The 101,022-nt window shown below is 41.3% G+C and overlaps 2 protein-coding genes and 1 long non-coding RNA gene across 4 annotated transcripts; 1 reads left to right on the top strand and 2 right to left on the bottom strand.

The window, feature by feature from the left end:
* The first annotated feature begins 23,158 nt into the window (after positions 1-23,158).
* Positions 23,159-80,953, top strand: LOC136678262 (NACHT, LRR and PYD domains-containing protein 12-like). Its single transcript, XM_066656250.1, has 12 exons — positions 23,159-23,178; positions 24,079-24,192; positions 24,877-24,990; positions 27,220-27,333; positions 30,179-32,305; positions 36,721-36,894; positions 46,283-46,456; positions 63,132-63,302; positions 76,266-76,436; positions 77,452-77,625; positions 79,604-79,650; positions 80,412-80,953. Exons 1-12 carry the CDS (start codon positions 23,159-23,161, stop codon positions 80,951-80,953), a joined length of 3,942 nt encoding a protein of 1,313 aa, XP_066512347.1.
* A 2,067-nt stretch (positions 80,954-83,020) lies between these two features.
* On the bottom strand, positions 83,021-84,032 carry LOC136687377 (uncharacterized). 2 transcript variants are annotated; one of them, XR_010800453.1, is made up of 4 exons: positions 83,904-84,032; positions 83,705-83,807; positions 83,297-83,572; positions 83,021-83,138 (listed from the first exon to the last, which is right to left on the bottom strand). It is a non-coding gene; the product is annotated as an uncharacterized lncRNA (long non-coding RNA). The 2 variants fall into 2 exon arrangements; XR_010800454.1 differs by lacking the exon at positions 83,021-83,138 and adding an exon at positions 83,155-83,217.
* An 805-nt stretch (positions 84,033-84,837) lies between these two features.
* LOC136678254 (uncharacterized) lies at positions 84,838-86,683 on the bottom strand. Its single transcript, XM_066656237.1, has 9 exons — positions 86,571-86,683; positions 86,364-86,462; positions 86,205-86,249; positions 86,006-86,090; positions 85,592-85,818; positions 85,456-85,502; positions 85,282-85,351; positions 85,086-85,172; positions 84,838-85,020 (listed from the first exon to the last, which is right to left on the bottom strand). The coding sequence occupies exons 1-9, from the start codon at positions 86,631-86,633 to the stop codon at positions 84,898-84,900; spliced, it is 846 nt and encodes a 281-aa protein (XP_066512334.1). The 5' UTR covers positions 86,634-86,683; the 3' UTR covers positions 84,838-84,897.
* Between the last annotated feature and the right edge of the window lie 14,339 nt (positions 86,684-101,022).

Below are 101,022 nucleotides of genomic sequence, written 5' to 3'. Positions count from 1 at the left end.
TACTGTCTCAGATAGGAGCAAACTCAATTTCAACTCTTCAAGTTATGAAACAGACGTTATACTGACACCTAGTGGTCTGGATGTTTGAGGTTCTGTACCAAAATCTCATTTAAAAATGGGCCTCTATGGGAAACTTTCTCTATGGAAAATAATCTGGTCCATTTGGAGTTTACAAAGCTATTTGTTTCTTCACGTTATGTGAGTTTCACTCTATAAGAAATGTTAAACCAATCATAAATATCTTATAGCTTATTTAAATTATTAACTGATGATAACTCACTTTGTGTGACAGGTTCCACCGCTGACGTCTGTTGTGTTTTGAGGCTCCATCATGAAGTTATCACAGACACAACTGGAGGCTGGACATGCTGCTGTCTGCTCCGTTGGAAGAGGTTTTGATTCGAAGTAAGACTAGGATTCTGAAATATCTGAAATTCTGAAAAAGAAATAAAGAAAAAAATACATTTAACCCGCAACAAGTTAAAACTCATTACTTCAACAAACTCTTCCCCTTAGATTTCATTAGGATTTGTTAGATTTCATCACTAATCGACACATGCTCACACCGTTAGAACGTCTCGTGTGTGAGGAAAGTCAGACTATGATTATTCCAGCTTTTCACAGAAACACAGTTAAACAGCTGCAGGGCTATCAACATCTTTACACTGGTCAGTCAAACTCAAACGTCATCACATCATGACCCCCCACCCCCCAATAACTCGTCCATAAATGGTTATGAGTTCAGAGTTCATCACATGGTTCACACATGAAGTAAAAGCACCAAGTTTCTGTTTCTCTTAAATATAAACAGTTCAAAAGAGACCATCCATCCATTATCTGTAATCGCTTATCCAATTTAGGGTCGCGGGGGGTCCAGAGCCCACCTGGAATCATCGGGCGCAAGGCGGGAATACACCCTGGAAGGGACGCCAGTCCTTCACAGGGCAACACAGACACACACACACTCACACACTCACGAGTCGCCAATCCACCTGCAACGTGTGTTTTTGGACTGTGGGAGGAAACCCACGCGGACAACACACCAACTCCTCACAGACAGTCACCCGGAGCGGGAATCGAACCCACAACCTCCAGGCCCCTGGAGCTGTGTGACTGCGACACTACCTGCTGCGCCACCGTGCCGCCCTTCAAAAGAGACCAGTGAACCTTAATATACTCTGAACATAACACTAAATGTTCAGGAGAACTCAGTGATATCACTCTCAACCACAAAATGTCAAAATGACCTGCCAAAGCTGCAGCATAATTTATCATCAGACAGAAAATGCACATTTCATTAGAAGTCTCCAGCAGTCATTGAAAATTAAATTACCACGTCTTAACTTAGTTCTGTCCAATTATTTCTGGAAATACCTTGGAAGTAACTTTGGATAAAAGAGTTAGAAAAAGCCATAAAAGTAAGTATAACATAATGCATGTTGTGTATACTGAAGAAAAAAAAGCAAAAAAGCTTCTATATTTGTGCCCAAGTGTGAATGTGTTTTATATCATTTTATTAAAAAAAAAATATATCTATATATATATTTTTTTTTTTGTGTGTGTGTGTGTGTGTGTGCGCAATAGTTATTGCAACATGTTCTGATTTCGAAAGTCAGTGAGGTGGATTTGTATGTTTATGATATTTAATGACTACATGAATCTTCTAATAAAATAATATACATTTTTTATAACCCCGTTCCTATCTTATTTACATGGAGTTAGGTTTAAGCCAAAGGTTACTGTTTTCTGGTTACTGTTAGCTGTGATTGTGATTTCGTGTAAATTCCATGAGTAATTTTGGGGTCTCAGATCATTCAAACTGCATTTTGCCTCATTTATTCAGATCAACGTGTTTAAGTTGAAATTGTTTTGATGCACTGCTCCCAGAAACACTGTCACTGTCTGTAACCGCTTATCCAGTTCAGGGTCGCGGTGGGTCCAGAGCCTACCTGGAATCATTGGGCGCAGTCCCAGAAACACAATTTAAAAAAGAGTTATAACAGTTTCACTGCCGTACGTAGCGTCCATCTCTGTCGTTTATACGGCCTCAACTGTAACTGGTCTGAAAGTCCGAAACATCCAAAAAATGAGTTTTCACATATAAAACGCATTTCACATATAAAACGATCCGTGGTTCAGACTGATCCGGACACAGCTTACCTCTTTAGAAGAGACCAAGTTTTTCCCCCGGTCCAGGCCGTGGTGTGGATAATAACGGTGGCTGCAGTGGGAAATGAGACGCAGCTCTTCTTGGCGATTGGCTTAAAAACAACAAAAGTCTACGACCTGATTGGCTACAGTAGAAAATGGCTGCCAGCGAACCCACCCACTTACACTCCCTACACCGAAGAGAGAAGGGTGTAGTCTTGAAACCGAAAGTAACGACATAAAACTGTAAATCATATTAAATAAATAACAGTTATAAAGTACATTAAACTATTATACAGTAAACACACACTGGGGTGTGGTTTTTGTTTGTCTTCATCAACACAATTAAAACAGAACAGGCGTCGCACCAACAGCTGCGTGTGCTGTCATTCTGTGACTGGTCAAAAGTGAACACTCACTCTGACCTCGTCTCCTTTCAGTTTTCAGGATGTGGGAGTGTTGTTCCGAAGACTGACCTCCCAACATCACGCAGCGGTATGAACACTCACAGATAACGCTCACAATTTATTCATGTTTGTAAGCAAATGTTAAACTTAATTTCCTTCACATCGCAATACTTGTAATGGATTTAAATATATTTGGACTCATATATATTCTTCTTATTAAAGCGTTTTAAAAATAAGACACACAACTCAACCATGACTAGGGCACAAACGCTAAGTGTTTATATGTATTCCAAGAATTAACAGATCTTTCTCTTAGGACACTTGAAAACTGCAGATTTGAGCATCATCTTTCTTTTAATCTTTTTAGTTTTAATAGTAACTCTCCAATGCAAGTGCTTTCTGAAACGCTAGCTTTCAGCAACGCTCTTATGTTTTTAGATAATATTTAATCATGTATATGTGTCCCTTTATTTAATCAGATGTTGATGTTTTCATTTATTTTCTCCCACATCCTTTATTTTTGTAATTGTAAACCACTTTGAATGAACAGAATGTATGAAAGGTGCTCTTTAAAAAATTGACTTGCTGGGGGGGGGGGATATTATTTAGAGATTTAATCGGTTCCCTCAATATAATAATCCGTTCCCTCAATTTAGTAATCCGTTCCCTCAGTTTAACAATCATTTTCAGACAGACATGACTCAGGCTGTGCATTAGGACACTAGTCTGATCTCTCCATTCCTTATTTACACACTACACCCACTGTTTACCACTGAAACATTATCAGTTGGTGTCGAGGAGGGAGTGAATCTGGTGGGACTCCATTTCGTTGTGAACTGAGCGAGTTTGTCGCGGCACATTCAGCTGGAGGTGGGACAGTGGGCTCCTGTTGTGCGGCACAGAGCCGCGGCCAAAATCACACCTCATTCTCAAAGTGTTCAGTAAAATCCAACTGACCTGCTGTTGTCTTTATTTATCAATTACCACATTAAACAATAAATAAAACCTAACGGGGCTTTTGTGGACAGAATGAAGCCTGAACCGATGAAAATGAGATCAGACAATACCTCATATCGTCCACAAGAGGGCGCCCTAAGATTTAATTTGACTCCTCATTCAATGTAATGGGGCACTGCGTGATGATACGACACTGAGGGGATTTGTGACCCCGAGTTTTGTAAAAAGGACACAGTTACACACCTAGTGAGTCCATTAAAGCTGGTCAGAACCTAATGTTGCCCAATTTGTCATCGTCCACAACACAGTCCCTGCTCCTCCAGTGGAAAAAGGACAGTTCCAGCTTCATGTGTCTCCTTCATCTTGTGTCTGTTTATTAAAGTATTGTACCGTTATTTCGTAGACTACGCTTTTGCTGAAGACAACACAGAATGAAGAAAATAGTTATCAGCAAACACCTCTGCAACAGTCTAAATTAATCAGATCATTACAAATAAGCAGCTTTACAGTGGCACTGACGGTGTAATCCTCTACACAGCGCGCTCATTTTTTTTTAACATTCATTCTTGAAAAATATGACAGTAGCAGGTCAACTGTTGAGAATTGTTAAATGATTATTATTAAATGATTTTTCAATAGACGTAATATAACTTTATCATAAATTATTTTATTCTTGAAATAAGAAAACATATTTTTTGTAAATATTTACTGTATTCTCAAAATATTACAAGTTTATTGAGTATTTACTGTATTCTAGAAATAAGAAAAATTAATTCACAAACTGTTGACTTTAATTTTGAAAAATCATAACTTTATTATAATTCTATTCTCTAAATGTTTTAAATTAATTACGGAAATGTTGATATTATTCTCATAAAATGGCAGATTCAAGAAAAGTCAAAATATTGAAAAGATCTTGAAACATTATTGAAATATTACTTTATTCTCAGAATCTTACACCGTTTTCTCTCATAATTGTAGACATTTACGCCGCGGTGACGCCGTCTACACTAGGATTTCCTGTGCGCGTCTACATCGCGGTTTACGGTAGAACGTGTGAGAGCGAGAGGGGGGACTCGCAGAAAAGAGCAGATACTGAACATTCATAAGAAATGGAATTTAAAACATAATTCCACACAATTCACTACAGTTAATATTAAAAACAGACCTGAGTGGCTAAAAGAACGGTTTAAAACCCTTAAAAAGTCCAGAAAGGTCCATAAAATGGAGGGAATTCAGTTTACTCTGAGATTGAAATTAAAAATCAAACTGTTACCAGAAAATCCCACTGTTGTATTGAGAAACATGTCCTCAGGTTCACAGGGTGTAATATTTATGTGTGTTTACTGTAAGAATTAGGAGTAATAGGCTTGAAAAAACTCAGATATTAAATTCCATAAAAGGGTTAAATCAAACTGTTACCAGACCACTCCACTGCGGTCTTGAAGAACATGTTCCAGAGCACCCAGAGTATAATGTTCATACATTTTTACTGTAGGAATGTGGAGTAATAGCATTACAAACGTCATAAGAATAACAACACAATTCCATAAATTGAAGAATGCTGAAGGCCATGAAATGGTTAAATCAAACTGAATAGTAATATTTCAAATTTCCCAAAAAAGTATGGTTAAATACAACTGTAATGTAAGTAGTGTAATAATAAAAATTCAAACGAGCACAACACATACAAACAACATAAATTATGTTAATTCAAAGAGAAGACATAATTACAATAGAAAAAAATACATTTTTATTTTTAATAGCACTCACAATTTTACCATATATTGTGTTAGACGAGCTGTAGATGTGCGTTTATACTTCGTGTCTGTAGATGCACCATCTCTGTTCAGATTCAACACTTTACAAATACATTTTAAATTCGAGACAGTGATTTTACAAATATATTCAATGTAAATGTAAACACGTATTTATTTTCGTATAAAATGATGATATATCTATGAAAACCAAACACGTGTTTATGAATGTAACTGTATTTGTACAAACTGCAGACCGTGAGACACAGAGTGTGATGTGTTCATTTGTGAACAGTGAAACATATCTGTGACTTGTGTTTAATTTGTGGATTAACATTTACGCATTTGTAAAGTATTTTGAGACTAATCTCTCTCCATAAAACTACCAGCAAAATCATTAAAGGAGGGAGAGGAGGTAAAGCGCTGCGGGCTCACACTGCCCCCCTGTGGCCCTCGTTGGAAATACCGCTCTTATTTTAAAACACTCATTCTTACACAGATGCAGTTTTCGGCTCATTTTAGAGCGGTTCCACTTTAAAAGTAGACTTTAACACTGAATGTAGACAGTATGTACCTCAAACATAAAGGTTTTATTTGGTTGTTCTGCGATAAAACAAGTCAATTTAAGTTTGTTCTAAAATATGTTCCAGGCGCTCCCTCTCTCTCCCAGACCCAGAGAGAGTGAGTGATCTCGGCACATCGACTCTCTTTGTCTTCGTCTGAGTCCCTGCTATTGGTTTACAGAGGTGTCAATCACTTCTGACCCGCCCCCTCAGAGCTGTGAGCGAATCCCTGTGGAGAGCGGCGTCCAGCAGCGCACCCCTCCCCCGGGGAATAGGACCCCGCTCACAGCCGGCAGCCGCTCATTGGTCCACAGCTGCACTGAATCTAAGAAGGAACGCCCTCCACTTTGAATTCACGAAGACTTTACGTCAAAACTTACCATTGCCTGGGCGCTAGGAGCTCCAGAACAGTGCGTTACCGTTACTCAGGAAATAAAGACACGTTTACTGTGGCGTGGTGAGTAAGGGATTGTCTTTTGGAGCTTTTCACCGGTGCGGCGCCTCTCTCCTGAGACTGTGTTTTTTTAAAGACAGAATCTGAAGAGATTTTACAGTCTGTTATGGTTTAAATGTCCGAGTTTAAATGTCGTCCTGCTCCAGGTGTGAACAGTCAGTACCGAGCAGGGGGCTGAAAGTCAGTGTGTGTGTAGTGGTGTTACTACTGAGACATATGAGGTGGTGTTGAGGGCTTTTTGATCAAATAATTTGACGCTATGAACTAATTAATGTTGATTAACAATAGAGGGCGTTTCTGTACAAAGGGTTTAATGGAAACTTTTACATCTGAACATAAAATTGTGCACTTGTAATGGAAAAATGCAGATTAACACTAATGAGTAATGTTTTGTAATATCTAATCTAATCTAATGACAAAAGATATGGGGTTTTGATTAATCTTGGTTAATTCTTGATCATATAGTAGGCCTTAGTGCTTGAAGTTGTGGTTGTGGTGACCTGTGGAAAATTACAGGTCTGAGCTGTTATGTGTTGTCTGAATGTCTGAAGGACATCCTCACCATTTTTTCACCAATAAGGGAATGTTGGGTTAAAACGTTGCTGGTGTACGTGACTGGGGCTCTATATGTATGACTTGATTTCTTCAATAAACTCGTGAGATTAGAGAGAATCTTTGACTGTGTGTCTTATTCCTCTGGTCTCCCCAAAGAATTCTTTGAGAATAGACCTTTCGATTTTCCTTCCTGGTTTCACATAGATTAATTAAAATTTTCCATAACATGTCCTTTTTACAAAACTCCGGGTCACAAATCCCCTCAGTGTCGTATCATCACGCAGTGAAATATACTTCAAGTGTTTCTCATTTTAAAAGTATGGTCTGTATTTTACTAGTCGTGCTGCTGGAAATAATCTGATATATTACAGTGAAACGCCATTGATCTTCAGAACTTCACCAAAGACGACAGAACCCAAGGGAATCATGGAGAAGAGCCAGTGGCAGCTCAAAAAAACACGATTCAATAGACGACGAATAACAAGACGTGATGACTCTGTGAGAAGTGATCAGGACGCCCATGTTGCCCTTTTAAGGGAATGTGGTGATGGAGAACGAACCACGAGGGAAAAAGAGAAAAGGTTTGAAAAAAAAAAACACACAAACACATGATATAATATAAAAGATAAATATATATTAATTGAATGTATATATTAAATGATTAAATAGGATTTATCAGACTCTGCTCAGACAGTCATTTAAGAGTTATTTAAAGATCTGTTTTTCATCTTTCCGGACGTCTACAATAAGACAATATTCATATGTAACAGTGATTGTATATTTTTATCTTTAAACCGTTATGAATGATTGTATAAGTATTAATTATTAACACCACACTTAGTGCAAAAAGATAAACACGTGCAGCACAGAGAAACCAAACATCTGTGTTTTAATTACTATTAATGTCATTATCTAGGAGCAGAAAATACAGAAAGAGGTGTGGAAACAAAGAGAAGGGAATCAGAGGGGAGTCTGTGTCACGCCGATGAAGTAGACATTTTTGTACAAAGTGAAAAATATAAGAACCAACAGTGAGTTCATGAATTAACACCTGATAGTGTTTTATTTATTTGTTTGTTTTTAAATGTACAATGTTTTAGATAAAAATGATACAAGATAATGATTAAAAATTATTAGGTAATTGTTAAAAATGTAGTGAGTTCCAAAAAAAACAGTTATTTTGAATGTTTTAAAGACGTCTTCAAGAACAAACAGCACACATTTGAAAGCAGAAGAACCAGTGGACGATGAAAGGGATGAGGACCTCATTTATAAGCGGCCGAGTACAGCACAGGGGCCTTTTTATAGCTCATAGTTTCATGGTCATATTATTTGGACAAAATGTAATAAATACTCTACTATTTGTGTTAAAACTCTATTGACTTGTGCACTGACGTGTAGTTATTTATTTACTGACATGACTTTTCCAGTTTAAAACAGAGCACTAAATCCCCATTGACTTGTGCCTCGCCTACAGCTGACATTCAGGAAACAGCACCAGTGACAGTGAGATAACCACATATCACCACATTAATAATATATTATTCTACAACTGACACTTCTTTAGGTTTTTAAACAGTGTCTGTCTTCAGAATTATAATAAGTTTTCACAAAGGAAATATCTGGATGTGAACTAATGCATATTTCTATATGATTAATATCCACAGAGTCATCCCATGAAATCAATGACATCTACGCCATCCACATCTTATGAGCCTCTAACTTCAGAGCGTGAGTCGAGACAGAAACAAGTTCATGAAACAAAAGAAACTGTTCCTTTAAAGGTGTTTATTTTATTCAGTCTGTAGCTCAGTACCTTCCAGTGATTCTAGAAGAGTAATAAAGGCTTAGCCACGAAACATTAAAACACTGTACCACTTTAGAATAGGACTACACTTATACACTTTTATTAACGTTTAACAATCTGTTTATTTATGATATTTATTGTGTTGTTAATATATTAAAAATAATTAATGATGTTATAAAACATAAATAGAAATGGCCTCTTTGCCAAATAGTGAACCCACATCCATCTGCACTGTTAGACCTCAGATCTTGCTGGATACTGACCTTACTTTGTCTTCTCCATCAATCGCCATTAAACCTATCAGCGTCAGCACAGATTTCTTAAAAATGGCAAACGTTTAATGAATAAACCACCAACAAACTCGCTGTTTATACATTAACTATAATGCGGTGTGTACCCCGACATAACAACACAATCAGCCAAATTCACATCATCAGGTCTTAGCTTATTCTTTATGTCGACATTTTCAATAAGTTCTCAGACATTTTCAGCATTAGGCAATAAACACAGGTCACTGCTGCTTTTTCTATCTGTGGGTCACAAATGATTATGAATTATATAATTATTATATTATTATTATAAGGTGTTTTACACAGGTTTTTAAAACATTTGTAAACCTTTATAACTGTGGTCTTATTTTAAAGTGATACCCAAAGCGTATTTATGTAGTGCTCTATATTTAAATAAAACTGCAGCTTCAGACTTAATTCAACTTCATTTAAATTACTGATATTGCACTTAGCTTTCAGTTCTCAGCGTTAACATTTATATGTTTTATATTATTTGTAACAGAGAGGTAAAGGAATGAAAACAAGAGCACGGAGAGAAAACCTTGGGCCAGTTTGGGGAAATCATTCACCGCAAGAAGTCATTCCAGCAGCAGCCAGATTGTCGAGACCAGTAATTATTCACCGTGATCAGTGGATTAGCATCTGGACCCGCAGACATGGCTAAGCAGTGATGAGATGGAGTTAGCTTGCTTTTACATGGCACAGAAGTGTAATGATGTTGATGGCTTTCAGTCATGCCTGTTGTTCTCAGCCCTTCATCGTGGCAGTATTGTTGGGACCCCAGTGAAGCCATTTGTGCAAGTACTGAATATTAATGACAACCACTGGATTACTGCAAGTGTTGCCGGCCCCAGGTCTAGGGGTGGCTGGGCCAGCAGCAAGGGACACACAGACCGAGCGGCACTGTGTATCCTTAGAGTCTATGGATCTGTGAATCTGTGAATCAGTGAAGAAACACGACAGCAGTGAAAAGCTTAGTCGAAGACAGCGCGAGTTTATTTCTGAACTGCGCATGCTCAGAGTCTAAATTTTAGTGTTCTCCATGCAACTCAATGGGATGAAGCGCCATCTAGGGGTTGAGTGGTGTAACACCATATCAAACAAACAAGAATGGCTTCAAAAGCTTTTAGAATGGTTCTGATGATTAAAATAATAAAATAAGTGTGAGGAGGGGGTGGTCTATGTTAAATTAACTGTAGATGGAGGCAATTTTCTAACCCTCTACACAAGCAACATTCTCTGTCAGCCAAATGAGGTGTGCATATATGACAGCTTAAATTCAGGAGTAAACAACAACACTAAACAAATGCTGTCACGGATGATTCGACCGTCAGCACCTTGTTTCATTATCAGAAAGACTACTGTGCAGATTCAGCAGTCAGGGAGCAGTTGTGGCCTTTTTGCCCTGGCCTTTGTAAAGGTGTTGTGTGACAGAGTTAGACCAGAGGAGTGCCTTATTGAGGAAAAACAAACACTAAGGCAAAGACTCTACAGAGGGATATTGGAGAAAAGGGTCCCAGACTGTGCTTACAAAAAAACACAAGGACAGCCAGAGAGGGATGCAGTAAAAGTATATGTTCACTGTGTCTGCAGGACTTCTCATAATAATGAAGTGATGGTGGAGTGCAGCAAATGCAGGTCCTGGTATCATCCCCCACTTGTGTGAGTGTCCCTAAGTGTGCACTGGACCCCACAGCAGAGGAGTGGCACTGACAAACCTGCATAGGTTAGTGTTTGAAAGATAAAAGACAAACAAACGGTCCTTAATTTAGTTTGTTCTTCTACATTTCAGAGTCTTCTTTACATTTCAGAGTGTGGTGTTGGTGGTGGGTGGTGGGGGTGGTGTTTAACTTGAAACGCTTGGCTTGGATTTAATGAGTACTTTCAATTAAAACGTTTCTCTTGAACATCTGATTTAACGTCTTCATTTAAGGTCCATGTTTAAGGAATTAATCAGTACCAGTTTCCACATTTAAACAGTGTAATAACTAAGCGTCACTGCCACAGTTTCCTGGTGTGTGTTTTTAAGAATAGGGTTGATTTTATTTGGTAAACTTAGATATTAGTGTTTTATGGAGTTAATAAATGTGATTATTTACTGATCAGAAACGACAGTTTGACATCCTACTGCTACAAACTCCTACAGAACTGACATGACAATTATACCCTGGGTACATAAGGATACATCCCAGAATACTTCAGTGGGGTTTTCAAATCACAGTTTGATTTAACCCTTTTATGACGCACAAAACATGGATTTTTAAAAGAATTCTGAATACAAGAGTTCAAAACTGCTGTGGTAAAGACACCAGCCAAAATCACCCCCTGTATCTCAGGATATGGTCTAAAAACTACAGTATTTTTCCTGGTAATAAACAGATTTAACCATTTTACTGAATTTAAAACATAAAAATACAAAACTGATTAATGTTTATTTATTCTTTTTTATATCTTTAAATTGATTAGTTTTTTTCAAAAAGAATTATTCATAAATGTGTCGCTCTATGACTCAAATATCATAGCGTGAAAACCAAAGACAATCATTTTCAAACTTTAAACACTGTTTTCCAGACTACAGTCATGATCTCTAGTGTCTTTTGAATTGAACGTTTTTTACAGTGTTTAACGTTCTAATATAACTGTCATTTTCAGGAAATGTGAATCACTAACAGGAGTTAATTATTAACTGCTGTTACCCACAAACACCACAACTACACCATAATGAAACCTTATGAACATTGTACCTGAGAAAAAAGCTCCCTCGTAACACTACAGTTGTATTTAACCATTATTATTTTGGGAAATTTGAAATATTACTATTCAGTTTAATTTAACCATTTCATGGCCTTCAGCATTCTTCAATTTATGGAATTGTGTTGTTATTCTTATGACGTTTGTAATGCTATTACTCCACATTCTTACAGTAAAAATGTATGAACATTATAATCTGGGTGCTCTAGAACGTGTTCTTCAAGACTGCAGTAGAGTGGTCTGGTAACAGTTTGATTTAACCCTTTAAGAGCACTCATAATTGGCCATATATGTAAATTAAACATCATTTTAATATTTTATTTCTAGAATAGAGTAAACACTCAATAATAAACTTTAGGTTTAGGTTCATATTTCAAGAATAAAGTGATTTATAATAAAGTTATATTAGGAGAATAAAGTCTATTTAAAATTATTGAATAACGTTAATGTTCAAGAATAAAGTGAACATTTTTAGAATAAATAAATTGAGGCGTTCTCAACAATTCTCAACAGTTGACCTGCTACTGTCATATTTCTCAAGAATGAACGTTAAAAAATGAATAAAACCATAAAGAATGAGCGCTGTGTAGAGGATTACACCGTCAGTGCCACTGTAAAGCTGCTTATTTGTAATTATCTGATTAATTTAGACTGTTGCAGAGGTGTTTGCTGATAACTATTTTCTTCATTCTGTGTTGTCTTCAGCAAAAGTGTAGTCTACGAAATAAAGGAACAACACTTTAATAAACAGACACAAGATGAAGGAGACACATGGAGCTGGAACTGTCCTTTTTCCACTGGAGGAGCAGGGACTGTGTTGTGGACGATGACAAATTGGGCAACATTAGGTTCTGACCAGCTTTAATGGACTCACTAGGTGTGTAACTGTGTCCTTTTTACAAAACTCGGGGTCACAAATCCCCTCAGTGTCGCATCATCACGCAGTGCCCCATTACATTGAATGAGGAGTCAAATTAAACCTTAGGGCGCCCTCTTGTGGACGATATGAGGTATTGTCTGATCTCATTTTCATCGGTTCAGGCTTCATTCTGTCCACAAAAGCCCCGTTAGGTTTTATTTATTGTTTAATGTGGTAATTGATAAATAAAGACGACAGCGGGTCAGTTGGATTTTACTGAACACTTTGAGAATGAGGTGTGATTTTGGCCGCGGCTCTGTGCCGCACAACAGGAGCCCACTGTCCCACCTCCAGCTGAATGTGCCGCGACAAACTCGCTCAGTTCACAACGAAATGGAGTCCCACCAGATTCACTCCCTCCTCGACACCAACTGTTAATGTTTCAGTGGTAAACAGTGGGTGTAGTGTGTAAATAAGGAATGGAGAGATCAGACTAGTGTCCTAATGCACAGCCTGAGTCATGTCTGTCTGAAAATGATTGTTAAACTGAGGGAACGGATTAAGTCTCTAAATGATATTTTTCCACCATAAGACTTTCGGGAGCGACTGGGAACATATTTCAGAATAAACTTAAACTGACGTGTTTGTTTCCTATTGTACTACACCTGTTTTCATTAGGAATCGTTACAAAATGTCATTTATTTTATTTATGTTTCTTTCGAAGACAACATTTGTCACATTAGTGCCCTTTTTTATGTTCCAAAAGACAATCCCTTACTCACCACGCCACAGTAAACGTGCCTTTATTTCCTGAGTAACGGTAACGCACTGTTCTGGAGCTCCTAGCGCCCAGGCAATGGTAAGTTTTGACGTAAAGTCTTCGTGAATTCAAAGTTGAGGGCGTTCCTTCTTAGATTCAGTGCAGCTGTGGACCAATGAGCGGCTGCCGGCTGTGAGCGGGGTCCTATTCCCCGGGGGAGGGGTGCGCTGCTGGACGCCGCTCTCCACAGGGATTCGCTCACAGCTCTGAGGGGGCGGGTCAGAAGTGATTGACACCTCTGTAAACCAATAGCAGGGACTCAGGTGAAGACAAAGAGAGTCGATGTGCCGAGATCACTCACTCTCTCTGAGTCTGGGAGAGAGAGGGAGCGCCTGGGAACTTATTTTAGAATAAACTTAAATTGACTTGTTTTATCACAGAACAACGAAATAAAACCTTTATGTTGGTGACAGACTATTTTAAACGTTTGGCCACTTTGAGGTACATATTGTCTATTTTCAGAAAATAGCGAAAACTGCATCTGTGTAAGAATGAGTGTTTTAAAATAAGAGCGGTATTTCCAACGAGGGCCACAGGGGGGCAGTGTGAGCCCGCAGCGCTTTACCTCCTCTCCCTCCTTTAATGATTTTGCTGGTAGTTTTATGGAGAGAGATTAGTCTCAAAATACTTTACAAATGCGTAAATGTTAATCCACAAATTAAACACAAGTCACAGATATGTTTCACTGTTCACAAATGAACACATCACACTCTGTGTCTCACGGTCTGCAGTTTGTACAAATACAGTTACATTCATAAACACGTATTTGGTTTTCATAGAAATATCATCATTTTATTCGAAAATAAATACATTTGTTTAAATTTACATTGAATATATTTGTAAAATCACTGTCTCGAATTTAAAATGTATTTGTAAAGTGTTGAATCTGCGTTTGTGGAAGTCACTGCGTTTATTTGTTTATTTCCTCTCGAGGGTTTTTATTTGGAGCAAACTGGAGGATTTCCTTTAATAAAATTTAGAATAAAAATGACAGGAACACGATAATTTAAAGACCCTTTACTGAAGTGACATGTCCTGATATCTTCATTACATTCACTAAATAGGACACATCTATAATTAAATTATATTTACAAACTAATTTAGGGGGCAGTGTGTTCATCTGAACACAGAGTAAAACATAATAAACACTCTTCACAACAAGGACACACTTCCTTAAAGAGTCATTTAAAACCACGCAGAGAAACTAGATGAAGTACAGTGCACTTCTCTGAGCGTCTGTTTATATTCTTAGTTTAAGTTGAGCCACATTCACCTGAAAAGGGTGCACCACTGTCTCAGAATTCATTAAACCGTCACTACATTACAGTGAGTTTCCACTTCACTAAGTTCACCTCACTTGTAGCTACATGCACTGACTACACTGTCATATACACCCACTGTGACTGAGTGCTCATGGGAGGTTTGCTGAATATTACGACTGTTTGTAAGTTATTAGCACCATTTCTCCCATTGTCCATTAATGGAGAGGAGCTGCTATAAATATTCATTTCAATAGTGGGCCATTTTCGAGGGTGTTACTTAAGGGTTTACACATTTAAACTGATTATAATCCAATACTGTGCTGAGTACAAAACTAATACAGTCCCATAATGTTCTGTAATCACATTAAATACACACTGAAAATAAATCCTACTGTTGATTATACACATTGATGTACAGTCGTCTACAACAAAAAGTGGACAGGGAGTGTTCTCCAAACACATTCAGTATTTTGGATTCAAATTTCAGTCCAGAATCCCTCTGTCTATTTTACTACATTACTTCATGTCCCTGATCAACGTCATCATGCCATATATCTCACAGCACTGTATTATTTAAACTATTACCATTTCCCATCATTGGTCTTTACATTTTAGAGCTTTTTCCTGGCTGTGAAACATGTTCTGTTACGTCACTGTGGACATTTACATCACACAGTTCATCTCATCTTCTTATCTGTTTAGTCCCTTTAAGTGTGGCAACAGGACAAGCAAAGAAGTCCAGACTCTACTCTGAGCTGCTCCTGGGGCGCTGAGCTCCTCACACGATCACAGGGAGATGCCCAGTAACCCACCTCAGTTCAGCCTCTCGTATCCACAGACTTGTTCTTTTAACCATCATTGTCTTGTTCTTTTGACCATGATCTTTGGGTGGACACACAGACTGAGTGTAAAACTGAGAGCTTTGCTTTATGGCCCAGCTTCTTCTTCACCACCACGGTCCAGCACAATGACCACAGGACTGCAGCCCCTACACCCAGCCTACGATCAATCTCACACTCCCTCTTCTCATCGCTCCTGAACAACTGACCCCAAGATACAGAGACTCCTCCAATTTGAGTGGGTTCTTGACCCCTACGTGGAGGAGCACACTGTCTTTTTCTGGGAAATAACCATGGCCTCTTTGAGGTGTTGATTTGCAGACAGACTGCAACAAAAGCTCAAGTGCACGCTGGAGTCCTCCATACACCATCATCTGCAGAGATGACACCTCCCAAACCCCCTGAGAGAACACTCCTGTCCCATTAATATTTATTGGTGAATATAATTTCATCTTGGAACCTGTTCTTTATCAAGTACATTATACTCATTAGTGGTGTCAGTGTAAACACACGACTAATCTGAAATGTTTTTAAACATTAATTTAAAATAAATTAATAACTGTAACAAATTTGACCATGACTTCCTCCAATTATACAACTGTTTTACAGAACAAGTCACGCAGGCAACGTAAACACAGCGTTACTACTGTTGTTCTCATAAATCTCCTGACTAACATTCACTCTCGCCGTCTCTCTCTCGGGCACGAGCTCACAAACAGCTGCTGCTAGAGGTTTGGCACATTGTTGTCCCCCATCTTCCTCGCTTAATCCACACATTCATCTCTCAGAGTTGTTGAAGTTAGATAATGGAGGTGTTTTATCGTCTGAGCTGTGAGCTGCAGTTTTCTCAGTTAAATGAAGACTATGTAGTATTTCTACCTTAAAATGACAACGATGTTCCACTGAGCTGTAACAGGGAGAATAGAGCCTCTTTGGCTGCTACACTGGTTCCTCTGCTGGTTTACTGCACTAAGAAACTTCCGAATCACAGGGTGGAGGACTCTCCTGAGAAATGTGTAACGCTTTACTGCACAAATCTCCTACGAGAAGAGTCGAGCTCGGTATTCCTGGTACAGACATTTTATGGCAGAGAGAGTGACGTATATTTAAACATAAGGCCTTAAGTGTGGTATTAAGAGATGTTCACTGTTCTGTGTGTTTAGACGTATGCTCTGAGTCTGTGCTCCACAGAGAGAAATGTTCAGGATAAGCTGTCAGTGAGGATAGAGACTACACATTTTACTTAGTCCCTTAGTCCCGTGAAAGTGCAAATGTAGAGCAGATTCCTATTTGGAAAGGTTAAGAATCATATAGATCAGGGTCCTAGCCAAGAGCTGACAGAGAGAAACTAGAGAGAAAATGGGAAGAGACAAGAGCGCGCTGAACACCGCTGACACCTCTCTCACGGGAACCTTAAGAACCAGTAAGACACTGTTTCTGTAAATAAAGATGTATTTACACCTTTAACCGTGTCTGTGAAGATTTTTTTCCATCACCAGTCTTCATAATACAGCAAATAAACAACAAGAGCAAGGAGGGGAGAGAGAGAGAATGAACGGTCATACAAGAGTTAATACTGGACTGAATTTACACAGTAGAATACATCCCAATCTGTGTCTAACTGCCTGCAATTTGTACAAATAGAGTTAAATTAATAAATACACAGATATATCATAATTTTATGTGAAAATAAATACACTGTTTACATTTACATTGTATATATTTATAAAGCCAAAGTCTCAGGTTTAAAATGTATTTGTAAATTGTTGAATCTGCATTTGTGGATCAAGTCACTCAGCTACTTTCCTCACTGTGGAGCTGTATGGAGTCAAAAAAGGGTCAAAAAGATTGAGTTTGTAAAACAATACTCACAAATGTAACAGATTTTGTAACTGCGTTTGAGCAACTACAGACACGTAAAACTAAAATAAAATGTATTGGAATGATCAAATTTAAAACAACAACAGCAATAATAATTTAAATTCACAAATATGAAAAAAAGATTTGCATTTGTAAATCAAGTGTCGTGAATGTGTGAATTAGTACCTTCTCAAATGGTTTAAAATGTGCAAGAGCAAACCTTTAAGTTTCCATATGTGATAGTGGGAGTTTCTGAATGAGGTGGAAATAATCCACACATTCGCCTTCTCTGCTGCGTGCGAATCTCTTTTTGCAGTTGCGGATTTAAGACCCTGTTTTGACGGCCTATTGATGGACCAATAGGAAAGCTTTAGCTGGACCAGTCAGATCGCGAGGTTTGTTTAACCAATCGGAATCGGCGCTTTTCCACCAAATGAACTCCGGTTCCGTTCCTGATTCTTGCAACCTGATTCTTTCCAGTGAACTGCCGCGTTTCTTGTAACCAAGAGCAGCGACTCTCACCAACGCGCATGGCATCGCGCCTAACTGCACCAGAATCACACAAATCACATAAAAACGGTGCGTGTTCCTGTTTTTGTCCTATTATTTATTCATATGAAACGTTGTAAATGACCCTGTCAAGCCACTGGGCGATAACGCTGTATTTGAAGCTCTGAGCTCTTGGTTACGTTTCTCCGCTGTTCACAAGGTCAGCAGGACGCCTCTGAAGTCGTCCCCCGCTCATGACGTATTCCTGATTCCATTCTAAACGTGTAGAAACGCCGCGGTTCACTGGAAATAACCAAGGTTCCAAGAATCAGGAACGGAAGCGGTTAAAGGACCAGAGTTCTTTTGGTGGAAAAGCGCTATGGTTGACAGCAACAAATCAGTGTTCTGATGTGTTAAACAAACGTGTCTGCAGTTGCTCAAACACAGTTACAAAGTCCGTTACATTTGTGAGTATTTTTTTTTACAAATTTAAGATCTTTTGGACTCCATAGAGTTGTCCACACTGAGGCCACAGTGGAAGTGAAAGTTGCAGAAAGAGAAGAGGAAGGGGTCCGCACTTCACCGCTTCGACTTTAACGTAAGTTCGTTAATGATCTTTAATGCGTTTAAACAGTTGTGGAGTCTCTTCGTTGAATCTGTTAAATTATTAAAAACACTCAATCCTGCGTGTGAACAGGGACAAAGCTCATAGTGACGGCGGTGTGAAAATGATGAACATCTCTCTGAATTTAAACCGCTGTGGAATAAGCTGCTGTAGCTGTAGATAAACGCTTTAAACCGGAAATCACGGCAGATCTGCGGATACATGAATAAAACATTTAAAACACACGGGACTTGACGTTCGCTCCGTGGTGTGGACATCAAACAGGGACTTCTTCCACCGAGAGCTGCGAGTGTCTTCAACTAAAGCTGTTTTTAAGCGGTGCTCCAGCTCTGGTCTGGTCCGAGGAGAAGCGCGTTCATGTGATTAATGTGAAAGATAATTGGGCGGTTAAGGATGTGAAAACATCTGCGGGTGTCTCTTCTGTTCTAGGGTTTCCACGTGACGTGAGACCGTTTCTTTAAAGTTTTAAATGATCATTTAGACGTTACAATTTTAGAAATATAAGCGAAGTAGTTTTGTATCTGCTTGATGTTTGTAAAGAGGCGTCCTACTCACGCCTATAGTTTCATGGGTCGTTAATGTCACACATAAATATAATATGTTTTATTATATTATGACCACCTCCTTGTTCCTACACTGACTGCCCATTCTCTCAACTCAACTGACAACACAGGAGCACTTTGTTTCGCAGTTATTACAGGCTACAGTTTTTTTCTAAGTCTAACAATTACAAACTGTAGTCCATTTGTTGCTCTGCATACTTTTTGCCCCATTGTTATCCCGTTATTCAGTGGTCAGGACCATTCTCAGTGCTGCAGTGAGACTTACTGTCACGTGGTGGTATGTAGAGGAGGTCAAAGAGCAATGAACAGGGAGACTTAATTAACACAAAAACAGAACTAAACAGAGAGACAAGGGAACTAGACAAAGACTACTAAACTCACTTAGCAAGACTAATTTAACTCATAGAACAAAAACAAAGATCTAGAAACACATACAAAGATCTAGAAACAAAACATACACTAAACACAAAAGGGACTAATTCTAAACAAGACTAAAAACAGAAAGTAAACAAGAACAAAACAGAACAGGCTAAACACTTAACAGATGAACACAAAACAGAGGCTAAAGTATAAACACAACGGCTAAACACAAGAGCTAAACACTGAACACTGGGCTAAACACTAAACACTGGGCTAAACACTAAACAAGAACAGATCTAAAGGGGCAAGACACTAAACCATAAGATAAACATCAAACAAGGCTAAACAAGATGGCTAAACAGCAGAACACAAACTAAACAGAACACCAAAACTTAGCATCTTAGAATCTTGCACACAAACATACATACAATCACAATGTCCCACAACCCGGAAACACTGACATGGACTATAAAAAGACTACACAAACAAGAAACACCTGGGACAGATAACGAGGGGGCAGGACCACAAAGGAGGCACAAGAGGGAGGAGCAAAGGTGGAGACAAATGAGACAGACAGCAGGAACACACTAGACTGGGCTATACATGACACTTACGTTGTGGTGGTGTGTTAGTGTGTGACACAACAGTGCTACTGAAGTTTCTAAACACTGTCCACTCTATAAGACACAACCACCTCACTGCACTTACACTGGTGATGTAAAGTCAGGGAGTAGCTAATTTGTCGCGACACAGTTAGTGTTGGTCATCTGCTAGTCCTCTAGAGTTTCTTTACCCAGTGAAAATTAGACCGTCTCTCTACTCACATTATTTTAGGTGTGTAAACTGAACCAAGCTACATTTATTTTGATCATCTTTCATGATAGAAATAAGCAGAAAATCACAGATCGTACAAATTTCTGTAAACTCTGTGAATCCTGTCCTGTCAGATTTATTTTCCTTTTAGCAACGATTGGCTATTTATGTGGTATTTTTATCTGGAGCCTTGTAGCATCTGTTCATTATCATTTTTCTCCATTGAGTCCTGTACACAGCAGTTGTCTTCTTACATCATTTGCTCATGTACATTTTATGTGATAAATTAATATTCAAACTTCAACAACACAATGATTACTCAAATGTTTTGTTCAGCTGGACATCATGAGGTTTTAAAACTGAAAATGTGCTTTGTAATGCCCCGTTGGACAATTAGCCTCATGTGAACCTCAGCTGAGAGGTATCAGCCTCAGCATATTTAGGATTGATTTGACTGATTTAGGAGGGAAGACATAGATAATGGTGACATAGTGTCTGTACTTGATTGTATTTTTTAATATACACCTATGGGTTTGTATTTATATCAGTATTATTTTGGTGTGAATCGTGATTGCTGATGAACAAAGGACACAATGCACAGTGATTTAACATTTAAGTAAAACAAGACCAGAGAGGCACTGTACTGTCTTCTGGTTTTAATCCTGTGTTTTACAGGAGCTGTGTCTGTTCCACACGTCCCACACTGGGACCTTTACCACATTTATTTATTTATCAGGTACTCACTGAGTGGCACAGTCTGTTACTCACTCACACTGCTCATTGCTTCATATCGTATGACCCCATGTGTGTTCTTATGTGTCCTATGACCCTCATTGCTGTAAAATCTTTTGTGTGTTACTTCAGTTCTGTGCTGTTTTATTGTATTATTAAAATAATCACCTAATTCTAACACAGAGACCATCTGCCCTACCCTCTGTTTGCTGTTTTTGACATAGAACACTTTTGTTTTTGCCTCTGTCTCCAGTCCTCTCCCCTCTGACAGTGTCCTCATCATCCTTTAAATGTGAAAATCTCTTCACAGGAAACAGAGAAGCATGTCCTGTGTCTGTGAAAAATAAAAATGTCCTGATGGAGCCTCAGAACTTCAACAATGGAGAAGGAAGCTCAGATTTAATGTGAGCCTCTTGTATTGCTTGTTTTAGACGCACCATTCAGTTTTTCAGTTTTAATGAGTCCTGCTAATGGCTCATCAGATTTATTCATTCCCGGAAGTCACAGGTGTGTGATGCAGCTACAGGGGTTGGACAATGAAACTGAAACACCTGTCATTTTAGTGTGGGATGTTTCATGGCTAAACTGGACCAGCCTGGTGGCCAATATTCATTAATTGCACATTGCACCAATAAGAGCAGAGTGTGAAGGTTCAATTAGCAGAGGGTAAGAGGACAGTTTTGCTCAAAATAATGCAATGCACACAACATTATGGGTGACATACCAGAGTTCAAAAGAGGACACATTGTTGGTGCATGTCTTGCTGGCGCATCTGTGACCAAGACAGCAAGTCTTTGTGATGTATCAAGAGCCACAGTATCAGGGTAATGTCAGCATATTACCAAGAAGGACGAAACACATCCAACAGGATTAACTGTGGATGCAAGAGGAAGCTGTCTGAAAGGGATGTTTGTGTGCTAACCTGGATTGGATCCAAAAACATAAAACCACAGCTGCCCAAATCACGGCAGAATTAAATGTGCACCTCAACTCTCCTGTTTCCACCAGAACTGTCCGTCGGGAGCTCCACAGGGTCAATATACACGGCCGGGCTGCTGTAGCCAAACCTTTGATCACTCATGCCAATGCCAAACGTTGGTTTCAATGGTGCAAGGAGCGCAAATCTTGGGCTGTGGAAAATGTGAAACATGTATTGTTCTCTGATGAGTCCACCTTTACTGTTTTCCCCACATCCGGGAGAGTTACGGTGTGGAGAAGCCCCAGAGAAACGTACCACCCAGACTGTTGCATGCCCAGAGTGAAGCATGGGGGTGGATGTGTGATGGATCAGTGATGGGTTGGGCTGCCATATCATGGCATTCCCTTGGCCCAATACTTGGGCGTGTCACTGCCAAGGACTACCGAACCATTCTGGAGGACCATGTGCATCCAATGTTTCAAACATTGTGTCCTGAAGGCGGTGCCGTGTATCAGGATGATAATGCACCAATACACACAGCAAGACTGGTGAAAGATTGGTTTGATGAACATGAAAGTGAAGTTGAACATCTCCCATGGCCTGCACAGTCACCAGATCTAAATATTATTGAGCCACTTTTGGGTGTTTTGGAGGAGCGGGTCAGGAAACGTTTTCCTCACCAGCATCACGTAGAGACCTGGCCACTATCCTGCAAGAAGAATGGCTTAAAATCCCTCTGACCACTGTGCAGGACTTGTATATGTCATTCCCAAGATGAATTGATGCTGTATTGGCCGCAAAAGGAGGCCCTACATCATGTTAATAAATTATTGTGGTCTAAAACCAGGTGTTTCACTTTCATTGTCCAACCCCTGTATTAATTTGGGCATATTTGGGAAATAAAATTTTCAGAGCACACTTCGCAATAATCAGACAACAAAAATGTAAATGTGTATTTATCTGTCAGTTTATAGCATACTACATAACGTATATTTGACATTTATCCCATCTGTAGCAGAGAACACACACACACACACACACACACACACACACACACACACAAACCATTAGGCCATGGCTGCCCCTGTGTTATAACAGAATATGACACATTTGAATGTTGTAATTGCGTGGCTAGATTATTAACTCCAGACTGATATTTAAATGTCTGAATTCTCTTTTCTTTTATATTATCAGCTGTGAGATCTGTTCATGTGTCTCTTCTTCACTTTTCCAGATGGAAGGGATCCAAAGGCTGTTCTCCAGAGCCCTGATCTGTGTCTGTGAGGAGCTACAACTCTATGATTGATTCTTCTTTTCACAGCAGTGAAATGACTACTTCTGACCTGAGGTGAGACACTCGGGTGTATGCATCATCGGTGTAATATTACACATTACACTTGTATAGATTCTGTAATGGTTCAGTGTCATACATTTTACTGTATCCACCTTATTTTCACTGCTCTGAGGGACGTGGTGCATTCAAGAGAATTTTGTGAAAGATTTTCCTTTCCATATTTCCACTTTTTTTAAAACTGGTTTTGTTTATTACATCCAGTCACTTTGTGTTCTCCTCCCTCTTGATGAAAAAGCTGAGGATGTGGTTAAGACTCACTATTATGGTCTGTATGGTGTTTGGAGAACTATCCTACTGTTTTGTAACTCTGACCCACAACTAATGCAGAGAAGAGGAAATCTCACATTTAAAAATAATGAAGAGACCTTTCTTACTTTCTTTGTTTCAAAATAAAGTGGATATTCCTACCTTATTCCTCTTTGTTCTGAAGGTATAGGTCATTATCTCACGGTTTACACTGTTCCATTTTACACTTTATGACCATTTTGCCATTTTCAGATAAAATTTCTGACAAGTAGTTTAACTACACCGCTCCAGGGACCTGAAGGTTGTGGGTTCGATTCCTGCTCCGGGTGACTGTCTGTGAGGAGTGTGGTGTGTTCTCCCCATGTCCGCGTGGGTTTCCTCCGGGTGCTCTGGTTTCCTCCCACAGTCCAAAAACACACGTTGGTAGGTTGATTGGCGACTCAAAAGTGTCCGTAGGTGTGAGTGTGTAAGTGTATGTGTGTGTATTGCCCTGTGAAGGACTGGCGCCCCCTCCAGGGTGTATTCCCGCCTTGCGCCCAATGATTCCAGGTAGGCTCTGGACCCACCGTGACCCTGAATTGGATAAGCGGTTACAGATAATGGATGGATGGAAGTACTTCATTGTTTTGTCTCTACTTCACATTTCAGAGAGCAGACATTCAGGGCAGAACTTCCAGAGCCCAGCTGTGTGTCTCTGAAGAGCAACAACTCCATGCATTACCCTCCTACTTTCAGTAATGAAAGAATCGGTACAGACCAGAGGTGAGACACTGACACAGCATCATGCAACATGGAGGTGATTTACAACAGGAAGTTCCTCAGGAAGCGTCCTTTTGCTTTAACATCTTTACAGCTTTCCACATTATACAGTGATGTAATATATGGCCAGGAGGTTGTTAACTCCTTCCTCTGAAATAAATGGTATTGACAGGGAGTAGTTGACTTTGCTTTTGACTTTGGAACAACACTGCCATGTGACTTCGACTGCTTTCAAGAACAAATCCATTAGTAATGTGAGGTACTGATGATGAATGATCAGTTCTGGATCACAGACGCCACTCTGACTCACTCCTGAGGTGTCTCACTGTGCGAACGCTTTCACTCTTATTGACTAGTGCTTTTGGATTTTACATGTATTTTACACAAATAGTGTTTATTTGGAAGTATCTGTCAGTAAAGTGTGCACTTTGAAGTATCTGTATTTGTTCATTAGCTGATGATGTTTCTAAGGCTTACATTCAATTCTTTCGTGTGTCTCCAGATCACATTTTACTATGTATTACACAATGTAGTGGGGTCTAGTAGAATTACTTTTTTAAATCTTTAAAGTGCACTATTTAGGGGGTAGGACATGTTTCTTCAGTTCAACATAAACAATATCTGTCCAGTTACAGATAATGGATGGATGGAAGTACTTCATTGTTTTGTCTCTACTTCACATTTCAGAGAGCAGACATTCAGGGCAGAACTTCCAGAGCCCAGCTGTGTGTCTCTGAAGAGCAACAACTCCATGCATCACCCTCCTACTTTCAGTAATGAAAGAATCGGTACACACCAGAGGTGAGACACTGACACAGCATCATGCAACATGGAGGTGATTTACAGCAGGAAGTTCCTCAGGAAGCGTCCTTTTGCTTTAACATCTTTACAGCTTTCCACATTATACAGTGATGTAATATATGGCCAGGAGGTTGTTAACTCCTTCCTCTGAAATAAATGGTATTGACAGGGAGTAGTTCCCACTTTGCTACAGTATCTGCTTCTATTCTTTTGAGGAAGACTTTGCTTTTGACTTTGGAACCACACTGCCATGTGACTTCGACTGCACTCAAGAACAAATCCATTTTTGTATTCTTTTACCGGTCAGACCTCATTTACAGCACATTGTTGAGCGCTATTACATTAGCTAACCTGCACCATTTGTTTTCAGTGATAAAAGTGACAAAATGTACAAAAAGATCCAGGAAATATAGACCATCATCAAAAACAGACCATAAACAATGAAATCATTTAATTCATTACAATTATTATTTTCTGATTAAAAACATCAGAAGTTTCTGTGTTAAGATTCTGATGAGTCATTGGTTCAGGTGATGGACAAGAGAGCAATAAAACATTAATAAAGAGAGAGGAGGCATTTTTTAATTTTTCAGTCATTTTTACAGAATAAACATGTTGCTGTTTTTATTTATTTAGAAACTATAAATGTTTTTATTTTGTCAATAATCATGATGTGGGTTTATTTAGTAAAAAAATCCCTCTTAAGGGCAGCATGGTGGTGCAGCAGGTAGTGTCGTAGTCACACCGCTCCAGGGTCCTGCAGGTTGTGGGTTTGAGTCCCGCTCTGGGTGACTGTCTTTGAGGAGTGTGGAGTGTTCTTTTTGTGTCTGTGTGGGTTTCCTCCGGGTGACTGTGTGTGAGGAGTGTGGTGTGTTCTCCCCTGTGTCTGCGTGTGTTTCCTCCGGGTGACTGTCTGTGAGGAGTGTGGTGTGTTCTCCCCTGTGTCTGCGTGTGTTTCCTCCGGGTGACTGTCTGTGAGGAGTGTGGTGTGTTCTCCCCTCTGTCTGCGTGAGTATCCTCTGGGTGCTCCGGTTTCCTCCCACAGTCCAAAACACGTTGGTAGGGGGATTGGCGACTCAAAGTGTCCATTGGTGTAAGTGTGTGAGAGAATGTGTGAGTATGTGTCGCCCTGTGAAAGACTGGCGCCCCCTCCAGGGTGTGATCCTGCCTTATGCCCAGTGATTCCAGGTAGACCCCAGACCCACCACGACCCTGAGATGGATAATCAATGAATGATATTCATCTTATATTGTAAAATGTACATGAACTAATGCACTCATTTCCAAATGACAGGGTAATCCTGCATGTTCCCTACAGATATCCATTATAAAGCATGGCACTATCTGTTAAATATTCCTGAAAAACCAAACTTGGCACAAAATTGCACATAAACTTCTGAGCCAAGACTTTTGTTTTATTCATAAAAAGACTTTGAAATTGTAAGTGGGTGCTTCTATTATACATTCTTCTATTCACCTGCTTATAATGGAAAGATTCAAAGTAGCTAAACGTAAACAGTCTGTAAACTCTGGGCCCTCACATTCAGACTGTGAAACAGTTTCTTTCCCCAAGCTGTCAGACTCCTGAACAATCAGAGTGTGGTATGAAAAAATGCACACATCAGGGACTGGACTGAACACACACACACACACACACACACACACACTCACCTTTTCAAACTGTCTTACTTACTTCTAAACTTAAGAGGACAGTGTTTATATTTATGGACAAAAACTGCTGCTAAATACAATGTTTACACAGAGTGGACATAACTGCACCTTACTTGGGCTTATTGCACTGTCCCCTCCCTTTATTTATTGTTTATTTTTTATTGTATTGTAAATTGTCTTGCGTATTTATTGTATTGTCATGTATTTATTGTAAACCGTCTTGCTTTTTGTACATTGTTGCACATTCAAGTTGTTCAGTGAAAACATTTGAAATTTTTCTTTAAAATAAAAAGAAAAGGTTTATGAGAATTAGCAAGAAAAGGAGAGAGAAAAGTCTGTTTTTTTACTGCATTTTAAAAATATAGAATATCATAAAACCATAGTGATGTCATTAATCAGCCACATGGCCCAGCACTATCTCCAGTTATTAGCCTGAATAAATGGCAAGAAATATTGTTTAAAGAAGTTATTATTCTTTTTCTTGATTTCACATGAATTTTCACATGAAACACACTTCTAGAATACATTTATTTTCTTATATATTCTCTTTACATTTCAGAGAGCACACATTCAGGGCAGAACTTCCAGAGCCCAGCTGTGTGTCTCTGAAGAGCAACAACTCCATGCATCACCCTGCTACTTTCAGTAATGAAAGAATCGGTACAGACCAGAGGTGAGACACTGACACACCATCATGCAACATGGAGGTGATTTACAACAGGAAGTTCCTCAGGAAGCGTCCTTTTGCTTTAACAGCTTTACAGCATTCCACATTAAACAGTAATCTAATATATGACCAGGAGGTTGTAGACTCCTTCCTCTGAAATAAATGGTATTGACAGGGAGTAGTTGACTTTGCTTTTGACTTTGGAACAACACTGCCATGTGACTTAGACTGCTTTCAAGAACAAATCCATTAGTAATGTGAGGTACTGATGATGAATGATCAGTTCTGGATCACAGACGCCACTCTGACTCACTCCTGAGGTGTCTCACTGTGCGAACGCTTTCACTCTTATTGACTAGTGCTTTTGGATTTTACATGTATTTTACACAAATAGTGTTTATTTGGAAGTATCTGTCAGTAAAGTGTGCACTTTGAAGTATCTGTATTTGTTCATTAGCTGATGATGTTTCTAAGGCTTACATTCAATTCTTTCGTGTGTCTCCAGATCACATTTTACTATGTATTACACAATGTAGTGGGGTCTAGTAGAATTACTTTTTTAAATCTTTAAAGTGCACTATTTAGGGGGTAGGACATGTTTCTTCGGTTCAACATAAACAATCTGTCCAGTTATTGACCAATCACAGTCATTGCGGTCTGCATTGACATGACACATAATTACATTTCTGGAGAGGTGCACATCATGCTCTAGCATACGTTCGAGCACATCATGCTACGGCATAAAATCAACTGAAAGCTTCCAAGAACGTTCCTGAATAAATATGTTTTAAATGTGACAGAGTGAATGGTAAATGTTTTACAGTTTAGAGACTGCATCTTGTTCTGAAAGGCACTTTCTTTCATTAACTTAGACATTTAAGTAATTACAGACAGCATGATCCCAAGATAATTAGCTAAACTGATCTGGGTGGAGACATAACTGTAGTGGAAATAGTATGCACGCGTTGCGGTGACATTCGCACTACATAGCGGAGTCAATGATAATTAATTATTATTTTATTAATAATTAATTATTTAATTCATTTTGCTAAGCTCCATGTTTGGGAGCCATTAACTAATATGTAGTGTATTTACCTGTCTTAATTTCAGCTCAGACAAGAAAGCCATCTTCACATATTATACAGCAGAATTAGCTAGAATGAACTATTATTAATGAATTATGCTCATTGACCCGCCGTGGGTTCTTGACTCTGAAATTCCATACAAGAAAGGTGCACACACAAACAAATAACCAAGGATTGGTTTTATCATACAACTGGTTTATTAATAATAATATCAAATAATGAATATTAATTAGACATTCATATAATGAAATGGATTACAGCGATAGATGAGGGAACAGGGAGATTAATATATGAGGGAATTTCTCTATGATAATTATTACCCTAAGATCTAAGAAAGACTATTGTTTATCCCAGCAAACTTTCAGTACCAACCCATGAGCCATGAGAGACATGAGACCATGTGACCATACATATCCGGAGATCGACATCCTGGAGAATTGCAGACGCGGGCCTTGTAGGTTGCAACCGCGTGCGTTGATTTTCTCCCGAGGCTTTCAGACGCAGCAATCGGAGCTGGTGGTGTTCTGAAGGTCTCTGTGGGGATTCTTCATCGTCGCTGATCTGCCGCCTTGTGAGAGAGACACACGTCCATGCAGGTCTCTCCTGGGGCCTCATCTCAGAAGATCATTCTGAGGGTGTGTGCAGCCGTCCTCTTCGTGTCGTTGTCGTCGTTTGGAGGGTCAGAGGTCTAAGGTTGCCTTCATGATCTGGGTGTGGCATTTAAATTTTGCTAGGGTTAAACTATAGCTTTTCTTAATCTGTAGTTTCTATCTGGACCACGCTTTAAAGGTCCAAGACTGTTTAAGACGCCTGCAGAGTCATTTCCAAAACTCAGGTCATTTTACTCTTTTAGCCTGGAAAATGTCTAAAAGATATAACGCCCCAAGTATCTGGAGCCTTGAAGTGAAAAGTCGAACATCGGAGAAAAAGAGGAAGAAGCCATAAAAGCTTGTGTCATTTGGCGCCACAGGTTTTTAACCAGAGTTTAGAAAACCCGCCCCGAATACCTGATTCGTCCTCAATGAGGGAGAATTGGAGCTTTTCTTGCTCCTGATTCCTGTACCTTGGGAGTGGCATCACATAGAATTTATGACACTTGACAAGACAAAGACTTGACCATCCCTGAGTGAATACTTTGCATTATAAAAGATTATATGTTAACACAAAGTAATATAATTAAGAAAAAGACAAGCATGTTCTATATAATTATTAACCAACTAAACACATAGTATGTGGCTACCTTGGTTCTACATAAATTCATATAAACAAAAATGACTTTAAACACATGTAAATTAATTCCACCTATTTTGATTGTCAAAACGGGATTAATTTCAAACAGTTGTGCCCATATACAACTTGTTTTCCATGTAAGAACTTTGGGATGTTTGAGTCTTTTAGAGTTAACAGTCTTTAAAGGTGTAAGGGGGCATTGTGAGTTTCAATCAAGATTGAGTCTCTGTGTCTCTCTGCATTCTTTTCTTGACCTTAAGTCATAAAAAGGGTCTTTGGAAGGGGTTTTACGGGCCTGCTCTGGAGGTTTATCTCACCTTACATCTGCTAGTGAGGAGATGTCTCTGAAACAAGCTAAAGTTTGGGTATATCAAATCACATCTTCAGAAAGTCACAATTTCTTATTAGAAATTAATACACATTCATCATATCCACTACATAACCAATATTGACAAGAAAATAAATGACTGCGTGTATTGAATATAAATGAAGTACTGTTTATGTCTGTCATACTGATGCATTACTGTGTTCTCTAGGAGGGATGTGCTGCTCCAGGATGGTTCCAGGTGTGGAGTGTGTGAGCAGATTCAGACAGATCCAAGCTCTGTCACCTGTGGACACACTTTTTGTAGACAGTGCATCAGGAGCCTTAGGGACCAGTCTGTCCACTCAGGAGACTTGACCTGTCCCTGCTGCAGAAGGAGGTTTAAAACAGGCTCTGTTCAGTTTCCACACACGGCGGAGTCCATTGAGCTGGATGAATACAAACCAATGGATGACATCCTGCTCAGTGTCTCAGAGAGAAACAAAATCAGCCTGAAGAACAAGTACGAGAGCTTATTTGAGGGATTCAAAACACAAGAGAATAAAATCCTCCTGAACAGGGTTTACACTCAGCTCTACATCATCGAGGGAGAGAGGGAAGGAGTGAATGAAGAACATGAAGTTTTACAGATTGAAAACAAACCCTGGAAACAAAACCTGCCAGATACACCAATAAACTGTTTAGACATATTTAACCCTGTACAGTGTACGATGGGAGAAATGGAAGAAGACAACACCAGAGCTGTGATGGAGGAAGATGTGAGACGTGAAGAAGGAAAAGAAGATAAAGATCCACAAGTGGAAAAACTTAAAAGCGTTCTGACTAAAGGCATTGCTGGCATTGGAAAAACTGTCTCTGTGCAGAAGTTCATTCTGGACTGGGCTGAAGGAAAAGCCAATCAGGATATAGAGTTCATGTTTGTGCTTCCATTCCGAGAGCTGAACCTGATTAAAGACAAACAGTACAGTCTTCATGGACTTCTGTGTGACCTCCATCCTGAGCTCCGAGGTCTGGACACAAAGGAATATGACGTGTGTAAAACTGTGTTCATATTTGACGGCCTCGATGAAAGCAGAATTCCACTGAAGTTCTCAGAGTGTGAGAAAGTGTCAGACGTGACCAAGGTGTCTTCAGTGGACGTGTTGATGACAAACCTCATCAAAGGAGACCTGCTTCCGTCTGCTCACATCTGGATAACCTCCAGACCAGCAGCAGCCAATCAGATCCCCTCTCAGTACATCAGCCGTCTGACAGACATTCAGGGATTCAATAATCCACAGAAGGAGGAGTACTTCAGGAAGAGGATTAGTGACCAACACCAAGCCGACAATGTCATCTCCCACATTAAGACAACGAGGAGTCTCCACATCATGTGCCACATTCCAGTCTTCTGCTGGATCTCAGCAACTGTGCTTCAGCGAATCATGAAACAAGGGACCACAGAAATCCCTAAAACTCTGACTGCAATGTACTCACACTTCCTGTGCACTCAGACAATCATGAGGAAGGAGAAGTATGAGGAGGAAGATGAGAGAGGAACTCTACAGGAACTCCTGAGATCAAACAGGAAGATGTTTTTGAAACTGTCTAAACTGGCTTTCAAACAGCTGATGAAGGGCAATGTGATGTTCTATGAAGACGACCTGAGAGAGTGTGGGATTGATGTCACTGAGGCCTCAGTGTACTCTGGGATTTGCACTGAGATCTTTAGGGAGGAGTCTGTGCTTTACCAGAGGAAGGTTTACTGCTTTGTGCATTTGAGCTTTCAGGAGTTCCTGGCTGCTTTCTATGTGTTTCACTGCTGTGTGAGCAACAACAGAAAGGAACTGAAGTTTCTGAAGCTGAAAACCAGGAAGTGGACTTATAGGATTTCACTGGACGAGCTGCTGAAGGGAGCTGTGCGTACAGCTATAGAGAGTAAAAGTGGACACCTGGATCTGTTTCTCCGTTTTCTGTTGGGCATCTCACTGGAGTCCAATCAACAACTCCTGCAGGACCTACTGACACACAGAGTGAGCAGCTCTGAAAGCATTAAGAAAACAGTTCAGTACATCAAATGCATAATAACATCAGAGGATCTTCCTTCTGACAGATCTATCAACCTGTTCCTCTGTCTCACTGAAATGAACGACTCCTCTTTATCCAGTAAAATCCAGGAGTATCTCGAATCTAAAAATCAATCAGATAAGACACTGTCTGCTGGAGAATGTTTAGCGTTAGCCTACATGCTCGTGAATTCAGACGAGGTGCTGGATAAACTGGACTTGAGGAAGTACAACACCACTGAGCAGGGTTATTGGAGTCTGATCCCAGCTGTGAGCAACTGCAGAAAGGCCGTGTGAGTGTTATTTCTATATGTCTTTTATATTTATATTTTTTATTTCAGTGTTAGTGGAACCTATCTCCTTGAGAGGGGCTGGATGCTCTTTCACTCTGGAGTTGCCCAGAGTGAGAGGCGTAAGGCAGGAGTGGGCTTACTCATAGCCCCCCGGCTTAGCGCCTGTACGTTGGGGTTTACCCCAGTGGACGAGAGGGTAATTTCCCTGCGTCTTCGGGTTGGGGAAAGGTCTCTGACTGCCGTTTGTGCTTATGCACCGAACAGCAGTTCAGAGTACCATGCCTTCTTGGGGACCCTAGAGGGGGTGCTGGAGAACACTCATTCTGGGGACTCCATGGTTCTGCTGGGGGACTTCAATGCTCACGTGGGTAACGACAGTGAGACCTGGAGGGGCGTGATTGGGAGGAACGGCCCCGCTGATCTGAACCCGAGTGGTGTTCACTTATTGGATTTCTGTGCCCGTCACAGTTTGTCCATTATGAACACCTTGTTAGAACATAAGGGTGTCCACAAGTACACCTGGCATCAGGATACCCTAGGCCGCATTTCGATGATCGACTTTATCGTCGTATCATCTGACCTGCGGCCATATGTTGTGGACACTTGGGTGAAGAGAGGCGCTGAGCTGTCAACTGATCACCACCTTGTGGTGAGTTGGATCAGATGGCGGGGGAGGATGCCGGACAGACCTGGCAGGCCCAAACGTGTGCTGAGGGTTTGCTGGGAACGTTTGGCAGAGGAACCTGTCAGAAAGATCTTCAACTCCCACATCCGGCAGAGCTTCGACTGCGTCCCGGGGGAGCCTGGTGACATTGAGTCTGAGTAAGCCATGTTCCGGACCTCCATTGTTGAGGCGGCTGAACGGAGCTGTGGCTGCAAGGTTGTCGGTGCCTGTCGGGGTGGCAATCCCCACACTCGGACGCCCCGGGTGAGGGGGGCTGTCAAGCTGAAGAAAGAGTCCTATCAAGCCTGGTTGGCTCAGGGACTCCGGAGGCAGTCAACAGGTACTGAGGAGCCAAGCAGCTCGTGGCTTCGGCTTTCGCTGAGGCAAAAACTCAGGTGTGGGAGGAGTTCGGTGAGAACATGGAAAACGACTTTCGGTCGGCTCCGAGAAATTTCTGGCAAAACATCAGGCGACCATCAAGCAGTTTTCCACCAACACTGTATATTGTGGGGGTGGGGAACTGTTGACCGCGACTGGGGACGTCATTAGGCGGTGGAAGGAATACATTGAGGATCTTCTCAATCCCACCAACAGGTCTTCCGCAGAGGAAGCAGAGCTTGGGGACCCCGAGGGGGGCTCGTTTATCACTGGGGCTGAGTTGGCCGAGGTGGTAGGGAAACTCCTTGGCGGTAGGGCCCTGGGGGTGGATGAGGTTTGTCCCAGGTTCCTCAAGGCTCTGGATGTTGTGGGGCTGTACTGGCAGACACGTCTTTGCAACATCGCGTGGACATCAGGGGCAGTGCCTCTGGACTGGCAGACTGGGGTGGTGGTTCCCCTTTTTAAAAAGGGGGATCGGAGGGTGTGTTCCAGCTATAGGGGGATCACACTCCTCAACCTCCCCGGTAAGGTCTATGCGGGGGTACTGGAGAAGAGAGTCCGACTGATAGTTGAACCTCGGATCCAGGAGGAACAATGCGGATTTACCCTCGCTAGGATCCTGGAGGGTGCATGGGAGTTTGCTCAACCAGTCTACATGTGTTTTGTGGATCTGGAGAAGGCATTTGACCGCGTCCCTCGGGGTATTCTGTGGGGGGTGCTCAGGGAGTATGGGGTACTGGGCTCTTTGCTACAAGCCATCTAGTCCCTGTACAAACATAGCAGGAGTCTGGTTCGTATGGCTGGCAGTAAGTTGGACTCCGTTAGGGCTGCCCGTTGTCACCGGTTCTGTTCATAAATTTTATGGACAGAATTTCTCGGCATAGCCAAGTGGCGGAGGGTGTCTGGTTTGGTGGTCTCAGGATTCCATGTCTACTTTTTGCAGATGATGTGGTCTTGTTGGCTTCATCGAGCCGGGACCTCCAGCTCTTGCTGAACCAGTTTGCAGCCAAGTGTGAAGCAGTAGGGATGAGGATCAGCACCTCCAAGTCCGAGTCCATGGTACTCAGTAGGAAAAGGGTGGAGTGCTCTCTCCCGGTTGGAAGTGAGATCCTGCCTCAAGTGGAGGTCCTGCCTCAATCTACGTCCCAACCCTCACCTATGGTCACGAGCTTTGGGTAGTGACCGAAAGAACGAGATCACGGGTACAAGCGGCTGAAATGAGTTTTCTCCGCAGGGTGTCTGGACTCTCCCTTAGAGACAGGGTTAGGAGCTCGGACATCCGGGAGAGACTCAGAGTGGAGCCACTGCTCCTCCACGTCGAGAGGAGCCAGTTGAGGTGGTTCAGGCATCTGGTCCGGATGCCTCCTGGACGCCTCCCTGGTGAGGTGTTCCGGGCATGTCCAACGGGGAGGAGGCCCCGGGGCAGACCAAGAACACGCTGGAGAGACTACATGTCTCGACTGGCCTGGGAACACCTCTGTATATCCCCGGAGGAGCTGGAGGCAGTGGCTGGGGAGAGGGAGGTCTGGGTTTCTTTGCTCCGACTGCTCCCCCCACGACCCGGACCTGGGTAAGCGGTGGATAATGGATGGATGGATGGATGGATGGATTATTTCAGTGTTATTGTTGACTGAGAAAAGTTTCCAGATTGTTTTACGGTCAGTAGAAGTTCCTCACTGTGTGTATAATTAGGATGTGATAAATAAAATGAATGAGACATTACAGAACAGGTGGAGTTAGATGGACATGGATAAGACTGATGTCTTTCTCTTGTTTTCTCTCACTCACACTGTATCTCACAAAAATCCCCCAAGTTTATAAAAGCAGTTTTTTCCTCAAGTCTGATTATTTTTATTCCTGTGAGGCTGAATTTCAAGGAGTGTTCAGACTTGTAGTTCAGTTTCCTTGGGTTGGACGAAATATGTAAATTCATACATTGTTATATTTTAGTCCTGGTTTGCTCCTGAACCAAATATTTATTTTAAAAAAAGCGATGATGTATGACGTACACAAGCGACGCATGTATGACATTAGTTTTGTCATCTGAACAATGCCCCACACTGAGCTTAATGCACTTCTTGGGGCTGTGAACCTGGTGGTATTTTTTCCAACTGGAAACACAACAAGACATGGTCAAATGGATAAACGAGTCAAAGCAGCACCTGAAATTCCTCCACTGCACAGAATAAAAAAGGAGTTGCTGCTTGTTTGGTGAGCACCAGTGTCAAAAGGAAGCATTCACATTTGTTCTAACAAATCAAACTAACAGACAGTTCCTCACCTTCTTCACGTTTTTTACTGTATTATGCACTGTGTTTACATTGTGTTGCAGATTGTCTGGCTGTAAGCCGACCATGAATTCCTGTGAAACTCTCTGCTCTGTTCTGAAATCACCAAACTCACCCCTGAAAGAGCTGGAGTTCAGTGAGACTGAGCTGCAGGATTCAGGAGTGAAGCTGATCTCTGAGGCACTGAAGAGTTCAAACTGTAAACTGGAGACTCTCAGGTGAGATTTTGGGTGAATGTCCATGTGGATAATGAGTGTATTCTCCTGCTCCGATTGGCTGTAGTTTGCCCTCAATAAGTTTAGGCTATTGTTTTTACATCCGTAAGGTTGAGAGATTTTACTCTTTGTGTTGGTACTATATTCTATTTTTAAACTGACATTTATTCCCACAAGAAACCATTATTCTCACGCACAGAGACAGAGAAGCATTCTTGCAGAGCATAAATTAGAGTAACAGCATTTTACCAGTGATTATAATAATAATAATAATAATAATTTGTGTCACAGTGCAGCAGGTAGTGTCGCAGGGACCTGGAGGTTGAGGGTTCAAGTCCTGCTCCTAGTGACTGTCTGTGAGGAGTGTGGTGTGTTCTCCCTGTGTCCATGGTCCAGAAAAGTTAGTAGGTGGATTGGTGAGTCAAAAGTGTCCCTAGGTGTGCAGTATTTGCAGTTCTCTAAAAAGCTGTGATAGAGCACAACACCAAAGTTTACCTGTGAAAGGAAAATGGAACCCACAACCCACTGAAGACGCTAACAGAATTAATAAAGTAATGATATTAATGCTGTTGTGAACAGAGGGACTACTACGACTAAATAATGCACGACAGAAGACGATCAGTTCAAGGAAGGACTAGAGACTAGACCCTGGGCTAAAGTGAGACAAGGACCAGTCACTCACTCCCCTGCTCTTATGTGTGTATTCTCCTGCTCCAGCTGACTGTAGTTTACTCTCACTCTGTTTCTATTTGTGAAAGGGACAGTGAAGAGTGTTTAGTTTAGAGTGAATGTGGAAATAGAATGTAAGAGTCTGAATTTCACATTCTCTATTTTAACTTCACTTTCTCCTGTATTTACTTTACCTTGCAGACTCACAGACTGTAAATTCACCCTGAATTCCTATGAAAGTCTCTGCTCTGCTCTGAACTCACCAAACTCACCCCTGAAAGAGCCGGACCTCAGTCAGACTGACCTGCAGGATTCAGGAGTGAAGCTGGTCTCTGAGGGATGGAGGAGTTCACACTGTACACTGGAGATAATCAGGTGAGATTTCTGTGTTCCTGAATAGAAAAGGTTTGTAGAAACAGTAAGATTTGCTCTATTTTTACACTGAACATTTAATAAAGGTTGGTCTGTGATTTGGACAGAATTGATCTAAACGTTTTTGATATTCAACATTCAAAGCTCACATAGTTTTCCATTGAATGGTGCAGAGGATGGCTCTGAGATTGTTTATGTTACAAGGTTTTAAACCAGTCACCTCAGTGTGTTTATTAGGAACATTTGGTGGTTCATCTTTGAGGTAAAGTCTTAGTTTTAATATTTCAGGTGTTATAAATGGACAGCTGTGGTCTAGTGGTCAGAGAAGAGGGTTTGGGGCTGGAAGGTCTCTGAGTCAATCCCCATGACCCGCAGGAATAATTGGGGGTGGGGGGAGAGAAGGAAAAGGACTGTCCTCCTTCAGTCCACGGCTGAGGGGCCCTTGAGTAAGGCACCAACCCCCAACTGCTCCTCAGGCTCAAAGGATGATTGCCCCTAGTGCACTAGTGTGTGTGTGTGAGAGTGACTGTGTGTTGGCGTGTGTGTGTGTGTGTATGTGTGTGTGTGTGTGTGGGTGTGTGTAAGTGAATAAGAGAGAGAGAGTGTGATATTCCTGCCTTGCTCCGAGTCATATTTTTATTAAGACTCCAGTCCCACCGTGACCCTGATCAAATCAAATCAAATCAAATTTATTTATATAACGCTTTTCACAACTGATGTTGTCACAAAGCAGCTTCACAGAATTCCAGTGAGACAAAGATTTGACATGAAATGTAAAAACAAATGTGATCAGGATGAAGCTGTAACTGACATTTAACAAATTAATTTATTCCTTCATTCACTGGTTATTTTGGTGACATTTAGAGCAGACTGTAGCTATTTTCCATTGAGACTAGTCCTCAACACTGTCTTCATCTGACTGTAACTCTCTCTTCTCCCGTTTCTGCCTCCTAAAGTGAGAGGGAGTTTAAAGAGAGTTTAATTTTGGGGGTGAAAGTTCATGTGGAGAAGAGAATACAAACAGTGCTGAAAATATTCAGAACAATATTCAGAAAAAATGTTCAGACTGAGTCTGTTATTAATGCCCCTCTGAATAATGTAAATAATGGAAAGTATTATTTTACTCATTAATCTCATTAAACTGATTCTGAGTCTGAAATCCACATTCTGTTTGAACTGTGCTGTATTTACTTTGCTTTGCAGACGGAATGTGTATAAACTCACCATGAATTCCTGTGAAGTTCACTTCTCTGCTCTGAAATCACCAAACTCCTCCCTGAAAGAGCTGGACCTCAGTCACAATGAGCTTCAGGAATCAGGAGTGAAGCTGATGTCTGACCTACTGAAGAGTTCAAACAGTAAAGTAGAGATACTTAGGTAAGACAAGCTTTTTATCTTTTAATTTCTGACAGAAATGTGTGAAAGTGTTTGAAATATCAGATTGTGGAGGTCTGACGGCATGGCTCTGCTGCTTCAGCTTCATGACTCACTTTATATTTTACTCACAGCACATGTTCACTATGTTCTTATATTATTTATATCAAATGGGGCATTTTACTGAATGTTCTCATCAACACAATTTACTGAGGTCTTCTACGTGGATCTGGGAGTTAATTTAGTGCCTGAAAATAGTAAATAAATGAAGTGTTGTGTAAATGCTCTCCCATTGTTTACAGAAACATAATGAAAACTCAGAAACACAGTGTTTTTCAAATGCTGTACATTTCTGTCAAAAAAAATCAGAGCTGTTTTCTGAAACATTAAACGAAGATAAACAAGTTTTACAGAAGTAAATGTTAGGAAAGAAAAGTCTTTTCATAAGAATTTCTCCAGACTAAATCAGTTCAGTGGCGGAGTTTCGTTGCCCTTCACTGCAGCATGTACAAAAGACTGTTCATTTACCTGTTTTCATCCTTCACGTCTAGTATGCCTGTAGTTTAGTGTTTTGTATGTAGTTATAATTTCCTATAATTTCGATCGGCTACTCGAATGCACCGATGCATAATCCTGCTAACACACGTGGTTCAGAGAGGTATTGGCACGAAACGGTCTTCATTTAGTCGATCTCATTAACAGTGTGCGTCCACTGAACGTGGGTAACCTTATTTGTGCTTTATCTTTGGTTGTATAAGACCGAAATATATATATATTCACTGTGGTTTTTTTTGTCGAGTGGTTTTAAGTAAATTGGGGAAGTCAGCTGCTAGCTACTAGCTTTACCTAATGGAGGTGTGTAAGCCTGTGTGTGACGCAGTACATGTCCATAGTTTATGTTTTTCATGATTAAATGCATCCATAAAATGCTTGTGTGATGTGTACCTCGTGCTGAGTAGATTACTTTTAGCTGTGATAAGTAATGTAGGTGCGTTTATGTTGTACATTGTCTGTTCATTTATAGTCAGGTCTTAGCCTCGTGACAAGCCTTTAATGATGTTTATTTATTATGGACATTTTAAGTTGTATTTGTAATAAGTGGATTACTAATTGACCAGTATTTCTAAGTGTATTTGTTTATTATCTCTGTGTAGAACACCACACCCACTTCTACTTACATGTGGAGACCTGTACCAGATTAATTTTAATGGACAAGACAAATTAAAGACAATTTCAATTTAAATCCTGGACCTGAATATTATCTCCTTTTATCTCAACTCACCTGAACGTATATAATTGTTGTCCTGACCCGCCCCCTGAAGTGATTGTTAATACACATACAAACCAGTTACAGTCATTAATACAAGCAGGTGACTTTAAATTGATCTTCTAGACAATAAGTTGGAATAAAGTTTTTTTTTTTTGTTTCTTCGTTTCTTATAAGTTTAAAAAGTCTCATCATTAAAGGAACTCTATATAGTATTTTTACCTTAAAATTCATTCATTCATTCATTATCTGTAACCCTTATCCAGTTCAGGATCGCGGTGGGTCCAGAGCCTACCTGGAATCATTGGGTGCAAAACAGGGATACACCCTGGAGGGGGCACCAGTCCTTCAAAAAGCAACACACACACTCACTCATTCACTCACACATTCACACCTACGGACACTTTTGAGTCACCAATCCACCTGCCAATGTGTGTTTTTGGACTGTGGGAGGAAATTGGAGCACCCGGAGGTAACCCACGCGGACACAGGGCAAACACACCACATTCCTCACAGACAGACACCTGCAGGAAACCCACGCAGACACAGGGAGAACACAACAAACACCTCACAGACAGTCACCCGGAGGAAACCCACGCAGACACAGGGAGAACACACCAAACTCCTCACAGACAGTCACACGGAGGAAACCCACACAAACACAGGGAGAACACACCAAACTCCTCACAGACAGTCACCCGGAATAAACCCACGCAGACACAGGTAGACCACACCAAACTCCTCACATTCAGTCACTCGGAGTGGGACTCGAACCCACAACCTCCAGGTCCCGAGAGCTGTGTGACAGAGACACTACCTGCTGCACCACTGTGCCGCTACCTTGAAATTACAGTTTCAAAATGTTTGTGATGCTCCTCTGACATGTATGAGGGGGATTAGTTCCTCTCTCACTGCTGTGCCGGGCTGGTCCCCTAAAACCTGGCTATGCAACTTCAGAATCAAGGGGTGGAGAACTCTGGTGAGAGCTGAGTAACGCTTTACGGCTCATGAGTGTTTAGTTCACTACAAGTAGAATCTAGCTCGGTTTTCCTCATACAGACATGAGAGAGAGAGAGAGAGAGAGAGGGTCATGACACATGAATATTCTTCAGCTCAGAAGGTGTGTGTGTGTGTGTGAGAGAGAGAGAGAGAGGGAGAGAGGTGTGTAAAACTTCTTTTGATTGCAGTACTATAAAAATGAATTACACTCAGCAACAGGTAGGGGGAGCTCAGGAGACAAAGAAGCCAATTTTTACATAGTATTTCTTTAAGTGTGTCCATAAATGTCAGTGTGAATCCTAAATCATAAAAGACCTCATAAATGTCAAATGGGTGAGTGAGTGAAGACCTGTGATGCACTGGGGCTCTGTCCAGAGAGTGTTCCTCTTGCAGCCAGTGATTCTGGAGAGGATTCAGACCCACGTGACCCTGAACAGGACGGAGCACTTACAGAAAATGAATGAATGTTCAGATTGAGCTCATTGTTTGTGTCTCTTAATGACGTTTATAACACACATACTCCAAGTTTATAACAGTAGTGTTTTCCACACGTCATAATTCTTCATTCCTGTGAGGGTGAGTTTCACATTCTCTGTTTTAACTCTACACTGTGTTTACTTCTCCTTACAGATTGTCTCACTTTAATCAGTCCTTGAATTCCTATGAAAGTCTCTGCTCTGTTCTGAAATCACCAAACTCACCCCTGAAAGAGCTGGACCTCAGTCACACTGACCTGCAGGATTCAGGAGTGAAGCTGATCTCTGAGGCACTAACGAGTTCACTCTGTAAACTGGAGACACTCAGGTGAGAGTTGTGTGATTGTGAGTTGAATGTCCATGTGGATAATGTGTGTGTTCTCCTGCTCCAGTTGGCTGCAGTTACCCTCACAAAGTTTAGTTTGGAGTGAAATTCCATTTGGAAATAGAATGTAAATAGCACTAAAATATTCAGAATACCCTTCAGAACAAATGTTCAGATTGAGCTCATAATGTACACACCCCTGAATAATTAATATTGGAGAAATACTGATGTATGAAAACCTCATAATTCCTGATTCACATGAGTCTGAATTTCACATTCTCTATTTTAACTTCACTTTCTCCTGTATTTACTTTACCTTGCAGACTCACAGATTGTAAATTCACCCTGAATTCCTATGAAAGTCTCTGCTCTGCTCTGAACTCACCAAACTCACCCCTGAAAGAGCCGGACCTCAGTCAGACTGACCTGCAGGATTCAGCAGTGAAGCTGGTCTCTGAGGAATGGAGGAGTTCACACTGTACACTGGAGATAATCAGGTGAGATTTCTGTGTGTTCCTGAACTGAAAAGGTTTGTAGAAACAGTTAGATTTGCTCTAGTTTTACACAGAACATTTAATAAAGGTTGGTCTGTGATTTGGACAGAAGTGATCTAAATGTTTCTGATATTCAACATTCAAAGCTCACATAGTTTTCCATTGAATGGTGCAGAGGATGACTCTGAGATTGTTTACGTTACAAGGTTTTAAACCAGTCACCTCAGTGTGTTTATTAGGAACATTTGGTGGTTCATCTTTGAGGTAAAGTCTTAGTTTTAATATTTCAGGTGTTATAAATGGACAGCTGTGGTCTAGTGGTCAGAGAAGAGGGTTTGGGGCTGGAAGGTCTCTGAGTCAATCCCCACGACCCGCAGGAATAATTGGGGGTGAGGGGGAGAGAAAGAAAAGCACTGTCCTCCTTCAGTCCACGGCTGAGGGGCCCTTGAGTAAGGCACCAACCCCCAACTGCTCCTCAGGCTCAGAGGATGACTGCCCCTAGTGCACTAGTGTGTGTGTGAGAGTGACTGTGTGTTGGCATGTGTTTAAGAAGATGTGTGTGTGTGTGTGTGTGTGTGTGTGTGTGTGTGTGTATGTGTGTGTGTGTAAGTGAATGAGAGAGAGAGTGTGATGTTCCTGCCTTGCTCCGAGTGATTTTTTATTAAGACTCCGGTCCCATCGTGACCCTGATCAGGATGAAGCTGTAACTGACATTTAACAAATGAATTTATTCCTTCATTCACTGGTTATTTTGTGACATTTAGAGCAGACTGTAGCTGTTTTTTATTGAGACTAGTCCTCAACACTGTTTTCATCTGACTGTTACTCTCTCTTCCCCTGTTTCTGCCTCCTGAAGTGAGAGGGAGTTTAAAGAGAGTTTAATTTTGGGGGTGAAAGTTCATGTGGAGAAGAGAATACAAACAGTGCTGAAAATATTCAGAACAATATTCAGAAAAAATGTTCAGACTGAGTATGTTATTAATGCCCCTCTGAATAATGTAAATAATGGAAAGTATTATTTTACTTATTAATCTCATTAAACTGATTCTGAGTCTGAAATCCACATTCTGTTTGAACTGTGCTGTATTTACTTTGCTTTGCAGACGGAATGTGTATAAACTCACCATGAATTCCTGTAAAGTCCACTTCTCTGCTCTGAAATCACCAAACTCCTCCCTGAAAGAGCTGGACCTCAGTCACAATGAGCTGCAGGAATCAGAAGTGAAGCTGATCTCTGACGGACTGAAGAGTTCAAACAGTAAAGTGGAGATACTCAGGTAAGACAAGCTTTTTATCTTTTAATTTCTGACAGAAATGTTTGAAAGTGTTTGAAATATCAGACTGTGGAGGTCTGACGGCATGGCTCTGCTGCTTCAGCTTCATGACTCACTTTATATTTTACACACAGCACATGTTCACTATGTTCTTATATTATTTTTATCAAATGGGGCATTTTACTGAATGTTCTCATCAACACAATTTACTGAGGTCTTCCACATGGATCTGGGAGTTAATTTAGTGCCTGAAAATAGTAAATAAATGAAATGTTGTGTAAATGCTCTCCCATTGTTTACAGAAACATAATGAAAACTCAGAAACGCAGTGTTTTTCAAATGCTGTACATTTCTGTCAAAAAAATTCAGAGCTGTTTCTGAAACATTACACAAAGATAAACAAGTTTTACAGAAGTAAATGTTAGGAAAGAAAAGTCTTTTCATAAGAATTTCTCCAGACTAAATCAGTTCAGTGGCGGAGTTACATTGCCCTTCACTGCAGCATGTACAAAAGACTGTTCATTTACCTGTTTTCATCCTTCAAGTCTAGTATGCCTGTAGTTTAGTGTTTTGTATGTAGTTATAATTTCCGCCACTAGGCGGCTACCCGAATGCACCGATGCATAATCCTGCTAACACACGTGGTTTAGAGAGGTATTGGCATGAAACTGTCTTCATTTAATCGATCTCATTAACAGTGTGCGTCCATTGAACATGAGTAACCTTATTTGTGCTTTATCTTTGGTTGTATAAGACCGAAATATATATATTTTAACTGTGTTTTGTTTTGTCAAGTATTTTTAAGTAATTTGAGGAAGTCAGCTGCTAGCTACTAGCTTTACCTAATTGAGGTGTGTAAGCCTGTGTGTGACGCTGTACATGTCCGTAGTTTATGTTTTTCCTAATTAAATACATCCATAAAATGTTTGTGTGGTGTATACCTTGTGTTGAGTAGATTACTTTTAGCTGTGATAAGTAATGTATGTGCGTTTATGTTGTACATCTTCAGTTCATTTATAGTCAGGTCTTAGCCTCGTGACAAGCCTTTAATGATGTTTATTTATTATGGACATTTTAAGTTGTATTTGTAATAAGGGGATTACTCATAGACCAGTGTTTCTAATTGTATTTGTTTATTATCTCTGTGTAGAATACCACACCCACTTCTACTTACATGTGGAGACCTGTACCAGATTAATATTAATGGACAAGACAAATTAAAGACAATTTCAGTTTAAATCCTGGACCTGAATATTATCTCCTATTATCTCAACTCACCTGAACGTATATAACTGTTGTCCTGACCTGCCCCCTGAAGTGATTGTTAATACACATACAAACCAGTTACAGTCATTAATAGAAGCAGGTGACTTTAAATTGATCTTCTAGACAATAAGTTGGAATAAACCCATTTTTTTGCTTCTTCGTTTCTCATAAGTTTAAAAAGTCTCATCATTAAAGGAACTCAATGTAGTATTTTTACCTTAAAATTCATTCATTGATTCATTCATTATTTGTAAGCGCTTATCCAATTCAGGGTCGCGGTGGGTCCAGAGCCTACCTGGAATCATTGGGCGCAAGGCAGGGATACACCCTGGAGGGGGCGTCAGTCCTTCACAGATCAACACACACATTCACACATTCATTCACACATTCACACCTATGGACACTTTTGAGTCGCCAATCCACCTAGCAATGTGTGTTTTTGGACTGTGGGAGGAAACTGGAGCACCTGGAGGAAACCCACACAGACACAGGGAGAACACAACAACTCCTCACAGACAGTCACCCGGAGGAAACCCACGCAGACACAGGGAGAACACACCACACTCCTCACAGACAGTCACCCAGAGGAAACCCACGCAGACACAGGGAGAACACACCACACTCCTCACAGACAGTCACCCAGAGGAAACCCACGCAGACACAGGGAGAACACATCCTGCACCACACGCTGCACCACCGTGCCTCTACCTTAAAATTACAGTTTCAAAATGTTTGTGATGCTCCTCCGACATGTAAGAGGGGGAATAGTGCCTCTCTCACTGCTGTGCCGGGCTGGTCCCCTAAAACCTGGCTATGCAACTTCAGAATCAAGGGGTGGAGAACTCTGGTGAAAGCTGAGTAACGCTTTACGGCTCACGAGTGTTTAGTTCACTACAGGTAGAATCTAGCTCGGTTTTCCTCATACAGACATGAGAGAGAGAGAGAGAGAGAGAGAGAGAGGTGTGTATAAAAACTTCTTTTGATTACAGTACTATAAACATGAATTACACTCAGCAACAGGTAGGGGGAGCTCAGGAGACAAAGAAGCCCATTCTTACATAGTATTTCTTTAAGTGTGACCATAAATGTCAGTGTGAATCCTAAATCATAAAATACCTCATAAATGTCAAATGGGTGAGTGAGTGAAGACCTGTGATGCACTGGGGCTCTGTCCAGGGAGTGTTGTTCTTGGAGCCAGTGATTCTGGGGAGGATTCAGACCCACGTGACCCTGAACAGGACGAAGCACTTACAGAAAATGAATGAATGTTCAGATTGAGCTCATTGTTTGTGTCTCTTAATATTGTTTATAACACACAGACCCCAAGTTTATAACAGTAGTGTTTTCCACACGTCATAATTCTTCATTCCTGTGAGAGTGAGTTTCACATTCTCTGTTTTAACTCTACACTGTGTTTACTTCTCCTTACAGATTGTCTCACTTTAATCAGTCCATGAATTCCTATGAAAGTCTCTGCTCTGTTCTGAAATCACCAAACTCACCCCTGAAAGAGCTGGACCTCAGTCACACTGACCTGCAGGATTCAGGAGTGAAGCTGATCTCTGAGGCACTAAAGAGTTCACTGGAGACTCTCAGGTGAGAGCTGTGTGATTGTGAGTTGAATGTCCATGTGGATAATGTGTGTGTTCTCCTGCTCCAGTTGGCTGTAGTTACCCTCACAAAGTTTAGTTTGGAGTGAAATTCCATTTGGAAATAGAATGTAAATAGCACTAAAATATTCAGAATACCCTTCAGAACAAATGTTCAGATTGAGCTCATAATGTACACACCCCTGAATAATTAATATTGGAGAAATACTGATGTATGAAAACCTCATAATTCCTGATTCACATGAGTCTGAATTTCACATTCTCTATTTTAACTTCACTTTCTCCTGTATTTACGTTACCTTGCAGACTCACAGACTGTAAATTCACCCTGAATTCATATGAAAGTCTCTGCTCTGTTCTGAAATCACCAAACTCACCCCTGAAAGAGCTGGACCTCAGTCACAATGCCCTGCAGGATTCAGGAGTGAAGTTGATCTCTGAGGCACTAAAGAGCTCACACTGTACACTGGAGATAATCAGGTGAGGTTTCTGTGTGTTACTGAACTGAAAAGGTTTGTAGAAACAGTAAGATTTACTCTAGTTTTACACAGAACAACAGCCTCTCTCCATGGTGATATTATCAGTCATACAGGCTATGAACCAGAGCAGAGGTTTGCTATTATAGTGATATACAGACACTGACTCTTTGGTTTTTATCTTTTAATGTGTTCTACATGAAATGTAAAAGATCAGACTGAACTCTGTTTTTCCTAAAGTTATCTTGTTCTTTGAGGCATTTCTCTTTAGCTGCTCTAAGAGGTTTCTATGAAGCTTCAGTTCTGTTCTGTTTAATGGTGTGTTTTAATGTTTAAATGAAGCATTTTCTCCCCCCAATGGAGGAAAGATGAGTCATAGTGGGATTTTTTGTTTGTTTGTTTTTGTTGTTGTTTTTTCCTCCTCTAAATGAAATCAACATGCTCTTCTTAATCCTTTCAGAAATGTTCCTGTAACTATTCAGTGAGTAAAGTCCTCTCTCTTTACAGACTAACTGTGTGTAAACTTGGGGAAAAGTCTTGTGAAGATCTGGGCTCGGTTTTACTGGTGAACTCCTCCCTGAAAGAACTGGACCTCAGTAACAATGACCTGCAGGAATCAGGAGTGGAGAAGCTCTCTACTGCACTGAAGAGTTCACTCTGTAAACTGGAGACACTCAGGTCAGAGTTCTGGGATTTTATTCATTTTCTATACTTCACAAACATGACTTTAAACATAAAAAAAAACAATTTTTTTCTAAGCTCTAGTTATATAATATAAAGGAAAAGACTGTTATTAGATTATAATAAATACCCCACTGGGATTATTAACACAACTAGGGGTGTCACACCCTCGTCCTGTCATGTCTGTTTTCACCGATCATGTGCTCGTTCTCAGCACATGGCTCTTTGTTGTTTCCCTAGTCCCGCCTCCTTGTCCGTCCTCCTCGTTATCTGTTCAGGTGTATCTTGTCTGTGTCTTGTATTTAAGTTCCCTTGTGTCTCTCCTGTTTGTCGAACATTTCCCCTTTGTCCTATGTCTAGTCAGTCGTGTTATCTAGTCTGTCTGTCTGTCTCCACAGTTTCTCCGTGATTGTTTTCCTAGTCGTTGTTTCATGTCGTAGTTTCTTTTCCTCTGTCGTTATTCCGTTAACTCTTTAGTCTGTCAGTCCCGTTTGCCCTGTTTAGCTCCCCCTGTTTAGTTTAGCCTGCTTGGCTCCCTGTTTGTTTTTGTTCTGTTAAAGTCTCTTTGTTTTGTTAAATTCCTTTATTAAAAGTACTGTGTTTTAGCGAGTGTGTCCGCCTCAGTCAGTCCGCCCCGTGAGTCCCTGACAATGAGTGGGGGATATGGCCCTAATTTTGGCAATAACAATATTCTTGGTGATATGAATAAAACACTGAAAATACTTAAACAAATGTTATATTAATCTGAATTATATTCAATAATATATATATATATATATATATATATTTAATAGAGCTGCTAATAAATTAATTATAAACATTGCTCGAAAATAAACTATTGGCACATATTAAATAATAATGCTCCTTAAATAAAATACTGTTATTTTCCTGCGTAACAAAAGACTCATAGCTGTGCAGTTAAACTGTAAACAGAAAACATACAGAGCAACAATAGCAGAAAGTTCATTTGTTCTTTAAAAGTGAGTTTCCTGTGAAGCAGACTTCACCAAAGTGCTTCCTCCTGTGTGTGCTCCTGTACGTCTAGTACTTTGTGTAAATAACAAATCATGTAAACAGACTGAATGAAATAAAAATAAATCCATCTTTCAGTCATCAGTAGGGCTGGGCAAAATGGACAGAAAATCATATCTCAATATATTTTAGTTGAATAGTGATATGCGATATATGTTGTGAAAAATAATGTGAAAAAATGTTTTATGAACATTTCATAAACAGAACATTCAGTTTTGTGTGTTAGCTCCACCTCGTCTCTCAATATTCAAATGAAAATCAAATGTCTGTGTGTTTAAGACAAAGGTTTTCATTAACTCTTCCCCATAATTGTACATTGAAAGGCAGCGCTTCTCGTGCAACTGCAATTGGACAATTGTTATCGTGAGTCAGGAGTTTTAATCAGTCTTTTGGAGCCCTTTTTCTCTACTGTTGAGACGGGGAGCAGACCCTTTTGCTCTGTAGTAAACTACCGCTTTAAGTAACACCACGCCACTTCGTACTTTTCTTTTCGTAAGCCACAGCGTTAGCTAATGAAGCTTGCAGTGCTGTCTGAACTGGTTTAGGGGACTGTACTGGTACGTGAATAATTCAGAACAGTGGCAGCAGCACCTCTGAGATTAACAGCTTCATACAGAAGTTTGTGCTGCTGTTGTAAGTGGTAAAATATGCTGGGAGTACTCCCACATTTTGATACTACCTCCTTTCGGCATTCCCTGCAGATAGCCGTTTCTGCTCCTCATCTGACCGGTAAATCCGAACCATTTACATATAACTGAACCACTGTTCTTCTTTTTCATGCCCTGTGTTACTCTGCTCCATTATGTGTGTGTGTGTGTGTGTGTGTGTGAGAGAGAGAGAGAGAGAGAGAGAGAGAGAGAGAGAAAGAGAGAGAGAGAACAAACCCGGGTGGGAGCAGGGCTGTGAGCAGAGCACAGTATGGCCCTGTACAATATTTAGACTTTTAAAAACAAAATATCTATATAAGTGATATATCCTCACTCCATATCTCTGTTATATTTTAATATATCGATATATCGCCCAGCCCTGATATTTAATACATATTAACGATCTTAAACGCTTTTATTTATTAAAAATATTTATTTTACTACAAATTAACATTACAACATTCAGAAGAAACGAAACAAATCTGTAAACATTTGCTTTTTGGAAACAACAGTAACTTTCCAAGATTCTGATTCTGACCAGAGAGGACAAGGATAACCCAAGTTGTTATCAACGCTCCGTTCAGAAGCCTGCATCACTGATGGTATGGGGTTGCATGAGTGCTTGTGTCATGGGCAGCTTGCATGTCTGGAAAGGCACCATTAATGCAGAGATCAATGTTCAGGTTCTAGAACAACATATGCTCCCATCTAGACGTCATCTCTTTCAGGGAAAACTCTGCATTTTTCAACAAGATAATGCCAGACCACATTCTGCAGCAATCACAACATCATGGCTACGTAGGAGAAGGATCCGGGTACGGAAATGGTCAGCCTGCAGTCCAGATCTTTCACCTATAGAGAACATTTGGCGCATCATAAAGAGGAAGGTGCGACAAAGAAGGCCTAACATGATTGAACAGTTAGAGGCCTGTATTAGACATGAATGGGAGAGCATTCCTATTTCTAAACTTGAGAAACTGGTCTCCTCTGTTCCAAGACGTCTGTTGAGTGTTGTAAGAAGTACGGGGGATGCCACACAGTGGTAAAAAATGGCCTTGTCTCAACTTTTTTGGGATTTGTTGATGCCATGAAATTTAGAAACAACGTATTTTTCCCTTAAAATGATACATTCTCTCAATTTAAACTTTTGATCTGTGATTTGTGTTCTATTCAGAATAAAATATTAGATGTTGGCACCTCCACATCATTGCATTCTGTTTTTATTCACAATTTGTTTAGTGTCCCAACTTTTTTGGAATCCGGTTTGTACTTTAAAATCATTCTGCATTTGGACACTAAAAGCTGTGTTGCGTATTGGAATGATACGGGACGCGATGTGTTTCCTACTTTTACGATTGGACTGTTAAAACGGGTGATTTATTTCAAACAGATGCTCTCCCTCAGCTGCAGGGTGGGTACCCCACGGCTCCTAAACAGAATATGCGCTTCTCATTGGTTATAACTTTTATTTAGCCAATCAGCAGCCAGAGTTATCTGTCTATCATTTACTATGCAGCCAATGGAGTCATAGTCCCGCCTACAGGGGGTTGTTTTACTGAAGGACTGAGAGCAACAGGTCAGTCCTGAAACACTTGGGGAAACAACAGAATCCAAACAGCCTCAAAATCCAAAAACCCGCGAGAGGAAATGAACAAATGCACATCACGGAAAAGTCATTAGTGACTCGATCCACAAACGCACATTCAACAATTTACAAATAAATTTGAAATTTAAGACTTCGAGTTTAGTAATATATACAATGTCAATTTAAACAAATGTATTTATTTTTGTTTAAAAGAATGGTATATCTATGAAAACCAAACACACGTGTTTATGAATGTAACTGTTGTAGTGGATATGATGAATGTGTATTAATTTCTAATAAGAAATTGTGACTTTCTGAAGATGTGATTTGATATACTCAAACTTTAGCTCACTTCAGAGACACACCAAGCAAGATCGGAATTTAAGATTAGCATCCAGAGCAGGCTCATAAAACCTCACTCCAGGACGTTTACGACCCAAGGTCCCAGGGTCAAGAGGAGAATCTCTGCAAAATGCAGAGAGACACACAGTCTCAAACTTGATTAAAACTGTTCTCTTACACATTTTGAAAGATTGTTAAAACAATCACAAACCTTAATTCCCATTGGCTTAAAACAATTTGAAGTCACATATGTGCACAACTGTTTGAAATTAATCCCATTTTGACAATCAAAATAGGTGGAACTAATTTACATGTGTTTAAAGTCATTTTTGTTTTATATGAATTTATGTAGAACCAAGGTAGCCACATTCTATGTGTTTAGTTGGTTAATAATTATATAGAACATGCTTGTCTTTTTCTTAATGATATTACTTTGTGTTAACATATAATCTTTTATATTGCAAAGTATGATTCAGAATCCTGGGATATTCACTCACCAGGGATGGTCAAGTCTTTGTCTTGTGAAGTGTCATACATTCTATGTGATGCCACTCCCAAGGTACAGGAAACAGCCAATCAGGAGCAAGAAAAGCTCCAATTCTCCCTCATTGAGGACGAATCAGGTATTCGGGGCGGGTTTTCTAAACTCTGGTTAAAAACCTGTGGCACCAAATGACACGGGCTTTTAGGCTTCTTCCCCTTTTTCTCCACTGTTCTGACTCTTCACTTCAAGGCTCCAGATACTTGGGGGGTTATCTCTTTTAGACTTTTTCAAGGCTAAAGAGTAAAATGACCTGAGTTTTTGAAATGACTCTGCTGGCGTCACTCATGGCTTTTTTAAACAGTCTTGGGCCTTTAAAGCGTGGTCCACATAGAAACTACAGATTAAGAAAAGCTATAGTTTAACCCTAGCGAAATTTCAACGCCACACCCAGAGCGTGAAGGAAACCTTAGACCTCTGACCCTCAAAAGGACGACAACGCCACAAAGAGGACGGCCGCAAGCCCCCTCAGAATGACCTTCTGAGATGAGGCCCCAGGAGAGACCTGCAGGGACGTGTCTCTCTCTCTCTCACAAGTTGGCAGATCAACGACGACGAAGAATCCCCACAGAGACCTTCAGAACGCCACCAGCTCTGACGGCTGCGTCTGAAAGCCTCGGGAGAAAAGGAACACGGCTGCAACCTACAAGGCCCGTGTCTACAATTCTCCAGGAAGTCATGCCAGAAGGCACCATCAGCAACATGCTCCCTGTCCATCTCTGGATACGTAAGGTCACATGGTCTCATGTCTCTCATGGCTCATAGGTTGGTACTGAAAGTTTGCTAGGATAAGCAATAGCCTTTCTTAGAACTTAGGGTAATAATTATCATAGAGAATTACCTTCATATATTCATCTCCCTGTTCCCTCATATATCGCTATAATCCATTTCATTATATGAATGTCTAATCAATATTCATTATTTGATATTACAATTTATAAACCAGTTGTGTGATAAAACCAATCCTTGGTTATATGTTTGTGTGTGCACCTTTCTTGTATGGAATTATAACTTCTAGTTCAGATTCAATTTCAGAGTCAAGAACCCATGGCGGGTCAATGAGCATAATTCATTAATAATAGTTATTTCTAGCTAATTCTGCTGTATAATATGTGAAGATGGCCTTCTTGTCTAAGCTGAAATTATGACAGGTAAAGACACTACATATTAGTTAATGGCTCCCAAACATGGAGCTTAGCAAAATGAAATAAATAATTATTTATTAAAATAATAATAATTAATTATAATTAACTCTGCTATGTAGTGCTTATGCAACCGCAAAATGTGCATACTATTTCCACTACATATATATATATTTAATTTTGGCACCCAACGTGGGGCCTCTAATTAATAGTTGTGATCAGAAGTTATGATTCCTGTACAAGAAAAATATCACACACCAATAATTTAAGCGCAGTCTTGTGCTTCAGCGATAAGAGCGGCCTGTTTAAGATATGGGCCTCACAATTGGGTCCTTCCACCTCTAATTCATAACTAGGACCTGTTCCTAAATTAAGCCTTGAATGTGAGCGATGATTGTCATTTCACTGTTGTTTTGATTTAATGATTAGTGTGAACACGCTTTTCATTCGTGAAACTATTAGGCTGCTGCCGTGTGCCTAATTGTGAAGTAATACTGTGGGTTTATCAGCTGTGCTGCGTCACTGTAATCGCCTGCATGAAAAGCATATGACACACCTGTGAGATGTTAAATTGATCACTACGCGCGAATCTATGTGTATGTGTACCTTCTGAATCGCCCAAAAGCCTGCGAATTCCGGCAAATTTTGTACCTCTGATATACGGCTTGTTAAAATACATTCATAAATGCGGGAATTGTTTGTGAGAAGCATTGATTCAACCCATAAGTAGTGAGACCGCAGATTCCGCGCTCATAATTGCACGCAGAATCTCGACCCTTGAATTTGTAAAACAACGTGAATAGTGAACTCGCTCTAAAGTGGCCCAAACAAAGGTCCCTGTTTTGTTTTAAGACTGGCAATGGTGTGTTTTCCCTTCAGTGTCCGAACTGGAATGGTTTAGATTACACTTAACCAGTGAACCTACCCCAGGGGGAGATGTTAAGTAAATAAGTTGTCGCCACTGACCCAGCCCTGGAAACACCAGGAGCCCTGTGGCTGACTTGTGCTATTGCAACTGAAGTCAATTTATAGTGCCCCCTTTCGCACGACTTGCGTTACTGCATTTAAAGTTTCTCGGGTGCATTCGTGTATGGCGTGTGTAAGTGCAAGTTAATTAAAAGCAGTTGTCTTTCATATAATATACTAAATTTGCATGTAAATTGTAAGTTATATTTGTTGTACTGCTTTTATCCTTTACTCATTCTTCCATAAGTGAAAGTAACAAATTACTGATTATAAAATCTATATCGGTTGAGGTGAAATAAAATAAAACTGCAATAATTAAACATTAGTTAATATTAAATCTGACACACAACCCAGTCACCAAGCATCAGTGGTAAGACCCCTGACTGAGGTGTATTTGTAATTATCAAGCTCAACAGGAGCCACAGTGTCAGAATATACAGCCATGATCCATAGCGCTGAGCCCTCTCACATGGCAAATCTGATGTCACAATTAATGGCCCTCCATTTAATGAAGAAACCTAAAGGTGAGGCCTTAATAAAAGTAGCCAGCCAAATGGCTACACTAGCAATAGAAAAACTTAAACACACTGTCCAGGACAAAGAATTAGAAGCAGTGAAAACACAAATGATGAGCCCAGAAATGGAGAACATCCGAAATGCTCGTAAAGAGCCTGATCATTTAATGGCACTGCATGCAAAAACAGCAGAACTTGTTGCAGTGAAAGATGAACTCGAATTGTCTCAGCACCTGCAGTCACAGACAGAAAGCAAGCTAAACATTGTTAAAGCAGAGCTAGAGAAGGTACACTCACAGCTATTTAGCAACCAACAGAGAACCACTCACATTTATAGGGAGCTGCAGATTCCAAAGTCCAAAGGTATTTCTGAGTCACCTTTACCAGCACCAACAGCCCCTACACCAGCTCCACCACTGGAGGCTAACGGAGTCCTCCCAAACACAGCTAAACATAGGTTCTCTCAGTTTAGCTATGTGCCCCCAGCACAGTACCAGACTCCCTCCTACAGGGACCTGGACAGAATCGCGCACCACATAACGAGCTTCGAGCCAAAGCCGGATGGCTCAAATAAAATCTATTCGTACCTAAAAGACATAGATTTCTTTTTGCAAAGATTCTACCTGACAGAATCTACCTGATCAGAATGACATCCAGCAGGGAAGTCAGCAGTTTCATTGAAAGGTAACCTAACTATGTCAGTAGACAATATGATGTGCTCTGTGACGCTTTGGAGAAGGAGTTCTCCAATCAGCTCTCACAGGCAGGACTGACGACAGCACTGCAAGTTAAATAACAAAGGCAGGAGTCACCCCATCAGTACTATCACCGCCTTAGACAAGCTTATTTCGGGCCCCGAAATGAACCAGGAATGGAAGAAGAGTTGGATTTCAAAACAGTTTGTCCTAAATCTCCATCCCAACACTAGTTATTATCTAGGGGTTGCAGCATGTCCACGCACCCTGTCTAGCAAACAGCTGCGTGACTTAGCACTCAAAGGCTTTTTAAAAGACCAGCACACTTTAAATCAACATTCAGTTAATGTCAGGGCACCCTCAGAATAAATTCCCAGCCAGTAGGCATGAGAATCCAGCACCCAAGGAAAATATTTTGGACCATGGATGGCCCCAAAACTCTCACACATGGAGAACATGGATGAAAACTGGCACCAGTGTGAAGGCTCAGATGATGCGAATGAGTCTGAAGTATCTGGAATTAGCACAGAAATTCCAGTAACCGCTGAACACGTTTTTTCACACCTGTGTAAAGAGGAGCGTCAGACAGCTGACCTCTTCTCAGACACCTCAGGTGAAACTGAGCATGTCCCAAGGACCCATGCAATTCAGACATGCACGTCTGACCAATTTAATAAGGGGGGTGAAAATCAGACTCCTCTTAATGTCACGGTTGTTCAAGGTGACCCACCTGCACCACTGTTCCTGGGCCATTTAACAGAAAAGGGGGGTGCTCGTAGATTAAACCTGACCACAGTGCTAGAAAAGAAGCTTGTACAAGAAGCTCTCTTGGACACTACATCAGACATCACACTGATGTCATCCACACTCTTTGATGAAGTGTGGGCTGCAGCAGACCATGCCCCATGGAGATTACAGTTACAAAACTGTTCCCTCCAAATTGTGCCTTATTCATACACTGGTATCAAAATACAGTCTGTGGCAAGAGTGCTCATAACAATAGGACCCATAAGTCTGGTTCACCCTGTATATGTGTCTCCTATTGAAAACATCCATCCATCCATTATCTGTAACCGCTTATCCAATTTAGGGTCGCGGGGGGTCCAGAGCCTACCTGGAATCTTTGGGTGCAAGGCGGGAATACACCCTGGAGGGGACGCCAGTCCTTTATTGAAAACATTCCCTTCCTTATTGGCAAGGACCTGCTCAACAGGCTTGAGCCACTGATTGACTTCAAGTGTTTGAAAATCTGGGACCAGGTTCACAAACCCCTGCCCATATCACACTCACATCACCTTGAAGCTCAGTCCTGTCACCTAAACACCAGGTCCACAGAGACTACTAACTCTTTTCACACTCCAACAATGACAAAAGGTGCCATGAGCCAGAGAATCTCAGCTCATGATGAACAAATGACTGTCCACACAATTACAGTCCCTTTTGCCAACACCCATTTGGATCCAAAATGGCCTCCAGAAAGAGATAAATTAAAAGACCTGACAAACCAGGGTAACCACAAAAACCTACCATGTGATTTTGATTTCATTCAATTCCCAAGTGCAGGACAAAAATGGATTAAAGTGAAACATCACATAGTCCAGCAAAATACATACAACACACAACAGAATAAGGGCAGTTTGCAAAACTCCTCAGAGCTGCATTTGCAGCCAACCAACAAAGGCTGGAAAAGAGCAAAAAGGGAATGCAAAAATGGTTATGAACAAAATGTGTTCCGTGAAAGGCTGAAAAGGGGGGACAAGTTTCAAAAGTACAACTCAATTAAACTGACCCAAAAGTTCATGAAAGGTGAGAAACAGGTCATAAGCTCCTGCCACATGAGTCAGACCCACACAGGGTCCTAAATCTTTCCCCCACCATTCATCCTCTGTTCAGGAATGTGAATAAAGATCAGCAAAGCGCTGACTTCAAATGGGTTCCTCACAACCAGATGGAGCCTCACCAAATCACCATGGGACTTGTAGGGAACAACAACACCCTTGTTAAGTCATAAAAATCAGCAGGCACCCAGAATACTTTTAATGGTATTAATCGTCAGCTTCCACAACCGAATATATAAAAAACAAACAAACAAACAAACTTTCATTTGTACTTACTTGTCTGCCTGATAAAGTAATCCGTGGTATATCAATCTAGAAATAAAAATCCTAATTTCTACTTCAAGCATTGTATTCCATTCTAACTCGTGTATTGGCATCCATTGCTATGCACAGCTAATTCATTAAGCCACAACAAACGATTCAAAAGGGGGGGGGACGCAGTCAGCACACAGTACTGTTTTAAAAAAAAATTTCCTCTGGAAAACTTATTTTTCTTTGTTTCTTCAGCAATCTAAGGTGATAACGCTCACATTCAATGCCTAACAGGCCTATGCCCACTAGTCATGTTAAATCAGAGTTCTTAGTAGTTAGTTTAACTATAGAGAAACACTCTGCTTATCCAGTAATTATCACTAAGGCAAAGATATGACTTTAAATATTTGCATGAATAACTACCCTTGAAAATTTCCTTTGATAACAATACTTCCTAGTTAACAGACACTTTTAAAGTAAGAGGAACACTCATACCAGCATATTGGATAAAGTCCAATAAAGGTTTATTCCCACATTAAATGTTCCCAGAAAGGTATCAACTCTGAGTGTATGAATGAATGGTTCCTGACCTTGCTGTTCACATTCATCTCTGCATTATCAGCTCAATGCTTCTAGAAAGAAAGCATGATCTGAAAGGGGGGATATGTAGTGGATATGATGAATGTGTATTCATTTCTAATAAGAAATTGTGACTTTCTGAAGATGTGATTTGATATACCCAAACTTTAGCTCACTTCAGAGACACACCAAGCAAGATCAGAATTTGAGATTAGCATCCAGAGCAGGCTCATAAAACCTCACTCAGGGACGTTTACGACCCAAGGTCCCAGGGTCAAGAGGAGAATCTCTGCAACAGACACACAGACTCAAACTTGATTAAAACTGTTCTCTCACACATTTTGAAAGATTGATAAACAAAACAATCACAAACCTTAATTCCCATTGGTTTAAAACAATTTGAAGTTACATATGTGCACATTCATTCATTCATTATCTGTAACCGCTTATCCAATTCAAGGTTGCGGTGGGTCCAGAGCCTACCTGGAATCATTGGGCGCAAGGCGGGAATACACCCTGGAGGGGCGCCAGTCCTTCACAGGGCAACACAGACACACACACACATTCACGGACACTTTTGAGTAGCCTATCCACCTACCAACGTGTTTTTGGACTGTGGGAGGAAACCGGAGAACCCGGAGGAAACCCACGCGGACAACACACCAACTCCTCACAAACAGTCACCCGGAGCGGGAATCGAACCCACAACCTCCAGGTTCCTGGAGCTGTGTGACAGCAACACTACCTGCTGCGCCACCGTGCCGCACTCATATGTGCACAACTGTTTGAAATTAATCCCATTTTGACAATCAAAATAGGTGGAACTAATTTACATGTGTTTAAAGTCATTTTTGTTTTATATGAATTTATGTAGAACCAAAGTAGCCACATACTATGTGTTTAGTTGGTTAATAATTATATAGAACATGCTTGTCTTTTTCTTAATGATATTACTTTGTGTTAACATATAATCTTTTATATTGCAAAGTATGATTCAGAATCCTGGGATATTCACTCACCAGGGATGGTCAAGTCTTTGTCTTGTGAAGTGTCATACATTCTATGTGATGCCACTCCCAAGATACAGGAAACAGCCAATCAGGAGCAAGAAAAGCTCCAATTCTCCCTCATTGAGGACGAATCAGGTATTCGGGGCGGGTTTTCTAAACCCTAGTTAAAAACCTGTGGCGGCAAATGACACGGGCTTTTAGGCTTCTTCCCCTTTTTCTCCACTGTTCAACTCTTCACTTCAAGGCTCCAGATACTTGGGGCGTTATCTCTTTAGGTGTTTTTGAAGGCTAAAGAGTAAAATGACCTGAGATGTTGAAATGACTCATGGCTTTCTTAAACAGTCTTGGGCCTTTAAAGCATGGTCCAGATAGAAACTACAGATTAAGAAAAGCTATAGTTTAACCCTAGTGAAATTTCACACCCAGAGCATGAAGGAAACCTTAGACCTCTGACCTCTGTGTCTGAAAGCCTCAGAAGAAAAGGAACACCCGCGGCTGCAACCTCCAAGGCGGAAGGCACCATCAGCGACATGCTCCCTGTCCATCTCCGAATACGTAAGATCACATGGTCTCATGTCTCTCATGGTTCATGGGTTGGTACTGAAAGTTTGCCTTTTCTGTATGGAATTATATCTTCTCATTCAGATTCAATTTCGGAGTCAAGAACCCATGGCGGGTCAATGAGCATAATTCATTAATAATAGTTATTTCTAGCTAATTCTGCTGTATAATATGTGAAGATGGCCTTCTTGTCTAAGCTGAAATTAAGACAGGTAAAGACACTACACTGTATTTGTACAAACTGCAGACCGTGAGACACAGAGTGTGATGTATTCATTTTTGAACACTGAAACATATCTGTAACTTGTGTTTAATTTGTGGATTAACATTTACGCATTTGTAAAGTATTTTGAGACTAATCTCTCTCCATAATCCATTACCAGTTTTTTCCATAGGGGAGGCTCATGTGGGTTTGCATTATAAGGTATTTAACATGAGAGAATTTTGTGTGCATGCTTCAAGTTTCAGATTCAAGAGTGTCATCACTAGGAATCGGTTATCAGGTTTTGAATCTGTGACGTATTTCCTGTTAAAACCGAGAAGCGAGTGCGAGCTCAAATTTTTGAAGCGAGGAAAAAACGGGAGCGCGCACTGAAAACAGGGAAACGAGAGCGCGGAGCTATATCGCTGTCGCTGTTTTTGCTCGGTTTTCATGATTCTGTGCACTCGTTGAGTTTGACTTGCTCGATTTAGTGTGGTTTTTGCGCTCTCGCATAGAAGACAGTGATCTCACTCCATAGTAACTAGTGTATGGGTTAAATTGGGCCAATAGACTGAATAAATGTTATAGTTTTAAATTGTTTTATATTTTAAAGTTTTATTCTGGCAGAAGTTACGTCCAAATATTTAAGGGAATAACTATTCTTTGCTTATTATCACAAATATTCATCCTGATTAATGATTGGTTGAAGAAGTCACGTGATGTAAGGAAAAGGGGGAAGTGAGTAGAGTAGAGAGTGAGTGTGTGGCTTCTGATGGTGGAAATATAAAAGACAGCACTGCCATGAAAATTATTCGTCTCCATCTGGTTTCTTTTTTAATGAAGAGTAATCCAACCACCGTTTATCGAACCTCTATGTGTACACTATTGTTATCTTAGCTCCTTGTGGCTTTGCTAAATCTGTACATGGTCAAAGAAATGTTCTGCTATGAGGCACTTACCCCGGACCCCCTGGTTAAAACTTAGCCCCTCATCATTCATCTCTAGTGACGACCCTGTCTTGTCGTGCAAACATCTCAGTCGTATCACTGTTTTTATAGCATTGTAGCATTAACGGTGTAGCGAGCAAATTAAGAGATATAACACGAAAAGAAAAACTCCCCTAATCTCCTCCACCTCCCCCAGCGTCTTCGTCTGATCTTTATGGTAAACACACTTAATAGAACCAGTTTATTTCTTCACATCCTCTTTTATTATGTATTAATATTTTTTTATTTATAAAATACATTTTCTTATTTAAAAAACACGCAAAAATGTTCTGTGGTTTTGGGCGGGACTGGAACGGATTAATAACATTTAAAATAATTTCAATGGGGAATTTTAATTTGATCTACAAGCAAATTGAGATTTCGAGCTCAGTCAAAGAAAGAATTAAACTCCTAAATCAAGGTACTAGTGTGTGTGTATATATATATTGCTGGTCTTTCAAGGAGGGGAAGCTCAATTCCGGCCTACATCATAAAATGTGTTGGTTTATTTATATGTAAATTCTACCCTCCATTCCTTTTCAAGAAAATTATCTATGACCCTGTCGTACCAACAAGGCGTCTTTTCCAAGGACTTGACTACTGTCCTCTCAATGGCCTGCAGAGCTAGGCTGCTTAAACGGCCTTGGCCCATGTGAAGTGTGTCCGCCTGTGAGTGCTTTTTGACAGTGGAGTGGCTCAGCGAAAGAGTGATAGAAGTCAGTCTCCAAACACAAGCAGCTACAAAAAAACCACTAGAAATAAAAGCTCGATTTGTCGCTAGTCGTTTTTAACAAAGAAAATGCCTCTAAAAGGACTTAGAAAATCTCCGGTTAAACTCAGAACAGAATGAAAATGTAATGCTCCCACGGATCTTTACACCAAAGGATCGCTGATTCGCTCATTTCGCTGTCAATCAAAAATAGATTCAGACTCAGACAGATCATCCAATCATCATGCAGAAGCTGAGCGTCCGGGCCAGCCGAGGCCAGCCCACTGCCCCATAGACCCCCAGAGACGCTGAGTGTCCGATGGGCGGGACAAAACCCAACATTTATCCAATCACTCGTCTCGTTTCGCTGCACTTCGCTGCTTCGCTATTGAGCTCTGTGGACGCTCAGCGTCCGCACTGTTTAAAGCACCGTGAAGGGAATGATTGAGAGGAAAGCCGCGTCTTTACCAGTGATAAGAAGCTGATAATTAACAAAAGTTGAGCGCGTTGTAGTGCACATTTATTCAATGACATGTACACACAACAGTATATATTTGATCACTTATTTTTTGACATTTTAGGGGAAGCTGAGCTTCCCTTGCAGTCTTAGAGCAATCGCCTAATCATTTATTTTATTAACACTTAATTGGCTTTGAATGGTGAGACTGATGTAGAGATACAGGTGAAATTGTACTGTACCAATTATAAATTAAACAGAAGAACCCCTTGGCTATCAACTGTATCATTTTGCTAAAATGCATATAAATAATCGTAAATATATGTAAATATATAAGATAGGTGATGTGTGTTTTGCCTCATTAAAGTGATTTGAAATGAAACATGATCATAATAACTTGTTAATTTTAGTCCAATATAATATTTCATTTCTCTGTAATAAAAAATAATGTTGTGCCTAAAAGTGCATTCGGATTTGAAGCGCTGATGGCTTTACCTTCAATTTTCAAAGCGCAAATAGCTTGACCCCAGTGAATCACCTCAGGGAAAACCCTTTTCCCCTCCATAACAATGAGGATTAGCCACAGAGACGGCTGTAGAATATATTCCTCTTCTTGCCGTGTGTACAATTGTTTCAGAATGTGGTTCTAAACCCGTCCTGCTCTGAAACTAACAGCTCTGACAACAGTGACCTTACAAGAGCAATTGTAAAAACATCAAAGTGAGCACTTTGTATTTACGTGCCTTGAGTCGCCTTGATGACGGTTTGATAAAAATAAAAAGACTGACTGATTTTCTGTTTTTTATTCTTTGCGAATTTATGTTTTGATTTAAAATAAAAAATAATAATTATTCGTTTTTACATTTTATGGATTTGGAGAATAAGATGAAAATCAAATAGCCATCTGATTTAAAAAAAAGAATGAACAGAAGGTACAAGGACCAAGACGGAGGTGTTTTTCTGTTCAGTCTAATCTCCAGTCTGATCAAATTCTCAAAACATGCATAAAATAGCACTTAGTACATGTTTGTTAATCCAGACCATGCCCACAAAGACTGAAATGGGGCGAGGTGAACTCAGAAGTCTTTGGGGAGGAGTTGAGGGTGGCTCATGACTGCTTATGAAACCAGACCCCCCCCCCCCCCCACACACACACACACACACAATCACACACACACACAAACATACACACACACACACACAAGAAAAGGGTGGAGGTGGGAACAAGTATGTGTCTTACACAGAAATGACGTGAGTTTGCAGGGTATGTATAGGGCTAAGAGGAGGAGCTTGTGTGTGGTCCTACTCCCACAATTGTTTTATTACATAACTTCAATTACCGAGAGAGAGAGAGAGAGAGAGAGAGAGAGAGAGAGAGAGAGAGAGAGAGAGAGAAAGAGAGACTGGTCTCATTAAGATGTGTTTTCTTCTGTGTTCACTTTTGCTAAAATAAAGTTCATTCATTCATTCGTTCATTTTCTGCAAGCGCTCATTCAGTTCTGGGTCGCGGTGGGTCCGGAACCTACATGAAATCACTGGGCACAAGGAAGGAACACACCCTGGAGGGGGTACTGTAAATGTTGATGTCTGCACCTACACATTATCAGCTGATTTTTCTAAGGGGAGTGTTTTACTGAATCAAACACCACACACAACTCAGAACTGACACATTCAGAACTCACACAGGTTCAGTAAAGATTAGTGAGTCATTCAGGTTCTGTACCACATTCACACACCGTCACAAACTGTAGCTGATTCTGACCTCACTTTTCTGAATGACGTTAGAGAAATGAGGCAGTTTGTGAGAAAAGAAAACACAGTGACGTTTCTTCTTCTGTCACTGAGCGTGATGTTCCTAGCCAGGTCAATATATGAAGGAGATCCTGTTCATGAAATGTTCCTGTAACTATTCAGTGAGTAATGTCCTCTCTCTTTACAGACTAACTGTGTGTAAACTTGGAGAAAAGTCTTGTGAAGATCTGGGCTCAGTTTTACTGGTGAACTCCTCCCTGAAAGAACTGGACCTCAGTAACAATGACCTGCAGGATTCAGGAGTGGAGAAGCTGTCTGCTGCACTGAAGAGTTCACTCTGTAAACTGGAGACACTCAGGTCAGAGTTCTGGGACTTTATTCTTCATTTTCTATTCTTCACAAACATGACTTCATACATAAAAAAGAAATTTTTTTCTGAGCTCTTGTATAAAATATAAAGGAAAAGACTGGATCACTAGATTATAATAAACACCCCACTGGGATTATTAACACAACTTGGGGTGGGGGATATGGCCCTAATTTTGGCAATAACATTATTCTTGGTGATAGGAATAAAACACTGAAAATACTTCAATAAATATTATATTAATATGGATTATATTAAATAATATATATTTAATAGAGCTGGGCGATATGGACCAAAAATAATGTCTTGATATTTTTTAGCTGAGTGGCGATATACGATATATATCTCGATATTTTTCTTCTCATGAGATAATAACAAAAAGGGCACTTCTGAGTCAAAGCTACATGTCCCAAATATCACACAAGAACTTTTATTAACATTCAGCTGTAGATGTCCATGAGACATTGCTCAAAAATAAACTATTGACACATATTAAATAATAATGCTCCTTAAATAAAATACTGTTATTTTCCTGCGTAACAAAAGACTCATAGCTGTGCTGTTAAACTGTAAACAGAAAACATACAGAGCAACAATAGCAGAAAGTTCATTTGTTCTTTAAAAGTGAGTTTCCTGTGAAGCAGACTTCACCAAAGTGCTTCCTCCTGTGTGTGCTCCTGTACGTCTAGTACTTTGTGTAAATAACAAATCATGTAAACAGACTGAATGAAATAAAAATAAATCCATCCTTCAGTCATCAGTAGGGCTGGGCGAAATGGACAGAAAATCATATCTCAATATATTTTAGTTGAATAGTGATATATGTTGTGAAAAATAATGTGAAAGAATGTTTTATGAACATTTCATAAACAGAACATTCAGTTTTGTGTGTTAGCTCCACGTCGTCTTTCAATATTCAAATGAAAATCAAATGTCCATGTGTGTTTAAGACAAAGGTTTTCATTAAATTTTCCCCGTAATTGTACATTGAAAGGCAGCGCTTCTCGTGCAACTGCAACTGGACAATTGTTATCGCGGGTCAGGAGTTTTAATCAACCTTTTGGAGCCCTTTGTATTCCCACATTTTGATACTACCTCCTTTCGGCATTCCCTGCAGATAGCCGTTTCTGCTCCTCATCTGACCGGTAAAATCTGAACCATTTACATATAACAGAACCACTGTTCTTCTTTTTCATGCCCTATGTTACTCTGCTCCATTGTGTGTGTGAGTGAGTGTGTGTGTGTTAGAGAGAGGGAACCCGGGTGGGAGCAGGGCTGTGAGCAGAGCACAGTATGGCCCTGTACAATATTTAGACTTTTAAAAATTTTAAATATTGATATGTGATATAGCCTCACTCCATATCTCTGTTCTATCTTGATATATTTTAATATATCGATATATCACCCAGCCCTGATATTTAATACATATTAATGATCTTAAACGCTTTTATTTATTAAAAATATTTATTTTACTACAAATGTAACATTACAACATTCAGAAGAAGCGACAAAAAATCTGTAAACTATTGCTTTTTGGAAACAACAGTAACTTTTGAAGATTCTGTAACAGTAAAGATTCTGATTTTCTATTAAATAAATAACGTAGCAGAAAGTGTAGTGTGTGAATATAAACAAAACTTAATGGTAAATAATAAAACAATGAATAAAAAATACAGAATAGTGTCTGTGCAGAGTCAGTGTGGTTTATCTGCTTTGGTTAGAGCTCATTGGCTGTTGAACTCTTCTAAAGGACTATCCTCGTCCTCCGTCTGGTAAACAAGTCACGATAAATAGAGTTTTTATTGTTTTAAAAATTTATGATATTATCACGATCAATACGATATGGAACAGCCCCAATCACAATTGCGTTATATGTGTATCTTTCCTTCTAGTGTGTTGTGTGTAGTAAAATGTGGATGGCGAGGGAATAGCTAAGATTTTCTCCAGTGTGATTAAATTCATTTCTAGTATACAGGGTTGGCCATTTATATAGATACACCTTAATAAAATGGGAATGGTTGGTGATATTATCTTCCTGTTTGTGGCACATTAGTATATTAGTATATAAACTTTTCAAGATGGGTGGTGACCATGGTGGCTATTTTGAAATCGGCCATTTTGGATCCAACTTTTGTTTTTTCAAAGGGAAGTGGCACATCAGACTTATTGGGAATTTCACAAGAAAAACAATGGTGTCATTGGTTTTTAAGTACCTTTATTTTTTCATGAGTTATTTACATGTTTCTGATCACTTATAAAATGTTTTCAAAGTGCTTCTCTTTGTGTTGGATTGTCAGTACAACCCTCTTCTCCCACTTTTCACACACTGATAGCAACACTGCAGGAGAAATGCTAGCAAAGGCTTCCAGTCTCCGTAGTTTCAGGTGCTGCACATCTCGTATCTTCACAGCATAGACAACTGCCTTCAGATGACCCCAAAGATAAAAGTCTAAAATAAAAAGCCCTGTCTTGTCATGCAAACATCTCAGTCGTATCGCTGTTTTTATAGCATTGTACCATTAATGTGTAGCGAGCAAATTAAGAGATAGAACACGAAAAGATAAACTCCCCCAACCTCCTCCACCTCCCCCAGCGTCTTCGTCTGATCTTCACGGTAAACACACTTAATAGAACCAGTTTATTTCTTTACATTATCTATTATTGTGTATTAATATTTTTTTATTTATAAAGTACATTTTCTTATTTAAAAACACGTAACAAAAAAAAATTATGTGCTTTTGGGGAACCGGAACGGATTAATAACTTTTAAATTAATTTCAACTGGGAATTTTAATTTGATTTACGAGTAAATTGAGATTTCGAGCTCAGTCACAGAATGAATTAAACTCGTAAATCTAGGTATTACTGTGTGTGTGTGTGTGTGTATATATATATATATATATATATATATATATATATATATATATATATATATATATATATAGACTATAATCATTTATTTCATTAACACTTAATTTTCTTTGAATGGTAAGACTGATGTAGAGATACAGGTGAAATTGTACTGTACCACTTATAAATAAATGAATACCCAATTAATACATTGAGTTTGATGCCAGAATCATTACACTGTCATTAAACAAAAGAACCCCTTGGCTATCAACTGTTTCATTTTGCTAAAATGTATATAAATAATCGTAAATATATGTAAATATATAAGATAAGCAATGCGTGTTTTGCCTCATTAAAGTGATTTGAAATTAAACATTAAAACAATAAAACAATGTTGTACCTATACGTGCATTCAGATTTGAAGCGCTGATGGCTTGACCATCAATTTCCAAAGCGCAAATAACTTGACCCCAGTGAATCACCTCAGGGAAAACCCTTTTCTCCTCCATAACAATGAGGAATAGCCTCAGAGACGGCTGTAGAATATAGTCCCCTTCTTGCCATGTGTACAATTGTTTCAGAGTGTGGTTCTAAACCCGTCCTGCTCTGAAACTAACAGCTCTGACAACAGTGACCTTACAAGAGCAAGTGTAAAAACATCAAAGTTAGCATTTTCTATTTGCGTGCCTTGAGTTGCCTTGATGACGGTGTCAGGAGCGAGGGGTGGATTGAGGGAGGCGGACGCACTCGCTAAAACACGGGTTATTTAGTAAAGGAAAACAACAAAACAAAGAGACTTTAACAAAACGAAAACAAAACAGGGAGCCAAGCAGGCTAAACTAAACAAGGGGAGCTAAACAGGGCAAACGGGACTGACAGACTACAGAGTAAACGAAGGCACGAGAGAGGAAAAGAAACTACGACACGAAACAACGACTAGGGAAACAAACACGGAGAAACTGTGGAGACAGACGGACAGACTCGAAAACACGACCAACTAGACATAGGATAAATGTGAAATGTACGACAAACAGGACGTGAAACAAGAGGGCTTAAATACCGACACAAACGAGACACACCTGGACAGATAACGAGGACGGGTTAACACATGACACGGACGAGGAGGCGGGACGAGGGCGGAGACAAGGATATAAACAAAACATAGCCATGTGCTAATAAAGCACATGGCGGGGACAACAGACTGACAGGACGAAGGCGTGACAGATGCCCCCCCCAAGAACGCGCAACTCCCGGGCGCGTACTCCTAAACCCCCCAGGAGCTGGCACAGGAGAGGGCACGGAAAACAAGACAGGACAACAAACCAATGGGTGACAGGACTCAGGACAATACGGGAACAGACACTGGAGCTGGGGACACAACAGAACCGAATATACGAGACGGGACATGGGACATGACAGGTGACTGACAAAGGGAGGTAACAAAAGACTGGAACGGACTGGACATGACGGGAGTGGACACATGAGACTTGACAGGGTTTTTGACATTGGACATGACACTGGATGGAAACAGGGACTGGACAGAAGACGGGACAGGTGACAGGACTTGGTGCTGGGACTGGACGGGAGCAGAGACTGGTGACAAGACACTGGACAGGATAGGAACGTTAGACTGGACAGAGGTACATGACTGGACAGAAGACAAGACAGGTGACTTGACACTAGACTGAAACGGAGACGGGACTGGAGACTGGACAGGGGATTGAAAGGGAAACTGGACCGGAGACAAGACGGGTGACTGGACATTGGACGGATACGGGAACTGGACGTGAGACAAGACAGAGGGTTGAAACGGGAACTGGACAGGACTAACAGGGGACTGGACATGAGACAAGACAGAGGATTGAAACGGTGACTGAACAAGGGATTGAAACGGAGACTGGACAGGAGACGGGACTTGAGACTGGACAGGGGTTTGAAACAGAGACTGGACCGGAGACAAGACAGGTGACTGGACATTAGATGGATATGGAGACTGGACATGACTAACAGGGGACTGAACATGAGACAGGACAGAGGGTTGAAACGGGGACTGGACAGGAGACGGGACTTGAGACTGGACAGGGGTTTGAAACAGAGACTGGACAGGAGTAACAGGGGACTGAACATGAGACAAGACAGGGGATTGAAACATAGACTGGACAGGGCTGACAGGGGACTGGACAGGACTCACAGGAGACTGGACTGGACTTGGTAGGGGAACAGGGACCAAGACATTCAGGGGGACAGACACGAACACAGTGACAGGGACTGGGACAGAGACAAAAGCTGACACGGGTACTGGGACAAGGACAGAGACAGGAACCAAGACAGGGACAGACAAGGGAACCAATATAACAGGGGGGTGCCCAGGACTGGCTAATGTCTGTGGGGCAGTCTGAGGAACCAGCCTGGGCACAGTTCTGGGGATCGGCCCTGAAGTCCTTCGGGCCGACCTACGGACATGAACAGGAGCGGCCGTAGCCACAGTCACGGGGACAGGAGCGGCCGTAGCCACAGTCACGGGGACAGGAGCGGCCGTAGCCGCCGTCACGGACACAGGAGCGGCGGGTGCCGCCGTCACGGACACAGGAGCGGCGGGTGCCGCCGTCACGGACACAGGAGCGGCGGGTGCCGCCGTCACCGAGACAGGAGCGGCGGGTGCCGCCGTCACCGAGACAGGGAGCCCTGCGACGACGTCCACGGAGGCAGGGGGACCTGCGACGACGTCCACGGAGGCAGGGGGACCTGCGACGTCGTCAACGGAGGCAGGGGGACCTGCGACGGCGTCCACGGAGACTGGAGACAGTGCGACGACGTCCACGGAGGCAGAGAAGTCTGCGATGTCGTCCACGGAGACTGGGGAACGTGCGACGACGTCCACGGAGGCAGAGGAGTCTGCGCCGTCGTCCACGGAGACTGGGGAACGTGCGACGACGTCCACGGAGGCAGAGGAGTCTGCACCGTCGTCCACGGAGACTGGGGAACGTGCGACGACGTCCACGGAGGCAGAAGAGTCTGCGCCGTCGTCCACGGAGACTGGGGAACGTGCGACGACGTCCACGGAGGCAGAGGAGTCTGCGCCGTCGTCCACGGAGACTGAGGAACGTGCGACGACGACCACGGAGGCAGAGGAGTCTGCGCCGTCGTCCACGGAGACTGGGGAACGTGCGACGACGTCCACGGAGGCAGAGGAGTCTGCGCCGTCGTCCACGGAGACTGGGGAACGTGCGACGACGTCCACGGAGGCAGAGGAGTCTGCGCCGTCGTCCACGGAGACTGAAGAACGTGCGACGACGACCACGGAGGCAGAGGAGTCTGCGCCGTCGTCCACGGAGACTGGAGAACGTGCGACGACGTCCACGCAGGCAGAGGAATCTGCGACGTCGTCCACGGAGACTGGAGAGGCGCGCGTCGCGCTCACGAAGACAGGAGAGGCGCGCGCCGCGCTCACGAAGACAGGCGCGGCCGTTGGCGCTGCGTTCACAAAGATAGGCGCGGCTGGAGGTGCTGCGCTCTCGAGGACAGGAGTTTGTGCTGCTCGCCGGGATCGCGCTGGAGCTGTAAAGGGTTTAGGGGGTTTCACAGGCGCACCCTTTAAATCCCCTTGAGGTGCGCCCCTGTTAGCCTCCGACCTCAGAGCTACGGAGGTGAGGCTAACAGCCCCTACCCTTAACGCCCCCCCAAAAATTGCCCCGGACCTGAGGGGGTAATCCTCCAGCGAGGGGGGAACTCCAGCACGCTTCTTCCGCCGGCTCTTTCGACTCCCGCTGGCGCAACTACTCGATTCACGAGTCGACTCCTCCGGTATATGATCCGGAACAGCGCCAGACAGGAGCTGGAGCCGGTGACTCCATTCCGAGGCCGCTTTCAAAGCCTCCCCCACAGGATCTTTGGGGCCTGTACGGAATGGAGTCCGGCGAACGGCACATCCCTTGAGGTAATAGTCCGTGCTAGCTGCATCCTGGTAATGGTCGTACATTCTGTCAGGAGCGAGGGGTGGATTGAGGGAGGCGGACGCACTCACTAAAACACGGGTTATTTAATAAAGGAAAACAACAAAACAAAGAGACTTTAACAAAACGAAAACAAAACAGGGAGCCAAGCAGGCTAAACTAAACAAGGGGAGCTAAACAGGGCAAACGGGACTGACAGACTACAGAGTAAACGAAGGCACGAGAGAGGAAAAGAAACTACGACACGAAACAACGACTAGGGAAACAAACACGGAGAAACTGTGGAGACAGACGGACAGACTCGAAAACACGACCAACTAGACATAGGATAAATGTGAAATGTACGACAAACAGGACGTGGAACAAGAGGGCTTAAATACCGACACAAACGAGACACACCTGGACAGCTAACGAGGACGGGTTAACACATGACACAGACGAGGAGGCGGGACGAGGGCGGAGACAAGGATATAAACAAAACATAGCCATGTGCTAATAAAGCACATGGCGGGGACAACAGACTGACAGGACGAAGGCGTGACAGACGGTTTCATAAAAATAAAAAGACTAACTGTTTCAGTTTCTTATGTTTTGCAAATTTATGTTTTGATTTAAAACAAAATATTATTATTATTCGTTTTTACATTTTATGGATTTGGAGAATAAGATGAAAATCAAATAACCATCTGTTTTTCATTGTTTTTATATCTGATTTGAAATTAAAAAAAGAATGAACAGTAGGTACATGGACCCAGATGGAGGTGTTTATCTGTTCAGTCTAATCTGCAGTCTGATCAAATTCTCAAAACATGCACAAAGTAGCACTTAGTACATGTTTGTTAATCCAGGCCACGCCCACAAAGACTGAAATGGGGAGGTGAACTCAGAAGTCTTTGTGGAGGAGTTGAGGGTGACTTATGACTGCGTATGAAACCGGACATCCCCCACACACACAAGAAAAGGGTGGAGACGGGGTGGAGGTGGGAGCAAGTTTCTCATATGCGGAAATGACATGAGTTTGCAGGGTATATATAGGTCTGTGGTCTTTGTGTGTGAGAGAGAGAGAGACAGGGAGAGGGAGAGACTGGTGTTTTCGTCTGTGTTCATATTCGCTAAAATAAAGTTCATTCATTCATTCATTCATTCTCTGTAAGCCCTTATCCAGTTCAGGGTCAGGGGGTCCGGAGCCTACACAGACTCACTGGGCACAAGGCAGGAACACACCCTTGCAGGGGGCGCCAGTCCTTCACAGGGCAATAAAGTAAAGTTCCCCCTGGTATTTTGTTATAAACTTAGTTTCTCCTCAGTGACTTTCCTCAGAACCCATTGAGAGTAAAGACTGGAGGGAGAGAGTCAGACTGAAGGGATTCCCAGACTCTGAGCGGAAGATACATTTCCGTACGACACAGCAGTTATTCATGATTTTCTGTTGTAGTGGAGTATGGACCCAGATCAAGAAATTAAAAATTAAGACTCTGACTCTCCACTCTGATGATAAGTTTTGGGACAGGACCTACATTCCACAGAGTGTGTGTGTGTGTGCTGAGAGATTCTGCACCCCCCCCCCCCCCCCACACACACACACACACACACAAACTCACGCACACACCTATGTCTGACAACAAAGGCTAAGCAGAACACTTTTCAATGACCCCCCGGATAACTACTCCCCCTTCTTCTGGAATGTAAAGTGAAAACTCCAAGTTTATGACCCCATTAAGCCTAAAAGATCAATCAGAGCCTTAGAGACCAGGATTAAAGAACCCCCAGCTTTATTACCCTCAGCGTCGGGATTGGCGACCCTTGTCTTATCGAAAAAATCAACAGATGACTCAGGACTGCCTTGTGGTGACCTCTCGCAACCCTAGTTCAAACCAGACAAACAGCATGGACCAACAGTGCCCCCAAGTGGATATTTGCGAAATCACTTTTCGCCCTATCTCCCTCTAAACACATAACGGATGCATATGGGCCACTGTTTCTAAACATGTTTTATGCAATGTGTATTAGTGTTATCCTCTGTTATTCTCAGGTGACTCTCTACTAACTAACCGAGTGATGTGAATTACTGTTTCAATCACAAGGAAAAATTCCTGTCTCCATTTAGAAAGACGAATGAATTTCTAACATCTAGAATAGTTGGTAATGTACTCTCTCTCTCTCTCTCTCTCTCTCTCTCTCTCTCTCTATATATATATATATATATATATATATATATATATATATATATATATATTTGATAAAAGTAATCCAATACACTCATTATGCTATATTGAAGTATGTATGAAGTATTTTGATTCAATTAAGGTTATGTATCCTTCCAGAAAAATGTTAATTTTCGGAGATGTGAAACTGGAGAGGACTGTGAAATCGTGAAAGGTCACGTGAACCTCAGACCCAGGAACCAATCAGAGAACGAGACCTCCCAAATGGGTGTGACCGAGAATTGAGAATTCTCTCAAGCCTCTTAACTCTGAACTCTCTCTGGACAGCTTTTCCATTCTTCTTGATCTCCTCACGTATGGCTCTCGTACGCTTCTTACGCCCTTTTGTCTTATCTCTACACCGACAAGCCGACTCTTCAAAGACTCTTAAAAGGACAAGACCTTCACGCAACTTCCAAGGGACGCCTTGTGTCAGTTAGCAGTGCAATACAGAAACTAAAAGAGTAAACATCGATTAATTGTCAGTAATCTTTTCCTTTTTATTTGTGTTCGTGTTTGTAGCCCAATCCAAGTTTAATTTTACGACTGATCAAAGCAGGTGAAACTTATTTTGGCCAGAATAAGGGCCACCTCTGGAATAGAGTGAAAATCGTAAAATAAGTATTAACTTTCAAAAATTAGCTTCTGAAGATCAGAGGAAACAGCGAACTTATTCTGACGCCCCTTTCATATGGAGGGAAACTCCCACTCAGGACAGCAAGCCAGTGGAAATCCTTCAACTGACGTCACCAAGTTCTGAGTGCGCCTGAAGCGGCCTGCCTCGCAAGTGAAAACGTCTACGCTGACCCAGCATCAACACTCCCACGAAAGGACTGCGGGAGCCAGGCTGGACCTTTCTCCAATCACCTCAAAAGCGCTGCTGTACCCATGGAGTGGTTGCATCGTGGAAAAGTAAGCTAAATTCCTCATTTTCAGAGCTGATAGCTAATTAAATCTCTAGGTAAAATTATACCCTAATTTATCATTTATAATCATTTAGCAACACCTCATTCACAAGTCATATAACCTAGCCAATTACTAAATTCGAACTGGTTTCACCTGCGTTGATTCCATGAGATTTTGATGATTGTGCTATGTTTATCAACCTATTATCTTTTCTTTAATAAAGTGTTTCCATTATTTGAAATAATACAGTGTGTGGAGTTTGTTCCTTAAGAGTCTGAAAATCCTGAAGAACTCATTCCCTAGCGTTGACAGTAGTTCAATCTTCAATAAATTATTAATATTTTTGTCATTTAATTCAGTAATAATAATAATTATTATAAGTGATAATCACCATTAAACATAACTAACTCGAATACTGTTACTCCGCTACACTGTGAGTGGATGAAAGATTCTCTCTCCCTCACAGAACACACTGTTAGACCCTGTTCCAGAGATAATGACATGGACCTGTTCTATTCAGATTGAGCTGTTAGTCTGATTATTAGTAGATTATCAGGCTGTATGTAAACGTGTCTGATTTGTGCAAAAGGAAGTTCTAATGTAACGATCTCAGTGTTTAATAAGTGAGAGTTAAATTTGATAAATCTGAGTATAACAATTCCAGATGAACTAGAAATTACAGAATAGACCCTGTTTGATAAATGATTGTGTTCATGGCAGAATCCAGCTCCTCACCATCCACAACACCATAGTGCTCTCTCTGTAAATAAGAAGATAATTAAAATAGTGCAATACAAGAAAGACCTGGTTAATAATTATTATAAAACATATTTAATATTAGTAGTTTATTAAAATAGTTTATCAGTAGATTATTAAAATAGTTAATTTCCCAGATGATCTGCAGAACCCCAGCCTTGACCTCTGCTCCTTATTTCAAACACTTAGCAGCACAATATCCCACACACTTCAGAACTCTGTACACCTCAGTGTTATAAAACAATTCTAGTCTTGTCTGTGTGTTTCCTCCACTGCTGCATGGAGATATAATCACAGTTCAGATGAAATTCAGAATTGAGCAGAAGACACAAGCTTTATTCAAAGACTAGGAGAAAGAGGAGGTTTGATAAATGGAGCTAAATGTAACAAAGAACATAAAGTCACTGGGTGAAAGAGGTCCATTGTGATTTCAGAATAACTGTAAATGTTGATGTCTGCAAATGCACATCATCAGCTGATTTTTCTCAGGGGAGTGTTTTACTGAAATCAAACACCACACACAACTCAGAACTGACACATTCAGAACTCACACAGGTTCAGTAAAGATTAGTGAGTCGTTCAGGTTGTAGCGGCTTGACCTTATTCGAACTCGTTATGGTTAATAGTGTTTTAACTAATGATAATAATTGTTATTATTATGATTGACTTAAATGACAAAAACATTAACAAGTAATTGGAGAGTGAATACTGTCATCGCTACGTGAGTTCTTCAGGATTTTCAGACTCTTAATGAACAAACTCCACACACTGTTATTTCAAATAATGGAAATATTTTATTAAGAGAAAAGATAATATTTAATAAACACAGCACAATCATAAAAATTCTCACGGGATCAACGCAGGTCAAACAGGTTCGAATTTAGAGATAGGCTAGGCGATATGACTTGGAAAAAATATGTTACTATGGCCTGATTAAGAGGTTATGTTACCAAGAGATTTAATTCAATTTTGAGCTCTGGAGATGAGGAATTTTAGCTTACTTTTCTGCGGATTTCGGGGTTATGATCACAGCTGCTGATGTCCTGCAGATCTTCGTTCTGTTGTTTCTCTGGGGCTTGACTTGTCATGGCTGAAGTTGGGCGGATCAGTGGAGAAATTCCTTCCCTGATGATCAGCCACTTTTCGGCGTCCCCCCATTTGGGAGGTCTCCTTTCTTTCATTGGATCCTGGGTCTGAGGCTCACGTGACTTGTTTCACATTTCAGAGAGAGAAAAGAGTCACGTTTCTGGATAACAGAATAATGACTAAGGTAAAATACTTATACATACTTGGGGTATAGCATAATGAGTGTCCTGGATTATTTTTATCAAATATCCATGTATCTATATATCTTGAGTACGTTACAATTACATCCATTACGATATTATGCTAGATGTTAAAACTAATTCGTTTTCCTAATCAGAGACAGAAATTTTCCTTCATGATTGAAATAGTAATACACATCACTTCATTAGTTAGTAGACATTCACTTGAGAATAACAGAGGGTGACATTAATACATATTTGCATAAAACATGTTCATAAACACCTGATGTGTTCTTTATGCATTTAGAAAGCGGCAGGGTGAAACGTGATTTTGCAAACGTCCACTTGGGGGCTGTTGGTCCATGCTATTTGTTTGGTTTGGATCATGGTTGCAGCAGTTCAGTTCTGGGGTCATCTGTTGATTTTTGCAAGAGATAACCAGTGCGCCATCTAGGCGCCGAGGGCCATAAACGGGTTCTTTGTAATCCGGGTATTTAACACCTTGTTTGACCTCCTTCGGCTTAAAAGCGTCATAAACTGGTTCTGTTTTCTTCACATTCTTGGAGAAGACGGGGGGGGGGGGTCACTGGAAAGTGTCCTGCTCAGTCTTTGGTGTAGACATATGTGTGTGCGTGAGTGTGTGTGTGTGTGTGTGGGGGGGGGGGGTGCAGAGTCTCTCATCACACACACAGTATGTGGAATGTGGGATTCTGTTCCAAAAATCCTTATCAGAGTGGAGAGTCTTTCATTCAGAACTTTTCATTTCTTTATTCGATCCATACTCCACTACAAGGTTCTGTACCACATTCACACACCGTCACAAACTGTAGCTGATTCTGACCTCACTTTGCTGAATGACGTTAGAGAAAGGAGGCAATTTGTGAGAAAAGGAAAAACACAGTGACGTTTCTCCTTCTGTCACTGAGCATGATGTTCCTAGCCAGGTCAATATATGAAGGAGAACCTGTTCATGAAATATTGCTGTAACTATTCAGTGAGTATTGTTCTCTCTCTTTACAGACTAACTGTGTGTAAACTTGGGGAAAAGTCTTGTGAAGATCTGGGCTCAGTTTTACTGGTGAACACCTCCCTGAAAGAACTGGACCTCAGTAACAATGACCTGCAGGATTCAGGAGTGGAGAAGCTCTCTGCTGCACTGAAGAGTTCACTCTGTAAACTGGAGACACTCAGGTCAGAGTTCTGGGATTTTATTCTTCATTTTCTACTCCTCACAAACATGACTTTATACATTAAAAAAAAGAAAATGATTATTTAATATAAAATATTAAGAGAAAGACTGGATTACTATATTATAATTTACATAATGTAATATATAATGTATGATGTACAATCATTTGTCATTGTATAATGTACAATGAAATGTGGCCTCCGCATTTAACCCATCTGTGTATGTGAACACACACACACACACACACACACACACACACACTAGTGCAATAGGGGCTGTGAACACACAACCAGAGCGTTTGGGGTTCAGTGCCTTCCTCAAGGACACTTCAGCTGTGGATGTTCCTGCTGGTCCTGTGGATTGAACCAGTAACCTTCCGGTACCAAGTGCGGTCTCTAACCATTAGCCAAGGCTACACTCCACTACACTAATACAAAACACAAGTACTTTTTAATGTGTATCTGTGTCTGTAAAAGGAACATATGGCATCACATCAATGTCAAAAATAGAGGACACAGTAACACCAGGTGGAACATTTAAATCTGTACCTTTTTAAAATTGTGTTAAGTGCAAATGTGAAACCTATGAGCACACACACACACAGAGAGAGAGAGAGAGAGAGAGAGAGAGAGAGAGAGAGAGGAATTGCGCTCACACACTGATCATAATCTCACTCTTAAACTGTCTGTTTTTTTATTCTCAAATGGTTTTTACCCTCTTAATTTGAAATGTTTTGAAATGGGAGGTTTGTGACAGAGGGTGGGGTCAGGGCCGTTCTTCTCAGTGAATGCTATTGGCTGATGTCTCCTGGTTCTGTGACTGCCTCATACACTGTGTATGTCCCTTCTACTGGGAGAAGCCTTCTACAGAAAAACAAACATGGTTTTGAAACGGGGACAATGTAAAAGAGGAGACTTGTTGGTTTGATTCTAAAGAGCAGCTTGTTTTGCTCTGAGTAAATACCACATCTCTCACTTTACGTCTCTCTCTCTCTCTCTCTTTCCCTGCTCTCTGCAGATTGTCCGGTTGTTTAGTTACAAAGGAAGGCTGTGCTTTTCTGGCTTCAGCTCTGAGCTCAAACCCCTCACACCTGAAAGAACTGGATCTGTGCTACAATCACCCAGGAGATACAGGAGTGAAGCTGCTCTCTGTTAAACTGGAGGATCCACACTGCAGACTGGACACACTCAGGTACGGACAGCTTTCTGTATTTGTGTGTGTTCAGTTACTGATGTCATCTGCTGTTACTGTATTTCTATAAAGCTCTACAGCTCATTGTTCCTTCTTCATGTAGCCTCTGCTCTGCTCTAGCAGTATTTAATGGTTAGAGTATCAGCCTTCACTGCTCTGTCTCCACTGTTCTCAGTTGTAACTGTTGTCAATGGCTGAAGGCATGTGAGACACTGAAGTAAAATTAAGCCCCATATAACAGTCTCTTTGTGTGGATTGTAGAAATGTACATTCAGTGTTTAGGAAAGTACAGGCTACAGGAGTGGTACAACAGTTCTACGACCTCCATGCTGAAACACTTCAGACTGAAAGATCCTACACTACTGCTGCATCTTGAAACTGAGTCGACTAGTCCAACATTATCTCTATCATTCCTGTCATTTCAGGACATCTAAATGGGTCAGGATCAATGGTCAACAGACTAAAGAGCAGACTTTAATACCCAGAGTGGTGTTATCAGTCATACAGGCTACAAACCAGAGCAGAGCTTTATGTATTAAAGCTAAAAGTTTAGTTGAATCTGTGTGTTTTGAATAACTTCCTAAAGTTATTCTGTTATTCAGGGCATTTCAGTTTAGATTCTCTAAGAGTTTTTGTGTTTATCTGTGAAGCTGCAGACCGTCAGTTCTGTTCAACTGTGTGTTTTGTTTTTCCTATATGATCCTGATCAGACATTACACAAACACTTGGTGAAGTAGAATGGTATAAAATGGACAGTAGAACTCACTGTTGTGTTTAACAGTGAAAGTAAGAGCATTTCTCACAGGACTGGGACTAAACAGCTGTGTGGTCTTTAGAAAACCACTGCTCAGTGTTAGAGATTAATCATAAAACAAGGCTTCAGTTCGCTATGGAGCATAAAGACTGGACTCTGGAGCAGTGGAGAAAGGTCATGTGATCTGATGAGTCCAGACTGACCCTATTCCAGAGCGATGGGGGTCAGAAGGGAAGTTGGATGAAGTGATTCCCCCATCATGCGCAGTGCCCCCTGTACAAATCTCTGGAGGCAGTGTTTTGATCTGGGGGTCTTCAGTGGGTCAGGTCTAGACTCAGCAGTGTTATGATCTGGGGTACTTCAGTGGGTCAGGTCTAGACTCAGCAGTGTTATGATCTGGGGGTCTTCAGTGGGTCAGTGGTGTGTGTCAGTAAAATGAAGTCCACTGAGGACCTGAATGAACTGAATGACCAGACCTTCTCAGCAGTGGATTGTTCCAGGAAGACACCAAGATTCATCAGGCTCAGATTGTGAAAGAGTGAGGAATCATTTTCACACATGAACTGACCACCCCAGAGTCCTGACCTGAACCCACTGAGAGTCTTTGGGACGTGCTGGAGAAGACTTTACGGAGTGGTCCGACTCTCCCGTCGTCAATACAAAATCTCCACCAAAAATGAAGGCAGCTCTGGAGGAAATAAATGTTGTGGTGTTGTAGAATGTTGTAGAAACAGAGCCGTGGTGAATGTGGAGCATAATCAAAGCTAAAGGTGGTCCAGTGAAATATTAGAGTGTGTGAGTTGTGTTGGTCGGGCAGTGTAGGGGTCTGTGATGAAATGGTCAGTGAGAGCAGGTACAAGGCAGAAGAACCTAATAAATGAGCAGCTGAGTGTAGGATCTAGAAAGGGTTTAATGGAGCAGTTGTAGAAGAGCGACCCTGCTGCATTATTCTGCGTTGAAGGCTGAGAGGAAATGAAACACAGAGAAAGAGAAACAGAATACTTCTCTGTGATAAAAAGACAGAGAGGATGAAACACCACAGATGATGATCTTTCTTCTGTTTCCAAAAATGACATCAATGAATGACGCTGTAATGAAGCTGAATGTGGGGAGTACCGAATGTACAGAAGTACAGAATGTGGGGAGTACTTCAGAGAGAACAGTGAGAACACACACCACTCACACACAGCCATCAACTCACAACTGTGTGTGTGTGTGTTGTAGGTTGGAGCATGGAGGAATGATCAGGATAAAACCAGGACCAAGAAAATGTAGGTTCTCTCTCTCTCTCTGCTTCATTCTCTTTTGGTTTTTCGCTTTCTTTTCCTTTTCTCTCCTGCTCTTTCTCATTACATTCGTTGTGTCTCATTTTGTGTTGTTTGTGTGTTGTGTAGGTACCACTTTAGAATAAGACTTCACTTATAAAGGTTTATAAATGGTTTAAAGTCTGTTTATTAATAGTTATGTTGTTAACACATTAATAATCAGTTATAACACAGATATAAAGGGAAACAGTGACCTGTTGTTTGCCAAATAGTGAACCCACATCCATCTACAGTTAAACCTCAGATCTTGTCGAATACTGACCTCACTGTGTCTCCTCCATCAGTCGACATTAACCCCGTCAGCTCCAGCACATATTTGTTAATGAGTTTAACTCTTTAATGAATTGCCCACCACCAGAGTGTCTTTTTCTACTTTAATGATAAGGTTGTGAACCTTAACATGTGAAATGACTAAACTCACATTCTCAGGTCTGAGCTTATTTTTTATCTCCACATTTTCACTAAGTTCTCTCACACTTTCAGTATTAGACACAAAAGAGTTCACTGTCACATTTCCTTTCTCTGTGTTACAAAGGATTATTAATCACTTTTAAAGTGTTCACAGTGTAATTAATAACCATGTAATAACAGGCTTTTAAACCATTTATAAACCTTTATTAGTGTATTCTTATTTTAATGTGGTACCATTTTATGTCTGATTGTGTGTCGTGTGTCTGATTGTGTGGTGTGTATCTTGTTGTGTGCAGATGCCTGTGAGCTCACACTGGACCCAAACACAGTGAACACACTCCTCTCTCTGTCTGAGGGGAACAGGAAGGTGAAGCGTGTGATGGAGAAACGGTCATGTCCTGATCATCCAGAGAGATTCAGTGACTGGTGGCAGGTTCTGTGCAGAGAGAGTCTGACTGGACGCTGTTACTGGGAAACTGAGTGGAGTGGGAGTGTGGTTTATATTTCAGTGGCGTATAAATCAATCAGGAGAAAAGGAGACAGTGATGACTGTGGATTTGGAGAGAATGAAAAGTCCTGGAGTCTGATCTGCTCTAATAACAGTTACTCTGTCCTTCACAATAAGAACAGAACTGCTCTCCCTCCTCCTCCCTCCAGCTCTAGGAGAGTAGGAGTGTATGTGGACTCTCCGGCCGGCACTCTGTCCTTCTACAGCGTCTCCACTGACACACACACACTCACACACTTACACACACTCACCACCACATTCACTGAACCCCTCTGTGCTGGGTTTTATCTTTCTTATTACTCCTCAGTGAGTTTGTGTCAGATAAAATAGTGCTGTGTGTGTGATCTATTTTTTTTTTTATGCACAGACAATAATTAAAATGAATGCACTTCTCCCTCCTTTATATCCCTGATGTAAACAGGATTTTTCAGCTGTTTATTTGATTTCTCTCGTTATAAAGCGCTGTGTTTATTTACACTGTGCGCTGGTCTCCATCGTCTCTCACATCAAATCTATGGGGAGTCAGTTACAAAACAGTGGATTCTCTGTCTCTGACGTGTCCAGCTCGGTCCTACTTCTGTATCCCAGGCTCCTCAACACCATCTGAGCGCCTCTTCTCTACAGCAGGAAATATAGCTTCAAACAGAGAGAACCAGCCTTAGCCCAGAACATGGGAGAGGTTTCTATTGTTACTCTGTAATGAAGGAGTGAGGGTGTGAGTGAGTGAAGGTGTTTCCTGTAGTAGGAAAGAGGACAGAGGGGATCAGGGTGAAATGGGTGGGTTGTGTTCATCTGTGTCGTCAGTGTAAACACAGACCCTCGTCATAGTGCACTTCCACCTCCAGAACTCTTCAGATATTTGTAAATATTAAATATTTAGTTTTCAAACGACGCCAAACACAATGTAAGTGTGGGCTAACACTGAACTGTCTTTGTTCTTGTTAATCTGGTTAATGGTGTAAACTGAGCACAGACAGTGTGTTGATGCTGAGTGGACGGGGGTTAAGAGATGTGTCTTAAAGCTGAAAGGAAACACAAACATAGGAACAGAAGGAAAAGATGGGCCTTCTCTAAGAAACTCTTCTCCTTTCTGTGAGATTGGATTCTGGGGGTTTGTTGTGGGGGGAAATGAAAGAGTGATGTTTGTTGGTGGAAAAGAAGAATTCTGAAATATACTTTTATTAAAGTTTAATATTATGAACATTTAATAAATCTCTTAAAAAAACAGAAGTCTGTCTTTCTACTGCATCTCCACACACACACACACACACACACACACACACACACACAATCTGAAGCCCTTTATTCAGGGTCTAGTAAACACATTCATAAACACGTGTTTGGTTTTCATAGATATATCATCATTTTATGTGAAAATAAATACATTTGTTTAAATTTACATTGAATATATTTGTAAAATCACTGTCTCGAATTTAAAATGTATTTGTAAAGTGTTGAATCTGAACATTCAGTAATTTACAAATACATTTTAAATCTGAGACTTCGACTTGGAGCAATGCAGAAAGTAACACTGCTCACAGTGCTCCTCTTCATACTGCAGCTGTAATGTGATCCACTCAAAAGAAACCCCTCTGATTCCAGTCAACACCGATATCTTACAGAAACATGGAATGAGAGCACTTCAGGCTGCGCTTGAAGACGGTCTGTGGCTTAACCCCTCAATCACCTCCAGCCTCTTAAATCTGAAGAGTGCCCAGTTTTAAACAGTTTTCAAAAACACAAGACCCTTCCTCAAGGGAAATGATGTGACTGGTTTGGTCCCCCACAGTTACACCAGGGTCCAGCACCGTCCAGCAGTTTTCCACTGAGTGAATCCCCTGTCAGCGTTGAGCCCAGTTTATATTTTGAATGAATGTGTGTGAGTGTGTGTCGCCCTGTGAAGGACTGGCGCCTCCTCCAGGGTGTGTTCCTGCCTTGGGCCCAGTGATTCCAGGTAGGCTCCGGACCCACCGCGACCCTGAACTGGATAAGGGTTACAGACAATGCATGAATGAATGAATATTAATATGAACACTGTGCTACTCAACAGCAGCTGATTGAGAACTGTAGTGAACACATTGAAAATGTGTGTGTGTGTGTGTGTTCCAGTTTGATGAAGATAACTTTATTCAGGAGAATATCATCCTCTCAGGAAAAGGAGGTACAACCTGCAAAATAACATTTATTATTTTTTTAAGAGAAAAATAATCAAACACAGGTGATGAATGTTGTAAACTCTATTAATATAATCATAATTCTTTGTTCTCCGACTTCTGCTTCAGCGTCTTGAGTCCGGACGTTCAGAAACTGTCCCACACTTCGTCCAGAAACACTGTTTAAAGAGCAAGGGGGGGACTCTCGTCTGCAGCGATGTATTTAAATGTGTTTGCTGTCTCTGAGGCTCAGTGTCCTCTCCTACTCAGTCCTTATGAAAAGCAGGATTTCACATCTGCGTCTAGCTCTTCACGTCCCTTGCAGCAGTTGGAAATTCATTAGAACTGCAGTCTACTGTAGACTGAGGACTCAGAGCTGGCCAGATACAAGCAGGTACTTCTGTTCTAATAAGAGCTTCAACATCGCCCTCGACAGCGCCCCTAAGAGAAGAGTGCAGTGATTGTGCCAGTGCTCATGTGTTAAATATACCACATCTAGTCTTGTAGACGGCTGTCTCACCTTGTCTTCAGCGCTGACGTTAGAGGAATCACTCTTTCTGCTTTTGAGGTTGTTTCTGAGACTGGAGAAGAACCCTGTAAAGAGCCTCCATTCAGACGCGTGCTGTAGACGTTTGGAGACTCGCTTATGGAGTTTATAAAGAACGAATAATTAGATATTCAGGCCATAAAAGGAAAAACGAGGTGCTGTTCTTGTCGTATTGTGCTCCCTTTTCACTCTGAAGGCAGTCACAGAGGTTTCCTGTGGTCTGTCAGGCTCTATTGGGTCTGTACATGTCTGTGTGGTGAGACTCCACCCCTCAGACAGAGGGAGGACAGAGGGAAACATGGGCTCAGATTCACTGTGTTTGTGTTTCTCATCTCTACACAGGATCATTACAGTAGACAAACAACAGGATGGTTTACTCACAGGGGGTTGTGGTGGTGAGCAGTCAGTCCAGCAGAGATGGTGCACTACTGGACTGACTGGTGTTTGCTTATAGAGGCTGTGATCACACGGCACCTGGCATTCCCTGCAAATACAGTCCACAAAGACGAGGAATGACATCACACACACAATCACAACACACACTTCCTCTAGCATCTACAGAAACGAAGTATAAACGCACATCTACAGCTCGTCTAACACCACAAACTAACTCCTCAGATCCAGTGGGAACCCTGCAACTAGAGACAGCAAGAGAAGAGAGAGACTGCAAACAGAGACAGTGTTCAAATGAACCATGCACATATCTACAGATCCTACTCCTACCATCTACAGAAACTGACTTTGACTTCCCTTGAACTGTACAAACACAGCTACATCAATACAGACACAAATAATACTCACTCTACTCTAATAATATAAACGCATTACACTACATTATTATTATTATTATTATTAAAACTAGTGATTAAAAATGAATGAGAAGAATAAAGTGAGGAGCTGAAGGAGGCGTAGATGGTCAGATGTCCTCGAGCCTGTCCAAGAGATCTTCAGTGTGGCTCTGGAAGATCTCCCACACCGCTCTGAACAAAGACCCAGGAGAGCTGTGCTCTGACTCCTCCAGCGTAAAGACGCTCTCCAAAAAGAGCAGCATCGCGTTCTGAAAGACAGAAGTAGAGATTCTGCTCAAATGAGGCCAACAAACCCCTTCAAAAGAAAAGCACATCATTTCTACACTGAGCTGCTGCTGCACAGGTGTGTCGTGTGGCGATGGATCGTCAGTGTTACCCGGACAAGGAGCAGGCACTGGTCAGCTCTGGGTCTGCTCTGCCTGGTGACTGCAGAGACCGAGGAGATCACGGCCATCAGGTGGTGGAGGAATCCTCCTGGCCTCTGAAAATTAAGTTCAAATGACATGAGCGCTGCCATTTAGTTATTCTAGGCCCCTAGGGGTCACATCCGTTCTAGAAGCAGTGATGGACACCACACACACACGCTCCACTGGAGAAACAGAAGGACATCTTACTGGACAGTTCTGAGGCTCCGCCCCCGCCTGGATTCTCAGCAGCACAACCTCAAAGACGACGTCCATGAAGTTGAAGAGCTGGATCTGAGAGTGAGAGGAAGCGTTAGTGACACACACAGTCCGGTTTCATAAGTAGTGCCGATGCTTTCCATCACGTCTGGTTATTCAGACTCACTCCGATCTCCGCCAGCTCCTCTACAACCCCTTCACCACAGGAGGGAGACTCGGCCGTCACCAGCAGACGATGGTAGAGCTGCTGGAAGAGTCTCACGTCCTGCAGGATGTAAAGAGATGCACAGAATCACATCATTTAATATGACGCAGCGATCATTTTCTTACCCTGTCGTTGAGGGCGGCCAGGTCCTCCAACATCATACGGCCAGCTTCACGGAGACTGCAGCGACAGCCTGCTTCACTGAGTGTGGTCTACACAAGCAATGGAAGGAGTTTCAGTGAAAACAGACCGGAGACTCATCACTGCTTCAGTGGCCTTCAGATGAGGTAGAAATACAGTGGTTTCATGTGGTTCACTTACAGTGAAGGCCTGGCGCAGGGCCCGCAGTTTAAGAGGGAAGCTGGTCATCCTCTTAATCTCTGAGTAGATGCTGTGGAGAAGGAGCAGGTTTTGCATGAGGTCAGTTCTGTTAATAGATGCCAGCACTTTTATTCAGTGTGGGACGTAAAGGGTTAAAGCTGCCCCTGTACTCACTGCAAAGAGGGCACCTCCCGAGCCACAGCCTCTGCATCTCCAGACGTCTGTAACACCACACATTCACCTCCTGTTCCAGTCTTATATCATTCAGGGAGTTCTAATTACCGTAATAACAGCTGCACATCTGCTTTACCTCAGGAGTGGGCTCAGGCTGAAGCTGAGGGTCTGGGTCAGGGCGGGTCACCTCTGTGCCCGAGCTGGTTCTGAAGGACCACGCCTCCTGTCCGATGAAGAGGGACTGACACGTGCGGAGCACCTCCGTCACCTGGACAACAACAACACACTCAGTACTTGGGAACAGCGCAGTGCAGTGGTTTTTCAAAAGGCATTCTACAAAGATCAGGTCCAGGAAAGAGGGCCCTAATATGAAATAAATAAACACTGATTATGAAAAAGTTCTTAAGATAAAACACTGAGTATATTGTTACAAACAGAATGAGTAGCTGCTTTCTCTGTTTATTTACAACTTTTAAACTGTCCCCGACTCTTTTGGAAGTGAGGTTTGTACAAGAGCAGGTGTGTTAGTGTTTACTAGAACACGCTGAACCCTCCTCAACACCTCCAGATGTTTTACAGCTGTGTTCCTCGGTGAACGCGCAGGATGCCACTGGCGTCAGGAGACCGTCAACTCGCTAAAAAAGAAACAACAGCAACAGCTCAGCTCCTTACACCAGCTTCACAGTGTGAGTCAAGCTCCATCAAAAGACCAGGCTGAAGTGAACATAGACACGTCTGAGAGATCTCACCTGGGCAAGGGTGACCCTCGCGGTGGATGCGGTCCAAACGGGGCACTGTAAGAGAAGTTCTGGTCGTCATATGGATGATATAAACTACGACTAGTGAAATGAAAGAGAGAAAATGAAAGAATGGTGCTGGAGATGAGTGCAGTGGGAGGAGGTGTGGACCTTAGCCGATGGAATGAAAAAACCCTTGGTGTGAATCCACCAGTGATATGCAAGTGCCCCCCGCGTGAGCTCAACGTAGTGGAGCCTGACATGGACCCTCTGGAAGACACACGAACACACACACACAGGCAAATAAGACCCTACAAAGCTACAGATGTGATTAACAACACCAGACAGGGGGTCTTGAACAGATAAAGGAACAGATACCTTCTTGTCTGCACGGTGCCACTCTGTGCTGAAGAAACGCAGGGTCCAGAAAGTCCTCTGCATTCCTCCATGAAGCCGAACGACCAGCCGCTCCAGAAAGAGCCTGGGACACTGTGGGGGTGGGGGGTGGTGCACATTAGAATGAACCACTACAAACAGTCTCAGAAGTTAAAGAGCTCATATGAGTCTCATTCTCTCCATCGGTGACCACTGTTAGCGCCCTCTAGTGGTCCAGATACGCACCGTCCAAATATGAACAGTTAGTATTCACTCCTTTTTGTGGCGTCATACACCAACACATTACCATACATCCACCTATTCAGCCTACAGCAGTTAAGCCCCGCCCATTCACACTGAAGTTAAATGAGGAAACCAATGAGAACAGGGCTCACTTAAATATAAATAATTAACAATGAACCCAGCAGCTTCACTCACACTGTATGTGATCACAGGGCCCGAGGGAACCACAAGGGTCCCACCCTCCTCTGTGCGGAGCTGCAGTAAACAGAGAGTGAGGTAGAGATCAGTGTGTTCGTTATATTGAGTGGAGTTACTCCCAGCAGTGGTAGTGTGTGTGGATAGTGACCTCAGGCTGGTCTCCGGTGACCTGTCCGATGAAGCCGTCGTACAGATGACAGAAGACATCGGGCTCCACCAGCTGGACAGCATCTCGCAGCCTCTGCTCCGGGTCTGAAACATGTTCCACAACTCACTGAAGCTGGAGCAGTTCCTCTGAGTCCGAGAACCTCTCTAAAGCACATGGACACTCTCTTTTTCACTTTGACCCAGACCTGAACATGACCAGCGTCTCCAGCCATAGACCCTCACTGCAGCCATTTTGAAGCTTTCTGACAGCATTAACGTTGCCATGGAGACCACACGGTAAACAAGTTTACATTTAAACACTTAAACAAAAACAAGACCCCTGTAAAATAATATATTTATAATAAAGTTATATTACGAGAATAAAGTCTATTTAAAATGATTTAATAACGTTAATGTTCAAGAATAAAGTGAACATCTTTAGAATAAATAAAAATATGAGGAAGTTTTATTGTTGAAGCTGCGTTCTCAACAATTCTCAACAGTTGACCTGCTACTGTCATATTTCTCAAGAATGAACGTTAAAAAATGAATAAAACCATAAAGAATGAGCGCTGTGTAGAGGATTACACCGTCAGTGCCACTGTAAAGCTGCTTATTTGTAATTATCTGATTAATTTAGACTGTTGCAGAGGTGTTTGCTGATAACTATTTTCTTCATTCTGTGTTGTCTTCAGCAAAAGTGTAGTCTACGAAATAAAGGTACAATACTTTAATAAACAGACACAAGATGAAGGAGACACATGGAGCTGGAACTGTCCTTTTTCCACTGGAGGAGCAGGGACTGTGTTGTGGACGATGACAAATTGGGCAACATTAGGTTCTGACCAGCTTTAATGGACTCACTAGGTGTGTAACTGTGTCCTTTTTACAAAACTCGGGGTCACAAATCCCCTCAGTGTCGCATCATCACGCAGTGCCCCATTACATTGAATGAGGAGTCAAATTAAATCTTAGGGCGCCCTCTTGTGGACGATATGAGGTATTGTCTGATCTCATTTTCATCGGTTCAGGCTTCATTCTGTCCACAAAAGCCCCGTTAGGTTTTATTTATTGTTTAATGTGGTAATTGATGAATAAAGACAACAGCGGGTCAGTTGGATTTTACTGAACACTTTGAGAATGAGGTGTGATTTTGGCCGCGGCTCTGTGCCGCACAACAGGAGCCCACTGTCCCACCTCCAGCTGAATGTGCCGCGACAAACTCGCTCAGTTCACAACGAAATGGAGTCCCACCAGATTCACTCCCTCCTCGACACCAACTGTTAATGTTTCAGTGGTAAACAGTGGGTGTAGTGTGTAAATAAGGAATGGAGAGATCAGACTAGTGTCCTAATGCACAGCCTGAGTCATGTCTGTCTGAAAATGATTGTTAAACTGAGGGAACGGATTAAGTCTCTAAACGATATTTTTCCACCATAAGACTTTCGGGAGCGACTGGGAACAGATTTTAGAATAAACTTAAACTGACGTGTTTGTTTCCTATTGTTCTACACTTGTTTTCATTTGGAATCGTTAAAAATGTCCTTTGTTTTATTTAGAGGTTTTTCGAAGACAACATTTGTCACAATTGTGCACAATTTTATGTTCCAAAAGATAATCCCTTACTCACCACGCCACAGTAAACGTGCCTTTATTTCCTGAGTAACGGTAACGCACTGTTCTGGAGCTCCTAGCGCCCAGGCAATGGTAAGTTTTGACGTAAAGTCTTCGTGAATTCAAAGTTGAGGGCGTTCCTTCTTAGATTCAGTGCAGCTGTGGACCAATGAGCGGCTGCCGGCTGTGAGCGGGGTCCTATTCCCCGGGGGAGGGGTGCGCTGCTGGACGCCGCTCTCCACAGGGATTCGCTCACAGCTCTGAGGGGGCGGGTCAGAAGTGATTGACACCTCTGTAAACCAATAGCAGGGACTCAGATGAAGACAAAGAGAGTCGATGTGCCGAGATCACTCACTCTCTCTGGGTCTGGGAGAGAGAGGGAGCGCCTGGGAACATATTTTAGAATAAACTTAAATTGACTTGTTTTATCGCAGAACAACCAAATAAAACCTTTATATTTGGTGACAGACTGTTTTAAACGTTTGATCACTTTGAGGTACATATTGTCTACTTTCAGAATAAAGCTGTATAACTCCATAATACTCAACTGTTTTTACTTACAGTTTTGTAAGTTTTCATTCAAGACTCTAGTGAATCAGAAAACGTTCAGAAATAACACTTTAAAATAATAAATAATAATAATAATACCTAAAATAATAGGTCCTTTTTGTTTTTTGTCTTTAAAGGTTCTCTATTGGAACTTAAATGATGGAAACAAAAGCCTGAAGGTGAATAAATGCCTTGGCCCCAGTGTCTACATCAGTTTAAATTTCAGTTTAAAACTTTACAAACGTTACCTTTTTTCAGGAAAAACAGTTGAAACCTGGACTCGTTTCACCACGGCACTTTCAGTCTTTCAGCATCTGAGATGAATCTGGGCTCAGAACCTGGTGCTGTTTATGAACAGAAATGTTATATGGCTCTCTCCTTTCAGAAATGTTTCAGGGTGCGTTTCTTGATGCAGTGGCTGACTGTGTTCAGTTTCATCTCTGTTTCTGACTCAGAAACATGTGCCCCCTGATTCTCCCTCTGTTCCGGGGGCAGGTGGGGGGCATAGGGCACAGTTGGAGAAGCACTGGTATAAAGCACCCACACATGAGCCTAAGGTCACCATTTCCAGTGCCGAGCAGAGTGTAAAATCTCCCAGCACTGGGCGGTGAATCAGTGGAACTGTGCTCTCTGGAGTGATGAAGCTCCGTCTGATGATACCTCTGTGATGAGCTGGAGATTCATCTCAGCACCGACCCTCACTAACGTCGCTGAATACAATCAAACCCTCAGAGCAATGTTGAAGCACAGAGTTTAACACTAGAACTACCAAACCGCTGCCATTTGGCAGTTATACCTTTAAATCCCAAAGAACTGCCATTTGGCAGGTGTGAATAGCTCTTCGTGGGCTCATGGGTTGACTCATGGCCTTGTTTACATAACACTGGAGGCGCGAAGAGCTATTCACACCATGTCAACAGGGGTTGACATGGTTGAGGATCATGTCCAAAGCCTGCTGTGTACTGTAAACCTTTGTCATCTTTGCTTCTCAGTCAACAGAGTAAGTGAAATATGTGGTGACGTGGCTTTTCATCCACATGGAGGTGGATACACACATAATCGTTATCATCATCGTTCACGCTATCACCCATCACACTCATCCCTGTTCACTGTTACCTGGTACTGGCATATTTCCATCTAATGGCTGCAACAACAACATTTTTAAAATAAATATAGAACCCATCTCCGTTCCCTCCATCGTGTATATTTGTAATATTGTACTATAGTGAGAAATGTTTATTCTATTTTATTTCACTCAGCATGTAGCCAGATAGGCTATTTACTTTGGTGCAGTTTATTATATAAAGTTTACACACTTTATTAACAAGTTTTCCTGTGTCTGCAGTCATCTTTCTCTTTATTCTAAAACTGACACAAAGACATTATTTGAACTATAATTCCAAAACATCTCAAGTCTGCCTCCTTTGTACTAAATTTGGATTGTTTTCTCACTGATGATTGGTCAAAATAGATAAAGTTCTGATTTTTTTAACCATTATTTTAAGTAGTTTTTGTCTTTTGAAAAACCGCCAATAGGTGAAGATATTTTTAAAGAAATTTATACAAAAAACCCTCAGCTATGTCGTTACCACGATGTGTTAATCTTGTATCTAGTCTAACTATAATACTTGAAAGAATAAGTTCAAATAAAAGTTTCTATTTCTTTTAAAAAATACTTGAAAGATGAAGACGACCTCTTGGAAGATCAGCAGGTTCCTTATTTGGAGAGAAATCACAGAAGGCCTCCTGCAGACTCACTCACAGTGACATACTGAAAACCACAGTTTACATACACTTTTTGGGGTGAGATCATCTCGCCCTCCTATTTTGTTTAATTAAGTTGCATTCCATAGAACCCCAATTAAAATGGTATAGGGATGCAGTGTATCATAGGAGCCCAATTAAAAAGGTATTCTTATCTCCTAAGGATGTCTTATGATGCTGTACCAGACAATCTCATGCTACCATTCTCCTTTTTTCCCCAGAGAGTTCAGGCCTGAGTTTTAAACTCAAGTAGCCCCTTAACCATTTTAATATTCGTTGCCATAAAACTCATTTGTTTAAAATAATTCTCATGTCTTTATATTATTTGTTTATTACAGTCACATGTTTTCTATATTCTTGCCTCTGGGGAAATGCCCTATGCCTGATCTATGAATAAGTGGATTCATATGTTTTTCATAAGCTCACTTTTCTTAATTCTCCATCATTCCCCCCTTTCACGACTACTAGTCGTGAACCACTGCATCTTCTTATAAGTGTAAATAAAAGTGCATATATGCATTTATATAGTTGTTAGTATATACTGTGTATAATAGCTGGATATATGTGTCTGAATAATGCAGAGTATTGGACTAAAAATAAACTAAGTAAAACATACCATAAAAAATTAAAAATAAACATACCATAACACACCATCATTCCTCCCCAGACAGGTCATACTATTGTATGATAGAATATTAGGCAGGTACCCTTATTAAAACACATCCCAGCATAGATGGCTATAACAACTTTTAGAAATGTCAACTGTCCTTGGACAAACTGTCCTGGGTGACTTTAAGAGTCAGTCAACACTGGAGTCTGACACAGCTTATATACATAGACCATGCTCATCAGTCAAGCACAAACCCTCTCTTGGGTAATAGGTCCATAATGCTGAATCTTCAGGTCCTCCTTTCTCCCATTATATGGGTGTTCCACAACTGCTCAGGCCTTATAGCCCTGTCTTCACACCCATTCACAGTCTTTGGGGCTAATCAGCCAATACCCAATAGGCCAAATTACATCCTAATATTGACTACCATACAATACAGAGTCTATCTGGAAGTAATGTATATGTAAATATTTAGCAAGGTTAACTATCCCTGTTCCTAATAAACAAGAATGGCATGTGCGACTGCATTTCCTCATGAGTAAATACAAATGATTATATGGATAATTGATTACAGGAAATAATAACAAAAGGAATAACATATGAGTAAATACATGGATAACATGAAACATGCAAAGAAGGTGTTTGTACTCCTGAAGACGTTGTCTTCCACCTATTGTGATTTTACATCACGTGGATAGGCACGTTGCTGACTATAGGCAGAGGTTTCTAGCACTTCACCTGAGTCAGATGACTTGACGATCCGAGTTGGTGTAAGGTCGGACATGACATGTCACATGAATAGTTTGAGAAGATCCACTGGATTGTACAGGTTGAAGTACAGGATATTGTCCTGTGAGTCCAGACATAATTTTACCCATCATGCTGCGAATAAATGGCATAACACAACTTCCCAATATAAACAATTGTTGGGACCCCTTTTTTAGAGTAACACACTATGCAATCATTGTCAACATTCGTATGGGCTGTGAATTGCAAATATTTATACGACATGTTCTGAGTGGCGTACACTGTAACTACCTCACCTTTATCCTTTTGGCTATTGTTAGTCTCTGAATCAATAGTCCCCTTTAGCACGTACAATTCTAGGGCTTCCCATTTGTATGACTACTCTGTGTGAATAATTAAGGTGTATCAGCAAGTCACAATGTGCATTAACAGTGAAAATCCCATGGCTTGAACATTGTGAATTTTTTTTGAGTTCCAGTTGAGTGGAACTTACCCTTTATGTTTTGTATCATTAGCTCTTAAATTCTGATATTTCACAAAATAATCTTGCTCTATTTTGGACTGATGTAGGTGATGTACCATTATTAGTGCCAAGGCACAACGTATCTTATGAAACTGTTGTCTTGGTGTTGTTGGAGCTGGATTGACACAATTTGGAATTTGAGTACAATTTGATATACCTGGCTTATGTAAACATGCCATTGACCTCGTGTACTTCTTATTTCCTCTCACCAATGTCCATTCATTAAGCACATTGTATTCTCCTGGTGAAAGACTTGATGTCCCCATACATACCTGCTGACTATTTATTGGACAGTAGCGTTCACAAACTAATCCTTCTGATGTGTTTCAGGTCTGCCGTACTGCAGAATACGCTACAGATAAGACTACTGCTCGCTTCTCACGTTCAAGTGAAATTAGAACTAGACCTGTGTCATTTATTCTGACCTGTGTGGATGTGTTTAGTGGTGTGAACACGTGTATCATTCAAGTTACCTTGTGGGTCATAACTTGTGTGAGAAATACCTGTAGACAGAATGACTATCACAATGATACTGGACAACATAAACAATACAAAAGTGGTTCCCCTCAGTCCACAAAGTCCAGGATGTCTAAATGGATGCCAACCAGGCATAATGTCAAATTATTCAGTCAGAGTTAATTAGTTGTCCTGTTATTTTGTTTCTGCAGTAGAAGTGGCGCTTGGCTCACTCCTCAACTGAGCTAAAAAAAATAAAAATGAGTCTGGATGACTGTTTACCAGCCGTTGCCTAGACTCAACATCAATCAGTCAGAGTCGTCAGCTGATGGTGGTGTAGCTCTAGTGACGCTCCTAGTTACTGGTCTTTGTACTCCACTCGAACCTGGCTCGATGACGTCTGGTGCTGGCATTGTCTGGTCCCTTGCTTCTGCTCCTGTGTCTATGCTTTGTTGTTGCACAGTGGGTGTAGCTGTAGTTTTTTTTTTCAGACATTTGACATACTCTTGTAGTTCTTTTTGCAACTGTTCAAGGTTGGGGCCACGGGTGGGTCCCCTCAAGTATGTTACTGGCATTGGTCGACCAGTTAACATCTCATGAGGCGTTAGGTGAGTGACTCTGTTGGTTGACATTCTCATGCTCATCAATGCTAAATATTTTTTTCTCTTTACTGTCTGCCATAATCTTTGCAATCTTTGCACAAATTATTTCATTTTGCCTTTCTACTCTGCCTTGTGACTGAGGATGATAAACACACACTAGTCTGTGTTTGATTCTCAGTGCTTGTGAGATTTTCTGAATCACTTTGTTCACAAAGTGTTAACCCTTTATGCTAATTGGCTCTACTGGTTCTTCATTTGCCACTGTTGAGGCAACCAAATTTATATACTCCCCCCTTAGGTCTCCTGGGCACCTTCAATACCATTCTAGACTCTGGCAATCACAACTGTAGTGGCCTGGCTTACCACAAGTCCAGCAGTATACAGGAGATCTCTGATACTGTTGTGCTTCTGGCTGTCTTGTCTGCTGCACTCTTTATTTCAGGGGCATACGGTGGGGGTCTATCTTTAACTCCCTGTCTTCCTTCGTCACTGTATCTCATCTTTTCCAGGGACTTCCCTTTCTTTCTCCAGCACTTTTTCTCTCATTTTAATTGCATGAGTTTCAAAAGCTTGTATTATAGTTAAGCAACGTAATTTCCTCCCTAACTGGGCCTTAGTTCTAGTCATTTTTCTTTCCACCATATCTCTCACCTCCTGACATAATTCAACATCAAATGAACCTCTAAGCGACCATTGCTTTTCTTTTTTTAGCTGTTTTTTTTATTCCACTGCTTCATGCATTCTGACAATTCTACCTTCGTTCCCACCCCTTCAGACAACATCAAGGAAAAATGGTGTAATCTCCTCTTTTTTCGGGTTTCATTAACTTATTGCCCATTTTTACTTCACTACTTCAACTTAAACTGTGTGTTTGTAGTGTAATCAAACTAATCCTGTGTTTGTGTATATGTGTGAGAATAGATTCACACTTCCCTTTACTCAGTTTGGCTTTTATCTCTCTCTCTCTCTCCTTCTACCTTGTATTGATGGCAACACCTTCAGTGTTTATTCTGATGGTCCTGTAACACAAATTTGCTTAACAAAAATATATACATATTAATTTATCCACATTTATGTCCTACCTTATTTTATGTGTATCAACACACGTGTGTCTATTAATTCTCATCCTGTCTCTTTGTACACACACAATGCTCTCCTGGAGCTGCATTCCTTTGAGTGGGTCTGGGGTTAAGCACAGTCTCCTCATTCCAGTCAAACTCCACACATGCACTACATCCATTAAAAAAAACAGTTCAAACGCACCCAATCTCAGGAGCTCCAAACCCCTGCACAGCACTTATACATCAATATTTTTCATACATTTATATTTTTAATTTGCCCAAATAAATATTATTTTCTATTTAGACCAAATCAACGTGGCTTTTATCAGTACGTCACAAACCAAAGTCCTGCCATCTCTCTCTTTTTCAAGAGTGAAACTTAGGCCTTACACACTTGTCAGAGGAGTCCCCCCAATCAAAGTGTAAGATCTCAAAGCTCCAGTGAATTTGAGAGGAACTTAGACCCATGATCTGTTTTTTCTCCCAATAACAGCCATCATATGGAGATTTCAAATTTTCTCCTTTTTTTCCAATATTAATTTTACCTTTAATTCCCATGATTATATCTTACAGTTTCCCCAATGTACCCTCAGCTTTAACACCTCGCTCTCCTTTTTCCATTCTCTAAAAAACGTCTTTCTGGAGCTCATTTTCTACTATTTTCTTTAATTTACAGTCTCCCAGAAAGCTCATTTATTTTTACTTTTTATTTTAAAAACGTCTTCTGTTCAAGGCTCATTTTCAAATACAAATAACAAAGCCCTCAATTTGAGGTTCATGAAAAATAAATTACACTAACTGTCCTTGAACATAGCTCATAACTTTTACCATTACAAATTTCTTTCCCTATAGATTTCTAAATCTTTCATGCTTCATCACATTTCCCACTTTCTCTAAACACTTTCTTCACTCTTTCTGACACTCTCTGGGCAGAGGTGTCCTTTCCCTACTTTCTCTAAACACACCCACAGAAAATGTATTATCTCCTTTACAGTGCAAGGGAGAGACCAGTTCTACCCACACACTCATGATGGACCAGGGTGGCCATTCCCCCATTCTCTCAGCTGACCATACACACACACATAGAATGGGAAAGAGAGAGACACTCACACACACACACTCATGGCAAGACACTCCTTTTTTCTAAACTCACTAAGCACACACACGCATCACTTTCAACAATCAACACAATTCTCATAGTCGACTCATTCACACTTTAACATTCATTCATTATCTGTAACCGCTTATCCAATTCAGGGTCGCGGTGGGTCCAGAGCCTACCTGGAATCATTGGGCGCAAGGCAGGAATACACCCTGGAGGGGGCGCCAGTCCTTTACAGGGCAACACAGACACACACACACACACATTCACTCACCTCTCACACCTACAGATACTTTGGAGTCACAAATCCACCTACCAACGTGTGTTTTTGGACTGTGGGAGGAAATTGGAGCACCGGAGCACCTGGAGGAAACCCACGCAGACACAGGGAGAACACACCACACTCCTCACAGACAGTCACCCAGAACGGGAATCGAACCCACAACCCCTGGAGCTGTGTGAGTGCGACACCTACCTGCTGCGCCACCGTGCCGCCCCACACTTTAACCTCTACTTATTTTCTTATACCTTTATTCCTTATTTTGAATTTATGCTCCTTATGAAGTGTAATAATTCAAAGAGAGGCAGCATCAATACAGTGTTCGTCAACAGTGTTTCGAGTGGGCACCCCTAATTAAATCTCTGTATCACACCTCCAGTTTCTCATCAAACTGACCTAAAAATCACCTAGTGAATTTTTCAGGGTTTACGGCCGGGCTAATCCCGCCTCAAAAAGAATCTGCGGCATCCTTTCTTTAACTATTATCTCTTTTACATCTATTCCTTTACTTTTAACTGGTAGCATTTTCTTACTTGACCATAGACAAACAAATACACAACACTTAACTCTTGGTACCATTCATGCACATTTTTTCTCTCTTTCTGTGCCCTTTTATTTTTCCTTCTCTTTTCTCTATTCTTTTCTGAGCTCTTTCTCTTTCTGTTATTACTTTTTATTCAGCCAAAGGTTTTTTTTAAGTATTTTATTCTTTTTATGCTTGCTGCCTTTTTCCCGCTGTTCCACTCTTCAGTTGTGTAAGTCTCAGCAGCTTTTTAAAGGACCAACAAATGTATTTTTGTATTTTGGACTTTTTTCTGGCTGTTTTTTTCTTTTACTCCTTTTTCTCAAATTTTTTTTTTATTCATGCCTCTCTTCCAATAAGCCTTCTTTACATATCAAACTGCATTACAACTTTTTGTGGCAGAACGACACAAGCTCATCAATATGCAGAATTTATATAAAAAAAGCCTCTGCTTACCCGTTTTAATGATGCATGTAACGATGAGGTTGGTTCTCTCACCCCCAAAACGAAATGCAAAAAGTTCTGGTGCTGATAACGATCTTTTGCCACCGGTCGGGGTCTCTCAGAGTCCCCATAGGACGGGCCACCAAAATGTCGTTACCACGATGTGTTAATCTTGTATCTAGTCTAACTATAATACTTGAAAGAATAAGTTCAAATAAAAGTTTCTAGTTCTTAAAAAAATACTTGAAAGATGAAGACGACCTCTTGGAAGATCAGCAGGTTCTTTATTTGGAGAGCAATCACAGAAGCCTCCTGCAGACTCACTCACAGTGACATACTGAAAACCACAGTTTACATACAATTTTTGGGGTGAGGTCATCTCGCCCTCCTATTTTGTTTAATTAAGTTGCATTCCATAGAACCCCAATTAAAATGGTATAGGGATGCAGTGTATCATAGGAGCCCAATTAAAAAGGTATTCTTATCTCCTAAGGATGTCTTATGATGCTGTACCAGACAATCTCATGCTACCATTCTCCTTTTTTCCCACAGAGTTCAGGCCTGAGTTTTAAACTCAAGTAGCCCCTTAACCATTTTAATATTCATTGCCATAAAACTCATTTGTTTAAAATAATTCTCATGTCTTTATATTATTTGTTTATTACAGTCACATGTTTTCTATATTCTTGCCTCTGGGGAAATGCCCCATGCCTGATCTATGAATAAGTGGATTCATGTTTTTCATAAGCTCACTTTTCCTAATTCTCCATCAGCTACTTGTAAAAAAGACATTTAACTTTTTTAAAACCCAAAGTAAAAGAATCTTATCAGGACATTTTGTCTTGTTTTAAGTCTTTAATATCTCACCCCATTGAAAATTTTTTTTTTGCCTTGATGAGTAAATATGACTCAAATTAAGACAAAATACTATTTTGTACTGGGGCGGCACGGTGGTGCAGCAGGGAGTGTCGCAGTCACACAGCTCCAGGGGCCTGGAGGTTGTGGGTTCGATTCCCGCTCCGGGTGACTGTCTGTGAGGAGTTGGTGTGTTCTCCCCGTGTCCGCGTGGGTTTCCTCCGGGTGCTCCGGTTTCCTCCCACAGTCCAAAAAAAAAAAAAAAACACACTCGCACACTTGGCAACTCGAAAGTGTCCGTATGTGTGTGTGTCTGTGTTGCCCTGTGAAGGACTGGCGTCCCCTCCAGGGTGTATTCCCGCCTTGCGCCCAATGATTCCAGGAAGGCTCTGGACCCCCCGCAACCCTAAATTGGATAAGCGGTTACAGATAATGGATGGATGGACTATTTTGTACTCCATAAATGTATCAACATAGTTCACACTATGCCGCATCACTCTATCACTCTGTGCCGCACAACAGGAGCCCACTGTCCCACCTCCAGCTGAATGTGCCGCGACAAACTCGCTCAGTTCACAACGAAATGGAGTCCCACCAGATTCACTCCCTCCTCGACACCAACTGTTAATGTTTCAGTGGTAAACAGTGGGTGTAGTGTGTAAATAAGGAATGGAGAGATCAGACTAGTGTCCTAATGCACAGCCTGAGTCATGTCTGTCTGAAAATGATTGTTAAACTGAGGGAACGGATTAAGTCTCTAAACGATATATAAATATTTATAATGATTTGATCAAAAAGCCCTCAACACCACCTCATATGTCTCAGTAGTAACACCACTACACACACACTGACTTTCAGCCCCCTGCTCGGTACTGACTGTTTACACCTGGAGCAGGACGACATTTAAACTCGGACATTTAAACCATAACAGACTGTAAAATCTCTTCAGATTCTGTCTTTAAAAAAACACAGTCTCAGGAGAGAGGCGCCGCACCGGTGAAAAGCTCCAAAAGATAATCCCTTACTCACCACGCCACAGTAAACGTGCCTTTATTTCCTGAGTAACGGTAACGCACTGTTCTGGAGCTCCTAGCGCCCAGGCAATTGTAAGTTTTGACGTAAAGTCTTCGTGAATTCAAAGTTGAGGGCGTTCCTTCTTAGATTCAGTGCAGCTGTGGACCAATGAGCGGCTGCCGGCTGTGAGCGGGGTCCTATTCCCCGGGGGAGGGGTGCGCTGCTGGACGCCGCTCTCCACAGGGATTCGCTCACAGCTCTGAGTGGGCGGGTCAGAAGTGATTGACACCTCTGTAAACCAATAGCAGGGACTCAGATGAAGACAAAGAGAGTCGATGTGCCGAGATCACTCACTCTCTCTGGGTCTGGGAGAGAGAGGGAGCGCCTGGGAATATATTTTAGAATAAACTTAAATTGACTTGTTTTATCGCAGAACAACCAAATAAAACCTTTATATTTGGTGAGAGACTGTTTTAAACGTTTGATCACTTTGAGGTACATATTGTCTACTTTCAGAATAAAGCTGTATAACTCCATAATACTCAACTGTTTTTACTTACAGTTTTGTAAGTTTTCATTCAAGACTCTAGTGAATCAGAAAACGTTCAGAAATAACACTTTAAAATAATAAATAATAATAATAATACCTAAAATAATAGATCCTTTTTGTTTTTTGTCTTTAAAGGTTCTCTATTGGAACTTAAATGATGGAAACAAAAGCCTGAAGGTGAATAAATGCCTTGGCCCCAGTGTCTACATCAGTTTAAATTTCAGTTTAAAACTTTACAAGTGTTACCTTTTTTCAGGAAAAACAGTTGAAACCTGGACTCGTTTCACCACGGCACTTTCAGTCTTTCAGCATCTGAGATGAATCTGGGCTCAGAACCTGGTGCTGTTTATGAACAGAAATGTTATATGGCTCTCTCCTTTCAGAAATGTTTCAGGGTGCGTTTCTTGATGCAGTGGCTGACTGTGTTCAGTTTCATCTCTGTTTCTGACTCAGAAACATGTGCCCCCTGATTCTCCCTCTGTTCTGGGGGCAGGTGGGGGGCATAAGGCACAGTTGGAGAAGCACTGGTATAAAGCACCCACACGTGAGCCTAAGGTCACCATTTCCAGTGCCGAGCAGGGTGTAAAATCTCCCAGCACTGGGCGGTGAATCAGTGGAACTGTGCTCTCTGGAGTGATGAAGCTCCATCTGATGATACCTCTGTGATGAGCTGGAGATTCATCTCAGTACTGACACTCACTAACGTCGCTGAATACAATCAAACCCTCAGAGCAATGTTGCAGCACAGAGTTTAACACTAGAACTACCAAACCGCTGCCATTTGGCAGTTATACCTTTAAATCCCAAAGAACTGCCATTTGGGAGGTGTGAATAGCTCTTCGTGCCTCCAGTGTTATGTAAACAAAGCCATGAGTCAACCCATGAGTCACAGGGGTTGACATGGTTGAGGATCATGTCCAAAGCCTGCTGTGTACTGTAAACCTTTGTCATCTTTGCTTCTCAGTCAACAGAGTAAGTGAAATATGTGGTGACGTGGCTTTTCATCCACATGGAGGTGGATACACACATAATCGTTATCATGATCGTTCACGCTATCACCCATCACACTCATCCCTGTTCACTGTTACCTGGTACTGGCATTGTTCAGTCTAATGGCTGCAACAACAACATTTTTAAAATAAATATAGAACCCATCTCAGTTACCTCCATTGT

Source organism: Hoplias malabaricus, chromosome 2 (assembly GCF_029633855.1).
Source record: "Hoplias malabaricus isolate fHopMal1 chromosome 2, fHopMal1.hap1, whole genome shotgun sequence".
Lineage (NCBI taxonomy): Eukaryota > Metazoa > Chordata > Actinopteri > Characiformes > Erythrinidae > Hoplias > Hoplias malabaricus.
The sequence above is the reverse complement of the archived record's forward strand: the minus strand, read 5'-3'. Positions and strand labels throughout refer to the sequence as shown.

Coding starts and splice junctions, on each gene's coding strand:
- LOC136678254 (XM_066656237.1), bottom strand. CDS start 86,633: ATGCAGAGGACTTTCTGGACCCTGCGTTTCTTCAGCACAGAGTGGCAC. Junction 86,091..86,204: donor CGAGGGTCACCCTTGCCCAG/GTGAGATCTCTC, acceptor TTTCTTTTTTAG/CGAGTTGACGGTCTCCTGAC. Junction 85,503..85,591: donor AGCCTGAGCCCACTCCTGAG/GTAAAGCAGATG, acceptor GTGGTGTTACAG/ACGTCTGGAGATGCAGAGGC.
- LOC136678262 (XM_066656250.1), top strand. CDS start 23,159: ATGACTACTTCTGACCTGAG. Junction 27,334..30,178: donor AGAATCGGTACAGACCAGAG/GTGAGACACTGA, acceptor TGTGTTCTCTAG/GAGGGATGTGCTGCTCCAGG. Junction 36,895..46,282: donor TGTACACTGGAGATAATCAG/GTGAGATTTCTG, acceptor GTTACCTTGCAG/ACTCACAGACTGTAAATTCA.